This window comes from Euleptes europaea, chromosome 2, assembly GCF_029931775.1.
Source record: "Euleptes europaea isolate rEulEur1 chromosome 2, rEulEur1.hap1, whole genome shotgun sequence".
Taxonomy (NCBI): domain Eukaryota; kingdom Metazoa; phylum Chordata; class Lepidosauria; order Squamata; family Sphaerodactylidae; genus Euleptes; species Euleptes europaea.
Genome location: NC_079313.1, coordinates 57130524 through 57250588, shown reverse-complemented (window position 1 = coordinate 57250588; position 120065 = coordinate 57130524). Strand labels below are relative to the sequence as shown.

General features: G+C 41.9%; 3 protein-coding genes across 10 annotated transcripts; 2 read left to right on the top strand and 1 right to left on the bottom strand.

The window, feature by feature from the left end:
• The first annotated feature begins 9023 nt into the window (after positions 1 to 9023).
• Positions 9024 to 54305, top strand: NEXN (nexilin F-actin binding protein). Of its 3 annotated transcripts, XM_056845608.1 has the most exons (14): positions 9024 to 9118; positions 28802 to 28886; positions 30421 to 30612; positions 30806 to 30887; positions 35403 to 35551; positions 40044 to 40088; positions 43030 to 43227; positions 43591 to 43770; positions 44253 to 44441; positions 46434 to 46631; positions 46938 to 47159; positions 51951 to 52136; positions 53705 to 54065; positions 54147 to 54305. In XM_056845608.1, the coding sequence occupies exons 2-14, from the start codon at positions 28860 to 28862 to the stop codon at positions 54158 to 54160; spliced, it is 2043 nt and encodes a 680-aa protein (XP_056701586.1). In that variant the 5' UTR covers positions 9024 to 9118; positions 28802 to 28859; the 3' UTR covers positions 54161 to 54305. The 3 variants fall into 3 exon arrangements, with proteins under 3 accessions (XP_056701586.1, XP_056701588.1, XP_056701587.1); XM_056845610.1 differs by lacking the exon at positions 30421 to 30612; XM_056845609.1 differs by lacking the exon at positions 40044 to 40088 and having other exon boundaries at positions 54147 to 54304.
• Positions 54306 to 59469: 5164 nt separating this feature from the next.
• FUBP1 (far upstream element binding protein 1) lies at positions 59470 to 91579 on the bottom strand. Of its 6 annotated transcripts, none has more exons than XM_056845601.1 (22): positions 91357 to 91579; positions 88571 to 88661; positions 87656 to 87718; positions 86829 to 86870; positions 83722 to 83761; positions 81291 to 81340; positions 81132 to 81203; positions 80850 to 80907; positions 78391 to 78553; positions 78203 to 78301; positions 78002 to 78103; positions 77467 to 77569; positions 77279 to 77379; positions 73401 to 73542; positions 72927 to 73087; positions 72221 to 72372; positions 70364 to 70443; positions 67205 to 67330; positions 64462 to 64536; positions 60663 to 60722; positions 60432 to 60577; positions 59470 to 60045 (listed from the first exon to the last, which is right to left on the bottom strand). In XM_056845601.1, the coding sequence occupies exons 1-22, from the start codon at positions 91468 to 91470 to the stop codon at positions 60037 to 60039; spliced, it is 2049 nt and encodes a 682-aa protein (XP_056701579.1). In that variant the 5' UTR covers positions 91471 to 91579; the 3' UTR covers positions 59470 to 60036. The 6 variants fall into 6 exon arrangements, with proteins under 6 accessions (XP_056701579.1, XP_056701582.1, XP_056701581.1 ...); XM_056845604.1 differs by having other exon boundaries at positions 91453 to 91576; XM_056845603.1 differs by lacking the exon at positions 87656 to 87718.
• Positions 91580 to 91839: 260 nt separating this feature from the next.
• Positions 91840 to 119587, top strand: DNAJB4 (DnaJ heat shock protein family (Hsp40) member B4). The gene is made up of 4 exons (XM_056844060.1): positions 91840 to 91920; positions 111225 to 111493; positions 114758 to 115332; positions 119097 to 119587. The coding sequence occupies exons 2-4, from the start codon at positions 111283 to 111285 to the stop codon at positions 119328 to 119330; spliced, it is 1020 nt and encodes a 339-aa protein (XP_056700038.1). The 5' UTR covers positions 91840 to 91920; positions 111225 to 111282; the 3' UTR covers positions 119331 to 119587.
• The last annotated feature ends 478 nt before the right edge of the window (positions 119588 to 120065 follow it).

Genomic DNA, 120065 nt, shown 5'->3' with positions numbered 1-120065 from the left:
TAAAAAAGTAAAATGTCTTTAAAATATGCTGAAGACCCAAGAGTATGCAAGTAATAAACCCATAAGTAGTCTGTTTAAACCAGGGGTGGGGAACCTTTTTCCTGCCAAGGGCCATTTGCACATTTATAACATCATTCGGGGGCCATACCAGGTGTAGATCTCCCGGTGGGGGGAGGGAGAGGCCAAGGTTGCCAGGTTTCCAGCCACCATCTGGAGGTTCACCACAAAATTAAGGCTCAGTGCTGCAAGGATAATTGGAGCAACCCGAAACAGCACTATGACAATTTTCTTATGCAAAGAATAAGTGAATTTTATAATAGTGAAAGGTGAAAAATTATATACAAATATACAAAATGGAGGTACAAGAAGATACAAAATTTACAATATGCAATCCAGTAAATATGACCATTAAAAGGATATCACAGATCCTAATTCAACAGGTAAGTCAAAGTATGCGACCCATTGAGGTATCTTTTTATATAAGGTCTTTGTTGAAACCTGGAAACAAATTTTGGAATTACCAAAGACCTTATATAAAAAGATACCTCAATGGGTCACATACTTTGACTTACCTGTTGAATTAGGATCTGTGATATCCTTTTAATGGTCATATTTACTGGATTGCATATTGTAAATTTTGTATCTTCTTGTACCTCCATTTTGTATATATTTGTATATAATTTTTCACCTTCCACTATTATAAAATTCACTTATTCTTTGCATAAGAAAATTGTCATAGTGCTGTTTTGGGTTGCTCCAACAACCTGGAGGCTGGCAACCCCAGGGCAGGCCACGCAGAGAAGGCCTGGAGGGCGCCCCCGGTCCTCCCCCCATCCCAGGCAGGAGGGCAGCCAGCGGTGGGCCCGAGCAAACGAGGCACCAGGGGGCGCAGCCCGCAGTCGATCGGCAAGGGAGGAAGGAAGAGAGAGAGGAAAAGGGAGAGAGGGAGAAAGAAATGGAAAGAGGGGGAGAAAGAAAAGGACGGAGGGAGACAGACAAAGAGAGGGAGAGAGAAAAGCCTTCACACACACACACACCCGCCGGCCCCATGCGACCTGGCCCCAGGCTCCATGCCCTCCCCCACCCCGAGTCCACAAAAGCCCCCCTGAAGCCGATCGGCTCCTGCGCGCATGCTCTGCCACCGGGAGCCGCGGGCCTCTCCCCACCCCCGCTGCTCAACAGCCAACAGGCAGCGAGAGGGGCTGACAGTGTGCCCCGGTGTTCCTGCACACTGCAGCTATAGGGGGCAGCCTTGGGGGAAGCGTATAGGATGCTTTATTACTTTTGAGCTGCTGCATGTAAAGCATGAAACCCAGGTGTCTAGGGATGAAGGCTCTGGAGAATTTCAGAAGAACTGAAAACCAGACTCCAGCAAAAAGTGCAGTCCTAAGCATATTTACTCAGAAATCGGCTCAAAGGGGCTTACTCCCTAGTAAGTGTGATTAGGACTGCAGCTTCTGAATCTCATAAACCGGCATTTAAAGCAATTTAAAACCATGTTCATTTATAACAAAATAATGTGATCAGTGTTGTGTGTATGTTACAAAAGGTAAAAGAAGTAGTTTATAGCCATACTGGGGGGGCCCTGAACATGGTGCCTGTCGGTGCCATGGTGCCCGCAGACAGCTTTTCTGGTGCCTGCCAAGTGTTTTTAGGAACCAGGCAGGTGGGGCCAGGTAGGGCTTTAGCCCCCAGCAAGGCTTCTGATCGACTACTGGAGATTTGATTGGCTGTGCAGATTTTTTAAATTGGTGCTTTGGCAGCAGCTGCCACCATAGCACAAGGATATTTGCTGTGTAACTGAATTTAAGCAGTGGCAATTATTTTGTGGCTGGCTCTGCCTCCTGCGGCAGCCATTTTACAGCGGCCATTTTGTTGTTGTGCCCATCATGCCATACCAAAATTCCAAGTGTGCCCACAGGTTCAAAAATGTTGAGGACCCCTGCCATACTGGTTCAAAAGAAAATTCTAAAACCAGGAGCACAATCCATATCATACCTTTTATTGGGATCAGCCAAATGGCACATATCCATGTGTAAACTGTCAAGTTCTTCAGAACTCTTCATCAGGCTGGGTGTTACAAAAATATAAAAAGGGTTTGGGGGAAGAAATGCCTCATGACATTATGTTAAGACCTCATCAAGCTAGATGCACAGCAGATTGAAATACCAATCCTTGTGGGACCCTACTGCTCACTTCATTCCACTGAGAGAAATGTCAGTTTATATCTGCCTCCTGCCATTTAACCAATACCAAAAGGATACGTCCTCTTATCCCATGATTGTTAACCTTACTCAGGAGTCTTTGGTGAGGTACCTTGTTAAAAGCCTTTTGGAAGTCCCAAGTATACAATCTCAACCAGATTGGATTTATCCACATGCTTGGTAACCTGCTCAAAGAACTCCAAAAGTAACCTCAGAACTTCAGCTCTCATCACCTCCCTTTCTTCAACTACCCATCCCCAAAACAATGGCTCTGGCATGGCTTATGTGCCCCACATTTTCCACAGTGAAATCAGATGTAAAGAATTCATTTAATTTCCCCATCTTCCCTAAGCAATTTTTAAAATTATTTTGTCATCCAACAGTCCAATGATTTAGCAAGCTGTTAGATGCATCTCATGTAAGTTATCACTTGGTCACCTGTATCCACCCTTATGGGTGAAAAAATATTTTCTAAATGGTAAAAGATTGATCATTCACGTAACATCCATGCCACATGGATATTTGCTGATATTCTGCTTCAAAATTGGAAACAAGTAGTCTGTGTATTTCCAGATTACACATGCAGATCCTGCTTATTCTGTTAATAACATTTTTGTGTTGGTTACTGGAACAGCTGAGAAGAAAGGGGCCACACCAAGGCAAAAGGAAGGCAAGGAAACAGGGAAATGAATCATTTAATGGGTTTTAAAACCCCTACACATTTTGTGTGCAGCTTTGTCAGGAGGAATCTTTCAGATTATTTTTAGTAATGTACCTATGCATGCATTAAAGTAAAAGTACAGTTAGAAAAAGTGCAACTGAGATATATAAAATGATCATCAATGTCTTATGGATTAGCCAGTTTGTGCTTACATTTTAACCTGTGATTGTGTACCGGGTGGGAAGACACATGTTCAGCCCTCCCATGCCCATGAACCTCACTCAGTGACCTTAGCCAGTCCTTTTCAGCCTATCCTACCTAACAGGGTGGTTGGGAAAATTATGTAGGGGAGAGGAGAACCGGGGCTCCTTGGAGAAAGGCTGGGATATAAATGTAACAGACTTCACAATGTTTTCCTAAGGGAATGGGGGCAACCCCTTTGGGACCTCATAAAATTGGATCCCCTGACCCAATCTTCACCAAACTTTGGGGTTCATGCAAGGACAACCCCTTTAAGCTACACTCCAAAAATGCCCCCACAGGAGCTTTGAAAAAATCCCCATAGACTACAGTGGCCCTATTTCACATGGGAATTGCCAAGCCAACTTCCCCATGATTGGATCAGTGGGCCCATGCAAAGAAATGGGCTTTTCCAGTGGAAAAGCGGAGAACACAGGCCAATGCCTCTTTCCCCAAGAACTCCCGCAAGCCCTACACAATCAGACACCAACCCAATTCAGCAAAGCAATGGGCTTTTCCACTGGAAAAGTGGAGAACACAGGCCAATGCCTCTTTCCCCAAGAACTCCCGCAAGCCCTACACAGAAATATTTTCTGGTAGTCTTTAAGGTGCTACTGGACTCTTGCCCTTTTCTACTACTGCAGACAGACTAACACGGCTACCCACTGTGAATTAAGCCCTACACAATCAGACACCAACCCAATTCAGCAGCACAACAAACCACATAGAGAAGTCTAACGGAGCCGACTCTACAAGAACCCTGAAACACAGCACACTACAACAAAATCAAAAGTGGGGGCACTTTTGCCATCCCATACGAAACCACAATGATTCTATGTGCAAGGTGGAGGCCAAACAGCAGCACCCAGGCATGCTCTGGCAGCACATGCCCAATGTCCAGCCAAGCAATGCCAGGTAGCTGGAAGTCTAGGGGCATCGCTGCCAGCCGAGATGTGGCTCCAAGCCAATCTAATGCACAGGGCAAAACCCAACAACAACCAGGCATGCAACAAAGATACCAGAACCTTATGCAGAACAGAGAACACACTCCAAACTGCCACAAACCCCCTCTCTCTTAAGGCAACAATGAGAATGATGACAACAACAAAGCAGGTTCCCCCCCCCAATAATCAAATCACCCCCTCCTTTCAGGTGAAAGCCAGCAAGGTCTGAAGCAGAGAAAACCCCAAAATCCAAACAGTGCAACTTTGAAACTGCAGTGGAGAAATGGAAGGAGGGCCTTCTCCCGCCCTGCCCAATAATCAAATCACCACCTCCTTTCAGGTGAAAGCCAGCAAGATCTGAAGCAGATAAAACCCCAAAATCCAGTGCAAATTTGAAACTGCAGTGGAGAAATGGAAGCAAAGGCTCCCCACCCAAAAATAGTCATAGAATCATAGAGTTGGAAGGGACCACCAGGGTCATCTAGTCCAACCCCCTGCACAATGCAGGAAATTCTGAACTACCTCCCCCCACACCCCCAGTGACCCATACATGCCCAGAAGATGGCCAAGGTGCCCTCCCTCTCATGATCTGCCTAAGGTTATAGAATCAGCATTGCTGACAGATGGCCATCTAGTCTCTTCTTAAAAACCTCCAGGGAAGGAGAGCTTACCACCTCCTGAGGAAGCCTTTCCACTGAGGAACCCCTCTAACTGTTAGAAAATTCTTCCTAATGTCTAGACGGAAACTCTTTTAATTTAATTTCAACCCGTTGGTTCTGGTTCGACCTTCTGGAGCAACAGAAAACAACTCGGCACAACAACTTCTCCTCTTCAGGCTAAACATACCCAGCTCCTTCAACCTTTCCTCATAGGACTTGGTCTCCAGACCCCTCACCATCTTTGTTGACTTCCTCTGGACCCATTCCAGCTTGTCTACATCTTTCTTAAATTGCGGTGCCCAAAACTGAACAAAATACTCTAGGTGAGGTCTAACCAGAGCAGAGTAAAGTGATACCATCACTTCGCGTGATCGGGACACTATACTTCTGTTGATACAGCCCAAGATTGCATTTGCCTTTTTAGCTACCGCATCACACTGCTGACTCATGTTCAGTGTTTGGTCTACTAAGACCCCAAGATCCTTTTAGCACACACTACTGCTGAGACAAGTCTCCCCCATTCTATAATTATGCATTTGATTTTTCCTACCTAAATGCAGAACTTTACATTTATCTTTGTTGAAGTGCATTTTATTAGTTTTAGCCCAATTCTCCAGCCTGTCAAGATTATCCTGGATTCCTGGCTCTGTCTTCTACTGTATTTGCTACCCCTCCCAATTTAGTATCATCTGCAAATCCCTTTCTTGAAGATGAGGACAACATTTGCCTGCCTCCAATCTTCTGACACCTCACCTGTTCTCCAAGACTTCTCAAAAATAATGGACAGAGGCTCAGAAATTACATCTGCAAGTTCTTTGAGTACCCTTGGATGCAGTTCATCTGGCCCAGAGGACTTTGTTTTATTTAAAGAAACTAGGTGTTTGTGCACTACCCCAATGCCAATCCTTGGCTGCAAATCACTTCCCTCATCATGTGTTCTGTTCATACCATGTTGAGCACCTCTTCCCTCACAAAAAGACTGAGGAAAGGTAGGAATTAAGGAGTCCCACCCTCTCTTCATCTCCTGTTACAATGTCACTTTCCAGTCCCTGCAATGGGATTATCTTGTCCTTGTTCTTACTCTGTACATTGGAGAAGAACCCTTCTTTATTGTGTTTAGCATCTCTCGCTAGCCTAAGCTCATACTGAGCTTTAGCTTTCCTAACAGTCTCCCTACAAGTTATTTGTTTATATTCCTCTTTGGTTATAAGGCCTTCCTTCCACTTTCTAAATGAGTCTTAAAAAGCTGTTTATGGAGCCACCCTGGCCTCTTTAGGCTCCTCCCATTTTTCCTTCTCATAGGAATGGTTTGTGATTGCGCTTTCAGTATTTCATTTTTAAGAAACTCCCACCCTTCTTGAACTCCCTTCTCAAGTATTTCTGACCATGGGATTCTACCCAGCATAAGTTTATGTTTGTTAAAATTAGCTCTCCTAAAGTCCAAACTATATGTCTGACTACATACAGCTTTTCCTTTCCCCGAGATTGTAAATTCCAAGATTACATGGTCACTACTACCCAGGGTGCCTACTACTTTGACCTCATCAACCAGTTCTTCCCTGTTGGTGAGAATCAAATCTAAGATAGCCGATCCCCTTGTTCCCTGTCCACTTTCTGGAAAAGGAAGTTGTCAGCAAGACAAGTCAGGAATTTATTGGCTCTTGCATTTTTAGCAGAGTTGGACTTAGTGATAGTATAAGAGAAAGGGGGACTGGAGGATGTTAGGGCCAACGGAAAGGCAAAGTGGTTAGAGTAGCTAAAAATAATAGTGACAGCTCTCACTTCACTATAATCATATTAATAACAATGGTCTTTCCCCATTTACACTTTTAGATGGATCTGAATTGTGGAGTGAACCGGGTAGTCTAGTAGTCATCATAGTGTTCAGTGTCAAACCAGGAAAGGCCATCCTTCCACTGTGCATAGAGATATATGAGTATAGGAGGCTACAGGGCATCTTAAATTAGTGATTTTCATCACATCCTAGGATTATTCTTTCAATTATCACTGTGCTTTCACTAGGGATGCATTTAATTTAATGGAAAGAGGCAACTTTGAGGACTCAAGTTTTAAAAGGGGATTATAAAAAAACCTTAACTATTCCTGATGTGTCTGGCAAGAAGCAACATATTAACAGCTGGCCAGCCAATAGTCCTTGGTTAGGGTGAAACAGAATGAAAACAGACAGTCCCCAATCTGTGCCCAGCCAGAAAGAAGTAATTAAATTATTTCCTGCTGCTATCTGGACTGAAGTAGTTTGGGGCAGAAGTAACTGGTCCTGAATGCTCAAACATTAGCCTAACCTTAACAGAAAAGTAGTTAACGGTGTGGAAATGCCCATGTTAGGGTAATCCTGAAGTACTGAGAGTATACTGGTAGTTCTGTATATCTGACACTGAGTGGACTCCACGCTACCACAATTATCTGCTAAGTTACTATAATTAGTTTGTTACTCCCAGTGAGTTTAGAGCTATAAAAAAGCCATGAGGTCTCAGCCTCAAAACAGTATTAATATCCTGAAGCAAAACTTAAGTGTTGATCAACTGGGCTTGAACTGTTTGAGTGGAAGAAAAGAAGGAACACACTGTAAAAAGTAAGTGATTTTTTAAAATAGCAATGAAGCATGATGGTGTGGATACCTTTATAGATCAAGATAAGCTGTTATTTTCCTGAGGTTATAGTACTGGGAGTAAGGTGCAACTGTAATGGTATGAACTTTAGTGTGTGAATTTGAAGTGTAGTTATGCACAACAGGTAACAAATTCTGTTTAGCAGGCCAGCCAGTGGTCCATCTCGGTCTGACAGTACTTAGGGGGCTCACAGAACACAACGAAATCCAAATGCTTTGCTTCCCTCAGTGCTGTTGGTCGAGATCTCAAAAGGCAACCTTTGCTGGAAACATCAGCTCTCATCGAAAGTCATCCCTTTAGCAATCCCTGATGCAGTGGCTAAAGGGTTGGACCAAGACTGGACCAGCTCAACTCCCCCCCGCTGCACCCCTTGGTCACGAAGCTCACTGGATAACCTTGGCCTATTCAGGTTCTCTCAGCCTAGCCCAGGGGTCTGCAAACTGCGGCTCCCGAGCCACATGCGGCTCTTTGGCCCGCTCGTGTCAGCAGTCGGGCTGCGGAGCCGGAGCGCCTGAGAGAGAGAGAGCAGGCAAGCGGGCGTGCTGTCTCTCACCCCCCCCCCCGTGGAGAATGGCCAGGTCCCCCTTTCCCTTGCCCTCAATGGTTGGGAGGCTAAAGCCTCCCCTCCCCTCTAGCCACGCAATTGCTGGGCGGCTCGACGGTTCCTGCCCCCCCCCACCTATCAGCTGTTGGGCGGGGCGGGCTTCCTTTGGTAGACCTGGCTTCCGGCTGAGTCCCATTGGGAGGCCATGTCTACCCACTGGCTTTCTTGGCGGTAGACCTGGACTCCGAGGAGGGGGGAAAGTCCCCCTTCAGAGGCCAGGTCTACCAATTGGCTTCTACGGGCCTCCGGAGGCCTGGTCTACTGCTAAGAAAGCCAATGGGTAGTACACCTGGCCTCCCAATGGGACTCAGCCGGAGGCCAGGTCTACCAATAGGCTTTTATGGCGGTAGACCAGGCCTCCAGACGAGGACTCCGGATGGGGAAATGGCAGGGACTTACAATTTAATTTTTATCAATAAGATCACGATTAAGTATGATATCAAGTTTTATTCAGTGTACCTATAGTTTAATTAAGACTTAAAACTTTAATTAAAGTTTATTAAGTTAATAAACAGTGTACCTACCTATATAGTTTCAGTTTAAGAAATTTGGCTCTCAAGAGAAATCTCAATCCTTGTACTGTTGATATTTGGCTCTTTTGACTAATGAGTTTGCCGACCCCTGGCCTAGCCTACTTCACAGAGTTGTAAGGACAACAGGAAGGGGGCGTTTACCAGGCAGGATAGAAATTAGTGGGCGGTGAAGGAAACGCGCTCTGCACATGTTCAGGGTTGAGCAAGGGCCTTTCCCTGAGAAGCGTTGGCGAGAAATGAACGCCCTCCCCAATCAATCCAACCTTCCCCCTTGCATCGCGGCCGAGCGCCTTCCCCAACCCAGGGCATTCTAGTCTCCAGAGCCGCTGGACATTTATAGCCTCACGGTGCCCCCAGCCCAAAATAACCTCGCTGGGCCAGTGAAGGCCCCATGCGGCGCGACGAGGGCGCTGAGTGGGGGAAAGAGAGGAGGGGGCTGTGTGTGGGGACAGCTGCAGCCGGGCCGGGCTCGGCTCGCCTGGAATGCCAGCGCGGGCTGCGCACCGGGACTTTTATGGAAACTTGCAGAGCCCGACGCCGGAGCCTCAGCAGCAGCAGCAGCGCCGCTCTCCAGCTTCTCTCACGCCCACCCAGCCGCTGGGATTAACTGGACGCCAGCAGCGGAGCGGACAGGGGCTCTCAGGTAGGAAACGCTGCCTTTTGAGGGGAGGGGGGGGGCACTTTTCTGGCCCAAAGGTCGGGCTGAGGCTGGGCTTTGGCGCGCGGCGAGGGCGCAAAGCGGCGACGCTGCCCTCGCGCCAGTCTTGCCCGCGGTCTTGTGGCCGGGAGGGTTTTCCTTGCTCGGAGGGGCTCCGCTGTCGTGAGGGGGTCCATATGACACACTGATATCTCTTTCCCCCCCCTTCCCATATACTCGCGGGGGGGGGGGGCTCTGAAGTGAGATAATTTCTGGTTTTGTTTTTCCTGGCAAGAAAGCGTCGTCTGCTCAGAGTTACTCAGTCGGCCGGCATTCTCTCTGCCGTCTCTCTCCCCCCACTTTTCTCTCGTCAAGAACTTGATCAGGGAATGAGCTCTCCTACCCGTCCGTAGAACAGCAGGCTATTCTACCCGTCCAACGAGCGCTTCCCCCCCCCCCTTTACTTGAAAGAAGAAAGTTCTAGAGGGTTCCGTGTGTTTGACTTAGCTGCCAGCTCTTTCGGATCGCAGCTTCTAACGGGAAGGGTGGGGGGGACGCCAAATGATTGTGCAATGCCATACCATCGTCGAGGAAGCAATTCTTATATGACATCTTGAAGTGCGTATGACCTTTTAAAGGAGGGTCCCCTTGTCCCGAATGTATCAGAACATTCCATACAGCAGAAAGGTGCCTCCTAACTCAACCCCAGCATGTCTCCCTTTTCTAGTGCCTTCTCATGTAATGAAAACTGAATGCACACTCCTCGACCGAGCCGGGGCAGAGGAGCTGAACTAAAGCCTAGAGAGAACAGCTTGGATTATGCAGATTTTTTCTGGTTCCCAGAGGTCAGTGGAAAGGCAAGCTTTTACTCAAAGGTGGCGCACTGGTCAAGTGGCTAAGGAGATGCCAACTAAGGAATAAGATGCTGAGCTAAAATTAGAGCCAAGGTAGTGATGGGGATATTGTTGCCAGATGAGTGGGTGGGTGATCTCTAAACCCAGATCAGCAAACCTTTCTTGCTTTTGTCATTCACTACTCTTGGTGGTAGTTGCTGCGTCTCACTTCACCCTTACTAAATGTTTTTGGGATGATGTTGGTCACAGTCATTTATTTAAAGCTGTTTTCTCAGTTCATGTGTTTGGTTACTTGTATCCATTGGGTAGTTTAATGGATACTGTACTATAATAAGAAAGAGAATAATGTAATTACGTTGAAAAGCAGGAAGCAGATCAATGAAGCAAGAGATTTCTCATATTTCATGATGTACAGTTGGCCCAGAATTAGAAGACCAAAATCCTCTTACAAAAATATGCCTTTATAAAGTGAATCAGCTGACTATGTAAAAATATATAAGCAGCTTTTTGAAGGAATATTTTGATTTTACATTTAAAAGACCTCTTTAAACATTATGCACACTCAATGGACCATTTTCAAATAATTTTCATTTGAGTTTTTTTTTAAGTGTTTTACCAACTTTGCTATGAAAAGCAAAGGATACAGTTTCCATTGGATTAAGATGTTTGCAATAATGTATTGAAAATAAGGACATGTGGGACAAAGATGGGGAAAACGCTTACTATCTAAATATCATGGACCACATATATTGTTACGTAATGGAAAATATTTTTCATTAACTAATACTACTCAAAACTGTGGTGTTGTTCAAAACCAATGTATGTGTTTGCGAGTCTAGCTAGGACTCTTTCTCTGGAGAGTCTCAAATGTCTATAATATGCTACTGAGAAAGTTGGTGAGTATCGTGTCTGTGAATGGGAAATCCCTGTTCAAATCTCACCTTTGAAATTAATTCACGGGGCAAGCTTCTAGAGTCAAGCCACTATGCCTTAGTGTATTCGTATTTCTCCATCGGCAGTATGGGAACAGTAATATTGATAATATAACAATAATACTGCCTTAAAGATCTGTTGTAAGAATTACTAAGCAAATACATTGGAAGCATTTTGAACATTCTAAAGGGCTACAGACATATGAAGCATTATATGTTCACTTGAAGAATCAAATTGTGCTTTTCAGACAAAAAAAGGTTTTCTGCTTTTTAAAATCTGCTTTTTAAATTTTTCTAATTTATTAAGAAATGTGTGTATGAGTGAATGTATACACACACATATACATTTGGTGATTTATTGATAATAAAAAGTATTTATGAAGGTCTGATGGCTGGCATTCTTAGAAATTAGCAATAAATCAGTATCTGTTAGCCACATTTTCATGCTATTATTTTTCTATTAAGAAGTAGGCATTAAGGACAGAGAAAGAAAAGGCTAAACCTGTGATCCAAATGGCTGCGAAGCTACTTCCCACAAATCCAAAGGGGCTTTGCACTTGGTATTCAGATGCCCCCACCCCCCATGCCTCATAGCAAATAGCTTTTGAAACTAGGAAGTGTTGCAAAAGTAGTTTCGTATGACCTTGGTCAGTTCAGAGAAAAAATTAAAACATTCTATTGAACTACAAGAAGACTTTCACATGAGTCTAAGTAACTATTTGGAATTAAATTTTATAGGATTATTCAAGACAAAGTACATAGTAACGTGCCCAAACATTTTAGAAAAGTGAGCTACAAACAGCTTTGTTTCTTTTTGATTTGGAAGCTTTGTTGTTCTTTAGCATCTTGGAATAAATTGTCCCCCAGTAACTCTTCCCAACTGCTGGCACTCTCAGAATCCAATCTCTGCAATTTATTGGTGGTAGGAATTGGCTGATTTGCCATTTGTGACTCATTGCTGAAAAGGAACAGCTTAATAGTTTTGATTCATATTAGGAACAGAAGCTGAAAATTAAAAGGTTATTTTTCGTATTAATGCATTGCAGTATACCTTCCATTCTTTTCTGCCATTTGTTTATTATAGGTAGTTTTGTTGTTTTCTTTGTGCTTTTTGTGCTGGTGCTTTGGTTGTACGTTTTGTGTATTGTGAAGCCTCTTATTTATAACACCAGGGTTTGCAGATGGTGGTGGAAAATTAAAGGCAGTGGGATTGTGATGTGTATGTGTGATAGTTTCTACATATGGATGTGGAAAAAGCCATCCAGTTAACGTCAAGGAATAAGTCTTGGAACAATGTGCTCCTTTCTCTAATTTATGTACTGTAAGTTAGCAGAGAAATGGAAATTGGCAACTAGAAATATAATGCATGGACCACCACCGCAGCCTAAATACAAGTATTGTGCTGACTTGGGAATGTAAAGAGGATTTTAAAGGCTGTAGGAAGTGGTATGCCCTGACCTGGATGGCCCAGGCTAGCCTGATCTCGTCAGATCTCAGAAGCTAAGCAGGGTCAGCCCTGGTTAGTATTTGGATGGGAGACTACCAAGGAATACCAGGGTTGCTGTGCAGAGAAAGGCACTGGCAAACCACCTCTGTTAGTCTCTTGCCATGAAAAGCCCCAAAGGGGTCACCATAAGTCGGCTGCGACTTGAAGGCACTTTACACACACACATGGAAGTGGTATAAGGTGACTGTGTGTAAAGTGCCATCAAGTCGCAGCTGACTTATGGCGACCCCTTTGGGGGTTTTCATGGCAAGAGACTAACAGAGGTGGTTTGCCAGTGCCTTCCTCTGCACAGCAACCCTGGACTTCCTTGGTGGTCTCCCATCCAAATACTAACCAGGGCTGACCCTGCTTAGCTTCTGAGATCTGACGAGATCAGGCTAGCCTGGGCCTAGTCTGCCCTGAAGAGGCAGTTCTGCCTACCTATGGAAGCAAGCTGAATCTCTGTACCTCCCATTGCTTCCAATCATGGGATGAGGAAGGTCAAATGCAAGTAGTGAGGGCCATATTTGAAGGTGACTCTGAAATGTATATAGATGGCAATGCCATATTCCAGCTGTTTCAGATTATAAGAAATGGGGCTGGACCTTTTTAAGGCTTGAATATCACATCTGGTACACTAAAGTTCCCCTCCCCGAGAATAGTTCCCCCCTCCCTTTTTTTTTTTTTTTTGACCAGCAGTCCTCTGGGTGAGTCACTACGTAATATGACATGGTGTGGCCTAGGTTGATTGTGGGCCATATATCAACTACTTTTGAATTGTGTTACTGTTAGTGTCCTGGAATGATTAGTATTTCTCTGGAAATCTTAATGGAAATTGTAACCAACATCCTCACAGAACCACTTATTCATACCATCTCCTTCCAGATGTATTCAAGATGTGCTCATGGTCTTATTATGGAAATTCATTGTCCTAGCTAAGTAATTATTCTGCTTTTTCTCAGTTTCAGTCCAAGTGGCCCTTTTAAACTATACTGTAAGACAGAAAAAATTCTGCTAGTAATTTAATGCATATTTAAACATGGGAAATTAACAAATGCCTGGAAATAACCAAATAGAAGCAATATTGATGTGAATTCTAAGCACTCTTTTTTAGTTTGATACCTTATTTTTAATTCTGAATCAGTCAGTTAAATTTTTAAATCAACTGTTTTGGAATTTTTATTGATGTGTAGTATTCAAAGTGCTGGAATAATGTAAAATACTGGCACTTTTCATATATTTTGGAATGTTGGTGCATCTTTTAGTTTTGTGTTTTGCTAAAAGTGGAATTTTACAACTACCAAGCTGGGTTGTATCTTTGTTTAAGATCACTATTGCAACTTTTAAGTACTTGAGTTTCTGTGGCTAGTGAAAGCCATTGGTTCTTCTCCTGTGGAATCTGATGATGTGGTGAGATTGCATCCCATCTCCCTTCTTTGCAATCTTTAGTGATTATTGTAAACTGAAAACAAATTAATTTATTCTGGAGCATCTCAACACTTTTGAACATCTCTACACCCCACATAGCCAGAAAAGCTTTTTGATTTGGCAAGAGAATAATATCTTTAGCAGATAACAGACCACTTATAATAGCACAGATTCCAAACAAGTTCCTAGCCTTCTTTACCCAAGCATTAACAAAATTAAGAATTAAAAAGAGGCAGTTGGCTGAACTCAGTCCAGATTACAAATTAAGTGACATTTCAGGGAGGAGGGAAAGAACCAGAAGAAAGGGCAGGGTTCCTAATTAGGAAAGTATTCCTGCCTTCTTGAAAGCTTGCAGTTCAGGTCTTGTTACATCTGCATATGCTGCCAGGCAGTATCATTTGCCAAAAGTGCTTGTCCTCACTTGTGTTGAAACAAGAATACTTCTATATTTTCTGTGCTTCTGCTCTATGCCTCTTCACAGTGTGCAGGTAAACTATTGCAAAATGCTCTCTCTTTCATGTATTACATTATTATGCTGCTGTTCCTCCGAAGAGCTCAGGGCAGTGTACATTCCTCTCCCCCCCCTTCATTTAACTATCACACCCCGTGAGGTGAGTTAGGCTGAGAGTGTATGACTGGGTCAAGGTCAACCAGCAAGCTTCACAGCAGCGTGGGATTTGAGCCTGGGTCTCCCAGATGCTAGGCCAGCACTTCAGCCATTATCCCAGGCTAGCTCTCTAGGGCTTCCTCAACATTACTGACCACCACCAGAAAGCTTCAGGTTTTTCTTCTTTTAATTTTTTAAAATTAAATTTTATATTAATACAAAAAACAAAAGCTACCATCGCAGCAGCAATTTACAAACAACTAGCAGGCAATTGTCATCTGTCTGGTTTTGTACAAACTGTTGGGGTATCTAAATAATTCTTAAAATGTGAAAGAAAATGAACCACAGAAATGAAATGGAGAATCTTGTGGAAGAATGCTGGATTCCATTGCCCCTCCCCACCCCATACAGAACAGCAGTTGCTTCCCAGGCAGCCATCAGGTCTTTGGGTGAACTGGCAGACTGCCGGTGGCAGGACGAGAGAAAGGAAGGCTGATGTCGGGGATATCGTTAAATTTATACTAACTAGGGTAGCCAACCTCCAGGTACTAGCTGGAAATCTCCTGCTATTACAACTGATCTTCAGCCGATAGAGATCAGATCACCTGGAGAAAATGGCCACTTTGGCAATTGGACTCTATGGCATTGAAGTCCCTCCCTAAACCCTGCCCTCCTCAGGCTCCCCCCCAAAAAATCCTCCCACCGGTGGCAAAGAAGGACCTGGCAACCCTAATACTAACAGATGTAGGACTTAAAGTCAAGGTATCATTAGAGAAAGAGAAGTCTTGGGGAACAACATGCAGAAAGGAAAAGCACTAAAACTAAAGCACTTGTTTACAGCTGGGAATTAAGTACCCATTCTTCAACACTTGTACCTCCTCCAGGCCTTGGGAGCTCTAAATGAATACATTTGTCTGGATTTTGTTAAATTATTTTGTAGACCTGGGGAAGGGGGCTTCTACTTTTCTCAATTTAGGAAATTGCGATTACTTCATATACACATCCCAAAGTGTGGGATGACCGAGCATCTCCCTATGGGAAATGTGTGCATTTCAACAGTGTGCATGAGATGCACAAACATGATGAGATAGGCAAGTCACTTGTGCTTCTGCTGCGTGCCAAAGCCCTCCCTTCTCTATCTAGATATATGGCTGCTTATCACTCTCTTCTACCCCTCAGTTCTTACACTGAGTACCCATTCCCTGAAAACCCCTTTGTAAACTGGTCATTATCTGCAGGCTTCTTGATCCAAAGTGTCTATTCCAAACCCGCACAAGTAGGAAGGCAACCACCCTTCAAAGTTATACCAAGGGAACCTCAGCATTTAACAGCATAACTACCAACTGCTGCAAGTCAGGGTGGGTAATAGATAAAATAGTGATGCACACAGTACATCTAATTCAACCAGCAACGATGCAGTAGAAATGTACTTGGGATCCTCAGCAGGGAAACCAAATATCTGGATTCATCTTCTTCTTCTAAAAGAAACATAATGCAAGATCTTGGCTTGGCAGTGTGGTGATCTTTTTGTCCTGTGCCAGGCATCATTATAATTAGGGAGTTCTAAACAGAACAGGCTGTTTCAGTTTTGTTTGGTGTGTTCGTATAAATGATAATATCCTTCTCTACCCTCTTATGAAGTTTTGTCAGGACAAATTTTAGGATTGATCCACAAAAATGTTTTAAATTATAGAAATTAGGGAGGGTTTGAAAACTTAGTTTGTCATACCCCACCAATAGTCTTGTGTGTGTGTGTGTGTGTAAGTAAAGAAGCAATTCCAGCTTTGCCAGTGTATAAATGTTATTGTTTAAATTTGATAATATGATCCATGTGAATATGTACATGCATACAGAATAAATTAATATCTTTAATTCTTATGTTTCCCATATGAGTAAAAAACCACTGTTTTTATTGCTGGAATCTGAAACAAAAAGGAGAAACATTCCACTATGGTCAGAACACCATCAGAACAGTGGTGTGGGAGTTTGTCAGTACTTTACCAACTGAACCAGTATAGCCTAGATTCAACACCTTACATTTACAGGTGTTACATCAGCATTCATGTGCAGATCAGAAATCTTTCTTTTTGTATCTTAAGATCAGTAGTGACCATGGTGAATAGTCAACAGTCAGGAGAAAGTAGTGCTGGAACAGGCCTTTAAGTCATTGCAAAGCCGGTAGCATCAAAAATAGAATTATAGCTTTTTTAGGGATGTGCCGTTCAAAAAATTTCATAATAATTTCAGAACTGGATTTTGGGCAGGGCTCTATTTTTGCTATTCTGAATTTTTTGCTGTTACCAGTTCAGGATTTTTTTCTGGGTTTTTTTGTTTTGGGTCCTGAAAATTCAGGAACATGATTTTTGTCATCCCCGTCTGAGGCAACAAGCGCTGGGAGGGAAAGAGAGGAAGCCATCCTCAAACTTACTATGCTGGCACTGTCCCAACAGGTGCATTCTCACCGCCATCATCATGGGAGGCAGCAGAGCCTGCCCCATAGCCAGAAAATGGTGGGTGAGCTGATGGGCTCCCAGACTTTCATGAGGCTTGACTGTCACAGCAACCATATCCTCCCCCACCACTGGGAGTTTTTTTTTTAATTGGTGACTGAACAGTGTTATATCAGTATAACAGTACAACAATATGTATGCCGGATTCTTTGAATTCCCAGCATTTTTTTAAAAGACAAAGTCCCTAGCTATTTCTGTTGAGGAGATATAACGTAAAACATGTATGTCTGCAATGGAATGAGCTAGAAACTTTTTTTTAAATGGAAGCTGGAGATTTAGAGAAGTTGTTATGCATATTGTTAGACTATTATATTAATATACCGTATTTTTCGCTCCATAGCAGGCACCGGACCATAACATGCTCCCCCCAGCTGGCCGTCGGGGCGGGGAAAGCTGGTTCGTGCTGGAACGACGCGAGCCGGCTCTGTGCGCCCCGCCCGCCTCCCAGCTGGGAGGTGGGTGGGGAAAGACAGCTCGCAGTTCCAGCGTACCCAGCCAGCTCTGTGTGCCCTGGCGGGGCGCACAGAGCCGGCTGGGCGTGATGGAACGGGGCGCACAGAGCCGGCTCACGTTGTTCCAGCGCGCCCAGCCAGCTCTGTGTGGACATTCGCTCCATAACACGCACAGACATTTCCCCTCACTTTTGAGGAGGAAAAAAGTGCGTGTTATGGAGTGAAAAATACGGTAATTCTATTCAATGCTGATTGGTGGTGAGGTGGAAATAGCCGCTGTGACAACCAAGCCTTGCAGGCGTCTAGGAGCCTCCCAACCTGGCTGCAATTTTCCAGTTGGTGGGATGGAGTCTGCTGCCTCCAGTTAGGGTTGCCAGGTCCCTCTTTGCCACTGGCAGGAGATTTTGGGGACGGAGCCCGAGGAGGGCAGGGTTTGGGGAGGGGAGGGACTTCAATACCATAGAGTCCAATTGCCAAAGCGGCCATTTTTCTCCAGGTGATGTGATCTCTATTGGCTGGAGGTCAGTTGAATTAGCGGGAGATCTCCTGCTATTACCTGGCAGTTGGCACCCCTACCTCCGGTGCTAGCAGTGGGAGAAACCTCCAGGAAAGATAATGCTGATGGTAAGTTTGGGGCCAGTTGGATCCTTTCCTTTATAAATGTAAAGCACATTGGGTGGAGGCCAGGACTATCTAACCGTCAGCTGTTAATAGTGTCTCTTGGGAAGAGAGATGCCAACTAACAGCTGTTTCCTAGGCTGGCTTCCTCTCTTTCCCACCACAATCCTGTGTCCCCCTAAAACTGCAAATCACTCCAAAAAATTCTAGGTGATAAATTTTCATTGCTCCCAGAATTTTGGTGGCCTTTTGCATCATTTCAGGTGTCCCTGCGCGGATGCAAAAACTGCTAATTTCAGGTATAATTTGGCTTGGCTGTATCTGAATGTACACCTGTAAGCTGCTTGCTGTGCTGCAGTAACTTTCCAACAGCTTCTTGCACTGCCATACTTCTATTTAGCAGCCTTGTGTTATGTCTCCCCCCATGAAACAAATAATAGAATCATTATTTGGATTATTAACATCTCCTATACTGAAGAATGGCTTACACCAGGGGTCCCCAGTCTTTTTTAGCCTGCGGGTACCTTTGGAATTCTGACAGAGGGTGGTGGACAGAACCACAAAATGGCTACCACATGATGTGGAGGCAACCACAAAAGGAGGCAAAGTGCTGCACACTGAGGAAGCCCAAACACAGGGGGGAAGGGGGAAATTTTAAAAAAAATACACTGGGAAAGAGGAATGAGAGCGAATAAAACCAACACTGTGGTGGCAGCTGCCACTGAAACAACATTTTAATCTGCCCAGCCAATCAGATCTCCAGTGACCAACAGGAAGCCCCGTTGGGCAACTGCCTGACCTTGTCCCACCCACTTTCTAACAATACTTGGTGGGTGCCATGACACCCATGGACACCACATTGGGGACCCCTGGCTTACACTGTCAAATTCTTCCATGCGATCAAATATACTACTGCTTAGAGAGGTTTTTGTGAATTGGGCAATACAAATAATAAAGGTTGTAGCCATTTCCATGATCCCAGTCTATTGGAAAGAGTGCAGCTGTGATCACATAAATGGTTGTCATTACACTATATATATTGCCAGGTTCACACTAACTCTCTCCCCCGTCCCCCCCATATGGTCATATACCTGCACGCACTATTGCATCAGTCAGTCTAAGAAAACAGGATAGGCATCTGCTGAATTATGAAAGAATAAAGATATGGCAGGTGCATTTTCAAAATAGTTTATAATAAAAACAAACAGATGTTAATCCCTTTGAAGGCAGTCCAGATAAGGACCAAAGGCTATATCTGAATACTGGTGTGCTTATAAAACAATTCAGTATCTCATATGTAGTTATTACTGTGCTCTGACTCCTTGTTACTTATCAGTTTTTAAGTAGAAAATGTGGTACTTGAAAAGTGTCATATCTCAGATGGGAAGACTGATACAAGTAGTGCCTAAGTTTGTATTCAGTATTAGTATTGAGAGCCAGCGTGGTATAGTGGTTAAGAGCAGTGGACTCTAATCTGGAGAACGGGGTTTGATTCCCCACTCCTCCACATGAGCAGAAGACTCTAATCTGGTGAACCAGGTTGGTTTCCCTGCTCCTCCACATGAAGCCAGCTGGGTGACCTTGGGCTAGTCACAGTTTTCTCAGAACTTTCTCAGCCCCACCTACATCACAAGGTGTCTGCTGTGGGAAGAGTAAGGAAAGGCTGTTGCAAGCCAGTTTGAGTCTCCTTTAAAAGGTAGAGAAAATCAGGGTATAAAAACCAACTCTTCGTCTTCTAGCACAATCTTGCTCAAAATGTATGACAATACTTAACTAAAGATGATACAACATGTTTTTGTAGAAGGCTGCTGCTTATTTATTTAAAACACTTATTAGCTGCCTTTCTTCTTTGCGGAACTCAAGGCAGCTTACAATAAAAATAAAACATTATAAAAACATTAAAAACATAAAACCCATAAAAGACACAGTTTAAAACTCCAATTAGGACTGCCAATAATAAAATCTAAATCAAAACGCAGTCCTAAATAGAACTGCCTTCAGCTGCCTCCTAGAGATTGATAGTGAGGGGGGGGGGGGCAGGCGCACCTCCCTGGAGAGGTTGTTCCATAATTGTGGAGCTGCCATGGAGAAGGCCCCCTTTCACGTACCCACCAATCGAGCATCTTTAATTGGTGGGACAGTCAGGAGGGCATCTCCCTGCGATCTTAATTCCCAGGCAGGGAAAAGACTGTCCTGCAGATACCCCAAGCCTTGGAGGGCTTTAAAGGACAAAAGCAACACCTTGAATTGGGCTCAAGAGCAGATCGGTAGCCAGTATAATTGCTGTAGTATTGGAGACATATGCTCTCAATAGCTGGTCCCAACCTGCAGTCTAGCCGCAGCATTCTGCACAGGTTGCATCTTCTCATTACTCTTCAAGGGTAGCCCCAGGTAGAGTGAATTGCAGTAGATGCAACTAAAGCATGGATCACTGTGGCTAGATCTGACTGACCCAGGAATGGACACAGTTGATGCACCAGCTGGAGCTGGACAAAAGCACTCCAAGCCACAGCAGCCACTTGGTTTTCTAAGGTGACCACTGTGTCAAGGAGCACTCCCAAGCTGTAAATGAGGATTTTCAAGGGGGTTATAACCCCATCCAAGACAGGGGAGATCTGAGGTCCCTGGTCTGCCTTGCTAACCCAGAGAACCTCTGTCTTGTCAGGATTAAGTTTCAGTCTGTTTGCCCTCATCCATCCTATTACTCACTCAGAGCACCAGTTCAGAATATCAATATGTGGATGATACCCAGCTCTACCTTTCTTTTCCACCTAATTCCGAGGATGCTATTGGAGATATCGCAGCCCATACCTCCTGATGACCTCTCCCAATGGCTTCATATAGATACTAAATAGTATGGAAAATAAGATGGAACCCTGCTATATCTCTGCTATAATACAGTTATAACAGATCTGGCCCTCAAGGCCCAGGGTATAGTATAGGATTGCAGTTCCTCCAAAGGAAAAAAAAGCAGTTTTGTATATATGCTTGCTGGACTTTTTTGGGTGTTGATATAGCTAGCAGTATAAGGAACACCTGGGATAGCCCAGTTAAGGTTGTGTGTGTCTGCCTTACTTTCTTGCAGGAAAAACCTTTGTCCCTTTAAGAGAGGCTGTGAAGGCCAAGCTACATGTTACCTACAACACCTGTTTTTAAATCTGACTGCTTTGTTTACAGTAAACAGGTGGGGAGAAGAGCTGTATTTGCATATAACATGTAGCACCTTGAGAGCTTATTCATGTTACAGAAAATGTGTTTAAACCTGCTGTGTTTGTTTCAGAATCCTGTGGAAGGGACTACAGGTTGAGTATCCCTTATCTTGGGAGCACAAGTGATCTGTATTTTGGATCTTTCCATATTTTGGAATTTTTGCTTATATATAATGAGATATCTTGGGGATGGGACCCAAGTCTAAACACAAAATTCATTTATGTTTTTTATATATAGTATATATACTTTATACACATAGCCTGAATGTAATTTTAAACAATATTTTTAATAAGTTTGTGTACATTGAACCATCAGTGGCGCTGCTGAGGGCCTGTGAGTAATGCCTCCATTACTCAAAACGTCCAATTTTCAGATCAGTCCATATATTGAACATCCGCATAAGGGATACTCAACCTGTACTTTATTCACCCTTTCCTTTGACTTGGGCTGGGCAGGAACTCCTGCTTGTAGATATATATAATCGGTATGCTTTCTTCCTATGAAGTGCTCAAGGAGGGTAACATAAGACACATGTTCTCTGTAATAAGTGAGTCTGAAGTATTTAGAGATAGCTGACTCTGGAGGACAGCTTCTGACTGAATAGTAGTAGTGACTAAGCAATGTTACTGCCCTGGCTTACAAAACGAGAGCTCCTCCATATTTGACTATGGCCAGACTTCAGCAGTAGCAGCTATCTGCTTGGTAAAAGGTAAAGGTGCAAGCACCGGGTCATTCCTGACCCATGGAGTGACGTCACATCCCGACATTTACTAGGCAGACTCTGTTTACAGGGTGGTTTGCCATTGCCTTCCCCCATCATCTTCCCTTTACCCCCAGCAAGCTGGGTACTCATTTTACCGACCATGGAAGGATGGAAGGCTGAGTCAACCTTGAGCCAGCTACCTGAAACCAACTGTCTAACTTTGGTAAAACCACTCTTAAAAGGAGACAATTCATGGAGTCACATTCAGGGTAACAACTGTGGAGGGGCCAGTGAAAGCCAGGCTTCCTTAGGGATGTTCTGCATTAATTAGAACAAATAATAATTGCTCTTTACCTTATGGAGTCCTAGGGGGAATTATGCTGGTACTATTCTGAGTATTTTATTGATTGATTTAAATTTATAGCCCACCATCATTCCCAGCTAGGCCAGGCTCAAAGCGGGTAACAACACTTCAAAAACAGTATAAAGCCGTAAAACTTTCAGTGTTTGTAGTGGCTTTATAAGAAATAAAACTGCTTCCAGTGTTCTAGCCAGTGAATGCAGAGATACTGGGGTGACATATTAAAATTATATTAACTAAAACTTTCACTTCAACATATTAGAAATTACCTGTATTAAGATTTTTATGTTTTATACTGACTTGCACAGTCATTATCTCCATATCATTAGTTACCCCCTCTGAAAATTTCAGGATGGTGGCTTGATCACTTCACCTTGTGAAAACATAAATGTTTATAACCTGTCAGGAAATCATTGCCTCTCTCACCTGAAAGGTGTATGAAGTAAGCGGAAGCATTTTGCACATGCTCAGGGTAACTTCATAATTAGGTTTCAGGACTGATCCCTGTTGGTACTATTATTTATGTTATTTGCAAAATGACTATGCCTCCTCCTTCAGAGAACCTGCTAAACTGGTATGACTTAGAAAAGTCACTGTTCCAATTCATATATTCAGCTAGAGGTAGGAGGTGGTGCACTAAAACTACATGATATATAAATGGTGCAAGCCCAGCTCTGTTACTTCATGTGTAGCCATCAGAGTGAGCTGGGCCTTCTACATATATGCAAAGACCTTGTTTGTTTGATTTTATCCCCTACCCGCCGAAGCAGGAGAAAATAACTGGAACTGGGCCTCTATGTGACTGGGGTGCACACATGAAGGGCACAGTAGGCATTGAAGGTTATCTGTATGGTGGAGGGGGTTCATACTACGCAAAAATTCAATTATTGTACACAAATACAACTCTACAGGTTTGATGGTGAAAACAGGGTCTTTTAACAATAAGAATTCGTGTGGTAAAAAGAGTGCAGCAAAGGTGCATTTGGGCTCCAACACTTTTTGCACTCTATATGAATGACCTGAGGCCGTGTTAAAAGTGAACATAATGACCCCATTGTTAGGAGGTCATCCAGTTAATGATGTATGATGATGGTGTCTTGTTATTATCATTAACTTGGCAAGTCTTAATAAATCAAATTTATTAATTAGTATGAAATGAAGTTACTTGGCATACATCAAAATAAATCTAAAATATTGGTGTTTGTAGATAATAGGAAGACGGGATCGTTGGCAGGCACAGGGAATGGAGTTGTTCTAATAAATATTTGGGTATCCATTTTGATGCTCTTATAACATGGAAAATCCATTTAAAATATATAATAAATAGCTTTCAACTTCTGTCTACATCCTTGAGAAAATTTTATTTTACAAAGGGTGGACAGTCTTTTTCAGCATGGCTCAAATTATATAACTAAATTATTACCTGCAATCTTATATAGGGCTCCATTATGGCAGCACATGGAGCCCCGTGGCACAGAGTGTTAAGCTGCAGTACTGCAGTCAAAAGCTCTGCTCACGACCTGAGTTCGATCCCGACGGAAGTTGGTTTCAGGTAGCCGGCTCAAGGTCGACTCAGCCTTCCATCCTTCCGAGGTCGGTCAAATGAGTACCCAGCTTGCTGGGGGTAAAGGGGAGATGACCGGGGAAGGCACTGGCAAACCACCCCGCAAAACAAAAGTCTGCCTAGAAAACGTCGGGATGTGACGTCTCCCCATGGGTCAGAAATGACCCAGTGCTTGCACAGGGGACCTTTACCTTTTATGGCAGCACATGATTGTTAAAAATGTTGCGAGACTGCAAACAAGGGTTTTTTTTCCAAATCATATTGAGAATTCCCAATTGTGTCTCCAATTCGACAATTATATTAGAAGTTGGGTGGTGTTCCCTACAATCAATTACATGGAAATATGCTATCAAGATGTGGTTACAATTTTATTGCTAGAACCTCCAAGTCAACTAGTATGCCTTATGAGACAAGACTCATTTTTATAATCAAGCCTTAATGCTTTTCCTGGTAATTTGAGTGAGTTGGGATTTTCAACAGACGATAATTTATTTAATCATTACTCTGATTGCTTACTGAACACAATAAGCAAAGCTATTTTATTGCAAAATTGATCTGGGCAGCTTACTGATTTGTATAGGAAGTGTTCTCCTCTGTATTATGGGTATATTCCCACTACTTGTTTTACAGTTGCCAACTATTTGATCACTGTGGAAAACCCTAAATGTTAATTCTGATGTTCACTGTTCTAGTAATTATATTATCTTGAAATTGTTGTTTTCTAATGGTATGTACTGGTTGGCAGCTGCTTCCAAATTTCTTGCATGTGTTTTTAAATACTTGTAATATTCAGTGATGCATTGATCTGTTTTTCTCCCCCCCCCCCCCGGCAAATCCTTACCAACCTATGGTTGAAGGGATAGTATTATTTTCTAAGTATTAAATCAAAGTCATACTACACAACATGGTTTGGTTTTCTCCCCATTTGGATTATGAATTGTGGATTACATATGCCTTGTCAGTTTCACATTTTTAGAATGAAGCATACTTTTTTGGAAATGTCCTTGATTTCCCCCTCTTTTTCTGCATGAAATATGTGGTTGTATATACTGTGTTTACTATATCAAGTTTGTTAAGTCATAAATCATCAATAAAAATATTAGTAGCAAAAAGAAAAAATTCTACTTAGTGAATCTTTTTGGCAGGCTGCTGAGTTAACAGCCGAAAACATCAAAGTACGGTTGACTATGACCTACTAATTGAGTCAAGGTGGGTGAACAGGTTAATTGTTCTCTGAAGGAGGTCATTTAACAAACACAAATTCCACAAAGATGAGACATTGTGGGCCACATAAAGAAGATAATTAAAATTAACTACAGTTTTCTCTTATCACTTTAGTCATTTATGCATGGGAGGTTTACCTAAGGTTGGTTGCTTGCTGGACCCACAATTTCCTGTTGGGAATCTATGCACCAGCAATCTCCAAGCTCGAACCAAGATGCATTTGAGTCCATTCCCCTTGAAATGAGAAAACTCATGCATAACTCCAAGGAACAACTGAGACAGACCAGGGGCGAACATGAGTGAAAGTACCCATGCATAAATAACCTTTGTCTGAACTGGGTGGCTCATGGAATGTAAGTCAACCATATATCTATGCTTAGTAGATGTAAACAGACACTATGCACACACAAGACATTCAAGTATGGAACCTCCATATAGCAGTTTGGGAGTTAGTTGGGGCTTGAGCAAGGCAATTTGGGGAGGGACTGTGGCTCAGTGGTAGAGCATTTGCTTTGTGCATGTAGAATGTCCCAAATTCAGACCTTGGCATCTCCAGGTAAAGGCGCTTTGATAGTAGGTATAGAGAAATACTTTTCTCTGGTTGAAGCCCTGGAGAGTTGCCACCAGTCATCTGGGCTGCATGGACCAGCAGGCTGGTTCATAAAGCAGCTTCATGTGTTCCTCATGTGTTCCTTATGTTCCACAAATATAGAGCATATTCTTTTAACAAATGGCACTCTTCCAAGCCAAAATTATTCCGTTATAGCCAGGGAAGTTGCATTGTCAGAATGGTGGAAATTTATTCCACTCTGGCCTAGCCCTTAGAAGCTATTGCAGATAAGCAGCGTCCAATATTTCTCTATCTCCCCCATTTAATAGTTTGCACAGACTTACCCCTGTATTTTGTATCAACAGGGTGAAAGGGGGGAAAACACACTCACAGCTTCCAATATTGAACTGTTGTGCTGAAGAATTACGTACTTCCAGGTGAATCTGAATGTCTAGTGGACTGAGATTCACAGGATTTTGGCCTTACTGAATATAACTCCCTTTGTAAAGTTTGAATATGCTGGCAGGAGTCAAGAAGCTCAGCCTTGATGTCTACTATACCATTTTTGTAAGGAATGTGGGTGATTCAATCCTGTAGGATTGAATGGGTTTAGCATAAAGCGTATTGATTCTTGGACACAACCGACCATGCTTTGTTCCTGCTTATCATGGTGAAAGAACAATAGCACTACCTGGAGGTACAGGCAGGAATGCTTTTATAGATGGCAAAAAAAAAACCTTGGCACCTCATTATATAACATGTTTGAATTCTTATTATAAGTAGCTCTTAATAGTTGGCCTTGATTTGCAAATTTGGCTCCCTCAGTTCTAGATCGTTTATGAACAAATAACACAATTCTCAGTACTGGTCCTTGTGGGACCCCACTGCTTCTGTCCTTCCATTGTGAGAACTATCCATTTGTTCCTACTCTTTGCTTCCTGTCATTTAACCAATTTTAAATCTATAAGAGGACCGGTCCTGTTATCCTATGTCTGCTAAGCTTACTCAGGAATCTTTGGTGAGGTACCTTGTCAAAAGCCCTTTGAAAGTCCAAGTACATAATATCTACAAACCCCAAATTTAAATATATGTATACACTTGCCAAAATAAAAATAGTAAAATTAAAAACAAAAATGAGTGTGAGAATTCAAAAACTTTAAGAGCTACTCAACTATTTGTATGATACTTCTCGCTTATAAAGCACTTAATTTTCTTGATTGTGCTTGTCTTCCCAAGAAGGCTGGAAAGTTACCTGCAGATGGGTAAATGAGATAAAATCTATAGGGTTTTCCATACAGGGACAGGTTTGTGTGGTTTCCCTGTTGCTGCTCTGGCTTCCAATACAAGGGCTTCCACATGGCACATTTACTTGCCCCATCCTCAAGCAGGACTGTTCTCCTTCCATCTCCCCAGGGCTTTTCTTGTTTTAAGATCAGCAATTGAATATTATTATATCGGTATAGCAATCTGTGTATCAGGTTCTCATAATTCCTACCTTTCATTAAAAAAAAATCTGTAGCCCCTTTCATTGCAGATATATGCTGGAGATTTAAAGAGAAGCCAGGGAAAACTTGGAAGTAGATGAATGCACCATGCTTCCCAACATTGAACTCAGTGCATGTATTGTAACCAACATGGAGAAGGTCTGACTAGCCCAGAGCCACACAATCCATTTGAGCCAAAGTCTTCAAGCCAACCAGTCCACACTGCTCTTTAAACTCAGTTTGAGGTGTATGAGAGGGCTATCTTCTCCCCTGGTTGGACTGATTTCACTGCATAGGTTCAATGTTCCAGTATGAACAATATATGGATTGCTGAATATGTGTCAGGGAATTGCAGCCAATCCTCGCTCTCTAGTAAATGTACTGCATGAGAAACTCGTATAACAGCCCATTCCTGAAAGGGGGCCACGCGCGCAAAAGTCTTCTGGAGGTGGCGTGACCCCGCCGCCAGCGTAAGTGCATGTAATTGCGCAATTACACACACTTATGCTGGCAGCGAGGCCAGTCCTGCCGGCGGCTGAACGCCACAGGACTGCACCTTGCCCCTTCGCTGGTGCAGGCCATGGCGTAGAGAGGCCATGCTGGCGCGGGGGGGGGGGCTTTCTGGGGGCGGACTGGGGGGAGAAGCTACTGGTCAGGCGGCTCCCTATCCCAGTTCAGCTGGTTATGCCGGAGCCGGGAACAGTGGCATTTGAGCAGGCGCAGCTTCGCTGTTTCAATGGGGCTTTTAGCCCCGGTAAAACAAAAAAAAACTGCAAAACGGCTTTTTGTTTTTGTTTTATGGCGTGCGCGAATCAGTTTGGAAAGAGGCGCCGCTGTGCCTCTTCCCCGCCCACTCCACACACCATTGTTTCAGGAATGGGCTGTAAATGACTTGCATTCACACTTCACATTTTCCAGCATACATTAAAAGCATTATGTGGGCAGCAGAGATGCACATATGAAGTAGACTACCCTCGCATAGACTACGTGCGCCAAAAACTTGTAGTAATTTTAGTATTTCTGGTAATTTTAGTATTTCTGGTAATATAGCTCTAATTTGTCATTTGAAGTGGCATCTGCTTACAATTTTTCCATTCCATATATGCAATACCCACATTTGTGAAATTTCCACATAGGTGAAATTCCCACACTGTGGTTCAGAGCTAGTGACTGCGTTGTAGAGATCTTACTCTGTAGTCTCTTAGCAGCATGTATTGAGGCTATCCAATGTGAGAGGAAAGTCAAATATTATAATTGTGATAAGTTTCCTTACAAGAAGCATTTACAGGACTGAGACTTGAAAGTAGCTAAGCATATTTGGTGCTAGGTACAATTCAGCTGAACAAAGCAAATTTATTTTTTACTTGTGTTACCTTATTATTCCTACAGATTCATAAAACAGTAGTTTTCTACAGATTAAGACATTCCACTCATTTTTGACTTACATTATTATCTTTAATTCAGTTGTTAGTGCTCTGATGTTGGTTTAGATATTCTGTGTTTTCTTTGGATTAAATGGTACTTTTTTGGATTAAATGGCAATTAAATGGTGGAAGTTCATAATGAAGTACACAGTAAGCCATGATTCTGCCCCACCTGTGACACAACTAAGTGTGTATTCTATTCCCTTTGATTACTAGAGTAAAGGGTTGGCTAAAATATATCCCTCATGTGACAGTAACAATTTCTTTTTTTTTTTTTACAAGGTAAAGCCTGAAAACATACATTTTACACACATCTGGTGCTGGATCCCAGAAAGTAGCCATGAATGACATTGCACAGAAGGGAGAGGTATGTATGAAGTTTTCTTGCTTTACTAAATTAACATGAAAGAAACAATATCATAAGCCTTGGAGCCATGATACCCAAATGCTAAGTGGGCCTCAACTGAGAAGTAGGACATTTGGCAGGAAGACATAAAGCTTTGGGATATAATTATAAGGTTTGTTATCACCATCAAGAAATTCATGTGAGCTCAGATGTACAAAGCAAAGCAGTCACAGATTAGCTCCTGCTACTAAATGAATGGGGAAGCCATTTTGGGTGAGGAAACTCCATGAGTTCAGCAGACTTCCTGGACTTCACTGTGGGTTGGATTCAGATTAAAGTTTCCACTAACACAAGGCAGACAGAAACTCCCTGCTTTCCCCCGCCCTCTGCATCTCATTAATCTCCCCAATATGTTGTTCCTGGGGGTCATAAAACCATCAGGAATAGCATGAGTGGCAAATTGCCAGTCTGTACCAGGAGGGGTGAATTGGCAGAAATTATACTTCCCCTTCCATTAGTGGAAAATATAGTGTGGATCCAACCCTATATTATCTTTGCATCTTCCTCAGGTCCACCTATGAGGTCTTTTAATCAGATGTACATTGCAATTTCTGTGCTCCAACCCTATATTATCTTTGCATCTTCCTCAGGTCCACCTATGAGGACTTTTCATCAAATGTACATTGCAATTTCTGTGCTCAGGCACATATTGGTGCCTGATTCAGATCAGGATGTGGACTGCGGGGAGGCTAAGCTGTCCCTCCCATGCCATTTTTCCAACCTGAAGTGGTCTCAGGAAGCTGCTATTTGCCCTGTTAGGGTTTCTGGGGCCGTTTCAGGGTAGAAAAATGGCATGGGTAGGAAAAAGCCCACTCTCCCCATATGCCATATGCTTGCATCATATCACTTAACTATGTGTACATCTGACTTCTAGACCAAGAAGCAGTTTTACATGTGTTTACACGCTGATACGTGTATAGTACTAAAACAATGGTTGAAGAATATCCATTTTAAAAAAGTAAATGCCACTGTCATATTCTCAAATTAGTCATAGTTTCAGTACAATTAAAATGAGTAGAATATATAAGTAGCAGGAATCTGTAGTGTCCAGACAGAGTCTTTGGCTCTACTAGCATTGGAGCCTTTGTAGAAATTTAAATAGAACCTGTTTTTCAGGTTGTATATCCAAGACTAGATTCAGTAGAAACAAGACTAAAATTGCCAGATTCTGTTCTTGTGAGGGTTCCTGTGCTCTGCAAAGGGAAACATCTGTCAAGGGAACACTTCATTTAGCAAAATACCACTTCTGTCCAACCTCCCCAGGTACAGGAGTATACTCAGAATCTTGTCCTGGCAAACTAGTCCAAGATGCTTTCTCTTCATTATGAAAAAGATTGTAAATCTACATAGCACAATGCACCTTAGAATAATAAATAACTTGATTACTTCTACTGTCTGATTCAATAACTCTCCTGTCTGTCTTACTGTCTAATTTCACTTCATCTGCTTCTATCATCTTTTCTTATTCTTTATCTTGTCTACTATCTTCACAAAGATTATCCTTTCTTCGTCTAAACCTGTCCCAAAGTCCTATGTGCCCAAACTTCGGAAGGGAGATGTAAAGGATAAATTTGAAGCCATGCAAAAAGCAAGGGAAGAAAGAAATCAAAGACGATCTAGAGATGAAAAGCAAAGAAGAAAAGAACAATATGTTAGAGAGAGAGAATGGAACAGGCGAAAGCAGGAGGTCATTTTCTTTGCAAATACTTTTTTCCTATCTTTTTTAATCTTTTAAAATAACTTACAGACTTTGCAGTACAAATGCATATACTTTGACATTATGATATGAAATGTTTTCTAACCTTGTATAAAATCTCCTTAGAACTTTGTTTTCAAATTATTAAAGTCAGTCACAATAATATCTCTGCTCTATTGTTTAGATGAAAGAACTACTTGCTTCTGATGATGAAGAAGAAACACAGTCTTCTAAAGTGGACAAAGCTTATGTTCCAAAACTGACAGGTAAGAACAAAGAAAAAAAGTCCATGTTTTCAGAGATTTGGCCTCAGTCATCCATGCTTTGGGAGCTTTTTACTACAATGCAGTCTACCTGAGATCATCTTTGAAGACTATTAGGAAGCTGTAGCTAGTGCAGAATGCTGTGGCATTCCTCTCCAGGAAAGGAGACGAGCAGAATATTTACTATCCTATTCTGGCCTAATTGCATGGGCTGTCTGCCTCATGGTTTCCAGGTGCAGTTCAAAATGCGATAAAAGCCCTTCATAGTTTAAAACCACAGTCCATTCAGGGGTGCTTTGTTCCGTATGTTCCTCCTTAGATCTGCAGGGAAGGTATTATTACCATCTGCCTCTTAAAGAAGTAAAACCTTCCAGGGCATGGAGTCATGCCTTCTCTATGGTAGTGCCTGTGTTAGGGAATATGCTTCTGCTAGAGGCATGACTTGACATTTCATTTCTGGAATTTTGACAACTAGTTAAAACTTGGTTGTTGAGTAAGACTGTTTGTGGAAGCAGAACCCTCAAGTGGTGAAACTTTGCAAAAGATTTATGATAAATGAAACACCAAATAGCAAAATATTTCCTCCTCCCTTTGTAGTAAATTGTGCATATCAGCACAGGCAGTGGGCAAAGGAATCCGGATGGAGAAAGGAAATATATATTCCCCCAGATTAAAAAAAGGTCACATTTCCCTTATTTTTCTGTAACTATCCATCTTCATTTGGAGCACCTTCCAAAGTGGGATTACTGCTGAGCTGTCAAAAATTACTTGGCATATCTTTTGGAAAACAGTATCATACAATTGACCTCCAGTCAGCACTCATTTTACTTAGCCCCCAAGATTTTAGGTGTGTTCCCTTGATGTTTAACTCTTCAGTTTTAAATCTCTCATCTTCAACAATCCTCAGACTCAAGACTGGCAGGCTATGAGGCTTGTAGAGGATACTCAACTCGGCCAGGGACATATGGAAATCTCCAATAAATTCCCAGTTATTCCTCTGAGCCCTCATATTAGGTATTCTAATATTTGTGCTCTAGGAAATAAAACCAGTGCTATAGAAGTGTTGGACCAATGACATTTGTGAAGTTCAAGGGAAGCCATAACAATTATGTTGTAGAACACTGCAGGATGGGCTAGAAAATCCTCTAATCAGAAACTGGCCCAGAATCCAAGACTTCGTAATATTTATCCTTCTCCAAGAATAACTTTGAATCTACTCAATTTTCTGACTTCCTCTCTTTCTCTAATTCCAGCACTTAAACAAAGAGGAAGGCCCAGGACAGGCCTTGTCGGTCTTATCTCCAGTGATTTGAAGATACAGAATACTTTACTTATCTCGCTTCCTTGAATAACTATCCCAGTACTTATTCAGTCAAACTCTTTATAATTAATTTTGATCAATGTTTATTTGCCTCCCCAGCCTTCTAACAACGAAACTTTAATCCTGGACTCATTTAGAACATTTCTGTGTACAATTACAGTTGCTATACCCAGTGATCCCTTTTTTCTGGCTGGTGATCTGAATACATTATTTTTTCCTTTAGACAAGGATCTGGTTAATTCTAAGTGGTGGCCTCTGGACTCCTACTACTTGCCTCTGCTGTTGGGAAACCGATTTACAAAGGATCAGATAATAATTTTTACAGACTTCTGTTTGATCAGATTTGCTGCCAACTTTGGCCTTACAAAAATCAATGGTAACCACTAGTTCAATTCTAGAAGTTTTCCTGATCTCTCCCCTAGATGGTCAGATCTTTTTGGCTATATTGGTGCTTGCTTCTTCCTTCTTTATTTTTTAAAGTGGCCTTTGTTGATCTGTCTCAATATTCCTTCCCCCACTTCTCTGATTATACCATCCTGCTTCCCTCCTCTCTCTTTGATATCAGCTTCCACACTCAAGCCTAAGAGGTAGAATCAAAATGTGGCCTCTAGGGTTTTGCTCTGCCTGAATGCCCGTTCCATCGGGTCCTTGAAAAGTGAGATAATTTCATCCCATGACCCTAGTGATTGCTTGAACTAATTTTTCCATTTGATGCATTTCTTGCAACCAAATTATTCTGTGCCACCAGTCCAATCCAGAACAGCTCAATCTTACTTGAGAAACTGATGGTTTGATCCAGAGTGCAGACGCTTGAAAAAAATTTGAGATTTAAGTCCCATTGTATTTTCAAGTTCTCTAAATCCAGTTCTTCCCTTGCTCTTTATTTAAAGGCTAAAGCTCTGTTCAGGGACCGACTTAAATTTTGCTAACAATCTTATAGAAAGCAATTTGGTCCCTGCTTTGGAGAGCTTTTGCAAATAAAGATAACAAATTGTTTAGGCAAATAGTTACCAATGTCCTTTAAAATGCCCAGGCATCAACCAGCTTGCAAATTCTCCCTGTGGTTTGGGAGGACCATTTTAACAATTCAGTGACTTTGTGGTTAGTCTGCCTTCTCTCAGTCTGGATCTTTATGATAACTTGTGCTGTTGGAAGCTGGTATCTGTGAATGGGATCATTTCACTTTTAAACAATTTAAATTTTAAAGGCTGGGCAAAGCCCCAGGGAGAGAGCCAGCATGGTGTAGTGGTTAAGGTGTCAGACTAGGATCTGGGAAACTCAGGTTTGAATCCTTTCTCTGCCATGGAAACTTGCTGGGTGACCTTGGGCCAGTCACACACTCTCAGACTCGACCCTGGCAAGTATTTGGATGGGAGACCTCCAAGAAATACCAGGGTCATGGCGCAGAGGCAGGCAATGGCAAACCACCTTTGAATGTCTCTTGCCCTGAAGTCCCTACAAGATCGCCATAAGTCAGCTGTCACTTTATGGCAAAAAAAAGCTCTGGGGCCATTTTATATCTTCCCAGAGGTTTAAAACTGATCCTGCCTGGTGGGCTCCAGTATGTGAAATTATTTACAGATATTGATGCATCTGGGAACATACCTCATCAGTGGAGGCAGGCTACTGTCATCTATATTTATAAAGAAGGGGATGATAAGAATCCTGCTAACTATTGCCCAGTTAGCTTTTTCTCTGTTTTGAGTAAATTATATGCTGCCCATTAACTGGAAACTTGGATGATGGACTCTGCCATCTTAGGCCCTTAACAGATAGGCTTCGGGAAGGGGAATTTGACCCTGCACCTTGCCCCCACGTTCATCCCCATCTGGTTGAAAAGTATGCCACTGAAAAGAAAATCAGCTATATGCTGCATTGATTGATCTGCAAGGCACATTTGATTCTGTCTTGCACAGGTGACTATGGGAGAAACTTGAGGCCGGCTCAATACCACTTACAGCCCATTCCTGAGCCTTCGGCAGCCGGGGATGGCATTGCCGAGGCGCCACTGTGGCACCTCCAAAGCCGTTCCCCGCCGCTTAAAGGATTTTTTAAAAATTATTTTTGAAAAATGGGGCATTTTGCCCATTGAGAATAGCGAGGCTGCACCAGCAAAAAACTAGCACAGCAACGCTCTTGTCGTGGATGGCATACTGGGGCAAAAGGGGTCAGGAAGCTGCCTACTGGCAGCTCTGCCCCTGGCACACCCTGGGGATGCTCCCTGGGATGCCAGTGCGGGGCTTTGCGCTGGTGGGATGCTGGTGGGAGGCCAAGCCTGTGTCCCTGGGCTGCACTGCCATGGCAGCGCAGGGAGGCCTGCATGAGCGGCCCAACACCGGCGTTCTTGCGTCTCGCAGCAGCGCAAGTGGCCTGGGCCACTTTCGGGCCAAGAGCTCAGGAATGGGCTGTTAGGCTGTTAAACATAATTAAACAATTCTATTCTCCATCCAAGGTGAGGGTCCGATATAACTATCAGGGCTATTTAAATAACCCAACTGTTAGCTACCAGAGAAGTATGGCAGGGATGTGTGCTGGCCCCATTTTTTAATTTTTACCTTTACAATCTGTGAAATTTACTGCAGATGTCTTTCAGGCCCCTAAACTGGCGGGCCATCCAGTGCCTACTCTCCATTAGGCTGATGAAGCTGTTCTACTTTCTCAGCAGTGAGTCTGCAGCGAGTCTTATAAGTGTTTTCACTCTACTGTGCTGCCAGATTTCTCCATGTACACTGGATTTTCACGTAAACTGGATTTTCAGGTTATGTGCTTTTGAGAGTCAGAGCTCCCTTCTACTGCAAAAATCTTGTTGGTCTCTAAATTGCTACTGGACTCAAATGTAGCTCATCTACTGCAGACCAATATAGCTACCCTCTGATACTATTGCCACATAAACTATCATCAATCCAAGTAATGATATATATTTTTTAAAACTCTTCTTATATTGTTGTTAGGATTAATGTCACAATAAAAAGACTAAAAGTAATTTCTGAAACTTTAAGATTCAGAATTGCAATAAAAAAAAGTCCCAAAAGATTTTAGAAATTACTTTAAATTTTTTTGTTGTGACATTTTTATTCACCGTTGTTATTCACTGCTGAACTGCTACTTTTGACACTAGAGAAACAGTATAGGAATGTCAGATAAATAAGCAGAGGGACAAAATTAAATTCATTGTTTTTCTCTTTTACTGTTCATAGGTACTGTCAAAGGAAAGTTTGCTGAAATGGCAAAGCAAAGGCAAGAAGAAGAAAGAAAAAGAATGGAAGAAGAAAGACACCGAAGAATTGAACAAGACATGATAGAGAAGAGGAAAATTCAGAGAGAACTGGCAAAGAGGGCACAAGAGGTATGCTTGTAAGAATCAACAAACTATCTTTGTAATACAAAAGCAAGTAATGCAAATTAAAAAAAATATGTGATAAAGTTCACCATGTGGGTTGTATCTTGTGGGTCTGTTCCACTAATGGAAGCATGTTTTTCCTCTGACAGAAGGAGCCTTCCACTGGAGGAAAGCACTTCTGCCAGCAGACAGATCTGCAGAATCCATTCCAATCCACTGTAAAATCAAAGCTTTCTATTGTATATAAAGTTTAAAACAACTCTTGTAACCATCACAGTGTTGCTCTGAGAATAACTAAAGGCATTACATTTTTTTTGTATTGCCCATTTACACTTCACCTCTGAAACACTTTTTCTCTTTGCCTACCTATTGATACTTACCTATCAATACAGCTTGGGTATTCCTCAATCAAACAATTATATCAATTTTATGATTTTTAATGGCTGGATTTAATTTTTACATTTTCAAATTACAAGTACTCTGTCTGAAAACTAGAAATCTCCAGCCTCTGGGCAAACAGTAGCCAGTCTTGTATTTGGGACAGGAGGTAAAGCTAGGCAGGTTCCAGTCTGTTTTGACTTCTTCAGGGACATTACAGAATAGAGATCACTTATATGCATGCAGTATGCCATAGCCACACTCTTTTCCTGATGATTAGCATCTGCGTGGAGTGTTAATTGATATTGCATCATACAACAGAGTTTGGGTTCATGTGACTGTTTTGAGGTCTGTTTCCTGAGGCACCTCTGCTTACACTTTTATTACCAGAAAGCTAGGATTTATGCATGTCTGTGTGCAAAACACTGATGGTAAAATTCTGCTCCCCAAAGTTCATGTAGGCCTTTCAAACATGTAAGTTAAAGGATACATATAAGAAGCAAACATTTCTAGAAATATGTCTGTTTAACATTCCCTTTCCCCTCCCCCCAATGTGGACAAGTAGAAAGTGAAAAAGGGAAAGTATGGCCTGAGATAAACCAGGGCTCGTTCCACACAGAAGATTTCTCCATTTCAACAACTCTTGTTGGACATCCACCCCCCCCACACACACAGTCATCCCCAGTTCTGCACAAACCAGCCCATTTTTTTCCGACTAAAAATGCCCCCTTTTAAAAATACCTGGCATGGCACTGTTGGGGCGATCCTTTTACATGTTGAGAAGGGAAGGAACGCTTTGTGTTTGAATAAAGAAAACATCACCTTCTGCATTTTAACAGTGAACTGCTTTTGTGTCATTGCTGACAACAAAATGGAGATTTTTAATTTTTTTTACTATTTTAAACAGTCAGGGCAAGGATATAGGGCCGTTACTGCATAATATCAAGCGGCAAGTGTTTTGCTTTGCTTTGTCAATCAGCATTTGAAAAGTCTCTGAAATGTTCTCTTCCCTTACCTCAAGTGGGCCAATTAGTCTTTTCAATGAAGATGACTTAAGTGGGACACCCAGGACCTTCCATCAATTAGTATAGCCAAAAAGATTCAATTATTGGGTTATTCTGGAGCAGCACTATGCAAAAGCACAATGGAGCAGCACTATGCAAAAGCACAGTGTGTGTGTGTGTGTGTGTGTGTGTGTAGTATCATGCTTTTCCTGAACAGCAAGGTGCGTGGAACAAAACATTTTTTAAAAGGTGGCTGCATAACAACAGCGTGAAAGGGAATTGACAGTAAATGAGGACGAAAAATTGGATTTCCTTGTGCTGTGTGGAATCTCTGTTGCAAATGTGAATTGAGCCCTGTTCTAAGGGTGGGGCGGGGGAGAGGATTATACATATAAGTATAAATAGAATTGAGCAACGGTCACCCCAGCAACATGACCATCACAGGGGGAAAAAATATCTCATGTGGAATCAACCCAAATTTGGAGCATTGGGGCAGGATCTTAATGATTTTTTAAATTTAAAAATCTTTTTTTAATTTTTTTTAAAAATTTAAACAAATGATATGCATTTGGTTCAAAGGCAGTTCTGAGGCTGCTATTTTGTAGATTAAAAAATTGCTTTATTTGCATGGGATGAAAGGTGATTTCATTCATTTGAGTAGATTAGTCATTAGCATGCCTCTCACCTAACATTAATTTTAAGGCCTCACTGATGATTACTGTGTATGCCTTAAAACATTGAGCTGTGGCTAATAAACAGATATTAAGTCACATTAGAAATCCCGCTGTTACTTACAGCCATCATTACCAGACATCAAGAAAGGTTTCCATAATTGTCTTTTCATAATTGGTTGTGCTCTAGGTAGCTACTTTGGCTTCTGTGCACATTGGAAGTTTCTTACAATAAACTAATAGTCAAAGAATGGCTACAAAAACATTTAAAGCATCCCTGTCAACTGCTTCTCAGTTTCACTTTTAAGAGGTGATTTAAATGTTCAGTCGTTAGAAAGCTGTTTTTCAATACTTCATGCCTATTTACAAGCATCATCAGCAGTATGTACCTGGTCCTGAAGTGCAGATATTGTATGCTACTTGGCTTAAGATTTAGATGTGGTGTGAGCTGCATGGATGTCTGTTGTGAAGCTTGTGCCGGTGGGGGGGGGGACTGTAACATTTATATTGGTCCTAACTTTTAATTGGAAAGGTGGTTGTCCAATTCTGGGGGCTCTGAGGGAGAGCCAGAGCCTGTAGCACCTTTCAGGATCCCCTTCTCTAGGCTGGCTTTCAGGAGTGCCTCAGAAAAGCAAAAGGGGGGAGGTGGATTCCTTCACCCAACACCCTGGCCCCTACTGCCACCAGGACTTTCCCACACTCTTCTGGGACATGGCCTGGCTCTTCCTCCTTGGCCTCCCTTCAGTCTGCATTTTAAAGGCCCTCCTGGGGGAGAAGCACTCTCAGGCTCCTCCACTCCTTCCCTTAAGGTGGAGCTTTCCTGATTGGCAAGAACCCAAGCCAATGAAATACCGGCTGGTGATTCTTGCCTTTGACTTCTTCCCCCACCCCGCAACTTCAAAAGCTGCAGACCTGGGAGGGCCTGGGAAGGACAGCGCCTTCCCTTTCATGCTCTGCCCCTCCTCCCAGCATACTCAAAGCCTTGGGCCTGGCAGCCGGCTGGTCTTCCACCAGGCCAGGCTTGCCCCCAGCTGACTCCCGTTGGAGTCCACACTCCTCCCCCCAGGTGTGTCTTCTGCTGCCTGGACATTGGGCAGCTGGGATTTGGGCTGACTGCTGTAGGCTGTAGTACCTCTTCCTGCCATGTCTTCTGCCTGCCCACCTCTTCCATTGGCTCCTTCTCGTCTCCTCGTCCTGCTGCCACTGATTGCTGCAGTTGGTGGCCAGGGGAAGACTACTGGGTCACCCTCCTGCCATGATAAGTGGGGGGTGGGGGGGCAGAGCCACCCCAGCATAGTAGTCTTTGTAAATTTCCTTCTCTTGGCACTTAGCTGTTTGCAAGTAACCAATGCTTATTGCTGTAATCTGTAATTAAGACATGTTTGACTGCCAGAAAATCATTGCTTTTTAAGTGTCATTGTCACAATGTAAAGTGAAGTGTGGATAACCAATAATTAAGCATTTAACTTTAAAGAGAGTGGTCACTGGATTTTGTCAATTAAATGACAGTGTATTGTGCTGATAAAGAGGCACACAGGATGGCGTTTGCACACTAGGTTTTGTACTTGGGTGGAACATCTGAGCACATCATCATTTTGTCAAGAGTGAAGAGTGTGCTTGCAGAAACCAAGAATAGTGCTATAATTACTGGAAAGCAGGAGATAGATACTTTCTGATCATTGCTTATGGATGTTTGAAGAGGGATATGCATCACATTTTACATGTGCAGGTGCTTCAGAGTTGACAGTGCATATATTGTGTACTGTGGTGTCCATATTTAAGAACATAATAAAATGTGTGAAGCAGGTGTCTGGGTTTTGTATCCTGGTTAGACATTACTGTCCCGGGAGAGATTTCATCTCAGTAAGAGTTTCAGGTGCATTCCCATGTGGAGAAAGTGGGGCTGTACTGCATTTGCACATAGGCTATCCCTGACCATGGATCAGTCACAGATTCTAAAGGGTTACAGAAGAAACAGAGGACAGCCTAATCCACTTATTACATTTTTCCATAACAGGCCTGTGCCACTTATCATCCCCAAACCATTCCACCTGCCATCTAAGGCAGCTTACCCAAGGCATGGTAACCCTCCTGTTTTCAATGCCTGTCTATAGCTGCAATAAGGGGGGGGTGTCAAACACCTTTCATGCCATAATAGATGACTGGTGGGTTGGGTTTGACTTGGTGGGTCACAGGTTGTGCTGATCTGCTTCACATGGTACCAGGGGATACTCTATCGGTCTGAGCCACTTACTGGGTTAAGCTTTTTTCTGGAGAGTAACATCTGACCAGGACAGAAGTGTATCAATTAACCATGGACACTGCAATATTTGCACATGTCAGTGCCAAATTTTGATTTATAAACACTCACCAATATTTTCATTTTATGTTTGAAAGGAGCAGGCAGAGAGCCAAAGTAACATTATTAAAATTCTTATTTAATAGATTGATGAACAATTTAACAATTCGGGAACTGAATCAACATCAGAGGTAATCAGACTTCTTTACAATGCAACATCCACCCATTTCACTGTTATTATTGTAGTAATGCCTGGAGTAAAAAGTGCTGAGTGTTAGATTTTGGGGAAATACGTGAGATCACTTTTGTAGATAAACACTGTTATCACATTTAACGCATTTTGGTACCATCCTGTCGCCAAGATAAATATATCTTCAGAATTACTATTATTTGGCTATCACTTTACATGTGACTTTTGTGTGATGCTTTGCTACTTAGTCGAATGCATGTTGCACGTTTTACCTTGCTTTCCATTTTCCCATCTAATCCCTTAAAGTATAATGGATGTGGCCTCAGATCAGTCATATGCTCTTCTAGGGAAATATGAAGGGCACTCTGAAATAACATCTGCTAGTTAATATGGAGATGATGACATATTCCTTACAATTTTGCTATCAGAGTGGAACAGTGACTGACTGAGTTGCTACCAGTGAGTGAACTGATAGAACATCATGGGATGCATCATTCCAGGGTAAATGTGATGGTGTGATAGTACATAGAGCAGTTCTATTTATCATATGTGCCAATCTGATACCATTACAGTCACAATTGTACATTTGCATTTGGGTTATCTTCTGTCATTAGGCATACACCCATTTACAGTAATAGAATTAAGATGTGGCCCCAGGTCTCCAAGACACCTCTGAAATCTTATTAAAATTTTGTTGTCTTTGCAGGATATTTTTAATTTTAAGATAATTTGGGCCATTAGCTACCTTTAATGGACTGGAACTGACATACATTACTTCTAATGTATTTAAAAGCAAATGAATTATGAATTGCACTTGAAGCTTTGACACAGTTAATCATGCACTAACCGCCTAATCTGTAATCGTTAAATTGAAGTACTTAGATTTAAGATGGTTTACCTTGTGATAATAAAAGAAGCAACGTTGTTATTATGGTTCTTGAGCTGGTAATCGAGCTTCCTTGTACGCAGACTCTTTCAGGATGGTGATTCCCACGTGGAAACGTAAGCTCCTTCACATAGTGACAGCCCACCATCGCTGTAGGAGGGGTCCTGCTGATGAAGTTAGGGAATGTTGCCATTTCTGTGCTGCACGTCAGTGCTTTGTGACAGCCTTGAGGCACCCAATGGAGTTGAGGGGCTGGTTTGAAGCCATAACAGATGCAGAAAAGAAGATAGCGCTGGTAGAAGCATCTTGTATGCAAAGATGGAAATATATGCTAGACACTGCGTAGTAATAAGGAGTGTTAGCATCAAACAGGTAATTTGCTTCTTGGTCCTGCACCTGCTAAGTACAGAATACCACTTCAGCTGTTCTGTCACACTTCTCCATTTGCATCTAAAGTGGCACAGTAGGATTGATTTACTCTCCAGCTGAACATGGATTATTGGTGGGTTATTTTGATTTGGGGGAAAGTATTTTTTGTTTTGTAAAAATAATATATCTCTGATAGACATGAACATTTGCTTTGTGTTATCTGGTACTATTAATTGCCAAACTCTTCTGCGTTTATTGAACAGTAGCCTTTGAAGCTTCATGAATCTGATTGGCCATAGGATGAAATTTGGGCTATTTTTTTTAAAGTATGAAATAGCATATAGGTCATGGTATGTAGCTTCAGTTCCATTTAAAAGACGTCAGTCTCTTAAGATTTAAGAAAACGCCCATCATCTGAAGTACCTGCTAACCAGTCAAGCTAATAGACGTTATTCTTCACAGAACTTGATTTTTTACCTGTATGAGAATATTAGCATTCAGTTCACAAACTGAAGTTTTGAGATAGCACAAGTCAGATTTTTTAAAATATGTTTTCTTGCCAGCTTTATTCTTTGTATATAATGGCATGCAATAGGGTAGGGGTCCCCACACTTCGTGAGCCAGGGGACAGTTTGGGAATTCTGAAAAAACCATAAAATGGCTGCCACAAGAGGCAGAGTCAGCCACCAAATGTCAGGGTGTGAGTTACACTAACTCTTCAATATTTCAGGCAGACATTGCCTTTTAAAATGTACCTATATTTTGAAATATTTTTCTTGCACATGGCTTACCTTCAGTAACACAGTGTGTTGTGGTGCCACCTGTTGTGGAAGCAACTTTAAAAAAATGTGCACAGCTAATCAGATGTACAGTGGCCAGTCAGGAGCTCTGCTGGGCAAAAGCACCACCTGGCCCCTCTCACTTTATAAAAACACTTGGCAAGTGCCATAATGCTCACAGGAACCGTGTTGGTGACCCCTACTTTAGGATCTCTGAAAGTCCTGTTTTAGATAATGGTCAATGCATAATTGTCACAGTAAGGTTGTATGACTGCTCCAGAATAGTGGCTAAGAAACTGAGCTGGAAATCAGGAAATTCAACATTTGCCTCTGCTTAGTTAGCCAAGACTCTCTGTCTCACTCTCTGCTTCAGCAGCAATGTGAAGACAATATTGACCTACCTTCTAGAATTGTTGTATTGATTACAACTAGGTGATAGAAGTAAAATGCGGTACAAGAAGAAGAGTTGGTTTTTATACCCCAGTTTTCTCTACCTTTAAGGAGACTCAAACCGGCTATTGCCTTCCCTTCCTCTCCTCACAACAGACACTTTGTGAGGTAGGTGGGACTGTGAGAATTCGGAGAGAACTGTGACTAGTCCAAGATCACCCAGCATGCTTCCTATGTAGGAGTGGGGAAACATACCCCGTTCACCAGATTAGAGTCCACCACTCTTAACCACTACACCATACTGTTTCAAATGCTGTATCTCGTTATGGTTTATGGATGGTTGCTGATAGCAGAGTTGGAACAACTACTCTCAATGTCTTTTTTGGAAGATTGTTTAATTCTGCTGTGGATTTTGGTTTATCTCCCCCTGACCCTGCACTGCTTTAGTAGAAGGTCATTCGTAGATAGCAACAGCTGTTCTATTCGATTGTTCATGGCAAAATTTGTTTTTACAACAGGAAGGTGATGATTCATTGCTAATAACTGTAGTTCCTGTAAAAAATACCAAATCACCTGGGAAGATGAAAATAAGTTTTGAGGATCTAGAAAAAGAGAGAGAAGAACAAGAAAGGCAAAAACACGAAGAAGAAAAACGATTGAGATATGAGCAGGAAAAGCAAGCTCTCAAGGAAGTAAAATATTTTTCACCAGTTGCGGTAAGCAAAACCTTTACCCGCTGATACTAAGTATGTTTACGCAGAGTAGTTTCAGAGGGTAGCTATGTTGGTCTATGGTAAAACAACTAGATTCCAGTAGCACCTTAGAGACCAACAAGATTTTGGGGGATATAAGGTTTTGAGAGTCAAAGCTCCCTTCATCAGATGGTGACATATCTGACAAAGAAAGCTTTGACTCTTGCAGGCTCATACCCCAAAAAACCTTATTGGTCTCTAAGGTGCTCCTGGACTGGAATCTACACAGAAGTAGGCTCTACTGATTGCAGTAGAACTTCTTCTAGGTAACCTATTAATTTAAATTTGTTATGAGGTTTATGTTTTGATCATAAACTTGCTATGTAGGATGAAGATGAAAGCCAAGACAGTGAAAGAAAAGAATCTCCCTCTCCTGGAAAAGTGAAATTAACATTTGAAGAACTAGAAAGACAAAGACAGGAAAATCAGAGGAAGCAAGCAGAAGAGGAGGCAAGGCAACGCTTAGAAGAGGAAAAACGTGCCTTTGAGGAAGCAAGGCAGCAAATGGTAGGTTCTGACATATGTTTTCGTGAAAGGGAAATATAGCAAAATCACAGTACAAACCTACAAACCCTTTCTAGCCCCATTAAGTAGCCTCCAGTAGGATCCTGAGTAGACATGCTTAGGATTGTGCTGTCAGTTTATGTCTTAGCAAAACCAAAAACAATTTTATTAAAGGATTTTTAAAATTCTGCTGCTGTTTAAGTAATAGGCTGGAGTTTATATCATGGTTAGGTTTTTATATCATGGTTAATTTTTTATTCCATACATTAAAAAATGTGTCTGCTATATTCTTTACTGTGTTCTTTGTCCTTTTAAAAATATTCCTGAGTCTGAAGTTCACTAGTGAACAAACTACATTCACATCTGCACATTTTTTATAATGAGACTTCTCCTATGCTATTTTCAAAGTCCAGTATCTCCTGGCTTATCTGCACCTTTCACTGCTCTTTTCAAAGATTGTTTTTTGTGGGTTTTATTTCCCAAAGATGACTGAAGATGCTGATGATACAGAGAGTGAAAATTCTGTCAAGGAGTTGCATCCTGGAAAACTGATACTTGGCTTTGAGGAATTAGAAAGACAAAGGCAAGAAGAAGAAAAAAGAAAAACAGAAGAGGAGGCCAGAAGGCGTATAGAAGAGGAGAAAAAGGCATTTGCTGAAGCAAGAAAAAGCATGGTAGATAGTGGTTCATTCACTGATCTATGTATGAAATTGCATTCTCAGTCTTTGGGTACAACAGTAAGATGTGGTCTGTGGTCAGATAATATTCAGAACAAAATATACATACACAGACAATAACAGGTAAAGCAAAACTTGAATTCATAGTCTTCAAAACGCCAGTGGTGCTCCACTGCAACAGATGATTGTCAGTTCTACTTTTAATTTATTGAAATTAGCATGTGTAGGTTGTATACACGGCCACTTGAAGTAGAACTGGAGATACTCTAAGACGAAGGAAGAAGGCATGTATGAAGAGAAAGTTGAGTTTGTATGATAGGGTGGAAAAATAGTTTTGAGTAGACTATAAATAACTCCTCAACAGGATCTGATGACAAAAAGCCCCCTCCTGCTGCAAGCCTCTAACCCCCACCCCTGCTGTTTTTGGGAATCTCCTGTCCCCCAGAATCAGCATTTAAGGAGGCATTTTGGGTTGCAGTTGGAGGAGGTAGTTGTGGTCTGTTGACAGAAATCTCTTCCATTAGCAAAAATGTTCTGCAGGATCCTAACATATGCACTCGATTAACCAGGCGTCCAGCCTTGCAATACAAGTGATTGAAAGAGCAGACACCAAAATACAAATCTGGGTGGTAAGCAGGAGCTGGGAATGCTACCCTGTGCGGGAATAAAGAACATTTTTGTAGTAAACATTTCTCTTTCAAATGAAACTGTGAACACCATGTGTCAGCACTGTCCTAAATTTCAATTTAAATATAAAACTGGTTCCCACTATGTTATGGCCATGTCACAGAAAGATTCAAATTGATTTATGTTTAATTAGTTTGAAACCACTCAGTAGAGAAGTCTCCATGAAACCCCCCACACATTCGAAGTGTGAGAACATGAGCTGCAGTCTTCATGTCTTTGAACAAGAACATTATCCATTATGTCTCTGGATCTTCTAATGAGTAAATAAGGATTGTGACCAAAGCATGCAGGAACAAGATTGCATCTGGTGAGGAAATGGACCATGTGGTGTTTTGTTTTAAAGAGGGGAAATGGAAGCCAAATGTTCAGTGCAATTCCCAGTTGGTTATAATTGAGAATTACAGAATTCTTGTATCTGTGTTCAGTTTGTCAGCTTTCTTGGGGCTGGTTTTGTTTAGCGTTATGCTATCCGTAATAATTCATTTCTTCTACACTTCAATCTTAATTCTAGCATTTGCTCTGGTAAGGCTGCATGGGCTGGATCCATTTGATTAGCAATGGTGTTTTCCTCCACTTCAGGTGACCCTTTTGAGTCTCGTTTCAGGAGAAGGCTCCTTGTGTCAGTGAAAAGTGCCACTGCTAGCAAAACAGACCCATGGGATTCAGCCCACAGACTGAAATGAAATCGAAATAAAGGGCATTATATGGAAGGAAATCCTATTTCTAATAAATGTATTTCCACATAATAATAATGATTAGGATCATGATTGTACAGTGAGAAGTAAACATAGTACAGCATGAAGCACAGCTGCACATTGATACAGAATGCTTTCTACGTTAGAAAACATACTTCTATGTGTCATTTGAAAGGGGAATTAGAGACAAGAGAGAATCTTTGGGGGAAGTATCACTTGGATTGTTTGGAGCGTGCACGTGAAGACCATCATGATACAGTCCTTTTGAGATGTCCAGGCCACAGATTAAGAGTTTATAGCAGAAAAAAGCCACACAATCTGGGGCTTGCAGTGAGGAAATCACCCTGTCCTTCTCCTTCAGTTAGCAGTGCTTCTGCTGCTACAAGACATTCCATTGACACAGGAGCAGTGTCTGTTTCCTTTCTTATTGAAGCCTGCTGGGCTGTCCACATGAACCACACAACCGCTGTTAATCTGGAAGTCTCGGGGGGACGAACTAAGCCCATGGGCAACCTTAAGCATGTGCTGTATAGGAGCCACACCACTGTAATTATTTAATTATAGACTTAGTGCACCTACTGTTAACAAAATAATAAATTTCTTACAGATTCCAGATGATGAGTCGTCACAGATCTCAAAAACTGTATCTCAAGAATCTCTTACACCTGGAAAACTGGAAATAAACTTTGAAGAGTTACTGAGGCAGAAAATGGAAGAAGAAAAGAGACGCACAGAAGAAGAGCGCAGACAAAAACTGGAAATGGAAAAGCATGAGTTTGAGCAGCTTAGACAAGAAATGGGAGAGGTCTGTCTTGTTATGTCATCTTTACAACAGTAATCCTTTTAATTACCCACTTTTTGAAGTAAACCATCGACTGAGGTTTACAGGCTGGTTGCTGTAAGCTTAATATTTCAAGTAGTAGTCAGTTAGCAAAAATAAACAGCAGATAGGCTAGAGAAGGTGAAAGTCCGTGCCATTTAATGCTCCTACTAAAAATCAGCGTCATCAACACAATTAGCTGTTTGTCAAAAGTGGTCCATACATTAAAAGTGGTTTTGCTGCAGAAAATCTGTTTTTGTCAATAACTTTGTGGCATCTTTTCTTTGACAGCAGGAGGAAGAGTGCGAAACCTTTGAGTTAAGCAGGGAATATGAAGAACTAATAAGATTAAAAAGAAGTGGCTCCATTCAAGCAAAGAACTTAAAAAAGAAGTTTGAAAAAATTGGGCAATTGTCTGAAGAAGAAATACAGAAAAAAATTGAGGAGGAAAGAGCACGGAGGAGAGCTATGGACCAGGAAATAAAAGAAAGGGAAGCAGAGAAATTTCAGGAGGTATGTTGATACTCAGATACATATGGAGAAAATATTGTGCTGTTATTTAACCATTCTAGTGTAAACAAGTGCCATACTCCATTTGATCTTTTGTTGGATTAGTATGTATATACCAGTGATGGCGAACCTTTTAGAGACCGAGTGCCCAAACTGCAACTGAAAACCCACTTATTTATCGCCGAGTGCCAATGTGACAATTTAACCTGAATACCACCCCCAGAGGGGGCCCAGAGGGAGAGGCTAGGGTTGCCAAGTTCCTCTTTGCCATGAGTGGGAGGTTTTTGGGGTGGCGCCTGAGGAGGGCGGGGTTTGGGGAAGGACTTCAGTGCCATGGAGTCCAATTGCCAAAGTGCAATTGCCAAACTGCACGCCCCTCTGCCCGCACAGACCCAGAGGGCGCCGGAGAAGCCGCTGGAGGGAAGGAAGGAAGGAAGGAAGGAAGGAAAGAAGGGAAGGGAGGGGGTAAGGGAAGGAAGGAGGGAGAGAAAGAAAGAAAAAGAGAGAGAAAGGGAGAAAGAAATGGAGAGAGGGAGAGAAAGAAAAGTAGGTAAAGAAAAGGACAGAGGGAGACAGAGAAAGAAAGAGGCCATTTATGCATGGGAGGTTTTGCCTTGGATTTGCCACTCTCCAGATGCACATTTTCCCTATCCGGATTCTCAAAACTCTGCATGGGGACTTACTGATTAGTTTTGAGAATTTGGATGGGGAAAATGTGCATCTACAGAGTGGCAAATCCAAAGCAAAACCTCCCATGCGTGAATGGCCAGAGACAGAAAAGCCTTCCTGCTTTCTCTCTCTCTCTCTCTCTCTCTCTCTCTCTCTCACACACACACACACACACACACAGCCCAGCATAAGATCACTCCCCCCGCCCCTCCGCTCCATTCCGGCGCGCACGCACACCCCCCCTCCGCTTCCTCTTGGGGAGGCTTCTGTGCCAGCTGGGTGGCCATCTCTGCTTCCCGCTCCCCAGACATGCGGTGGTGGAGCCAGTGGGGGCGGGGCGGGGCCGCTGGAACCTACCTGGGCCGCTCGCACGTCCCCCGGAGCCCCTGGGAGGTCCAAAGAAAGCAGGCCTGAACCCCAAGCCCCCTTTTCTGTAACCCCCTGACCCTCCTCCTCCTCTTCTTCCTCCCTCGGCCAGCCCGAAGAAAGTCCTTCTCTCCCCCCCCCCAGTCCCTAAGGAGAGCTGGACTTTGCAGAGCCTCCCCGGCCCCGCTTGCCATGCCAAGGAGGGAGTCCAGGAAGTGCCACCCGCCCGGATCCGGTCCAAGGAGGAGGCGAGGCTGATGCCCTTTCCCGCTCCGGGCTCCCCCAGCCCCGCGCCACGCTGTCCCGGAGGTGCTGTGCCACGAGGCGGGGGAGGGAGCAGCCGGCCCCGGCTCTGCGGGGCGCTTGGGCGGGGGACGGCCCATCAAGGAAGGGGCTTAAGAGGTAGTGAGGGTGGCCACCGGCTTCGGCCGCGCCAGCGGGGCCAAGCGGAGAGGCCCGAGGAAGCAGCGGCCGGCGGCTGAGAGCAGCGCCCCCGTCCATGCTGCCTCCTTGCTAGCTCGGCGCACACCCCTCCCCTCGCCACCCCTTCCTGGAGTCGGACTTCCAGATCTGCCAGCTGGGTGGCGGGGAGTGCAGGGAAGGCGGTGGGGGCTTTGAACCACTCCAGCCCCCGCCGCCCAGCTGAGCCGCACGTGCCGGCAGAGAGCGCTACGCATGCCAGAGTTAGCACGCGTGCCATAGGTTCGCCAACACGGGTATATACTAAGGCCATCTGCCCTGTGGTTTGCATCTCCTAGGATCAGCCACTCTATAATCATTAGCCATTCTAATAGCTGGTGGTATGACAATAATATTGTCATGCATGTAAAGCAGAATGTGGGCGTGTGATTCAGAATACTTCCAAGAGTTTCAAGCTCATCAAATTAAAATCCTCACCAACGAGTACCACTGGAAGTTGGAATAGGTTAGTGGGGTCTACATACCTATAGGATCACCATGGTAGCAAAAGCTGGTGAGACATGGTATCAGATGTTTCTGCTCTTTTCTCTGCAAATGAGATGCAAAGTGATTGATACAACTCCATGGCATAACTTGGGCAGTGTCCTGGTTTCTGTCAATTGGTGGATGATAGTTACTGGAGGACTTACCCAAAAGGCATATTTGTGACAGTCACTCTTACTTCTGGTTCATATTTCAACAGCTATCATGTAATAGCAGCTAGGAATATCTGAAGCGACAAATAAATACTTGTCTGTATCTGGGGCCACTAGTTGCTTCATTAGCATACATCACTACATCTTAATCAGTTGTGTGTGTTAAGCACTGACAAGTCACTTCTGACTTACGGCAATCCTGTGAATTAATGACTTCCAAAATGTCCTATCATTAACAATTTTGCTTAGGCCTAGCAAATTGAGTCCTCTGGCTTCTTTGATTTAATCCATCTCATGTTGGGTCTTCCTCTTTTCCTGCTGCCTTGTAAAATTTTCATATTTTACTTTAATACAACTGTGCTTTCTTTGCATAAGCATGGAGACTTTCTCTCTGAAAGAGAACTTAAATGTTTTTTGTCCATTATTATTGTAGAATTTAATATCTAACTTGGTTTTCAAGATACAGATTTTCATGGAGAGGGGGAGAATGGGCACAAGGAGAACAAATGCATGCTACTCATGCCTTTATTCACCACCCTTTCAGGAACTGAAAGGGCCAAGGCACCCTGAGTAGTATTAAATGGAAGATATAGAAATCTTCCATACTCTGACACATTTTTTCCATGTAACACAAAGAAAATTGACACCTTATCTCATAAGATGATGGAATGCCCCTCTTCACACACGACCGAGATACATGAATTACTCCCATATTTGCGAGAATTCCTGTCACCATAACAAGAGATAAAATAGTCCCCTTTTTGCTGGTGGATAGAGATCCAAGTATAACGTTGGCTGTGGCCAAATATCTCTCCATCATATTTTCCTCTTTAACTGCCCAGGACCTGTGGGTCATAGGAGCAAAGAAGAAAGAAAAGAAACAACTGTGATGGTTTCTTTTTTTCACTAATGAAGCATGAGAACCAGTTCAATTCAAGGTTATGAAATTATGGAGCAGTAAAGGTCCATGAAGTGTAGTTCAGCAACTGGATCTATGGACTGGGCATATATAGGGTATGAATAGGTATATGCCACTGAAGTAATGGAACAGTTGTAGAATGCTAAAACACTAACAGTATACCTGTTTCTCATTAGCCCAGCACAGATTACTTATCTACACCAGTAGGCATGTCCTATATAAAGCATCTGTTATCAGGCTGTTAGAAAAGGTAGCGTTTATACATACGCTGTATAGAAATAGTACAATCACTGCTAGCAAGTCTTTAATTTCTTCGTTCTGCCACAACCATTTTGAAAAATACCCTCCATTACAAAGTATAGTGCAGGGATGTCGAACTCATTTATGAGGAGGGCCGGATATAACATAAATGTCTCTTGGTCAGACCATGCGTACCAAATAAATACCATAAAATGTAATGCCAGGTACTGGAGATATGAACTTTATAGAAGACACAGGCAAAGTCAATTAATGATATTGTTTTTTACTTAAAACACAAACAAGTTTACAACAATAACATTCTTACAGTATTTTCTTTAATTTTTGTTATTGTTTTAAGTATGTTTGTATTTTAAGTAAAAAATAATATTAATTGGCTTTGCCTGTGTCTTCTATAAAGTTAATATCTCTAGTCCTTCGCATTAATTTTTTAAAAACATTTTAAACTGGGGTAATGGTGGTGGTTGCCTTGGCTGGTGAACCCACAGCTGACTCGCCAGCCCAGATCTGGACTGGAGGTGTGTGGGGCTGCTTTGGGTGGCGAGCTTGCAGCGGGCTTACCAGCACAGATCTGGACAGGGAGGGCTGCCTTGGCTGGCGAGCCTGCAGTCCTCCCCCAGTCCAGAAAGACAGGGAGAAAGAGAGAGGGAGAGAAAGAGAGAGGAAGAAAGAGCAAGAGACGAAGAGTGAAACAGATGAGAAAGAGGAAGAAAGAAACAGGGATAAAGAGAATGAAAAAGAGGGGGAGAGAGAAAAAGACAAAGAAGGACTGGGAGAGTAGGTGGTTGGGGTTGTGGGGCGTTGCAGCCACGCTGCGCCCGGAAAGGAATGGGGGGGGTCCTGGGTGGGCACGTGAGGCCCAAGTGGCCTGCTGTGCCCAGAAAGGGATGTGGGGGGGGGAGGCAACCAGGTGGGTACCTCGCTGTGCCTGGAAAGGATGGGGGGGGGAGGCGGCTGGGTGGGTGTGCGGGGCAGCTGGGGCCTCGCTCTGCCTGAAAAGGTACAGGGGGAGGCTGCTGGCTGGGTGCGCAAGGCACGCCCAGAAACAACAGGAGGGGGAGGCAGCTGGCCGGGTGCACAGGGCCACTCAGGCCTCGCTGCACCCAAGAAAGGTACGGGGGAGGCGGCTGGCTGGGCGCATGAGGCACAAGCTGCGCCCAGAAAGGACAGGGGGGTGGGGAGAGAAGGGTTGCTGGCTGGGCAAACAGGGTCACCGTGGCCCCAGGAAACCAATAAAGGAAGGAGGAGCCGGATCTGACACCCCTGGTATAGTGGAGCCTGGTCAAACAGGGCGGTAAGTTTTCGTGACAACTTGTTACAGAAGTAGTCAGCATGGTGGTTGAACAAAACAGTTATATGATCCTTTATAGAAGTGCTAAATTTTAATGTCTCAAATGTCTTGAGTTAAAATGTAGTGTTTTATCTCCTTTTCTCATCTCCGTCTAATATGTTTTCTAACTTTCTCAGGAAGATGGAGTGGATGTGAAACCAGCCACAAAATCTGAAGCTCCATTTACACACAAAGTCAACATGAAAGCTCGATTTGAAAAAATGGCAAAGGCAAGAGAAGAGGAGGAACAAAGAAGAATTGAAGAACAGAAGCTTTTACGCATGCAATTTGAACAGAAAGAAATTGATGCAGCATTACAAAAGGTATAACTAGTATCTTCTCGGTAAAGTTAGCAAAACATTGTGTGTGGAGGCAACAAGGGGCTAATATATGTAACACATGCTCTCAAGTCAGTTGAGATTGAGGCCGGAACAAGACAATTATTGGTAAAGGTGGAGGTCTGTTTTTGTATTGCTACTGTGTTGGGCCCACATACAGTAGTGTACTTTCCCCCCCTAAGCAAATGGTATTTCATGGGAAAAGTGAGCTTGAAGGAATTACGGGAGTAATGTAAGCAGTCGGACCCCTCCTCCTGCTAAGGGGTGCCACAATGGCACGGGGGCCAAAGACTGGCATCAGAACAAAACACTGCTTCCCACAAAATGGATTCCTCTCAGAAGGTTCTGGGATCTATCATGTGTCAAGACTGGGCAGGAAGGCGTTTGGCCACTGAACTTTCCCCCTGGCCCTAAGGTGTGCCTAGCTGGACAGTGGGGCTAGCTAATCCCCATTGTGTCACCCTAAGGTGACTTAATCAGTCCTCCAAGCAGACCATTACTTACCCCATCTGCACCCATCCAAGCAAACAGTACAGTCCAGGCCTTACGTTGGGTGCTGACAGCTCAAGACTCTCGTATCTTTTTGTTGGATCCCTGGAAAAGCAATCAATTCTTTTATCTCTGGCTTTCCTGCCAGCTTACCTCATACTGCCTCAGGACCCATTTTAGGGTCCTTTGGCCATACATAGTGTGTGTCTTGGATCCCTGCACACCCACCCACTTGCGTGAGTGGAGTCTTCATTATGCTCCTGGAAACGCTGGTCATTTTCCTTTTCAGCGCTGCTTTCCCTGGATATCCCACCCCTTCAAAATTATCACCCATCCCTGAAATCCTATCCAACTTCCTCTTTTCTTAGTCAGCTCTTGTATGCATATATGTTCATTACTTAATATGTTTTAATATTTTTATTCTTTAATAAAACCGTATTTTAATTAAACAACTGCCTGCTCATTTTTCACCCAGGACTATCCTGGTATACATAGGTTATTTGTCCAAGTTAACCCCCCCCCCCCGCTCTGTCCCCAGCTAATTCCGCCAACTGAAGTGGAAACTGCCTACTTAGGGTAACAGCAAGATGGTAGCTATCAGATTTGTGTTTCCCCACTCCATATCCAAGTGCAATACTGAGAAACAAATGGAATACACATGGATTCAGAATGTGGTGCTCAGGTTTTTAGAAAGTAGGTGGGGCAAGGTGGGCTTCATTGGCTTAGATTCAAAAAATATCACTTCAGTGGCAGCTGTCCTGACAACACAAGGATCTTTACTGTGTAACTGAAGGTAAGCCATGTGTATCCAATAAAATACTTGTTCGTTTTAAAAGGCATTCTGCTAAGCAGAGCTTCTGCTTGAAATGTTGAAGAGCTACTATTGTTAAGCATGAGATTTTGTGGTTAGCTCTGCCTCCTGTGGTAGTTACTTGTACTACCCCATGTCAGAATTCCAAAGGTCCCCACAGGCTCAGAAAGTTTGGAGATCTGATCTAAGTATTGTACAATATCAGTATTATATGAAGCATGTTTGTTTTCATAATTCCTATTTGAAAATGCAGAAAAAAGAAGAGGAGGAAGATGACGATGGGAGCATTGTTAATGGCTCCGTTTATGAAGATGAAGAACAGCAAGCAAGGTCTGGGGCCCCATGGTTCAAGAAGCCTCTTAAAAATGTGTCAGTTGTGGATGGTGAACCAGTAAGATTTACTGTCAAAATAACTGGAGAACCCAAACCAGAAATTACATGGTGGTTTGAAGGGGAAATGTTACAGGACTGTGAGGACTATCAATATATTGAGAGAGGAGAAACCTTCTGTCTTTACTTACCAGAAACTTTCCCAGAAGATGAAGGAGAATATATGTGTAAAGCAGTAAACAGCAGAGGAACAGCAGCTAGCACCTGTATTCTCACCATTGAAAGTAAGACTTAGCATCTTAATGACAATTCACATGTCCATTTTTTCTAAATCAGATCTTAACTCTTTTTCTCTTCTCTTCTAGCTGATGACTATTAATAGCCTACTTTTTCTGGAGCCTTCCTTCTCTAAATTTACTGCATTCATCTCTTTCTGTCTGTGGTGGGGCCAACAAGAAAAATGTCTGTCATTCCTGAAATAAGATATCCAATTGCCTGTTTTAAACTTCTGTACTTCAAACAGTTATTTGACAAGTTTGGTAAACTGAAGCAGTGGCTCAACACCTACCCCTTACTGACATTAATTTGTTGCTTCACACAGCAAGGCTATTACCACCAGGCAAGGCATTTGTGAAGCAGCCTGCTAAGTCATTACACTGGTCTTCCTGATGTCAGTATAAAAACAGCTTGTACCAGTGTAGTGAAAATTAAGTGCAGGGTGAACTGCTTTACACAAGAAATCTTCTGCCTGGGAGAGCTTCTGGATTTCTGGCACTGCAGTTTTCATGTCATTGTTTGCACGTGTGAAATTAGGGCAAAGGCACAGGGAAAAGCAAAATGAAGTTGTTCCCACAGATGAAGACCAATTAATTCATTCTACATTAATGTTGTCCTCAATTTCTTTGATCTGGAAACTGTTAGTGGGGAAAATTTATTTAGTAGCCAAATTTTAGTCATTTATTTAATTGGGTTTTTGTTTAATGCAATATTTTCCTTTTAATCTGCTTGAATAACAAAATCAAAATAGTGGCTTGAAAGCAGATTTATGTAATTATCATGTATATGCGGTTGTCAACGTTTTGAAATATTTGCATTTATAATAATTTTGTATTAGAAGTTAGACATTGTCCAGAATTTTGCTTATAATACTGAACCAAAGTCATAGTATTCAGTAGTTAAGCATTATCATGATGCTGGATGACTTTTCAACTTGAACCTCTTACATTGAATCATCTCACTACAGTATACACAATAGCAATTCCAGTATATAAGGTTTTCATATATACTTAGAATACTCATTACAGATTTGCTTTTTGGTAATGAAAAGCTGCAAACTAAATTCCAATGCAGACTACCATTCACACTGAAAAGAATTTAGTGATATGGAACAAATCACAGAATTTTCCATTGGATTTTGGTTACATTTAATAGGCCAGGTTTTAGAAAAAGTAAAAGTTAGAATAAAATTTTATACAGGATGTAACTGGCTTTTTAAACGTATGTACCAAATCTCCCTATGCTGTGTTCTGAATTAATTGGAAGGTTAATAAATATGTTGAGTCTCACATGATTTTCTTCATTTCACAAAGGTAATGGCCATTCATCCCTATCTACAATTCTTGGGTGTTTAATGGGATTAGATCTTATGAGGTGAGTTTGCTGAAGCAAATTTTCTCCTCACACAGACAGGTGTGTCCCCTCCCCAAATAAAGGCATTGCCTGGGGACACTTGTAGAAAAATCACCCCATGGCAGGGGAGACGGGAAATTGAATGAAAATGGCCTCCTCCCTCTTCTATCAGCGGATGTTCTACTAGTACAAAAACATGTAACTGTCTAGGGCAATTCTGCCTAACTCCCCACCCACCGCATTTGTAACCCTCTTTTGTCCACAAGGGTTATTCCACAACCTAGCAATACATGATTATGAGTCAAAGGTGCTTGATGAAAAATGACTCAAGTACAAAAGAAAGACAAGACAAATTACCCATTAGTTTACATTTATTGAGAACTCATACAAAACATTACAATTAATTTTCATGAATACATACAATGTCTTATTGTAGGTTCAACACAACATAGTGTAAAGCATTTGATTTACCTCACGTCCAAGCTGCATCTCCCTAAGATACTTCCCATCACAGTAGCCTTTTAAAGACAATCTTCTTTTTTAAAACACGGGTAGTTTCTGTAGAGAACACTATCTCAGGACGAAAATGCATGTTGCATGCATATAAGATAAAGGTTGCATAAACTTAAGGATACTACAAGTAGAAGTGGATCTCTTGTATGCATTACGCAGGCCCAGTGTCTTGTTTTATGAAATGCTAGTATAAGAAAAAGACCTAGATGCTCTACACTCTCAACCTTATGAAAAGAAAGGCTGCCCTAGTTGCTCAAAATATTTTGTGGAAAGAGGTGATTAGTGAATGATATAGCCTGCCTAGCCCCTAAAATCACTTAAGTGTAACTCATACAAAAGATAGATAAGGAATTTTTTAATCAGCAAAGCTTGACTATACAGAACTCACACTAAACAGTGATCTGTGAGCATCACTCAGTTGAAATTTAAAGATGTTATTTTATTTCCTTTAAAAGCATGCACTCTCACATCTGATTCGTCATGGTACTCTAACATTCTATATCAAAATTTGCATTTTTCCTGACAAATCACAACTGCTCAAGAAAAACTAATAAAGTTCCTGAAAGAAATCACAGACTGAAACTGAACAGCAAAACTACACAATGTCAGAAGATGCCTAAAGTTCCACTAGCACAATGAAAAAATGTTTAGACTGTTAAATCACTTCCTATGTCAGAAATATCAATCTTCTATTTCTTCCCTTGCCTCGATTTGTTCTACAGTTTAAACTGTTTATAAAAATGGAGTGGCAAAAATAAAACTCTGTTTTAAAATGGGGAAATGAAATCCAGCCCAGATGAAGTTCTTTAGTAGGTCAACAGCACAACACAAACCTAGTTCCCAATAAAAATGAAATCTGACATGTTGAACTACAACAAAAAATGAAGTGGCTTGAGGGTATTCAAAGTACAACTATTAAATTTAGTTGTGAAATGCAAAACATCTATGCTTGACTACTGAGCAACGTGTAAATTGATAGATGGCTTGTATTATTACCACATAACAAATTACGGAACATTTATGGTCAAGCAAATAGCACTTTAAAGAATGAGAAGCGATTAAAACAGGCAAATTATACCCTACACCATTAAGTATGGGATACATTTAAAATCGGTATTTTGCCAATTTTACCTTCTACATGGAGCCCTTCTATGGTCCATGCTCATCGGCTCACCATGGCCATACACTCAAAGGAATCCTCTTTATTGGAAGTAACTATCTCAGGACCTGATTTTATGAGCTATGATTTGGTGCTTGCAGCATCTTCAGCACTGTGTGTGAAAATGAAGGCAGTATTTTTGAATAGTTTTCTTTGATGCAGAGAAAAACAGGACTTTTGAGAAAATCAAAACATTTTATTGACAAACAAAAAAACTGATGGTACTGCCTCAGTATAATCTAAATTTAAAAAATTGTACCAGTTAAGCTATCTAGATAAGCCATAACACAACATTTTAAACTGGCAAAAATATACAGCAATTCAGCTGAAATAGCAAAGAAATCACTATAAAAAGGAAAGATTTGCCAAACTGTTAACATTTTACTGGCACACATGCTTTCTAATATGCTGTTCTGCAAAATTCAAGTCTAAATTTTCCTTCTGTATCAAATCAAGTTAGCAAGCTAGATTAATTTGTTTTACGGATATTATGGTGTATAACGTTAAAAAATCAGACATCAGTCTTGGGAATTAAAGAAACACAGTATGCTTGAGTAAATAGTATTGGGTATAACATCCTTTACATTATAAAAGCATTTGTGAAGGCTGTTGAAGTTCTGACCAAGTATTTCCTGTATCTTGAAAAAATAATTTATATTCATTTGTAACAACTTAGCTACTGAGGGAAAAATAGTAAAAGTGACTTACTCAAAAATTATTGCAGCAATCCACTTATCTTTTAAAAATAAAGATACACATTTACCCAGAAATGTAAATTGTTTCAGACTTTCCACTGGAATTGAACGATGAATAGCAGAATACATTTGGGGAAGATATTGGCAGATTGCTTTTGAATACACAACCACAAAAAAATCTCACAGGGACAACATTAATATACTGAAATATGTATTTATACACTTCCTTAGGTTGTGCTTACCTGTGCTTTTTGCAGCAGAACCTAAGGTGGAAGGTCTGGGAAGGCACTGTGAAGTATAAATAATTGCACTGTTTGCAATTAATAAAGATTTTATACTTTAAATGAATCAAAATCAACAGCCTCCATTTGGTGAATGATAAAGAATCTGGTGAATTTTTGTTCTGTTTAGTTAGCAGCTACACCATTCTCCAATAAGCTACAGACGAATCATGCAAAGTAGTTGCTCTAGAGCCTTTATAGCCTACTCTAAATATATTTAATAATTTCCTAGTAATCTTTTCAAAATGTCTACTTTAAATCCTAAAGTAAATTGGGATAAAAAATAAATTCCCTCCTGATTCTACAGTTCAACAGAATGCATTTCTAGCTATCTGTGCAGTAAACGACTTCATTTCTGAGCTTCATTTCATTCTTCTCTAGCAACCACTCTAAGTGTATTCTCAAAAAGAACCCCAACAAAATAGTTTCCAAAGATAAGGCTAATACAGGTTATTAACATATACCTATATCACCAAATATAAGCAGACAAACTGAAGACAAAACAATGTCCTCCTTACAAGCAATTTAAACTTTGTTAACAATGCACAAGTTTATATCTGAATATATCTTGTTTCTGAACCCCTAATGAAAAAATGTTACTTAGGTACATGACAATTTGGCTAAAACTAAATGTCTCAGCAATACTTACCCATAAAGCTCACATACACATATATATGCACACCTAAGTTGCTGAATTAAGAAGCAGTTATGATTTTCTAAGATATCAGCACTGTATTTTATTCCAACATAATATTCACACAGGTATGGCATTTGCATTATGTGGAACACTGACAAAAAGATACTGTTGCAGTTCATCATTTTGTCATTCTGATGTACTTACAGTGCAATGCTCCTTGAAGGAACAATCAAAGATGATACACAGCACAGTCCTCCTCACCCCTATAGAGCTAGTTCTATACTGGCTGGATCAAACCTGCACTTCAACAGACAATGGCAAGACAGACTGTATTGCATGTAATCTAATATATGCAAAAAAGCAAACAGTGGATTTTAACAGAACACCAATTTTCAGTATGAATATTAAGAATAAAACGCTTTATGGAGACTTTTCATAATATAATTGAATGACTAGTCTTCAGCATTTTAAAATACACCTTATGCACTCCCAGGACTCCAAAAAGAATGTTTCTATGACAAATGCAGTTTCAGTAACTAAAAGAATATAATCCTTACTACACTGAATTCTCAACCAAAGTGCAGCAAACTGATTGCTTTGCACATCTGATTTCTACAGTAATTATTTTAATAACGTGCCTGAAAAATATACTAAAGAATCAAATCATGTATAAAAACAAAGGTTAACTATAGCAGCTATATGGGTCTGAGACAGTGGTCATGAATAAAAAGAAACTTCAACTGTTAATGCAATAGAAGTATGTCAAGAAACACCTTCACATACATGCAAATTTTAATCAAGTAGAAAGAGAAGGATATCAAGATGCTAAACAGCAAAATACAGCAACAAAAGAGATCCTTCTAAACTATTCTGCAAAGGGAGAATACCAATGTCAAACTCAAACTTTCAAGGAAAAAACTCTTACTTGTGTACATGTACAGCATTGCTAACAAATCGTTGAATTCTGGGGACCCACATATCCAACTTACCGACACAGGAGGTTTCATATTATTTATTGTAAAGCACAAAACAGGCATTTAAAAGTGATCAAGTATACATTGAAAAAAGTACATTTATATCACAAAGCATTGACCACATAATAGTTGCAAATACATTTGCTGGAATGTGTACATCTACACTAATGTACTAAAAACAAACCAATTTCATTTCTACACAGAAATATTACCTCCTATCAGTAGTGATAGATATTTTGTACATTTTCAAAACACTATTTTTAAACCAAACAAAATTATGATCTTCATCAAGGCGTCTGCATCCACACATTTAACAAAGGTTTTTTCCCCCACATAATGAAGCAAATACTGTATTGTCCACTTCTTATTATTGGCCCTGTGCGAAGAAATACATAAGAGATACACAAAAAGTTAAAGAAAATCTTTTTAAAATTGTGCTAACTCAGGAGTGAAGCCTTTAAGAAAGAAAAATCGGTTAATGTAATGGTGGTGGCTTCCTGCATGGCTTTCAAAAACCCTGGGAGGAGAAATTTTTATTGATCAAAAGCACTGAATGTATGCAAAGAAAGAGAGAGACAGAACTCCAGTTAACTGAGATCATGAATTTATTTACTAATTATCCTTTGGCAGGAAAAAGAATGCATACTCCAGAACGGTACCAGAGTGGGAGACATGCAAAAACAAAACAGAAGGAATAAAAATAACCCCAAGAAATAACAATAAAAGTCACTGATATAGCCAAATAATGTAAGATGTTTATACCTGTGGTGCTGGAGGATGTTGCGGCATTCCTTGTGGACTTGTTTGGGCATAATAGGCTGCCTGCTGTCTATAGTATTCAGCCCATGCTGCACTATAATCAGGCTGACCTGCTGGTGGTGCCCCCGCTGGAGCTGGAACTGCCTGACCTAGAATAAATGCAGATTACACAACTCTGGTGCCATAACAGGAATAAAAGAAGCTCAAAATAATCTCATTTCTAACAAACATTACCTTGCTTCTTGTAATATTCCTCCCAAGCCTTTGAATAATCTTGTGGCTGCCCTTGTTGACCTGAAAAACCCCCCACATTTTAATGTAAACAAAGCTCCCAGGTACACCAAAATTACAGACAATACAGAGGAAGAGTTCTTTGCTGTTTCATTTGAAGTATAGTGCAAATAAGAAAAATGGTATTAAACCTCAAGTCTGTACAGTTCTTGTTACATACTCTGTACCAGAGCTCATAATAAAATTAAGATTTTATTCACTTGACACCTGCTGCTTAAATTTTAGAGTATCAATATAGGCTTTACAATACTTCACACATTAACACATGGGTGTATGGTACAGCCTACCGCAGCATATAGGAGCAAATGTCTAACCTACATATGCCTCTCCTCCAAAGCAGGTAGAACACCTGAGAATTCTAGTGGGTGGATGTATGTATGGATATAATCTCACACATTTTTAGCACTCTACACATAATACAGAGCGTGCCTTCTCCAAGATACAGCAAATATATATCTGGGGAGGGGTCTCCATTAACCAGTTGTAAAGGTTGCAGCCTTGAAATTCATATATGAGCACTCTCCAATACCACCACAATAAACAAGCATTTCCTGTCAAATCATATTTAATGCGACTTTACAAGCTGCCCTCTGAATTTCTATGACTGCCTATCAGTAAAAGCATACAGTATATACTAGAAAGGGAAAGGAATAAGCATTGGCAGCTTATGATGATAGCAACTCATGAATTCCTTTACAGCAAACAACTACTTAGTTTGTTAATAATTAAGACTTGTTTTCTAAGTGTGAACACACTCACACTGAATGAAGCAGTATCATTATGGTCTTACAGAGTAATGCTTAGAGAATCAACAGAACTTGAATCCAAAGATCTAATTATCCATGCACGAACAAGCCAGAAAATATCCAGAACAGAATTTCCCAAACATGTTACAAGGTAATAAAACTACCACATCTTGCTTGAAACGTACATTGATTTATCTGCAACCCATTCAATTGAGAGAAGGCTACTAAAACTCACCAGTGGGTTGCAAACAATGCAATTAAGAAAACAACCACCACCTCATGGAGTTTGAAACGTCACAGCTGATCTTGCCCTTTTCCAAAGAACTTGCGGGTTCATGGAGCTGTTTTATTTATGTCTTACAATAACTCTGAGGAAGGCTGTAAAATATTGCACAGGCCTGGGAGCCATCAACTGAGTTTCATGTTTTAATCCCAGTCTGACCCAGGATTTTCATAGAACACTGTCAGCACACAATTGATTATGCTATGCTGGCTCTCTATTCTATGAGTCAATTGGTATATGACCCCCCCCCCAAAGAATGAGATGGTAGGCAATATGCTTAGCATTCAAGATCACACTGCAAGACAAAAAATGAGCAGCCTTATAAAGTACAAATCTAACAGGCTAAGCTGAAAACTATCAGGAATAATAGATACATTACATCCTGAAATAGCTGTGTGTGTGTTAAGTGCTGTCAAGTCGCTTCTGACTCATGGCGACCCTATGAATGAAAGTCCTCCAAAATGTCCTATCTTTGACAGCCTTGCTCAGATCTTGCAAATTGAGGGCTGTGGCTTCCTTTATTGAGTCAGTCCATCTCTTGTTGGGTCTTCCTCTTTTCCTGCTGCCCTCAACGTTTCCTAGCATGACTGTCTTTTCCAGTGACTCTTGTCTTCTCATAATGTGGCCAAAATACGACAGCCTCAGTTTAGTCATTTTAGCTTCTAGGGTCAGTTCAGGTACACTACTATTTTACAGAAATAAATTCCTATATTCATAGAAATAATCTGGAATCTTCGTATTTTGCTCCAATCACGGCATCAAACTGCAGATCCTGCTGCACAAGCGGAAGACATGCCCATGTAGGGTGTGTACATCCCATTCCATGCCATCTGCATCCCCTTGCACAAGATACCCTGTAGGTTTCCCCCACCTGACTCTGGAGTCAGTTTTTTGCCACAGTAGGATTTTAGAATATAAATCCATACAATATTTCCCCTAACAAGTTTTAACAGCAGCATAAGAAACCAACATATAAATATACAATCTCCTGCAAATTCTGGTGTGTACAAGTGAAGGTTATTGAGGGGTGGTCTCATTTGCGTACTCCCTCTGGCTTTTTTCCCCTCTTTGCTTCCCCACTTAGCTGCATCTACAGCTTCTCCCCTTTCCTTCTCTCCCACACATTTCCCCACCCTTTTCTGTCCTTCCCCCTGGCAGCATGGGCCCAATCCCTTCCCTTTACCCATCTTCAGCTTTCTCTTTTAATCTTATTTGCTCCTCCCCACCATCAACTTTACCATTTCTCCTGTCTATCTGCTACCTTTTTTTGGTCTCTTTCTCTCTTCCTTCCCTTGGTGGAACTAACTGAGGTTTGAAAGCCTCAGCAATGTTAAACTGTGGGTTCCCTAGCAATCCCCAAAATAGCCACCAAAACTTCCCAGTGCAGTCTTCCAAGATCTCAGTGGCACATATGTCTTAAAGCAAACATTTTTTTTTAAATGATATCTGGGTTGTACTAACACCAAGTACATTTTTTTAACATTTCATATTTTTATCAACTTTAACTTCTGCCTCTGAACAAGTGTGTGGTTCATTTACCTGATGAATATCAATAAGAACAAGAGTTTTAAAAGAATGGGTCTGTCCTCCTCTATAAGCATATTATTTCCACAAAAGTTCAGTTCAGAATTAATTTTAATTCACTTTTAGAAATCTGAAAAGTACGGTCCATTTTAAAATGCTTAGCTCAGCTTCACTGCAAGTCTTGATCCTACCATTTCATGAAAGTCATGGTTTTATCAAAAGAGGTAGATTACCTGTGAATTCTATCCCTATTTTCCTCTCACAATATATAACATTTGTTTCCAATTTTTCATGTGTAGTTTTAATTTATGGGACAACTTGTGGAAACCCTCAAGCATACAAAAGTCTACGTCAAAGAATTAAAATCAATGGGTTGCCACCTTTCTGCTACTGTAGGAAGCCTTCCATGAGCAGAAAAGGCTGACACAAGAAGAGGGAGGAGCAATTTCAACCACTTCTCATTACAGTGGGTAGCCGTGTTAGTCTGTCTGCAGTAGTAGAAAAGAGCAAGAGTCCAGTAGCACCTTAAAGACTAACAAAAATATTTTCTGGCAGGGTATGAGCTTTCGTGAGCCACAGCTCACTTCTTCAGATAACTGGTATCTGAAGAAGTGAGCTGTGGCTCACGAAAGCTCATACCCTGCCAGAAAATATTTTTGTTAGTCTTTAAGGTGCTACTGGACTCTTGCTCTTTTCTACTACTTCTCATTACTATAGCTATCTTTGTATGAATCTAAGCAGGTAGCCTTCATGCCCACACCTTTTCAGTGCTCACAGGTAACTATTCAGAGAAGGTAAAAATATCCACCTCTGCCTACTGATGCATAAGATCCAGTTTCAGGAGACTACTCCCACCTTGGATGTCATGAGAACAATGGGCATATAAATTTATTTTAATTAAAATACTCTCCATGTAAAATAGCTATGCTTGCATACAATTCCTTGTCTAACCAGTCTTCTTGCTACAAGATGCTGGGTACAAGCATAAGGTGGCAGAATGTTAAGTCTTTTTAATTCCCTGGGGCAACAAATAATAAAAAAAAAAAGAACATTCTACATAAAACTAAAGCATACCTTCTTTAAATGTTTTACTACTACGAAGGGAATATAATTCATACAAAACAAAACTTCCCAGAAGTAAATAACAGAAGTCTGGTTTTTTTAATTCAAGAGAAAATGTAAAACGTACCCATTTTTTTATAGTACTCTTCCCAAGCCTTGGTGTAATCTACTTGCCCTGCTGGTGCTGGATTTGGTTGATCTCCTAATGGAATAAAAAATCAAGAGACAACTGAAGCAGACCAAAAATTCATAGTCAACTGCAAAATATTTCACAGAAGAATGAAAACAGAGAAATGAATAAACAAGTTTGAAATGTTTATTTGGAAACCTTTATGAGGAAAGCTTTTAGATCCTGTTACTGTTAGGTGGATCTGTAATTGGTTGACAGATCGCACCCAAAGAGTGTTTGTTAATGGTTCCTCATCCACTTGGAGAGGAGTGACTAGTTGAGTGCCTCAGGGATCTGTCCTGGTCCCTGTGTTGTTCAATATCTTTATAAATGATTTGGATGAAGGAATAGAGGGGATGCTTATTAAATTTGCAGATGATACTAAATTGGGAGGGGTAGCAAATACAGCAGAAGACAGAGCGAGGATACAGGATGATCTAGACAAGCTGGAGATTTGGGGTAAAACCAATAAAATGCATTTCAACAGAGATAAATGTAAAGTTCTGCATTTAGGTAGGAAAAATCAAATGCATAATTGTGGGATGGGGGAGACTTGTCTTCGCAGTAGTGTGTGCGAAAAGGATCTTGGGGTCTTAGTAGACCAAACACTGAACATGAGTCAGCAGTGTGATGTGGTAGCTAAAAAGGCAAATGCGATCTTGGGCTGCGTTAACAGAAGTATAGTGTCCAGATCACGTGAAGTGATGGTATCATTTTACTCTGCTCTGGTTAGACCTCACCTAGAGTATTGTGTTCAGTTTTGGGCACCACAATTTAAGAAAGATGTAGATAAACTGGATTGTGTCCAGAGAAGGGCAACAAAGATGGTGAGGGGTCTGGAGACCAAGTCCTATGAGGAAAGGTTGAAGGAGCTGGGTATGTTTAGCCTGAAAAGGAGAAGACTGAGAGGGGATATGATAACCATCTTCAAGTACTTGAAGGGCTGTCATATAGAGGATGGTGCCAAGTTGTTTTCTGTTGCCCCAGAAGGTCGGACCAGAACCAACGGGTTAAAATTAAATCAGAAGAGTTTCCATCTAGACACTAGGAAGTATTTTCTAATTGTTAGAGTGGTTCCTCAGTGCAACAGGCTTCCTTGGGAGGTGGTAAGCTCTCCTTCCCTGGAGATTTTTAAGCAGAGGCTAGATGGCCATCTGTCAGCAATCCTGATTCTATGAACTTAGGCAGTTCATGAGAGGGAGGTCATCTTGGCCATCTTCTGGGCACTGGGTGTGTGTGGGGGAGGTAGTGTGAATTTCCTGCATTGTGAAGGGTTGGACTAGATGACCCTGATGGTCCCTTCCAACTCTATGATTCTACTCTATTTCAATGCCTGTTTAAATGGTTATTTCTGAGCATAAACATGAAAGTCTACACTCATAGTTGACACCAAATCCAGTGCACAAATTTTTTATGTAGGGGTTTCCAAAATGGTATTTACTTGCATTCACAGCTTCATCATTCCTACTGCCTCCTTTGCTTCCCATTTACCCTTCAGTTTGGCCTGCAAGCCACAGCATCAAAATCCCTTGTGAGGTTTACTTGTGGTTTCTGTGGTCACATTTGAGAAACCATTTGAGAAAGCACCAGGGGACAGTCAGTCACACAGCCAAACGTAATACAAATCAAATCAATACACATCAAATCAAGTATTTATTACGGTCCACAACCAGCAATGGAATACTATGTCTGAACATATTGTGAACATTCAGGCTAAAATTCTGTTCTATGGTAACTAATGGCCTAATAAGCAGTGATTTAGGAAAATGGGCAGGTAAAAGAAAACACCAAAAGCTTTCATGACCTTGCAACCCTTGCCTTCAAACTGTTTTGTGCTTTGTAAAAGGGATCCTCCTACTCAACCATGATCTCAGCAGCTACTCCACAGTTGACGGGCTCAGATTCTGCTTCAGATCCAAAGAAAAATCATGTGCCCAACAGAACAGAACTAAATGTCAACCAAAGTATGTGTTACTGGCAGTTCAGGGGCTCACAAGGTGACACTGTCCCCAGATTTTTCCTTGCTGCCAGCATTCTTTCCTGCTCATTTCAAACAGGAACTAGAACGATATAGTTGTATATGACCAGTCTCTTACTCTCTATGCAAGGTACAGTAGAACACTGGTTTTGTTATAGGGCAAGAGAGAGCAACCGGAGTCTACATGTCAAGCAAAAATAATAATAATAATAAAAAAACAACCCAAAAGGAACTGAATGGAGAAGGCCAGAAAGAAAGGGCTAGCAGAGTCAAACTGGTAATGGCAGCGGATGAGGTGGGGTTCTTAAGGGGAAGGCAGAGAAAGCATCCGCGAACATCCTGTGAACTCCCTAGGCACTGTGGAGAAGCCCTGGTGAAACAGAGGGTGTGGGGCACACAAAAAGTGAAAGATGCTTAGATCAACTGAATACAAAAGTAAAGGAAAGCAAAACAAAACAAAACAAAAAAACAGACTTGCAATAAGTCTTAAAAAGCTTATTTTTTAGAATTGGAGTTGTGAGACACTCAAGCCTGCCTAGAAGGCAATGTCAGGTGCTCCTCATGAGTGGTGAAAATGGATGAAAGTGGAGGGAAAAACTGTATTCCACACAGTTAGCAGCTCAGATCAGGAGCATGTCTTAGGCTTTATGTGACTTGAAAACAATGCACAATAACAAAGATCTGTTATTTAATAAAATATTATCACATAAATCAGTCTGATACCTTGTCCATTGGTCTGGGTGGCTGGTGGCGCACTGGGTGGAGCTGCAGGTGGTGGCTGCGCTTGCTGCTGATAGTAGTGAGCGTAATAGGCTGCCCATGCTGCTGAATTAGGATCCGTTGGCTTACCTAGGAGATTTAACATTGGCTCTGTTGAACATGCTCGGTACCGGTAAGCTTCAATTACTCTTCCTCACTTTAATACGACTGGCTGTCTCAACACCCCTACCACTGAGAGCTGATTCAAACATCACCAAAGTGCTACAGAAAAAGCAACTGAAGGAAACCCACACCAACAATATATACATGTAATAACTGTGCAAGCACTAGATTTGTTGAGTTTTTGGCAACTAAGCATACACATCTAACCACTCAGCCATAATGCTTTACTTTGTTCCTTCTTTAACACATTATCACCACTGTAGGTTGGATACACATATATGCAGACTTCACAATGTCTGCAGGATTTTCCTGCTTTGGCCAACTGAGCCCCCACCCCCACTTTTGTTCCTTGGCATTTCAGATCTTCTGGAACAATATATAGGGCAAAATGGGAATCTGCAAAAGTGATAACCAGCAAAAATCATTACCCATTCTTTTGGAATCAAAAATGCTGTTCTGTTGGAGGAACTGTAGTTGATACAGCTGTGCAGTTCAGCACTAGCACTGCCTAAGTCAGTGGTCGGCAAACGCATTAGTCAACAGAGCCAAATATCAACAGGACAACAATTGAGATTTCTTTTGAGAGCCAAATTTCTTAAACTCGCCTTACAGTACCAACAGCAGGGCAACCCCCCTCATTTCTACACACTTCGCAAACAAAGGGCGCTTCTACGTTCTCCCTCCACCCAACCACACACACACAGTAATAATAATGATAATAAAAATGATAAAGAAAAGACACACTTTGGGGATAAGCTTCACGTGGTCAGTGTAACCTTTAACCCCCCCCAAGCTAGACCGCTCACTCTCTCCCCCGCCAGCCCCATTTCACCTCCCCCTCCTTCCCCCAGCAGCCCCATTTCCCCCACCTCCGGCCTCCCCGGTAGGCGAACAAAGGCTCCTTCCGCCGTCCTTTCTTCCCAGGAGGGGCGGGATGCCTGAGGGCAGCGAGCAAGGGCTGCGGTCACCCCTCTCCTCGCGGGTTTTTCGGCCAAGGAACCCCAAGGAGCCGGCTGCAAGCTTGCTTCCCGGGCAGGGCGGGAGAGCAGCCTCGTCTCTTGCCCCGCCCCTCCCTTTCCCTGTTAGTGGCCGGTGCTGCGCCGGCGGCATCGTGCTTCTTTGTGGCCAGGGCGAAGTCCCGTGCATCACGCAGCCGCGGGGTTTCCGCCGCACGGCCGCAGGAAAGCAAAGCACCCCAGGGCACCCTGCCCGGCGGAGCGATTGGCTCAGTGATTAGCGAGTGTGGACGGCCCGCTGCACAGAGCTCAGCGGGCTTGCACGATTAGGCATAGCTAATCCCAGTCGTGGCGAGAAACCGACTGCTGGTGGAAGACGTGGGTTCTGACAAGCAGTAAAAATGAAGCAGGAGTCCAGGGGCGCTTTAACATTGATCCCAGCTTAAACTTCAGTAGCCGCTCACCTTAGAATCAGAGTTGGAACGGACCACCAGGGTCATCTAGTCCCGGGGTCACCTGACCAGGTGCGCGCCACAGTTCACCCCCCCCACCACCCCGCGAACGCCTGCTGGTTCCCGCTCTGAGGGAAAAGCGGCTCTTTTCTTCCCGCCGCCGCCACTCACTGCGTGCTCTACGCCTCCGCTCTCCTTCAGAATTCCCCAAAGGCCAAGCCACTGAGCGCGGGGCGGGCCCCTTCCGGCCTCTCGCTCCTGTCGGGGCCTTATGCGGGGCCAGGGAGGGTGCCTCGGGGCTTAGGCCCCTCCTTCGTCGGCAAGACCCCCTCTCCACTGCAGGGAGCGCCGCGCTCTGGCGTTCCCCTTGCCGGCCCCAGAGGAAGGAGGGCCGGCGGGGAGGTGGCGGCCGCTAGGGCAGCTCGCTCTCTGCCTCCCCCTCCCCTCCGGGCTGCGGGCAGCCTCAAGAGAGAAAGTCGCCGCGCGGGGCTTCCTCATCCGGGCGCCCGCACGTGGGCAGAGCCGCACTCAAGGGGCCAAAGAGCCGCAGGTGGCTTGGGAGCCGCGGTTTGCCGACCCTTGGCCTAAATAGTACACACGCAGTATCCAATTCAATCCAATATCAGGGAAGCTCATTGTCAACATTGGAAAACACTCAGGTTAGCATTCTTATGACAACCTCTGCTTATTTAACAAGAATACACTCTACTACCACAGAACTCTGCACTGAAATAGTTTCACCAGAATTATACAGATAACCCGGATGAATTTTTAAAAGGCTTTCAATTGTAGTGGATTCCTGGACACATACAACTGCTTGACACCAGCAATTCAACTAGCTGCATCACCAGACGAAGCATTACATTCCCTGCAAACTGTTTTTCCATTGTAACCCATTAGAAATATTCTGAGCAAAAGTAGATTTTAATTTAAATGATCACACTTTTTTCATGCATAAATTATATTTGGGCTGGTTTTGTGTACCTGAAATCACTCCTAATCAAACATATCCACTGGTCCTATTGCGCAATTTCCCCCCACACCTGATCAGATGCAGTACATTTATGAAAAAGCTGAAGCTTTTGCATGACATAGTAGTACTAATAGGCTATTAGTGTGCTGATTAGCAACCCCTCCCACACAATAGGTCTAATGACCAAGTTAACTTAAGTGCTCTATTCAGAAAACACCAATATTTGAATAATAAATATAAATTACCTAATGGAGCCCCATATTAAAGACACAGACCAGGTCTCTGGAGTCAAGTCAAAGGATCATCATTAGCCTAATTGCTGTGCAGCTTCCACTTCTGTTAGTGGAATTGAACATCCCTGCCTCCACCCTTTCACTGTAGCTTACTGATCTCCACAAATGCTGAAAACTCCTAGGGGACAGGAAACCCTGTCATCATGGGAGGAACATAACAGATCTGCTGTGTCTGGCATAATTGACAGAAGTGCCCCCCTGCTTCTGTTAGCAGAAATGATTGCCAGGATCTAGCCCACTGTGCAGTTCTTTACATTTCACAGCAGTTAATTTTGAACCCGAATACATGCCACACATGTTAATAATTTGTTGTTGTTTGTTCTCACCTGGATCGGGAGGATTTGGTGGTTGCCAGTGTGGATAAGCATTACCCCAGCCCTGTGGAGCATATGGTGCTGGAGGCCCACTACAAAAGAAAATATTGCATGCAATTAGATTCTCCTTTAATATAAATGGATAGTAACAAAAAGGGTATGAAAATCAACTGTGGTTACTTCAGGCGTAACATGTCACCTGGTTAGCACTGAAGTATCTAGTAACAACCTCTAGCACAGTTGGTTATTCTAAGCAAAACAAATCTACTAAACGTGCGAATTCAATGTTGAATGGACTGTATTACCCAGCCAATTCAGTGTTAAGCCAACTATCCAGCCAATGCCAAAACCAGAAGGCACCTGGCTGTTATGCAAAGTGCTGTACTATTGAATCTTTACTAGTGTAGCCAAGACCTAGTAAGTTAGCTTGGAGTCAGCAGATGGTCTTTGGAAATAGTTCTTACTTCCTTTCCATATACCTTTCCTCAATATCAGGCTGAAGCAAGAAGGTGTGAAACAAACTCTAATCAGGTATTAGCTACAGCTTCCAGCCAACGTAGCATGAAAAGAACCAGCCTAGAAAATACATTTGTATTTTCTTTGGAGTTTTTGGAAAATGCTCCAACACCTGCCTGCTCAGCTCATTTCCTGTTCACCAGTACTGATCAGGTAGACAATGAAACAGTGGGCTGTTTTGTAAACTGTTGTCTGTGTTCACAGAACAGGCTACTTGTAGCCACCAGAAGCTGGTTCCCAGTTGATATGGGATCACCTATGAACTGGCTTACAATCGAATGTTGGGAATTTTATTTGCTCTGCATCCAGCAAAATATGGTAGGGATGAGTGGGTCAGAAGTAATCTTGCAGCAGATCAGCTGGACATCGGGTTCTTCTAATTTCCATCCTGGAAACTGCTGCCTCCCGGAATTGCAGAGATATAGCAAATTTATCAGAGGGCAGGGCACTGATCAGAAGCCCAGCGGATTCCCCCTTTCTTCTCAAGATGTTGGCTTGGACTACTAGAGAAGGCAAGAAATGAGCACCTTTTCCCTCCCCTTTTTGCAATGCAGAGATCAAAATCATTGCTTCTGTCCCTGCCCAGCCTGAAGGGGAGGGAAGAGGCTTCACAGGGCAGGACTTCCCCTTTTGCAACTGCACTGTGCAGCTTTTTTACTGAAGGGGTGGCTGAAAAACTGACTCCCAACTGATCTCCCAATCAGCTGTAACACATCTTCTGACGAACAGGCAGCTTCAAACTTTTTTGGCAGCTGTTCAAGTTGCTGGATGTCAAATATATCCCTGATCAGATCACAGTCTGATTGTGTTGAACAAGGTAAAGCTGAACCCATCTTCTGAGAACTCTGTAGCATCCCACACAAGACTGCTTACAGTTACTCCACATATAAGAGAGGCTCCCTACTACTGCACAAAGACCATTTCTTTTCTATGCTCTTTGACCCAGTTTTGGCAGTTAAAAAAAGTTTTGGCCTAAGAACCAGCAAAACTTAACTAAAATTGCAAGGCACAATAGAGGGGGAAACACTGCATAGTTCTCTCGTTTAAAACGTGCCAGTTTAGGCAAAATGAATTTTTGCTTTCTATAATCAGTGAAGGGGTATCAGTAATGGAAGTCTTCTCTGTAACTATGGCCACTATTTATATATGTTCATGACATTAAGGACTGTTTTTGAAAATCCTCAATCAAGTTCTTTTTGGTTCTCTCAATTTTTTAAGTCCCAAATAGCATTTCCCCCTAGAGTGTGGAGTTTTTAAATTCACATATGTATCGGAAGGCAGCCTACTAAAACTTCTCCTGACTCATCATTACAGGCTAGTAATTTTCATGGACTCCTTTGCAAGAGTACTCACTGAGGTGCTGGACCAGGAGGGCCAGGTGTATAAGGAGCAGGATTGTAAGGTCCCATAGGGGCACCAGGAGGCGGCCCAGGAGGCCCATGTGGGCCAGGAACAACACCATGAGGACCATGTGGCACGGGAGGACCCAAAGGATTCACTGGACCCTGTTAGAGGAGACAGAATGTAAGAGTAATGTTTCTCTCAAGCGACTGGAAGAACAAACTCATTCAAATATTTAGCTAAAGGTTCTATCCTCCAAACTTTTCCTTCAGAGAAAAAATTCCAGCACAATCAATTCCTTCAGACATCTACCTCAATAGAAAATTTCTCTACGTTCAATTGTTCCTTTCATATTTTTTCACACTGCAGTCACTGTTCTGTGTAAAGTGGCCTCTTAACAAGCCTTCAACATTTTCACTTCCAGTAGTCAAGACCATTCTTGTAAATCAACCATTTGCTCGCTTGCCCAGGCTATGCAGCAGATCCTTCAGGGCAACAGCCCCACATGATAGTAAATTTGCCAAAGGGCATGCACGAAAAATGGGCTGGTCTTTTTTGTTTTTTAAAAAATAATTGGTTACTTGGCAATAAGTAAAATATTAACAAGCCAAGTATTCTGCAACAGTGGCATCACAAAATCCAGCTCTATCCTTACTCACAACAGATGCTTTAGCCCTACCACAAATATTTTTATAATATTATTTTCAAGAATACTCACGCCAATCTTCTCTTCTATAAGCTGCCGAGCATAATCAATCTGCTGTGGTGTCCCCCGGATAGTGAACAATTTCATGTTTGGATCCGCATTTGGTGGAGGGTTTCTCTGAAGTTCTATTCTAGCACCAGATTGTTGGCTGATACTCTTGATAGTTTCACCACCTAAAATAATTGTAATTGTTTAAAAAATGTGATTACAAAAAAGCTACCTGGAAGAAAAAAGCAGCACCAATGGCACACTGGTCTCTAAACTGCCTAATGTTTAAAGCAGTTAAAGAAGTTCATTATCCTGTGAAGAGTTGTCATAGCTGGAACTGTTGCCACAATCAGGTATTCCCACTCATCACTTAACATCATGAACAGCTGCTCTATTTAGAAAATCTAACTTTTTAACTAAGCATAAAGAAAAGTATTTCTGTGCAACTCACAACAATAAGATCAAATAAGGATCAAACAAGCAAATGAAGTGTATTACCTTTCCCAATAATTAATCCAGTTTTTCCAGTGGGCACAATAAAATTAAATTCTTGCAGTCCACCAGGAGGCCCCATATTCCAGTTTCCTTGTCCTCTACCTCTTCCACGACCACCAGGTCCAGGACCACCAGGATTGCCAGCCTAGATTGAGGGGGGGAAAGCACTAATGAGAAATTACTGGTCTTATCACTTTATAGCTAGGTGTTCTTTATTAGACTGAGTTCCAATAGTTTGACCATCAGCTGTGTATGGGTGAGGAGACCTAAACTCTCTATCACCTTACATCGCTGTTGTGTGTTGCCCTGAAGTATTTGTTCCTGGTGTCTGCCTCAGATACCAGAAATAAGCTAAAATCAGAAGTATGTGCTTGGGTGATGTAGCGGATGGATCCGCCATGCCATTGCACAACACAATTTAAACAAACAAATCACTCTAAATATGACGAACATGTAATACCCTTTAAATTCTAAAATCTGACTTTATTGCCAGACTTATGGTTGTACAGTTCTGCAATTTTGAAGCATCGAGCAAGAATTACAAGGCAGGTAAAGTTATGATCCCCACCCCTCAAATCACATCTAATATAGTTCTGTGTTAGCTGGTGAGCTGGGAAACATTTTGGTGGCCTTCTTTATAAAGCTTAACTGCTATAACAGTATTCTACATAATGAATTTATTTGCGGTCAAAGACCAATAAATACATAATGTAATAACCAACACACAACATAATATCATATAAAATAAAATATCAAAACCAAATAGAGCAGATTACAGTATGGTAGTTTAACTGTAAACTATTTTACACATAAAAGTCAACAGGATCATCCACTATTAGGCTTCAGTAGACCAATCTCATCATTATCTACGTCTTTAGTTGTTACCCTACTTCAAGCTTTAATTGCAATTTTCATCTGTTAATAATTTTTCAAGTCTATATTAGAACAGCCAGGTAAATCAACCACTAATGGGGATATAATAGCGTGTCAAAGCTGATTATATATAGGACATTGAAAGAAAATGTGCTCCCTAGTCTCAACTTCTCCAAGTTCACATGGACAAATCTTTGCCTCAAATGGAATCTTACTGTATTTACCTTCAATTACGGTGGACGTTAGTACGGGAGGGGCTGTGGCTCAGTGGTAGAACCTCTGCTTGGCATGCAGAAGGTCCCAGGTTCAATCCCTGGCATCTCCAGTTAAAGGGACTAGGCAAGTAAGTGATGAGAAAAACCTCTGCCTGAGACCCTGGAGAGCCACTGCTGGTCTTAGTAGATAATACTGACTTGGATAGACTAAGGGTCTGATTCAGTAGAAGGCATCTTCATGTGTACTACTGCAAATCTAGCTAGAGTAAAAGATCTGCGTAATTTGTTTACATTTAAATCTGTGAGGTATGACAACGGTGCCAATATACATCTTTTTAAAAAGATGACAGGAAACCAGCTGTCCTTGCTAGATCACATTGCCTTTCAGTGTCCTCTAGCCTTTGTCTTACTAGTTGTTTTACGCGATCTTTATCCAGTTTCAATAGGTCCTGTGGGCATAGGCCAAATTTCTCTAAATCATGTCGGACCGTCATCTTCCATTTAGATTTATAATGGTCTTGTTCAATCAGCAGTAAAAGACCTTGCTGGTATAGCTTTATTTTAAACCATGGATAGCAAGACAACAGCCGAATCCCTGCCCCCACCCTAATCATGCCCATCTCAAGGCGAGCCACAGAGTTGGAAATGCAAGAGGGGACTTGTAGGATGGCACGCAAAAACTTAAGATTGTACTTTCTCTAACAGTACTAAACCCGCGACTGAAGACCGTAAGTTCCATATATGAGCAGAGACATCGTTTTTGCTTGGAATAACTTTAAGGCTGCTTAGAAACTTAGAAACCTCCCCTCGAGCAGAAAAAAATAATTACAGCATGCGCAGATCTCTGCACATTCCAGCACATAATTACAGTGGGCTAGATTGGACCCTGATGCTGTAGGACAACCCCGATATTTGAAGCTATTTACTTATTACTATTGCCATTCATTTTGCAATTTTGAATTTTTGTAGGTTTCCCAAAAGCCATTACTTTAATCTTGCTATAGTTAATCTGTAGCTGTTGTTTCACAGAATTCTGCAAATCTATTTAGTGCTTGTTTCAATCCCACAGGTGTTCTAGATATCACAACCACATCGCCTGCATAAAGCTGTATGGATACGTGTTGATGTGTAATTTTTGGTGGATGAACACTGGTCAAGCTCATATAGCTAACCATGTCATTTATATAATATATAAACATCAGTGGCACTAAGAGACATCCTTGCCTGACTCCTTTTAATTGAATCTGTAAGATATCCTCTAGGGCTGTATTTAACTCTCAGGGAGGTACATTCATACAAACCGCATATAAGATAAAGAAGTCTTATCCTTATTTGAATATTCTAATTTTTGCCACCATTTAGGTCTCAAAACTGAATCAAAAGCTGCCTTCAAGTCGATGAAGGCAGCAAATAATGCATTCGGACCCTTTGCTGTATATTTTCCAATTAGATGCTGAAATATCAAACAGTGATCTAGTGTTGATCTGCCCTCTTCAAAACGAGCCTGTTTGGGAGCTCTTTGGTCTTCTTGGGTTAGCCAGAGTTGAAATTTATCTAATAAATCTCTGGTGTGGTTTGCTAATGATATTCAGTAGGCTAATAGGTCTATAGTTTGATGGGTCATTCCCCTAGATGGGGACTACAATGGCCATGGCTGTGCCCCACCCCTTAGGTACATGGCCTGTCTTGTCAATATGTGTAAACAGAATTGCTAAAAATGGCGCCCAATCTATGTTCATTCAGTGCTTCAGGTGGAAAACCATCATTTCCTGGGGCTTTGCCATTTTTTAAACAACTAATGTGAGATTTTAGCTCTTTCACACTAACCGGAGGCCATTGCTGTACATTTCTTATCTCTACTGGGAAGGCAGCCTGGTGAGTGTCATTGTGTAACTCCTGAAAAAAAGAGGTCCAGTTATCAGGGGGTAGACACAAATTTAGTGGGGAAGATTTCCGCTTCTGACCACTTGTAAGTCTCAAGAAGTTATTTTTATTTTTAACAGCCTGTATTAGTGTTTCCCACACTTTTAAGATAGACTCCTTTTTCTTTCGCTGGATTCTTTATAGATTTTTTTTTGCTTTGTCAATAACAACTGGTATTCAGTCCTTTTGTCTAATTCTGAATTTACACATTGAGGATATGAGAAAGTAAGTTTCTTTTTCTGATTAGCATACTCAGGATCAAACCAAGATTTGGTGTACCTACATGGTTTACTGGGTTTATCTCGGTTATTTTTAACAGGGATAATTAAAACAGAGTTGAAATTTAAGATATATATGGTAAATTTATTTCACAGATCTTGATTTGGGGTCAAATTTAAAAAGACTGTAATATTCTTGAAGGTCTGCAGATTTTAGAAAGTCCTTAACTTTTAAATCAAGTTTCTCAGACCATCTAAATCATTGATAAATTGATTCAGTATGGGTTACATCGAGATAAAGGAAAATGATCACTTTCTAAAGGAAGGTAAAATTTGAAAGTGTTTAACCATTGGCAGTAATCCATTACATGCCAATAGATAATCTACTGTGCTTGCTCTATTCCCAGCCATATACGTGAATTTCCCTGGAAAGTATCCTTCATATGAGCCATTCAAAACAAATCTACATAATTACAGCAAATGCTAAAACTGAAAATATTCTCAAAGTTGCCTATTTTATTAAAAATCTGGGAGACTTATCATGCCAGTGTTACTATTGGAAACTGGAAGCAAACAAATTTTAATATAGAATTATACATACTATTTCCTACTGGTACACCAAGAACACTAAGTTGTACTATTAACAACCAACCTGAACACTTCGAAGAAGATCTGTAATAATTTCTGCTGCATGTTGACATCTATCTGGAGGTCCAGTGATTTGTGCTATTCTGTCTGGAGTTGTTCCATCATCTGAAAGAGTGATGAAATATTTAAAATGTTCTGCTTCAAAATTAGTGAGAACATTGACTTTTTGTTCTTGTACAAAAAGCAACCTACCTGGTTTAAACTGGATTCTCACACCAGCATCATTCTGTATCTTTTTAATCATTTCTCCATTCCTTCCAATTACAATGCCAACGGCAAATCGTGGTATTGGGACCTTGAGAAATGAAGTGCATTAACAAATTTTAAGATATTGTAATGCTTCATTAAAGTGCAATTTTATATATCTCAAGGCATTATCTTGATACCTTTTAAACTTATTAGACCCACACTTAGAAACAAAAGGATGAAAAACTTTAGGTATGGAGGCTAAAGAGAATTGAAAGGCACACCACACACCGTTCTTCCAGAGACACAATGTCATCTGGTAGGACATTTTAATTGTGACACATTTTACAGGAATTTTACAAGACTATACGATCAAATACCTAATTGTATCCTAAAACATTAGAAATGATTCCTCAACTAGCAAACGTTTCACACTGATAAAATTATAACACTCCCCAAAACATTTAGACTGGTTACTGTCCGTTAACCTAATCTGTATGGAGATACATATTGAACTTAAAAGTATTCTTATCACACTCACATCTAGTCCTTCGTTTCCTCCTATTCTTGACCCGTATTCATTGCGTACTTCTCTAAAACCACCTTGATCACGAATTAGGTCTAAAACCATTTCCTTCGCTTGCTAAAAGAGAAGTAAAGATGCATTTACAATTAAAAGATGCATTAATCCTGAAGTTAGATCATATAAAGATTTACGTGTTTATAAATGCTCTCTTCTTACTTGAACTTTGTAAGGATCTCCTGTGATCCTAAGAGGTTTGTCTGCTCCAGTGTTCTGTGGACCATCCTGAATCATAACCATCTTAACTCCTGCTCGCTCCTATTAAACAAAATGAATCTTTACAGTTCATGCAAACTGAGTTTTCATGCTTTTAGGACCCTCCCCAATCCCCCAACTATATAACTTACCTGAAGCTGTTTTATTGTCTCTCCACCTTTCCCAATAACTAATCCTGCTTTACTAGCTGGAATCATAATTTCCTGGACAGCATTTCCTGGACCATCACCATGATGGAATCCTGGTGTGGGTCTTCCTTTTTCAACTATCTGGTCAAGTAACCGTTTTGCAGACCTTAAAAAAATGGAAACTATTAATGTATGCATCATAACAGGATTTGAACACACAAAACAGCGGAAGGAGACAACAGTTTCTGTAACTAGAAAATGCCATTTTAAAATGGTAATTTTGAGTATGGGCTTTTTTCCTTGAATGCATAAGCTGTTTTGTAGTGTGCCAACGGTTACATTTGTTTGCATTATTCAGAGTAAATAGAGCTGATATTTTATTGTTTGCAGCATGGGGGGGGGGAGGAAATGAGTAAAGAGAACACATGGACTTGTTCACATACCAGCTGCCATTTTAAGTAGCATACTATTGTATTGCCTTCTGAGCATGGGAACAACTTAATTTTGTTCTGGTCTTGTATATGCTAAATTGTTAAAATATTTGTATCTAGGTTCAACTGCCTGCTACTTGCATGAGAACAAAATGCAAGATTTACCAGGCTAATCTGTATTCATTCATGCTGAATACTTCCATATTTTACTCAGAACAGAACATTTTGATTAAATCTGTTTTTATGTATTTGTCAAACAATTATAGCAATGTAGTTTTGAAGCAAGTCCCCTTTCTACTATCTACACTCTTTTAGTGCCTCAATAAGATCTACACTGTTGACAGGAACAGACTCTTAAGTCTGGAAGATGTAAACATGAGGGTTAGGCACAAAATAGACTTTTCTTTGGCTCTAGATGTCAGACCAAAGGTTTAGGAGCCAGACTCATTTTTTTATCCTTCAGGGTTTCATATTTTAATGCAGCCCCTGACAAATCCCAGATTGCAACTGCACGTCTGTGCCTAAAGCTGCAAACCAGGGACCCACTGCTGATGCCCAGGTTGGAGTAGGGAGGGCTTTTGCCTCCCTGTTAAGTGCAGCCAGCAGAGCAAGATCAGTTGGATTGGGGACAGGGAGGGAACAGCAAAGCCAAGGTAGCTCCTGCACGTTCACTCATTGTCCCATGCCCAATGGAGGAACTCAGAGACAAGAGGCAGAAATCATCCTGGGCTTGCAACATGCATGATTAGTGGTGAAGGGAAAAGAAGGGTGATTGGGCTGCTGCTGGTGGGCACAGAGGAGGCATGCAAGGCTGTGCTGCCTGCCTTGCTATGTCCTACAGCTGGCCAGCCTCTCCCCCTCCTCTACAACAAGACCTGCATCACCACTGTCATCTTCTCTCTCTCTCTTTTCCCCCTCTAAGGAAGTGTGAACCAACTCACTTAGGAACAGGAGCTTGATGTTTCAATCTGCATGCAGCAAGGATGAGATATGCTAGGCAACTTCAAAGGCAGCAGTTCATATTCATCACCCTTGCACCACTCCCACTCCCCCACTTTCAGGCTTCACGGCAAGTCAAAGTAACTCGTTCTGTACAAGGACAACAGTGAGACACCCCCTCCTCTACTCTCCCCTTCCCAGTGCTCCAATACAGGCTAATATTAGTACTAAGCCAGCCCAATAATGCTAGCTGCAGATGAGGTAGGGATCCAGGGTTACACAAAACCAAGCAAAAGTGAGGCGGCCCTTATATAATACTTTGCAAAGATAGGCTTTTCTTTTGTGAGGCTGCTGCAATGTGCTGTTGGGTTTGTTTTCCTTTCCTTCAAAGACCCATAAGAACTTGTTTTCAGTTATCTAGACAACAAAATGTGTGTTTAAGGAAGGCTGGGGGAAGCCAGTTTTACACTGAAAGGCTTTTTTGTAGCTCAAAAGGAGAAGAAACACCATTATTGAATAGGTAAGCTGGGAGGCACAGCCAAGCCTTTCAGCCAAGCTCTCTGTATCAGTGGAGGTGCGATGAATAGTTTCTGAATGGTAGGCTGACCCATTATTTTAAATTCATATATGTATTTGTATTCTCTTGCTGTAGTGAAGCTGAATTAGTCCTCAGCCTACATACCACCCTTGACAAGTATGCCTGACCTCCAGTGACTGACTACAGCAGTTGAGCTCACGGCCCATTACTCCCACTTAGCAAGATGATCAGCTAGAAATATTTAACTATGCAAGTGCACACAACAGTTATTAAAATGGAAGGCCACCCAGATTACAGAAATACAAACAGCAAGCAAATCTGTGGAGCTATGGAGATTAGATGACACAGGCCACAAATGTACTGATAAGCCTGTATGTAAATTAATTCCAATTTTCAAAAGAAAAAAAATCCAACAAAAATCCTCTATTTCAAGTCAAAGCAAGTTAACATAAAATTTAGCTGTATCTGACAGGAGTTAACACACATCACTGAAGAGATGATAATTATATGCAAAACTTGTCAGCCTATTTAAAAATATAAGTGACCATACTTACTGCACGGATTCTGGAGTCCCAGTTAACATGCAAGATCTTTCAGGATGACCACCGCTATCTATGAAACAGAAACAGTATAAAAATAAAATTAGCAAGGAAGCCACAAATCAGTGATTGATGGTTACGTTTTTAATCACACCTCTGAAAGATTGATTCAATTGTTTAAAATCCGTAAAATTTGTAATTCACTGCTTAAGTAAATTATTGTAATGTTATGATTTCCCCACAACATTAATCGACTACATTCTATACTTCTTTAACAATAGCATGTGAAACAATTACCAGGTGCAATCTGTATTTTGCATCCAGATTCTTGTTGTATACGGGAGATCTGCTCTCCTCCTCTGCCAATAACTGGAGAAATGAAAATTAAACCAGAGTTATCACACTCATAATCTCTGTTACAGCATCATTATGTTGTTATATATTGAAACTACTTACTGAATCCAACCATGCCATCAGGAACTTTATATTCTTCTGTCATTACAGACCTGAACAAAACATAAACATATTGGCACCTAGCATGGAATCCAGTTCTCTGTCTATACTAACTAGTTGCATTGTGTTTTGTACTTCCCATGAAATTTAAACAAAGCCAAATTCTTATTCTATTAAGCAAAGCTTTAGATGACTGAAATATTGACATTAATAAGATCACTTATTTTAAAATGCCAAATTAACAGAAAAAAATAATGACTGAAATACGAAGGGCAATTCAACACACATATATATGAATTTGATAATTACTTCTATTTATTTATGTATTTCACAGATACTCAGATTGGCACATGGCTAGTTTTAGATCTAAAGACAAGAGATAAATAAGACCAAATAGCATACATTATGTGAAGCAATGGAAGAACACAGGAAAATATAGTAAAAGATTACAATTAGGGGTGCACAAAAAATCTGGGAAATTTGATTCGGTATATCGGACCCAAAGTTTTTTGGGATTCCCGAATCTCCATACTGGTATGGGTCCCCTCCCCCAGCTAGGAATCCAAACTTCAGCTCCATTATAGTCTATGTGGAATCTTTCCAGGGCTCTTGGCGAGGTTCTGCTTTTTAAGGCAGAGGCACCAAATTTTCAGCATAGCTTCTGGTGACTCTTCGTAGAAGAACACCCCCCCCCCCAGTTTGGTAAACATTAGGTCTTATGGACCCCCAAATAAGGTGTCCCATCCATCTTCCACTATTGCCAGTGTAGGAAAAATGAGAGCCCATAAAACTGGACCCCTAACCCAATCTTAACTGAACTTGAGGTGTTTTTTTCTACCTTAAAAAACATGCCCCCCCAAGTCCTGGAAAGATTTCACATAGGCTATAATGGAGCAGAAGAAGGGGATTTAAACTTTAAAGGGCTGTGGAGTACAGCATGAATGTGCCAAAGCGGGGTTTTTTTCCTTTTAAAAGGTGTTTCTTCCCTCTCTACTGCTGTAGCTGGTCATCACAAAATGATCCCAGAAAAAAGCAGATTTAAAAAAAAAACATTTTTGGGTCTGAAAAAAAGCTGCTTTGGCTTTACCGAATGCACACCCCTAGTTACAATACAACTCTTAAGCCCAGAGGAAACAAGACATATTGATCATATTTTCCTTCATTCTAATAGATAGGACATATGGCCCCATTTCTTGCACTTTAATGTAACATGTCCCACAATAATTTAGCTTTGTGGCAAGCAATTAAATTTCATTAACATTAGCTATATCAGAACTCAGTGCAGCAAAAAGAGCTGACTTCAAGTTTCAACATTGATCAGCAAGAAATCTATTCTGATTTTCTGATCATTCTTTGGGTTGGTTCCAACCAGCTTCCCTCTTCAGTCATACCCAATTCGCCTTCCTATTACAGCTACCATCCCAGATAGTCAAAGAGGGGCTCCCTTCTCCTTTCCTCTTCTGAAAGATTCAACCTGCATTTTTGTTTGGCATGCACCATATGTTATAACAACAGAAGAGGATTTGATTGTACTCACTGACGATGCTTTGTTGGCATTATGCCAAGTTGACTGGTATTTGCTTATGAAGTTTGATATGCAGGCACAGATTCATCTACACTAACAACCAAATCAATGGACAGTTTCATTCTGCTGTGGTGCTGTGTGGAGGATAACCTAACAATTAAGTCTTCCTCTTTGCATCTGGAAAGTAGCACTAACATTCTCCCAACCACTTACCTTTATATTATCATTAATTTGGTTATCCCTAAAATTCTGTGTTATAGCAGCAGTGATCATCGTGGCAGCCATGCTGTGACATCTGCCACTGCGTTTCCTAGGGCCCACTTGCTTCTTGCCCAGAGCATCTCATCCACAAAACAGCAAATCAACTCTAGCTTTCTTCACCTCAGTGGGGCTGAAGTACTTCAGAAGAGTGCAGATGGCATCACCATTTGGAAGCTCCTGTCTCCTATCATAAAAGGATGCTTCTCTTGACATCTCCCAAAATTCCATGACTGGCCTCAGCCCCCATGGAAGTGATTTTGTGGAGATACCCACTACCCCATCTTAAAACTCCAGAGGTACTCAATGTCTGAATTAGGCTGGGCACCCCTGTGTTAGTTCCAATCTGATCCCAAATCATCCCAATGCCCTTCTCTGGTCCAAAACTGCTTATATTGAACACTAACAACCATCTGGTAGTACACATGAATATCCAAACTTTATTTCCATTATTGCAGCATTATGGCTACATGAGCCATTCTTAGTTATAACTACTTTCTTGCTGACAGATTAAAACTCTAATAATTTCAACATTCATTCCTTCTGGTAATGTTTTTATTACGTGGAATTCAGTATACTGTTTTAGAAGTTTAAAAAAGAATCTAGCAGGCATGTTATTTCTAGAAAAAATCAGGTAAAATAGGATCCTACCTCTGTTGCTGATGCATGGGTGGTAACTGACTTCCAAAAGCTAAAATGAAATATTAAACATTTTGGCCATTAATTTCACCAAATGCCTTGCAATAAAGAAGTTTTTGTTAGTCTTTAAGGTGCTACTGGACTCTTGCCATTTTTGACTACTGCAAACAGACTAACACGGCTACCCACTGTGAAAGAGCATGAAAGCACAGACTATTGTTACTTTCCATCATCTGCATTTATGGTATTATCTCCCTCAATTTAAAATTTGACAACTGTGAAAGTTTCTCACACCAAGTACCAGCACTGGATGATCAATCCATAATATTTTATCTGCTGGGATACAGTTAAGAAGTCAGGCCAGTCAATATCAGACACCAGGAAAAGGAAGTTCAGTTGCTTTGAGTTCTAGAAATAATAACCACTGTACCAGTGTGTGCAGTAGCAATTTAGATCTAGGCAGGGACACTGCCGCATTCTAGACTGCCTACTGGAGAGATGGATAACCAAAAGGGGAAAAAATGAAACAACTGAAAAAACGATTGAAAAGAAATATTATTTAGAATTTATTATCATGCGGAATAAAGGAACTGTTGTTCCGAGAGGAAAAATGTAAAGAAAAAACTATTATAAACATAAAGAATAATAAATGGAAATAATACAATTCCTTGCATTGTCATGTTTAATATTTATGCCTTATTTCAGATTTCTGCATCCCTAACCTATTACACTGTTTATAAGATGTCTCAACCTATTGATTGAGCTGACTTAATGATGTAATTCACCTTGAGTCTCAGGGAGAAAGATGGACTATAAGTAACATAAATAATTCATAGTCTTAAGGACTAGATATAAATGTGGCATTTAGACTAACTTTGCAATACCAGACTCCAAAAGTATATCACTATACACAGTACATGCCACTGTAATTAAGACTCAAACAGTGACCTTAAATCAATACAACTTTGATAGTAAATACTTTATTGAAAAACCCTATCATTATTCTCTTATATCTGAAAGAGCATCATATTCAAGCTTCACTCCTTCCAGATTTCAAAAACTGAACTGCAGAAATTGAACAAGCTTCTGAACTCTTATTTGAGGTTCATTTTGCATATTTCAGAATACTGAACAACTGATACAGAAGATTTTGGAATTTTAAAGCTGTTAAGTCAGTTACTGTATCACACATCAAAGGACTCGCTGAACTTCCAAATTGTATTCCTGAACCAAATATCCAAAGACATTCTTCATTCTAGTTCAGCTTGGAACTTAGGCTGAGTTAAAACATGAAACTTCAGTTTAACTTTTCTTGTGCCACACTTTTGCATCACATGTGCGCTTTACCTTCTGCATGCAACGGGGCATTTTTGGCACCAACCTCATGCACAGTACACAGGGGAAAAATACTAGGGTACTTCAATGAGTTTTTGTCCAGGGCTTTCTAACTCTACAAGAGAGACCTTCTTTGACAGTGCAATCCTACGCAGTGTTAGTCCAGTCTAAGCCCATTAAAATGAATGCCATAGTACAGTCAAAGCCGAAGCGTACCATGAAGAAGCAGAATTCCAGTCTATGAAGACCATATGGTCTCCTGAGAGTGCCCAAAGGCCAGGGACAGGATTAAACTGCATTATCTACTTATTGCCCATATGACATACTAGATCTCCTATCAATTAACCTGGACATTAACCATACTGCCAATGCAATCCTAAACAAATTTACACCATTGGAATCAGTGGGCTTAGAAGGGTGTAACTATTTAGGACAACACAAATTCTACTTGTAATTTGTACAAGGTTTGAACAAGGTTGCACTAATTTTCATTTTCTGAAATAACACACTGAAATATCTAATATGCCATTATTCTACAATACTTACTTCATTGTTATTTTTGGGTAATTAACCCAAACCCCACAGGTGTTAAGTCACATATACTGGCAGTTACCAGCAAACCCCTTTTTACAGTAAATATTGAGGAACAGAGTGAATTTTATTTTAAAAAAGAGATTCCAAGCAATCTGAATCTAACTGGCAAATTTCTTCAGTGAATCATCATGACAGCTATAAAGTATACAAACTTCATCCTTTATGGAGAAAGTCAACAAGTAATTAAAATTACAAAACTAGCCTGCAATCCGCCACCCACATACTATATTGCATGAAGTAACGTTTTTTATGTAGGGCATTAATTAGGTCTACTGCTACAGGTGTGGTGTTGTGCATGTATCTGCTCTAATAGCTACAAAGAACAGCACGAAGATGGCTGCCATTTGTTCCTGTTGCCCATCTACTTTAGCAAAGGCAATAAGTGAGACAAAGAGCCCATAGGTACAGAAGGGACAAAAGATGGGGGAAATAAGCATACAACCCACAAAATGTGAAAAATGTTTCAGCCTTCACAATGCAACCTGGTGTTACACAAAGCAGTGCTAAGGAGGCTACATGAGTATAGCTCTCCTCCCCTTGCAACCTGAAAAGCTATAGCTATGCATGAGAAATAATGAGTCAGGCCTACAGCATCTCCAAGCAATCTCATGTTAGGGCAGTGTTATGAAATGTCCCCTCCTACCATCCTTCTAGCTTATTAACTTGTAGTTACAAGGTCAGACTTTGCAGAGTTTCTATAGCGCAGTCCTGTGTTAGAAGGCTGATCCATGAAACCAGTGCAAATGCTCTCATACACATCAAACATGGACAACTGCTTCAATGCTATATAATGTGGTTTTCTGCATATTTGCTATAGAGAATTAAATAGAAGTAATTGAACATGCAGCATTATTCTTTGCCAAATTTTGAGAAATTCTTAATTTTAATGACACTGGCTGGAATGCTAAACTTGCACATTCACATTAGTTTTAGTAGTTCGTTCCAAATGTAATCCCTATGCACAGCTCAACAACAGAGTTTCAAAAGTAGTCTGTGAAACAGAGCTAATAACTACTTTTTGTGATGAGGGGGCAGCGAAGGCAAAGGAAGATTCAGCAGCTCTGCGGCATTCAGGTAACCACTACTTGCTCATACATACAATAATTTACAGATGTAATCTGCAGAACAGGACATGAAACTCCTGTAAATACACATAACAATCTAAATGAGTTAAAATGGCATATACTTACAATCATTGTTTGGAGGAGCAACTTTCTTAGGCTCAGGTTGATCTGCAAAATTAAGAGTTTTATAAATTTTTGGAGTCAAGAATATAAGCAACTTAAATAAATGGCTGTTCCAGCAGTGCAAAATGCAACTTGTCCAATGCATTTTAGCATGTTTTTGAATTTCAGGGAATAGGTCATCTAAACAAAGAAAAATCTTTTATGTTTAGCACTTGGTTAGTATAGTCGGGGGAAAAAATGCGAAGTACTTCCATTTATCAGACAAAGTGTTCAATGGTTTTATAAGGCACACAGGTTTAAACACACTATTAAGGATGTCCCGTCACTAAAAAGTAACTAACAAGCATTTAACTGTATTATCAGTAATTTGACACTAAAGCTAATGATGCTTCTGTAACAAAAACTGAAAAGACCACCATTGTGAGAAATAATCATTTTACAATTATGTCTGACAACAACCACGATACTAAATAGATGCAACCAACACATAGCAATACAATCTCAATCTAGTAACTGTTGTAGACTTCCTAACTGAATACTGAAAATTTCATAGCGTAAGACTTCAAAACAGCAGATTCAAAGCCGCTACTATCACTACCATCCAAATCCGTTTAGTATGAGTGAAAGTCGTAGATAACCAATATGAAATAATAAAATTACTTCAAATGTTTCCTTCCCACCCCATATTCAGATATGATGAACCATCATAATTAAGTGCAGCAAAAGTCAGACACATATTCCAAGAAATATCTGTGTCATCCATTTCAAAAGATCCACTAGTTCATTTCACGTTTACATACTAAACACAGGTAATAAATAAAAATTCCTGCCTTTAAAAGGAGAGGGCATTCCCTCCCAGTGTGTTGTACTGCTCGGACTTGTCCAAGAGCCATCTACACATAAAATAAAAAGAATACATTACATACATCATTTGAAGCATCATTAGCTCATTTTTGAATATTAAAAGCCTCACTATTAATAAAAAGGCACTTTAATAAAGTACACAAGTACTCCTTGTCAAGAGCCTTGATTTTCTGTAAACTAAATCATAATCCTCAAAACCTACATACACCTCCAAGATCTGAAAATTCTCTTCATGGATGTTACAAATATTACATAGTACTTTTGAGGATAAACATATAAAACTCTATTAGCCCACAAAAACTGCTCTTTTTAAGACATTTGCTACACATTTTGGAAACATCTTTTAGAACTTTTCCCCAAGCAACATTTTGTCAGTTCAAAATTAAAATAAGCTTTTAATGCTTGCCTTTTCAGTGAAATTTTTAAAAGTTGCATGCGCACAATGCAACTTAGATACCAGACCGAAGTTTGAAAAGATCCATCAATGAACATATAAGCATAACTTGAAGTAATCAAGAGCTTTACATAAACTGTTAATCCTATAATACAAATATTTCAAGCACATACATAATACAATGCATTTTAAACTATAAATCTTTCACCTACCTTAAGACTGATTTGTTAAAATTGTAATGTCATTGCTATCCACTCATGAAAGCAAATGCAAACTCATCACCCTGAGAACTTCCACTGAAGTTTATATATAAAGATTATGCCTTTCATGTTCAAAACTGATTGCTCAGTTTTCTAAGAACCATCATTAAAATAACTGAGAGAAGGCAGCCTAATACATAGTCTCTCTCCACATTTACAAACACAGGTGAAAGGACGGTTTTGAGAACTGAATATACTAGCAGCTTGGGTACTGATGGACAGCATACCTCCATCTTCAAGAGGCCTTTTTTGTCCCCCATAACCGTAATCATTTGAATTCACCGATGTCCCTGATTCACCTCCAATTTTTGCTGCAATCTAGAGGGGAAAAAAACATATGGAGAAATTTAATCTTCTAATGTCGCATATATTCAGTTAAAATACAGAAATTAAAGAATTCAAGCACACATTAGTAACCTTTTAAACTTTAAGCTGCATTGATCCTAGCTAATTATTTGCAAGTGCTACACATACACTAACTGTGTGTAATGGTGAACACATTTCTGTAGACCATAATGATTTCTGATAAATCAGTTTAATCTTAAAATCCAGAAACACAAGTATTACTTACTAAAGCACACTGCTGGGACAACTGCCACTATTTACATACAGCCCTACAACACAATTAAGTAACAGCAACTGCTGAAGTGATTATGTAGTGTGATGGGAACTGACCCATCTCCAGCCACCTGAATTCTTCCCCAGACATTGGGCTGGACTGGCAATTTCTACCAATTTCACCTTTCCACTGAAGAGATCCCATGCCATTGTTCTGGGTCCCCTATTCCCCCACCTCAGCAGCATTCCATAGAGACCATTGGTCTGCAATGGAAAAGGAAGGCAGTTCCATTCTGCCCCTGGGAAATTTAGCCTGGACCCAATCCACTGATTCTAGCAGCCAGCCGTCTGAACTAGATGGATACTTGAAGATAGCAGGAATATCAGTCTGCTGGGTCCTTTGTGAGAAAACTGAGGAAAAAAGCAACACTGAAATTCTAAACAGAGCTAACACCTACTAAGCCCATTTTAGTCAATGGGCTAAGAAGGGTGTAACTCTTGCTATGATTGCACCGTATCTTTAGGAGCTCACATTATTGCTCAACATCATTAGTACAGGGCAAAAACCTATGTCACATAAGTTATATATAGGACAGACCATATTCACACTATCAATATCCATGGCACTGGTGAGCTACTATTAAAATGAGTTGTGTGGACTTAAAAAAACCTTCCAGTCAATTTAGGGTGTTTTTGAAATAGAATATTTACTGAAAATCAAATCCTGAGTTCACTGGGAATTATTTCCAAGAACGAATATACTTAAGATGGTAACCTTAAATTTCATAATGCATGTGAAATAAAACCACAATGGTTCAAAGGACAGTGTAGGATAATGGAAAGGATTAGGCTACCATGCGACATTAGGACTGACTGATATTTTAACATATTCTAAATATTTTAAATGTTTTCAAGAATCTCTCAGCATCCACTAAAAGTGGAAATACACTTTTTAAAATTAATGCTAGGATTTTATAGTTATTTGCAGAAAGCTATGTAGCAATTAAGTAGTTAATCAGCACCTAAAAATTCACACTGAATAGTTATATACCCTTTGGGTACAGTGAAATAATGGAGCCACAATGTTCCCAGATAGCTCTCCTACTTACAGGTAAGTAGGTTCTGCTCTCAGCAAAGTAGAAGGGAAAAACAGAGAACCTATAGTTTGTGCAAAGAATTATTGCACAACATTGAAGGAATATGCCAAAAACTAACGTTTCATCAAACACTCTCTAAATTGTCGAAACAAGTTACTAAGGAACAAGAAAGCTTCAGGCTGCAAATTAACTTGAAAAGGAATATTACAGCTAAAAACAGCAGCAATTACTTGGGCCAGTAAGTAATTTGTCTTTCTGGGATAATCCAAGCTAGTATATAGCACTGAACAAGGAAACGGGGCAAGCACACTTTTGTGGCATTTCTGCCAATACGAGCAACAAACTAGTTACAGAAATTTCACAGTGGAACAGAAACGAGGGGAAGCCTTTCTAGGATTCAAAAACTGCTTTCTTCGGCTAATCAAAAATCTCTGGCCGTTCTCCAAAAAGAAGAAAACATGCGGGCACGGAATTTACAGCAGAGACAAAATGTCCCGACTGCTGCATGGACGGGGTTTAGGGCGGAGAATCATAACTGGAGGAGCGCTACAAAAGTCTCCTTTGGTTAGGATGCGCCACGGACGCTGTAACGGATGCAAGGAGCTGCAGCTGGAGAGACGAACCGGAGGTTCCCCTTCGGTTCGACGGACGAAATGGCGCACGAGGTCTTTTGACTAGAGAGCAACGTAACGCTGCTGCTGGTGGTGGTGGAGAGGGGGGGGGCGATGCTGCGCCTGCCTGCGTGTGAAAAGAGATCCTCGCTTCGGCGAGGAGCGCCGACGAATCCCCTGCCATGTTGGGCGTACCAGACGCCGCCACTATGGAGGCGGCTACCTCGCGCTTCGGGGGTTTACGCCGCCACAGACTCAGACGTTACACGCAGGAAAACTCGGGAGTCGCGCCCAGCCCCGAAGTGAGGAGGAAGGCCCAGAGCCGCCAACGCTCCCGCCTCCGCCCGGCTGAAGAGTATTACCGGCACTAGAGTGCTGAGAGAACAAGAAAAGCTGCGGGGGAGGCGGGAAGGCCCCGGGAGCACCAACGTCTCCTTCTCCCGGCTCCACCGTACAGGAGAAGAGAAGGAACCGGTGGGCCCAAGCGGCTTTCCTCCCACCCTTTGAGGCGATCTGAGGGGCCTCCCGGAAAGCGCTTATGGAGGCCCACAAAACGGCCGCCGCCTCGTTCTGCTCCTAGGACTGGGCCGCGGGAGTTCTCCTCGACGCCTACGGAGCCAGGCGCTCCGTCCGCCCTCGCACGCGCCACGGAGGGGTCGGTAGGGAGCTCCGCGGCCTAGCTGAGAGCCTGAGGGACCAGGCCGGCCTAGGCAGCGGCACCCCTCGCCTGGTGTTCACAATACACACCTGCCTAGCCCGTTGTAGCGCGTCCTTAAAAGCGTCATTGACTCCCCCGCCACCTCCTCCGCCTCCCCCGGGCGCGCCCGAAGAAGGAGGGGGTACCGTAGAATAATCCGCCATGTCCGCTTCACCACTTCCTACCGCGCTCTCTGCTTGCCAAGAAAGAAAGAAAATGGCGGCGGGCGGGAGCCTTTCACATTCCTTCGTCGCATCGTGTTCCACGAGAGGAGGAGGGGAAAGCCAAGCCGCGCGAGAGTTCAGTAAAATGGCCGCGGGATTTGGGAAGGAACCTTCTGAGAAGGGCGAGGGGGGGAACAAAAGATCTCGAGAGGACTCTCGCGAGAGATAGAGCGCTGTTTCCAGGACCCGAACGGACAGTTGGTGGGGGTCGGTTGCTTAGGGACGAGCAAAACATCGGAAGACGGGAGAGTCACGCGATTTCCTTCACAGAGAGGGGGACAGCATGACCTAATAGGGAGCTTCGGCCCGTCTCGCGAGAGTTCGCGCAGAAGCAGTTTGTTTTCTTTTGACGTTTCTTCAGGCAGTGCGTTCGGAGTGTAACGGAGTGAGGTCATTTGTGGGAGTTGCTGCGCGCCGTCGACGCGAATTTATTCCCTCAGTGAGTCCAGGTTGGGCAGATGGGGGAGGGGGAAGCGACAGGGATGGATAGTCGCGGCTGCTCCCTTTAGAGAAAGCGGTATATGAACCCCGCCTCTGGTTACCGTTAACACTGTTGGGTGTGGGATACTGCAGGACCTGCGAGGCGCGCTCCTGCTCGTGGGCTCCCAAAACCTTCGAAAGCTACTTGTTTTGAGAATCTACGCTCGGTGAATTAACGCAATAACTCTATACTTATCTGTAAAGCTTTTAGCTTCCTCCGTATAAAAATGTTTTTGCTCATTGCGCTTCCCGAAACCCAATGAAAAAAGCAGGCATCATTCGAACGCTGGAGGAGGTTTTCAGTTTAACTGACAGCTGGTGTTGGTGGCCTGACTTGAAATCGGAAATGCTGGAAGAGACCATATAAAAGCCCGTGGAGCAGGGTGGGTATTAGAGTACCGCGCTAGGACTGGGTTGAAATGTCCCACCAGCCAGAAATCTCAGTTTTGCTCAATCAGTCATTCAGCCTAACGTATTAAAATGGAGAAGAATCTTTCTTGGAGGCTAGGGATTCTTTTTTTTAAATGTAACAGATGTGTTCAATTTTATAATATTATCATGATAGTAATACCCTCAATACGCGTAATTACTTTTCTTGTGGTGTTGAAGTGACAGATGAATTGAATGTGCACCCTAGATCAGAATTATCTCCAGCAACTCAGTAGGATAAATGTACACAAGTTTGGACTGTGGAAAACAGTTTGATGAACTGAATGGGACTTAGTTGCAATTTAATTACTTTATAGGTTTGAATATATTTTTTATATCTGAAAGATGTATGCAGATTTTTATCTGAGGCTAGATTTGTGTGGGTTCATCACTAGAATATGTAATGTTGGTGCCTCAGAACATACGCGGAGTATCTTTTCTTCATATGTGAGTTACCAGCATTGGCCATTTAAGTTTAGGGATAAAGTGCAACTTCTAGGTGGGTTCAGCACTGCCTCCCATCAGACATTAAGCACCGGAAACCTGGTTTACAGGAATTGAATAATGCAATTTATTTCAAAATGTTGCTGAAACATGATTTCAATGTTAAGAGTGATGTGACTGTTGGGCCTAGTCTCACAGGGAGCGCTTCTCTATTTTCAGTCTCTTTTTTCTTTCAAAATAAGGATGCTAGAAGGAGATTTTAAAATTAGGCAGCTGGTTACGCAGCTGAGGGGCATGGCAGAGGAGCCCACATAGGCTCAAAGGGGTGGCGATGAGAAAAAGAGCTCGTGGTATAAGAAGCAGGGAGCTGTAATGGGGTAGCTCTCTGCACTCATATATGCATGCCAGAAACTGAAACTGTAAAAGTAGAAGCGTTATCCAGAGAGTTACTGATCTTTATAGCTTTGGTAATTGTAGAAAGAAAAGAGAGGAGTCAATCTGAAATGTAGGGATTTTCAGAAGATTGACATTATTACGTGAATACATTGCTGCCATTAAATAAAGGCATAAGGTTTTTGTGAGACGTTGCTATTCTTTACTGTTGCTGAAGCAAGAATTTAAGCTATGTGAGCCCATTCCACCATGGGTATCTTCTGTAAAGCATTTTAATATTTATGAAAATAATTTGTTTAGTGACCTCTGGTGGTTGTAGTCTGGTGGTACTATTTGAATAACCATAGTTCTAACATTTTTTTAAAGTAGCACTGTCCAATTTTGTAATCAGCCGTCAATTACAGTGGGTATTACTACTATAAAGTGTTTATTACATTTCATGTAGTACATTCTAAATCATAAACTTCGAATGTTCTGGCAGCCTTGAAGGGTCAGCTTCCTTTAGAGAAAAGAGAGCCCTAGAAATTAAGACCCAAAGTGGCCAGTTGTTGTGTAGAAACATAGACTCATAGAGTTGGAAGGGCCATAAAGGCTATCTAGTCAAATCCAAAGCAAGATCAGCCGAGCATCCCCGACGAGTGTTTGTCCATCCGCTGCTTGAAGACTGCCAGAGAGGGGGAGCTCACCACCTCCCTAGGCAGCCGATTCTACTACTGTTACTGTATAAAAGTTTTTTCCTGATATCTACATGGTACCTTGCCGCACATAATTTAAACCCGTTCTTGCAAGTCCTATCCTCTGCTGCCAATAGGCACAGCTCCCTGTCCTGTAAGCGACACCCCTTCAAATATTTAAAAGAGCAATCATGTCCCCCCTCAATCTCCTCTTCTCCAGACTAAATATTCCCAGGTCTCTTAGCCTTTCCTCGTAGGGCTTGGTCTCCAGGCCCCTGATCATTCCCATCACTCTCCTCTGCACCTGCTCCATTCTATCCACATCCTTTTAGAAGTGAGGCAGCGGGGATATGATATCTTGCAATTTGGATGTTATGCCTCTGTTGATACGCCCCAAGATCGCATTAGCTTTTTTTGTCACTGCATCGCACTGGCTGCTCATATTTAACTTACCCTCCACCCATACCCCAAGATCTTGTTCACACACACTGTATCCCCCATCCAGTATGCATGTATTTCATTTTTGTTACCCAGAACTTGGCACTTGTCCTTGTTGAATTGCATCTTGTTCACATCTGCTGACTTTTCCAGTATGTTCAGATCTTGTTGAATTCTATCTTCTGGTGTGTTTGCTACTCCTTCCAATTTGGTGTCATCTGCAAATTTAACAAGTAGTCCCTCCACCCCCTCATCCAGATCATTCATAGAAATACTGAAAAGTACCGGGCCAAGAACTGAGCCCTGTGGCACCCCACTGGACACCTCCCTCCATTCAGATGAAATGCCATTCTCAACTACTCTTTGCCCATCAGAACATCATGGGGAACCCTGTCAAAAGCTGTACTGAAATCCAGGTAAACAATATTGACAGCATTCCCTCAATCCAGTAAGCTTGTCACTCAATCAAAGAAAGAAACAAGGTTGGTCTGAAAGGACCTGTTGGGGACAAATCCATGCTGACTTCCCCGATCACCAAATTGTCCTTCAGGTGCTCTCAGATTTATCCCTTTAAAATCTGCTCAAGTATCTTTCCTGGGACAGAGGTCAAACTGACTGGCCTGAAGTTTCCTGGGTTATCCCTCCTTTTTTGAAAATTAGGATAAACTTTGCCCTCCTCCAGTCTTGTGACACATCTCCCATCCTCCAAGAGGTCTGGAAGATGATGGGCAAAGGCTCTGCAAGCTCTGTAGAAAGTTCTTTGAGCCTTCTCGGGTGCATTCCATCTGGCCCAGGGGATTTGTACTTGTCCATTGCAGCCAGGTGCTTCTCAACCAGCAGCCCAGATGCCGTGCCTTGCCTACTAATATCTCTAGATGACTCCATTCTTTCTCCTGGCTTGTCTCCTTTCCAAGGAAATTAATCTGTAGTTCAGTTCACAGGTAACCATGAATGTGCATACAATTCATGCACAGCGTACATTTGATGTTTCTTTATACATGTGTTGAGTAATTCTCATGTTGCACCCAACTATGTGCAGCTGAACTTGTGGTTTTAAACCCCACATTTATCCAGGTACTAGTCCTTGGTTTCATTTATAAAGTAAATGAATGTTGGCTCTTCCTTGCGAACAGGTTATGCAGGTACATGCAAGATGTACATGCTTTCACTGTAACATGTGACCAGGGCTAGAGTAATCCCTAACCACTATTTCTGTGAATAGCATGTTCCTCCAGTTATGTTGTTGGCTTAATGGTTTCATAAGTGCCATACAGTAGCTCTAAATAATGAGATTAGGCTGAGACATTCCAGCTATCACGTTAGCCAAATAGTAGCACCAGATGCTTTGCTTGCAGTCTAGGAGAAGCAGATAGAGGCTACAAAGTTGGAATCTGCTGGGAGAGATGGCTTACTTAAATGGTCATTCAAACAATGTTTACCTGTTAGTTTGTGCAAAAGCACAAAGCATACTTTGGCAGTAATGGCAGCAAAGGAACAATAATTTTCCACTACTGTTGCATCTATACCATGTAGGCCAGCAGAGCTGATCTGAGTGGCAAGAGGACTTTTGGGAAGTGGGCTGCTCGCCCACTCTGTTTGCTCAGCACTATGTGGATAGAATCTGTTGCATCCATTCTGACTTGGACTCACCATTAGCAGTGGTCAGATGGTGCCAAGGAACTTTACCAGTTGCTTGGGATGCTTTTCAGGTTATTCAGTCTGAGGATATGGACAGGATTCTTGAAGGTTTGAGGCATACAACCGGTGTCCTGCGACCGGCCAGTTCCCGGGCGTCGCGGACTCGGCCCCCACCCCGCCGCTCACCTGGGGCCCGGGAGGGCCGGGAGGCGGCTCGTTCTCGGGCGGCGCAGGCTCGGCCCCCACCCCGCCGCTCACCTGGGGCCTGGGAGGGCCGGGAGGCGGCTCGTTCCCGGGCGGCGCAGACTTGGCCCCCACCCCGCCTCTCACCTGGGGCCTGGGAGGGCCGGGAGGCGGCTCGTTCCCGGGCGGCGCAGGCTCGGCCCTCACCCCGCCGCTCACCTGGGGCCCGGGAGGGCCGGGAGGCTCCCATGTCACACCGGAGCCGGGGAAGGCCAGCGGGGACGGGCGGAGGAAGAGGCAGGAGGGGGAGAAGCCCGGAGAAGAGGCCAGGCAGGAGAATTCTGGAGGTCTTAAGCCCCAGGAGCTGGCTCGGCATGGTGGCTCCTCAAAAGACCCTCCTCTTTCCCCTGCAGGCCGACGAGCGCCAGGAGGTCCCTGGGGAAGCCCGGGGGAGTCACACCCACCGGAGACAGGCGGGACCCCGGCCCGCGACGGATCGCCAGAGGGTCGGGCGTCGGGAGCCACGCCTGGCGGCCCACTGAACCGCAGCAGGGCGAGAGTCGGGCGGGGGCGGGGTTACCAGGGGGCTCCTCCAGCAGGCTGGTCCCAGAAGGAAAGGGAAAACCCCTGCCCATATAGGCTCGGGAGGGCGGAGCCAGGGGGGGAAACGCTTAAAAGGGGGTTGTGGGGTGGAGGCCAAGGAGGATGGCTGGCTAGGACGGGCTAGTTGTCTGTAGCCCACAACCCTGGCGGACTCAGACGGGGAGGCAAGCTCAGACTCCCCGGCTAAGTGGTCTGAGGCCGAGGAAACTCCTCAACCCCGAATAGACGCGCAAGACCCCGCCCTCGGCTCCGCACTTCCTAGCCTGGGCGCGTCAACCGGCTTGTATGATCCTTGTCCTTCCTGACAACTTAAATTAACCAAAGGGAGGCTGGGGCTGAGAGCTAGTTAATTCCTCCTTGAGAGCTAGTTAATTCCTCCAAGCCCTTAATAAAGGGAACAGGACTGTGACCCTGGAGATCTGGAGACCCTGTCAGACATCATTTTGTGGTGGCTCCAGTCCTACCTGGAGGGTAGGTTTCAGAAGGTGATGCTGGGGGACTGCTGATCAGCCCTGTGGCCTGCAGGGTCCCACAGTGTTCCATCTTGTCTCCTATGATAGTTAACATCTACATGAAACCACTGTGTGCAGTCGTATGCATATTTGAGCTAGGGTGTCACCAGTATGTGGGACACTCATCTCTATCTTGTGCTTCAGGCTGATCCCAGGAAGACTGGAGAAATGCTGAATTGGTACTTGGAGGCAGTTTTGGAGTGGATGCAGGCTAATAAACTGAAGTTTAAGGTGTCATCATTTGGTTTCTCCTATCAGTTGGTTGCAGCTCAGTGGATTGTGTGCTTCCCTGGGTATGGAAAGTGGGTACTGGGTTTAGAAAGGTTTAAGACCGCTGTTCTAATATGTGCTGTGGTAAACTTCCAGATCTCTGGTTGTCTGGTGTAACAACTGTGATATGCTGTGTCCTTTTCTTTTAACAATATGAAAGTATCTGTCTTCTGAATCTTCTGTAAACTTTAACTTAGCAGTGTGAGTCATATTCCAATGTGTGGGTGGAGAAAAATCCTTGGGAGTAAGTAGCTAGCGTGGATATTTTGAAACACACTCCGCTCCCTGAAATATATCACATGACCACTGCTGAAATTTTTGCTGCTCCCTTTTTTGGTAAAGTATTGATAGCATTAATTTCGTTTTACTTTTGCTCAAGAATAGTGGGAGTAGACATGAACTATCTGTTTTACAAAGTATTCTAATACGAGTGCTTCTGTATAAGAAACATGGTTTGAGTAATCCTGTTATTTTAGATATTCTAGAAAGTAAACATTAACCACATCAACTATTCCCAGCAGCATGTATTTTATGGGTGGTTTATCTTTTCTCAGTCTCAATTACACAGTGTCATAATTTTAATCTACAACATAACCACACATATCCTGGTCATACTTCACATCCTCTGTCCCCCCAGGAGCAACATTTCACAGAGGTCAGTGAGTTGCAGTGTGTGTGTGTGTGTGTGTGTGGGGAGGACACACAGGAAAGTTCCTTTAAGCTGATGGAAAATTTCACCCCAGTTCAAGCCATTATGTAGGAGGGTGTTTTGTCCCTTCAAATCTAGTTTTCAAATGTTGACTTGTTAAAAATATCTGTCTTCATGTGAGTATGTATGTGTTTTCAGTGTAGTAAACATGCAGATAGAGATGAAATAAGAGAATTTTTTTTGGTACACAACATGTACTAACATGATCATGGGTTCCATGCAGTTGTTGTGTCACGTTAATTTTCAGCTGCCAGTTTTCAGTATCCTTTGTGTGACATTGGACTGAGTGCCGGAATAAAATTCTTCGCTCTTCTAGTATACACAAATAGCATGGGCAGCAACAGTATAGGAGTGTTCCCCCCCTGTAAATCACAATCACCTCTTGACTATCTTTTAAGGCAACACACATCAAAATTATCTGTTTCTTGTAAGAAATTGATCTCAGTTTTTGTTTGGCAATTGAAATTACATAATTTAAATGGAAATTACATAAATGGTTTTGCTGTCAATCCTATACTGACCTTTCTCACGCAATGGTTACTGAGCAGATCAGATTTGCAGTTAGTTCTTTACCCAACTTGCTTGCAGCAAGTAAAGATTGTAGTGAGTTAAATCACATCTCCCTAAGAAGGTAGTGGCTAATACTCATAAAATTATATTCCCCTTTTGCTGCTTTATGTCTGAACAGCAAACATGGTTGCCCACACAGTGTCAGATTTGGTTCTTAGCTTTAGCTAATAAAATGATTTCTGTGAACTCAGATGCTTATTTATAATATATAAACTAAAAGACTTTTGTATAGATTGAAAGTAGTTCATACCTTAGGAAGAACTCTGTTAAGTCCGCGTGGGAAGGATTCACGAGATCAGAGACGGAGTTCAACAACACAGCTTTATTTGATTTCAGCACAGAACTAACTTACACACTGAACGTGCCCTGCTTATATGCCCCCCTGGCCTTCGGCCACTCCCCCCCAATCCGTGATGGGGGGGGAATACCCTCTCGATGACCAATGGGACATGCTGGCTTAGGGCCAATAGGATCTGTTTGCTTAGCCAATAGGGCGAGCAGGGTTTAGGATCCTTCGTGCGGAACTCAAGCTCCTAAGTCTCCCCTTGCTTACTACCCTACTAAATACATACACGACACCCCTCCCCCCTAAGTCCGAGCGATCCTAGCGGTGCACTAGGAGCACACAAAGTCTTGGAGGTAGCTCGGCGGCGAGCGATTCCGCTGGGAACGGCGCGGCGCCGGGACAGGGGCCGTTGGATGGTCCGTTGGCGCCGGATCAATCTCACCCTCGGTTGCTGGGTCATCAGTGTTATCCGTTGCAGGCAGCGGCAACGGTGGCTCTGGGCGCTCTGGCTGTTCTGGCTCTCTGGTGACGGGGGTCGGCAGCGGCGCGGGAACCGTGGCTGCTTCCGGCAAGTTGGCGGGGTGGCGGTGTAGCTGATCGATGTGGCGCCGCAGAACGCGCCCCTCCTGGGTGGCTACCCGATAGGATACCGGGCCGGTGGTGTCCTGGACCGTGGCTGGGATCCAGGCAAGGCCCGCTACGTACCGGGCGAACATGGGGTCGTCCTGCTCAATGATCCTCGGTGCGACGGTCGAGTCCTTGTGGCCCAGGTACTCAGGCGCAAGGTCAGGGTGCAGCCGGTTGAGCAGCATTTTTGGCCGCCGACCCATGAGGAGTTCTGCGGGGCTCTTGCCGGCTATGGAGTTGGGTGTGGTGTGCTGAGCTAAGAGGAAGTCCACCATCCCCCTGTCCCAGTCACGGCGGTCGATGCACCATAACACATCCTTTGTCGTTTGGACCATCCGTTCCGCCTGCCTGTTGGTGGCGGTGAGGGTGTGGACGCGGTGGCGGTTGCGCCGGCCCCGGCACGGGGACTCGTAGTCATCGTCCTCGGAGAGAGCGTGGACCGGTCGGGCGGCGCCATCCTTCTTCTCCTGGCGAGGCGGCCTCCTCGATGAGCGGCAGACCTTGGCGATGTGGCCAGATCGACCGCACTCCTTGCAACGGGCATCGCGGAACCGGCAAGTGCGGCGGTCGTGGGGGTTGCTGCAGCTGGCGCAGGCCCTCTGCGGCGGGTCCTGTGGCTTGGGCGCCCTGGCGGACATCTTGTGGGCCTCGTCTGTGGAGTCGCCGTCGCTGGTGTCCCCGAAATGGACGGGGGCCGCTTCGCGGGGCGGGGCTGCGGCGGCGCCATCGCGGCAGTGGTCGCCCCTGGCTGCAGTCTCAGCTGAGGTGGCCTCCTCGATGCCGGTGGCCAGAGTCACTTCCTTCTTGGCCACGATGCGGCAGCGGACCTTCTCGTCACGGAGGCCGAAGGTGAGGCGGTCCCACAGGGCCCTATCAAGGTCCTTGAAAACACAGAACCTCGCGATCTGGCGCAGCGCCGCGAGGTACTCGGCGACGGACTCTCCGGGATCCTGGTCACGCAAGTGGAATTCCAGGCTTTGGGCCATTTGAGTGGGCTGTGGAGCGAAGTGTGCGCCCAGAGTCTTCATGATGTCGTCGAAGGATGAGGCGCTCAGCTTCGCCGGGGCCAGCAGTGTCTTGGCCAGCTGGAACGTTTGGGGACCGCAAACACTGAGGAAGGCGTCGCGCTTCTCGGCGTCCGTCACGGAGTTGGCGGACAGGAAGAAAGTAATGCGGTCGGCATAACTCTCCCACTCGCAGGGGCGGGAGATGTCAAAGGCTTCTACGGAGCCAATGGTGGCCATTGTGCGGTGTGTGTCGTCTCTCCCAAGAATCCAGCAAATCAGCAATCGGGCCGGCTGCCTGGACACAGCGAGGTCGTGGAGCGAGGCGGAAGCTGCGGGTCAGCCGGCATGTGATTCAGCGTTGCGGACCGGGCTGCCTACCGGTCACTGTGAACGGCGGAACGAGAGTGAGTCAGCAGGTCAGTCAGGCCGCTCCCCAGTCTTCGTCGCCACTGTTAAGTCCGCATGGGAAGGATTCACGAGATCAGAGACGGAGTTCAACAACACAGCTTTATTTGATTTCAGCACAGAACTAACTTACACACTGAACGTGCCCTGCTTATATGCCCCCCTGGCAGCCTGCGGCCACTCCCCCCCGATCCGGGATAGGGGGGAATACCCTCTCGATGACCAATGGGACATGCTGGCTTAGGGCCAATAGGATCCGTTTGCTTAGCCAATAGGGCGAGCAGGGTTTAGGATCCTTCATGCGGAACTCAAGCTCCTAAGTCTCCCCTTGCTTACTACCCTACTAAATACATACACAACAAACTCCTCCTTGTGTCTCGTATATCTAGGCTACAAACTTGAGCCGTACACATTGTTGCTTGCAGTTGGTAAAGGCGATATGAAAACTTGAATAGCAGGTCTTCTTCCTATCAAACAATTGTTTGTTATTATGAAAGAAAAAGAAACTTTCTATCCCAATTCAGATTGTTTTTCACAATTGGTTTCTTTACATTGTTGGCTTTCTACTAGGATCCACTTTTGCTTCCAGCACAGTGTTGTGTATTTGTACCTTGATAGTGCACCATTTGCCACTGGGCTTCTGAGATGATCACCAGCACCGATTGCAAACTGTGATGTTATTCATGACAAGTGACATCACTCCGTCCCTCCTTGACTATGTTACTTCCTGAACTTCCATTTTATAGTTTTATTTAATTTCTACCCATGAGATCTCCTGGCCTCTAACTACAGTGCTTATCCAGGAATATTAAATAAAATAATAATAATAGAGGTCCAAGGCACCATACTCATCCTCTACGGCCAGCCATTGTTATTCATTTTGTTGTGGTTGGGATGTTGTGCTGATGTTACTGAGCCAAGACTTGCAGAAATATTATATAAAGAGAAAAAACGTGGTTGGAAAGTACTGGATGAAGAAAACTTTTTACAAACTCTATGCTCCATAGCCAAGGCACACTGTAAAGCATGCTTTCTTTGAGGAAAGTGGGGAAGAAGCCTGGAAAAGGTCAGATGTTTAGGTGTGGATAGATTGTATGTCTTCTGATCATGTGATCATGGGTTATTTAAAATTTATGCAATAACTGACAATTGTTTTTAGATTTCTTCCTTTCCCCTTTGACTTTAAAATTCTCAGTTTTAGAAGAAAGCTTAAAATTATAAAAGGGTTTTAGTGGTAAATTGTGAAGTGCTGTGTTGGTGTATGATTGTTTTTAATAAAGATTAAGATGAAATTATAAAAGCTGTTTTGCAGTAATGAAATGCTAAAGGTCTGTCTACCCCACTGAGGGCGGGCTATAAATGCAATAAATAAATGTTCCATGGTACACATTACAGTTTTGTCATCGCTTGTTCACTTTGAGTTGTTGACATTTCCATTTCTGGTTTAAAGAATACATTGCTCACATTTTGTAGCCATGAGGAGAAAACAGTACAAAGCATATCCTAGGATTTATTTTGCTGTTGTTGAGAATAGATTATTCAAACTAGCTATAAATATATTTTTTACACAAAAGATTGGCTGCATTTTAATATCACTTCTAATTATACAACATGACAGAAGCAGCTGCACAAATACCATCTTTTATGAAAAAGTTCTGCAGAGTTACTAACTTTAGCATCAAAAACATGTTTTGATAATATGTATATTGCATTTCGTAAACTAATGTGGCCAGTCTTTTAAAAGAAATTTAGCTGGGAAGGCAGCATTCTGGTGGGCTCAACCATAAATCCAACAATAAATTTAACTATGTGTAACTGAGGCCTGGACCGCAGCAATATAATAGGCTTAGGATCTGATACGCAATATAATAGGCTTAGGATATAGCAATCGCAAACAAACCAGAGTATTAGACATATGTTAAGAAATGCAGAAATGGTGTTACATAAGTGTGAAAACAGTGTAATGAGAGTAATACAGCAAACGGGATATACTATACACAGTGGTACAGTTCACAGTCCCGTTCCCGTTTTATAAAAGCACCTTCCTATCCCATTTTGTTCAAATATAGCCCTCCTGAATAATTCTATTTTAGAGTTTGTGCAATGACAGAAGTGCCTTTCTAACCACCTCAGGCAGGCAATTCCATGCAGGGTAAGGACCTCAACAGAGAATTCACGTGTATGGGCAGTTGTTTATGTTGGGCATTTATTGATCTCAGAAGATCCTGTGGAGATGAGTGAAGCTGAACAACAGAAAAGACAGTATTCACAAATAAATCTGGTTTTCCATTTCATAAACAGTAACGGTCACAGATACTGAAAAATGTTATACATGGTAATATTGCTTGAGCAATACGAAGTAACACTGTAAAATCCAACAATACTGCTTTTAGGAGTTCCTGTTTCAAAGTATGGACACCTTCATATCAAAAAATGGCATTAGTTGTTTTGGTTAAAAAAGAGAGAGAGAAAAGGGAGGAGAAACCTCTGATTAAGAAGAAAAAAATGCTCAGCACCAGAGGTCGCAAGGTGTTTATATAACAAATTGTAACTACTTCAAAAACATACAAATAGTTGCTGCAAAAGTTCAAAGAGATTGTGAATTATGGATCGCATTACAATTATAATGAACAAACATGGTAGCATTGATTATATTACACAAAACCACAACAGTGATAATATGTGGGCTAATGTCCCATTTTGGTGTATCTTCTTCAGACTGTGATCTTGTGATTCTACAGCAAACAAAAGTATAACGAGTACAGCCATCACATAATGGTTGCATAGAACTTACTCTAGCTATCATCCAAACTGAAGAAATTATCCTTTATGAAGTACAAGTCTGTAATAAATGAAATAAAATATACACAAATTAGTAAACTGTGGTTTCCTTTGTTGAGTCAATACATTTTGTATTGGGTCTTCCTCTTTTCCTGCTGTCTTCAGCGTTGTCTGGCATTATTGTCTTTTCCAGTGAGTCTTGTCTTCTCATAATGTGACCAAAGTACAATAGCCTCAGTTTAGTCATTTTAGCTTCTAGAGTTCAGCCTTCATTTGATCTAGAACCTATTTATTTGTCTTTTGGGGGGGGGGGTCCACTATATCCATAAAACGATCTCCCAACACCACATTTCAAATGAATCAACTTTATTCCTGTCAGCTTTCTTCATTGTCCAACTTTCACACCCATCCTCTGTCATATCCTAGGTGCCACACTCTTGCAAGGGAGTGAGATGGCCCTTTGATTGTCCTCTGCAAGCTTATATAACCAAGTCTTAGGTACTGGGTGGCGCAGAGTGGTAAGCTGCAGTACTGCAGTCCAAGGTCTGCTCACAACCTGAGTTCGATCCCGATGGAATTGGTTTCAGGTAGCCAGCTCAAGGTTGACTCAGCCTTCCATCCTTCTGAGGTCAGTAAAATGAGTACCCAGCTTGCTTGGGGGTAAAGGGAAGATGACTGAGGAAGGCACTGGCAAACCACCCCGTAAACAAAGCCTGCCTAGTAAACGTCTGGATATGATGTCCCCCCATGGGTCAGGAATGACTCGGTGCTTGCACAGGGGACCTTTACCTTTAGGTACTGGGTACTTGTGAGAGCCATCAGTGGGATGGGGGGTGCTTGAGAACAATAACCAGTCTTCTGTTTTTGGTCCTTGTATTGGCAGAGAAACTTCTTAGAATATATATGGGGGTTTCATAGCCTCAAAACTCAGGCTGTTACCACACTAGGTATTCCCAGCGATGTATTAAGAGTTTGAAAATGTTATAAAAAATACTGTTTGCACTTTGTTTTGCCCCTTTAGCTGTGAAGACGTCTTCCAACCATTTTTTAGCCGTGGCATCCAAAAACCCTTTTAAAGTGATGTTTTTCGTAACATTTCCAAACTCTTGATACATCGCTGCGAATACCTAGTGCGGTAACAGCCTCACAACAGTGGGATGTTTCCCAAAGTGGAGTTCATTTCTCCACAACTAGAATTATTTCTATATTTTCACGTGTCTAGAAATACTACATGTTAGACTTTACAGAAATTTTTTATGCTCTATAAACTTGGCTTTATTCCCTTGACATTTGTATATATCTGCATATTTATAGATGTGATCTTTTTGGAATTTGCCTTGTGGTTTATTTGGTCTTTGTTCCTTCGTATAATATAGTACATTTTCACATTTGGACCAGTCCTGAACAATTATAGTTGGAAGAGGATTGATTTGTGAATACTTCATTGTACTTAGGAATATCTCCTTCTAAAACATTGTTTTGGTGATGCATATAATACTTGGTTACAGTATCACAGAAGTTGATTCTGGTTACAGAAAAGATGTGCTTAAAAATATTAACCAAGTAATTAAAAATCTACTTCAAGAAAAACAATTCTGCTGCATGGTTAAATTAATAGCTATCATTGAAATGATCCCATATCCTTGACTTGAAATATCTCTCCCCACCCCTAAATGTATTCATCTGAAAGATGTAGTGCTTCAGAGCTGTGGAACAGCTACCATCCATCTGTCTTTTCATATTGAACACAAAAAGGCCACAGTAAAGAGGCCATTGTTGGTTGGCCACTAGCACAAAGAAGAGCAAGAGGTCTCTAAGGCCCGAATAGTTTAGAACTCAGTTGAGTAGTTCCCTGAAGTGTTTAGTGTAGAAAGTGCCAGTTCCAACACAAGTGTCATTTGCTGGTTGTAGCCTGATCTTGAAGAGCCTTACCATCATCTCTCAGAAGACAGGTGCCATTCTAATTTTTGTCCTTTGCCCTATCCCTCCATCTTTTTATCCTGACAGCTGCTAATTATAGTATTTTTGCATGCATCTCACCATTACAATTTAGCAGGAGAGAAGGCTACAAGACATAATGTTTTAATCTGTTTTTTAACTTGTGGATTGAAATTGGGATAGATAAGATCACGTTGACCTGGAGAAGAAAGGGTAAGGCTTATTGAAATATGTCCTTACTAGACAGTGATCCAAAAATAACCTTATCGGTTGCTAAATTCCTGCCCATAATATTTTCCTTTACAAACTAATTTAGTACTTTTCTAGTTATTGGTCAAGATCTATTCATCAGAGGAGCTTTGAAAAGGAAATATGTCCTTAATATTTTTAATAAGAACTATGGAGAAAAGATTGGAGAGGCTGTGATTTAATTGCAAAGCTGGTATTTTTTACGCATTATAAGGTCCTAGGTTTAATTCCTTGCATCTCTAGTAATAAGAGGGAAACAAAACAGTACCTAAAATTAGATGGGCTGTTGGCTTGATTTATTATAAACCATTTTCTTACATTCTATTTCTCTTAATTTTATTCAAACATATTTTTGCCTAAATTCTGGCATTTAAAAATTACTGCTGTTAGAATATGAATTTTTATTCATTTACTTAATTTATGTTGCCTTTCTACCCCATGGTGTATTGCCTGATTATATAAAGGCATGTAGTAATTATATTATATACACACACACATGTACACTCACATAGAGAGTTTGAATAAGTTGGCAATCCCTATTATGAATTGCCAGCAGAGTGCACTGCTTAGAGGTCGGTATGACCTTGAAAATGACAGGTCTGAGTTAATGCACCTGCAAGAAAGTAAAGTTTTGTTTCCTAATGAGAAAAAACAAGACATTATCCTATGCTACGCCCTCGGGCCATACTCATGGGGTATGTTAATTTATTAGAAGATGCTACTAATGTTTATTGGTTCTTTATTATACGAAATACTACCATGTAAGGCAAATGCCATCCCCCGATCCTGTGGTATAAAGACTCAATTCTATGCTTTGTTCTCTGGTGTCAGGAGCAGGCCATGAAGACAGTTCATGGCTGCGCTCCCAGGTGTTGTTTTGCCAATTCTCTCCAAGGCCACTCCGTGCCCCTTGTTTTGACTCCATAGATTCCTTCAGTGTGGGAATTGCCAAGTTCTCCTTCCTGCCACTGGGAGGGGGGTTGCCAGGGTTTCTGGTTATCTCTTATGCTTTGTGTATATGCCAAACACTTTCCCTTAGCCTGTCACTAGTAACATCTTGAATAGAATTCTGTAACCTGTTATGCTTAATCAATAAAACTGCTTTCGTGGACTTGCTGTCTGCTGGAGTCTGTTTATGGGTTTGCCACAGGACTAGAGCTTACATCTGGTGAGTAACCCTGCATTTTATCTGTGGTTATTTCACCCCAGGTCTGTGTTTAGCTCAATAAACTGTTGCTTAACCTTCTCCTGGTTGTCTATCATTGGACTATAAGACAACCAGGCACTTCATAGGTCCCAAAATAATTTACATTGTTTTCATCTTCTCCATTTTATCCTCACAACAAACAGGTAGGCTGAGAATGTGTAACTAGTCCACCTAGCAGAGTAGAAAACTGGGTCTCCCAGATCCTGCTGGTCCATCTAGTTCAGCATCCTGTTTCACATGTTCACTAACCCTCGAGGGCCAACAAGCAGAGCACAGAGGTCAAGGCCTTTCCCTGATGTTGCCTGCAAGAACTGGCGGTCAGACGTTTGCTGTCTCTAAACATGGAGGTTCCCTGTAGTTACCATGAGTAGTAGCTGTTGCACCTATTCTGTATGAATCTATCTAATCCACTTTTAATGCATAGGGTTACCAGGTCCTTGTTTGCCACCAGCGGGAGGTTTTGGGGGCAGAGCCTGAGGAGGGTGGGGTTTGGGGAGGGGTGGGACTTCAATGCCAAAGTGGCCATTTTCGCCAGGTGAACTGATCTCTATCAGCTGGAGATCAGTTGTAATAGCAGAAGATCTCTAGCTAGTACCAGGAGGTTGGCAACCCTATTAATGCATCTGTGCTGGTGGCCCTCGCTAGATTAGGGTTGCCATCCTCCAGGTACTAGCTGGAGATCTCCTGCTATTACAGCTGATCTCCAGCCGATAGAGATTAGTTCACCTGGAGAAAATGGCCGCTTTGGCAATTGGACTCTATGGCATCGAAGTCCTTCCCCTCCTCAAACCTTGCCCTCTTCAGGCTCCGCCCCAAAAATCTCCCACTGGTAGTGAAGAGGAACTTGGCAACCCTACACTAGATCCACTAGCAGCGAATTCTGCAATTTAAGAAATTATTGAGTGAACAAGTACTTCCTTTTGTCCATTCTGAATCTGTTATCCCAAAGTTTGGGTGCCTCAGAGTTCTAGCATTATGGGGGAGGGAGGGAGGGAAAAAAGCTCTCTCTCCACTTTTCATACTAGGAGTAATTTTATAAAGTTCTAGTTAAATACTTTTTCAAAATCAATTTGTAGTTATAATGAACTTCATGAGCACATGAATATTTGCAAAATAGGAGAAAGAGAACATGCAAGGAGCTATATCTAAGTGAACAGATGTGAAAGGGAGGGAAGAATGATTTTGTAAAGTGCCAGTTTCCCAGTCTCTGGGTTGAGACCTAAAAGTGGGTTGTAAAGCCTCTGAAAGTGGGTTGCAGGCCAGCCCTCCCTAATGGCTGCCCCTGACCTTTCCATTGCTCTTGTATTTTGGAAACCAAGATCTGACCCTGAAAACTGTATCTTCCCTGTAATACATTAGTTGGTATTTTTTTCTTCACTGCATGTACATGTTGACCAAGTAAAACCTGATGGTTACTCGAGTGGGTTTCTTAGAATATGAGGGGGATTTGAGGAAGTAATAGAGAAGGAGACGGTGTTCAAAGGCTAGAATGTAACCTCCATGTACAAAGGCAGTATGTTGGAATGCCACTTGCTTGAGGGTCATAGTGGGGTCAGCTGCGCCCTTTGTGCAGTGTTTGTTGGTTTCTCAGAAACATCTGGTTAGCCAATGTAGAAAATTGAATGCTGAACTAATGGGTGCCAAGGTCAAAGTTTCCTAGGGTGCAAAAAAAATCTTAGGCCAGCCCAGGATGGGTCACCATACCAAAAAGGTTGGGAACTGCTGCTCTACAAGACTGAATGAGTAAGCTGCCTGTTTTGGTACTGAACAGCTGTAGAGGGTGGGGTCCCAATGATCTTTTTAAGGAATTGCTAACATTGATAAAGAGAAATACCAGACAGGCTTCCAATGACAAGCCTATGCAAAGCAGGCCTCAGCTAGATGAAGTGCTAGAGATTGATGATCAGAACTCCTGGGGTTCTTAATTTTTCTTGAACAGAGCTAGGGTGACAATTTGGACAGTACTGGAGAAAGGGAGATTTAACCGTTTTTCTGAGATAAATCTCCCTTCCCTCAACCAGTTGTTAGTCCTGGTATGGAAAAACATGCAACCTGCAACCTAATGTTTTTTTTTCCTTACTAGGAATAATAGCTGCATACATTTTCCTTACTAGGAATAATAGCTGCATACATGGGTGAGGGGAATCTCTTAAAAAAATAGCATTACCTCTTGAGCATTATGACCCTAATCTAATATTTCCACCCCTACCTGATAGTTCCTGGTTTTAACAAAATTATATTGCACCCGATATGTTTCAAAGGCAGAAAGGCGGATGGAGAAGATCTTTTGTCTTTGTGAAAACTTGAATACTAAAACATATATCCTGTAGTTTAGGAAGTGGTCATCTGCTTTAAGAGCTGCATCTCCTTTAGTATGTGAGTTTTGAAAGTACAAGGCCATCTTGGAGGTATGCAAAACTAGCCCACTGTTTATTCCACCATTCTAGTAAACAAAGAAATTGTACTTCAGTAGGGTCAGTATATTGAGCAAAGCAATTTATGCAATGCTACAATATGAGATATTACATTTTCAACTTGTTTTGCTAATCTGAATTCTGATATACCCTTAACAATGATTGTCTGAACTCTTACCAGTCATGAATTCAAACACAATAATTCAGCGTTTTACTGCAGACACCCCTAATGATTTCTGGGTACAAAGTATTTTGCTACAGCCTCACCAGAATACAGACTGACAGAAGCAGCCTGAAGGGGGGAAAAAGTGATCACATTCAGCTGTGAGTGTTACATGAAAAAGCTTTTGGATAAGAGGAAAGTACAAGTGTAAAATCCTCACATGCACATGGCTTTTCTGAATATAATTCTGCAAGAAGATTGAGCAAACTACACAATGAGTGTTCCATTCACTCAGATGTTTCAAGAAAAAGTGTAAAAGTGGCTGTTGAAAAGCCAATTCTTTTGGTTACCTGCGGTGCAACAGCTGATACCTCTACTGATTTTTAGGTGCCTGTACCACATGTACAAGTGCCTAAGTACAGGGAAATGGAACATGCAAAACCTAGCACAGGTTGACTGCATGTACGGTAACTTGGTCATGGTTTTTGAGCACTTCATCTGTGTTAATGACTTGGATGCAATTTCCACTTCTCAATCAAAATACAGGAGTTCTTGTACACAGACCTCTGCATGTCCCATCAGTGGGCACATGACCACTTCATGTATGCAAGCGCCACTGTCTAGAAATTAGCATTAGAAGTTAGCGTGAGCAGTGGCTGCTGCTGCAGAGGTGGTTGCTATGTATTTTTGAGATACTACTAATGAAGTACTAGAGTTTTTAAATAGCTCAGCTGCCAAGAAACCAAACTCTGTATACAAAATGAAGAGGAAGAATGGTCCATGCTCTGTGGATGATATGCAACAACATCTTGCACATGCTATAATGTTACTTTCCACCCCTTCCTGTTCTCACAAGTGATTAGCCTTTAGTTTTTTCATAGACTCTGAATAAGTCCATTTTTCATCATATAGTCTAAAATCAGCCTGTTTTCATGTTATAGATATCTACAGAAGAAGGAATTGTTTACAAAGTCATAATAGATTATGAATTAATTCAGCTTCAAAGAGGGATGGATATTGAACAGTTAACTGTATAGTGAGAAAGCGCTGCAGAGTTTTGGCTGTCGTTAGCTTGGGAAGTGGCGTCTCCAAGCATTTGCTGTTCTAGAAAGAGCAAAGACACGTAGTGTGACTGGGAGGGCTCTGGGTGGCAGTGTCTCTACCACTGTGTATATTTAACTGTATGAAGCTACTGGGTAGAGGGAGAAAGTGACAAACTCTCAGCTTACTGCATAGTGTAAGTAGGCTCTTGACTTGTGTTAATACTTTTTCAGCAACACTGCATACGGGATACTTGTATATCAAGGGAACAGACTTTTTTAAACATCCAAAATGGGGAAGGATTATTATTCCGTTCTTGGAATTGAGAAAGGGGCATCTGATGAAGACATCAAGAAAGCTTACCGAAAGCAAGCTCTGAAATGGCACCCAGATAAGAACAAATCTCCCCACGCAGAGGAAAAATTCAAAGAGATTGCAGAAGCCTATGAGGTGCTGAGTGATTCTAAAAAGAGAGAGATTTATGATCAATTTGGAGAAGAAGGTAAGAGCATTTTCTCTTCTTATATCTAGCTTTACATAGAAACTTCCTGATGTCAAAAACTGTTAAATAAATATGTAAGCTTGAGGTAATAGTAATTTACGTTGAGGACACAAGTAAATCATGTTAAAGGATCTGTAACATATACTAATTTAAGGATATGTGTATTTATTGTGGGGAAATTGGCACACCATCCTTATATTTACCTTAAAATACATTATTGTACTTGATCAGTTTGTTACACACTAATGAGTAAGTACTAATGAACCCAATGGGATATACTTTTGAGTTTAAACAGTTAAGATTGAACTGCTAGTTGCTAAATGGATTTATTTTGACATACTTATTTGGGCAACACCAAGTACGTGGACATTATATTGTTTAAAACAATGTTATGGTAAAAGATGGCTCTTCTCAGCTAGAGTCCAGGTGTCCAGACTTCAGTTAATGCTGGCTTCTTGCCTTGAAAGGAAAGAATTTGCGTGATGTCATAGAATACCAGGGCAAGTATTCGGATTAATTGTAAACAGCGCTAATGTGCCAAGGAAATGAAGCACAGAACAGTACATTTTGCCTAAAATAGTTACTTAAAATCAGCTGCTTCTGGGTCAGTGAACTTCTCAGAAGTTTTAGAACTCAACATATTCCCACTCTTTGAGGTTCAGGATTCTGAACTAGCTGTGCTGCTGACATCGTTAGCCTCATTGCAGTCACTAGATTATTTGTGTATCAGTAATGTATTCCCTCAGGGGGACAGGCCTGTTACTGTTTAAAGGGTTTGCAGAAGACATAAGTTGCTATTTAAATGATAAACCTTCACACTTAAAAATACTAACAGTGCAATCCTTAACAGATTTACACCCTTCTAAATCCATTTAAGTCAGTGGGTTTAGCAGCATGTGATTCTCTTTTGGATTGTGCTGTAAATTATGCATTTCTCACAAACAAAAATTATATCAATGCTAGTTCCAGTTTAAAGTGATGATTCTGCAGCTCCAGAACTGCCATCTTTATTACATCTTTCAGAAATATATAAGACTGATATGGATATTTTTTCAAAAAAGCAAGTGTCAATGTTCTTTGGGCACTTATATCTTCTTTAGGCCTCTTACCTCTACATTTTGATCCTGAAGTCTTATTTCCTGTTTCATATGCTGGTACTTTTTTCCTCTCCCCCTTTTTTTCCTATGGTCATTTCCCCCTCCCCCCCAATGGAGCACAGGGAAATTGATTTTGTATCCTTGCTATAAAAAAATTAAGGAGAGAGGAATAGAAGAAGGTAGCACCAGTCTTTAGATATGTTACTAATAACTTAAATAATGACAGTGTTACAATATTATATTAGTATAGTATATTATAAATATATAGTATAGTATATTAGTGACAATATCTACAAAACATTGATCTTTGAATCCGCTTTTGATCATTTATTCTTGGTAGACATAACAGTTCTGTTGCTGCTGACCAGAGCATGGACAGTGGCCCTAAACTTCTTTTATAGCCATGGGACCTGATGTCCTTTCAGTAAAACCTATCCATTATCTATTCTAGGAAGTGTCATTCCACAGAGGACATAGTGTGGTTTGTCAGCTGGCTTGACATTACCCATTACTTAGTACTACATCTGTATGTGAATATCATCATGCTTATCATAGCATAGATTAAAATTAAATTTGAAGCATTTAATAGAATATTAGATAGATAGTTTATTTGAGGCCCTTGGCCAGATAAAACAAGATATTTAATAGAATATTTTCTTAATAATTATTGAGAATATTATTTTTTCTGAATTTGGGTAGGGGATTCAGTTTTTGTTTTAGTGTCAACACAAATTTTGGAAAACAGATTTTAAAAGAAGTATCATAAAATATTACTTCACATTTGTACTCTCTTATGTTTACTCCCTTTCTAGGGAAAATTTGTGTAAACACCCACTAAAGCATACCCTTTTTTCCAGTTTGGAAGATTTTATCCCCAGTTGTTGGGAAATCCAGCTGTTCTACCAGGTCCATGTAACTGGGGTTGAAAATCCATTAAACACACACAACTCTATTCCTTCCAAATTAAAATGATTGGCATTTTGGATTATTCTGATTTGTTTTTGAAAACAAGCTACTACAGTACATGGAGTTTTTTCTAGCATGGTGTGGCTGTTTCACGCTTTCTAGAGGCTTATACTACAGAATAGGAGGTTACTGATCACAATAAAATATTCTCAAATGTCTTGAATCTTTCAAGAGGTAACAGGACAACACAATTCAATCAACCCTTTTTCATTCTCTGATTTATATCAGTTATAGACTAGCTCACAGACAAATACAGCATATAAAATACAGAAAGAACCATAGCCTCATCCTGTGGGCAATAGGGCATGCACCAAGAGGAATTCTAAAGATGCTTCAACAGTACACATTTATATTGGTTTTTCTGTCAGTTTCAATGACCATGGCTTCTCCCCAAAATCCTGGAAATTGTAATTTGGTGAGGGTATGGAAGATTTCATGTTAAAGAGCTCTAATTCTCCTCACTGGCTTTCTGGGGAGAGGAAATGACGGTTAAAGTCTGTACTTTAAATATCCCCATAGATTTAAATGAAATAAATAAAAAACTCTGTGGTGCATAAAAATCAGAACAATGAATACAAACACTCTTGGATTTCAATAAGTGAAGTTTAATCCAGAAAAGTAAACACTAGGTTTTCAAAAGAGGACCTAGACTCAACCGTCTTAATGATTTATTTATAAATTCAAGTTTCTTAAAACATACATAACAGCTAACTTATTAAGGATGCTTGTTGCTAAGAAGCTGATGGAGTTTAGAACTGAAGACTAAAGGGTTAAGATGCCTTCAGCCCTTAAGCAAGATCTGGGGAGATGCTCTGAAGATGGAGCAGAAAGCTGAGAAATTGTTTAAATTTAGGAAGGATGTGTAGGCGAAATTAATCACAGAGAGTAGGTGGGTGTCATGTAGGAAGAAATGGCAGGCTTGAAATAGTTGAGGTAACTGTCAGCATGGTGTGATAACACACTTTCATAATATCTCTTTAAGGCTTGTTCTGCAGTATGCAAGCATTTTTATACAGACCTTGTCTGCTGTCTTTTGTGTGATTACTTGGAAATAAGTTCCATTAAACAGACTTAAACTTCTTAATAAATATTGGGCAATGATTCATGCATTGAATTTAGGGTGTGCCATCATTTTCAATAAGTGCTAGAATTTGAAATTCCAAAAATTTAAGTTTTGTTAAATGTGTTTGTCCCTTTATAGGATTAAAAGGAGGAGCTGGAGGACCTGATGGACAAGGTGGCACATTCCGGTATTCCTTCCATGGAGACCCACATGCTACATTTGCAGCATTTTTTGGCGGTGCAAACCCTTTTGAAATCTTCTTTGGGAGAAGGATGCCTGGTGGCAGGGACAGTGAAGACATGGAGGTGGATGGAGATCCGTTTGGTTCCTTTACTTCTTTTAATATGAATGGATTTCCAAGGGAAAGAAACACTGTTGGTAGCCAGCCCCGTCGTAAGCAAGATCCTCCTGTTATTCATGAACTGAAGGTATCATTGGAAGAGATTTATCATAGCTGCACAAAAAGAATGAGAATTTCCAGAAAAAGGCTCAATCCAGATGGAAGAAGTGTCAGAACAGAGGATAAAATCCTTACCATTGATATCAAGAAAGGATGGAAGGAGGGTACTAAAATTACATTCCCCAGAGAAGGTGATGAAACACCCAACACTATCCCAGCCGATATTGTGTTTGTGATTAAAGATAATGCTCATCCTCATTTCAAGAGGGACGGGTCAAATATTATCTATCCTGTCAAGATTAGTTTACGGGAGGTAAGAACCATATTACGTTTGAAACTCTATTGTTAAAAACCTCATAATGATTATTCTATAGGCCGGGGTCCCAAACCTTTTTGAACCGGCGGGCACCGTTGATTCTGACACAGGGTGGTGGGCACAAAATGGCTGCCACTGGAGGTGGAGCCAACCACAAAAGGGGTGCTGCAGGAGGCAAAGCCATACACACTGACGAAGCCCAAACACGGGGCAATTTAAAAAAATACACTGGAAAAGAGGAGTGAGAGAGAATAAAACCAACACTGGTGGCAGCTGTTACTAAAATGTTATTTTAATCTGCCCAGCCAATCAGATATCCAGTGACCAATCAGAAGCCCTGTTGGGCAAGTGCCTGACCTGGCCCCACCCACTTTCTTAGAGCACTTGATGGTCACCAGGAAAGGTGTTGGCAGGCGTCATGGCACCCACAGGCACCATGTTGGGGACCCCTGCTATAGGTTCTGTTTATTTGGGTTACTGTGAGTCAGAGCAGAAACCAGCATGAAATAGCCCACAGCAATGTTTATATTTTAAAACGAGTCTAAGAACCTGTGTTGGATGGCTCTGTTTGCACCATTTGGAATAGGGACCGCTGTTTCTTCTAGAAGTCAACATGATGCAACAATGCATAGAGCAAGATATTCCAAATTAACCCTATGCTTGGCCATCCCTTTCTTTTCCTTTTGTTCATTGCACCTTTCATAAAAGGTGATAATTAATTCATATAAAGGCTGCTTTCAAACTGATTTTCATCATTTTATGGCTCTTTGTTATTATTTGCACTATTGTTCAAATTAGCAGTATTAAAGCTTGCTTCTTCTGATAAGAGTTCTGTGTCACACTCTCATTGTTTTCATTTTTGTTTTATCTCCAAGAATAGTGCATTTTCCCACCACATAATACGGTAGTTCACCATGAGGTCTGTAGAAAGTTTTTTTGGACAGTGTATAAAACCAATGTTATTTGATCACAAGATTAGCTTCTGTTTTGGTAGCAGTTGAACAGTATGACAGTATGAAAATGGTGTAGTCTGCAGACCTGCACTATACCAATTTTGGCATCAGGATTTTGGCTTGACCGGGAATGAGGGTGGGCTAGAAATCTAAATAATAAATACATAAAAATAAACTGCACTGAGAGATGGTGTGGGTCTAATTTTTAAACTGATAATAATTAAGTAAATCTGTTCTACAGAAGGGTGCTCTTATGCTGGTAGATCAGCATATCATGTTAATACGTTGTGCATCACACTGATGGGCTTTCCACCTGCACAGAGCTTCAGTTCAGAAACTTCTAGAGCTAGGTATTAGATGCCAAAATTTTCTTTCCTCAAAGATGCAGCCTTAGACCATGCATTCCCAAAGGGGAGACATTTGTTCTTTCTACTGCAATAGAGGAGGAATATCTCTCCTCCTTGTTGGCAGAGTGCTTTCAGGCAAACTCACTCAGTTGTAGTAAATTAGACCCAGGGGAATGGTCCCCGTTGTCCCTACCTGTTCTGACAGCTGTCCCTTCATTTTGGCATGTCAGATGTACACCACATCTCTAGGGAATGCTAAACAGGTGAGATTCTTTGCCTGTTTCCTGTGCCCACAAGCAGAACAGGTGGATGCCATGATGGTTTTTTAGCTTCATGCCTATTGTATGCCTTTCCACTAGTGATGTCATTGGTGAGGGTCCTGAACAAGTTCAGAAAAGAGAGTGCAGAATTTATCTGTATTGCTTCTTTCTGGCCCAGGTGTCTGTGGAACTCCCTGCCCCAGGATGTGGTGATGGCTGCCAAGTTGGAAGGCTTTAAGAGGGGAGTGGACATGTTCATGGAGGAGAGGGCTATTCATGGCTACTAGTAAAAATGGTTACTAGTCATGAAGCATACCTATTCTCTCCAGGATCAGAGGAGCATGCCTATTATATCAGGGGCTATGGAACGCAGGCAGGACAATGCTGCTGCAGTTGTCTTGTTTGTGGGTTTCCTGTCACATGGAGGGAAACTTCCTGCCTTCATTTGCTTGAAACCTTCTCACTGAAGGGAAAGGAACTGGCACGAAACCAATCATTAGAACGGCATTTATCTTGCCCCTGTCACCATGAGACCCTTCAGGAATCAGATCCCGTCTTTGAGGATTTCTGCCTCCAGGGGAAGATCTCCAAGGTGAAATGCAGTACATGGATTGAAGGCATTAAGATGCTCTCAGTTCCAAGTGCTGCCATGTTAGCAGCATTTGGCACTGATGCAGAATATCCTCTTCTCAAGTGAAAATGGAACACTGGACTTACCCTGAAGGTTCATCTTACTTGAGATAGAGGAAGATATTCTGGTTCCCACTTTTTTATGTGGAAGGGTTGTTCTGAGCATCTGGCATGTTACAATCATGTTCTGAGGACTCACACACCTGCTGTGCTCTTATGTTCTTTGTTCTCATATTTTAGATTTATCCTGCCCTCCCCAGCCAAAGCCAGGCTCACAGTGGGTAACAGCATTTAAAACCAACCTACAAGCATAATAAAAATTCATTCCATTAAAACAATAAAAACACTCCTAAATCATGCTAAAACCACAGATGGCGCAATAGAAGTAGTTTACTGAGAAATCTTGCAGCCAATTCCCCCATAGGAATTTTTTCTCAGTATTTTCCTGTGTTGACCACTGTTATTTCTTAGTCTCTTCTATGGTGTCACAGTTCCTGCAGAAATATGTTAATTCCCCAGTTTCTCAAGTCAGAAAACTCTTTTAAGATGTCTTGCTTAGTGACTATGGGATTCTTGCCTGAAGAGGCACATAATGTGGTCAAGTTGGTTCACTACAGAAGTCTCCAAATTGAAGATAGGCAGGTACTCCTTACTCAACTGGAGAATGAAAGATCAGTTGTCTTCTTGCCTCCAGGGATTGTGGGTAGGAGAGTATCTTAAATTTTCCAGAATGTCTTCCTCTGTCTGAAGTTAAATCACCCTATGAAGTTCCACTTGTGTAAAATCTGCTCTGTTTTATTCTATGGATTGAAATGTGATGAAATGAAATTTGTCGTATGCATGTTCCTAGTTCAAGATAGAACAGTGATTCCTTTGTGTGGGAGAACTTCCATGTCTGAATATGTTTCCCTGCAGGTGACTGGAGCTGTAGGCATCTAAGGCAGCAGTGCCTGTGGGTGTCATGGTGCCCACTTTCTCCTTCCCTGAAGCAAAGTTATGCTATGTATGTAGACCCTTAAAGACTAACAAAATTTATTTCAGCATGGCTTTTGTGTGGAGTAGATGTGAGACACTCTCAGCCAACAACCGCAGAGTAAAATAAGCATCAAATGTATAGCAGGATGAAGTGAGATATCCTGCATTAGATTTCACATTTATTTTACCCTGCTGTTGTTGGTTTGGGAGGGTCTCACACCTACTTTAAGTTAACTGTTTTCTCTTTTGCTTGGATGTTGTTTTACAGCAATCTCTCTTGGTGTCACTCCCCCTCCCCCCCTTCTGCTGGGTATTTAACTACGCCTAATCAATGTACATGTCTAGGAAGAATTAAGCTCTGACTCAGGAAAATTTCATGCTTAAATTTGAAGGTGCTACTGAACTCCTGTGTAGTGCTGCTGCAACAGACTTACACAGCTACTCTTCTGGAAGTCGTCTCTATAGGATATCTTTAAACATTGTTCTTCCAAATTATATGCAGTAGGGATTTGTGTCTTCATGTATAGGTACACTTTTAGTGCTTGGCAAATTATATGTGTTGCTTCTCCTTATGTGACATATTTGATATTTTTTAGGCTTTATGTGGCACTTCAATCAATGTACCAACAATAGAAGGTCGAACCATACCCATGACAGTAAATGAAGTTGTAAAGCCTGGAATGAGAAGAAGAATTATAGGATATGGATTACCATTTCCCAAAACTCCTGATCAGCGAGGTGACTTAATTATAGAATTTGAAGTAGTCTTCCCAGATAGTATAGCTCCAGCATCAAAAGAAGTACTCAGGAGGAATCTTCCTGTTTCATAAGGAAATAACTTTTATGAACTTTTCCAAGATGATGCCGAACATTGGAAGATTTATGCTGTAAAAGTATAGTCTATAACTGTGGAACCTTTTAAGTGTGTGTGGATGTGGGAGGGAGTTATGCAGTGCTGCATGAGAATAAAAGGGGCAAATACACAAGACTTGCAATCAAGTAGAATGCTGAAACCACTAGCTGTATTTTAGATCTTCCATTTCAGAAAGTTTATCTGGTATTTTGCTTACATGTAAAATGTAATCTGGGGAGAACCCTCTGTGTGTATCTTTCTAATGGAGTGTTTGAAATTTAAGCACAGGTATTTCTTGATAATCTGTGTAAGATATTGTATCGTACTATCAGAATTCATAATACAAATCCATGTAGTAGGTGCATTATTCATGTTGTGCATATACCTGTTTGCTTTGTTTTCATTGCACATAGCAGAAGGCAGAAAATGTCACTTATTGTTCATAAGCTCAAAGAAGATAATATTTGCCCTGTGCTATAGTAGACGTTAAGGCATTCCTTTGCTCACTATGCAGTGTGCTAGTCTGGTAGCAAATAGGGGCACCTGTCTAAAGGTAGACCTTTTGCAGTCTAGCAAATTTCCAGATAGAAATGCCTGTGAGATACAGTTGCTTTAAAGACGTTCTTAGCTATTGGCAGCCCAAGTAGAAGAAGATCTTTCTTAAAAACAATGTGAAAGATAGTTGGCCCATATATATTTAATATATATAGAG

Excerpts from the sequence above, each read along its gene's own strand:
- FUBP1 (XM_056845601.1), bottom strand. The coding sequence starts at position 91,470 with ATGGCGGATTATTCTACGGTACCCCCTCCTTCTTCGGGCGCGCCCGGG. Across the intron at positions 88,662-91,356 it reads CGCTACAACGGGCTAGGCAG|ATTGCAGCAAAAATTGGAGG; the intron begins GTGTGTATTGTG and ends TTTCCCCTCTAG. Across the intron at positions 64,537-67,204 it reads CACCCAGACCAATGGACAAG|GAGATCAACCAAATCCAGCA; the intron begins GTATCAGACTGA and ends TTATTCCATTAG.
- DNAJB4 (XM_056844060.1), top strand. The coding sequence starts at position 111,283 with ATGGGGAAGGATTATTATTCCGTTCTTGGAATTGAGAAAGGGGCATCT. Across the intron at positions 111,494-114,757 it reads TGATCAATTTGGAGAAGAAG|GATTAAAAGGAGGAGCTGGA; the intron begins GTAAGAGCATTT and ends GTCCCTTTATAG. Across the intron at positions 115,333-119,096 it reads TCAAGATTAGTTTACGGGAG|GCTTTATGTGGCACTTCAAT; the intron begins GTAAGAACCATA and ends GATATTTTTTAG.
- NEXN (XM_056845608.1), top strand. The coding sequence starts at position 28,860 with ATGAATGACATTGCACAGAAGGGAGAG. Across the intron at positions 28,887-30,420 it reads ACATTGCACAGAAGGGAGAG|ATTATCCTTTCTTCGTCTAA; the intron begins GTATGTATGAAG and ends ATCTTCACAAAG. Across the intron at positions 30,888-35,402 it reads TTATGTTCCAAAACTGACAG|GTACTGTCAAAGGAAAGTTT; the intron begins GTAAGAACAAAG and ends TACTGTTCATAG.